Source organism: Ceratotherium simum, chromosome X (genome assembly GCF_057802395.1).
Source record: "Ceratotherium simum simum isolate JZ-2026a chromosome X, ASM5780239v1, whole genome shotgun sequence".
In the NCBI taxonomy this organism is placed as follows: Eukaryota; Metazoa; Chordata; class Mammalia; order Perissodactyla; family Rhinocerotidae; genus Ceratotherium; species Ceratotherium simum.
In genome coordinates this window covers 19,939,316-20,083,494 of record NC_141940.1, presented here as the reverse complement: position 1 = coordinate 20,083,494, position 144,179 = coordinate 19,939,316, and the positions used below count along the sequence as shown (strand labels likewise).

Here is a 144,179-nt window from a genome sequence, read left to right as displayed (position 1 = left end):
TAGATGCAGGCAAAGCAATTGACAAGATCCAACATCCCTTTATGATAAAAAACTCTCAATAAAATGAGTATAGAAGGAAAGTACTTCAACATAATAAAGGCCATATTTGACAACCCCACAGCCAACATCATACTCAATGGTGAAAAAGTGAAAGCTATTACTTCGAGAACAGGAACAAGACAAGGATGCCCACTCTTGACACCTTTATTCAACATAGTACTGGAAGTTTTAGCCAGAGCAATTAGACAAGAAAAAGGAATAAAATGTATCGAAGTTGGAAAGGAAGAAGTAAATCTGTCACTATTTGCAGATGTCATGTTTCTATATACATGAAAACCCTATAGAATATATAGAGAAAACCCTAAAGAATCCACCAAAAAAGCTATTAGAAATAATCAACAAATACAGTAAAGTTGTCTGGTACAAAATCAACATACAAAAATCAGTTGCATTTCTATACACTAACAACCAACTAGCAGAAAGAGAAATCAAGAATACAATCCCATTTACAAATATAGCAACAAAAAGAATAAAATACCTAGGAATAAATTTAACCAAGGAGGTGAAAGACCTATACACTGAAAACTATAAGACATTAATTGAAAGAAATCTAAGAAGATATAAAGAATTGCAAAGATATTCCATGTTCATGGATTGGAAGAATAAACAGAGTTAAAATGTCCATATTACCTAAAGCAATCTATAGATTCAACTCAATCCCAATCAGAATCTCAACGACATTCTTCATGGAAATAGAGCAAAGAATCCTAAAATTTATGTGGAAGAACAAAAGACTGAATAGACAAAGCAATCCTGAGATAAAAGAACAAAGCTGGAGGTATCACTCCTTGAATTCAAAATATACTACAAAGCTGTAGTAATCAAAACAGTGTGCTACTGGCACAAAAACAGACACACAGATCAATGGAACAGAATTGAGAGGCCAGAAATAAAACTACACATCTATGGGCAGCTAATCTTCAACAAAGGAGCCAAGAACATACAACAGAGAAAGAAAAGTCTCTTCAATAAATGGTGTTGGGAAAACTGAACAGCCACATGCAAAAGAATGAAAGTAGACCTTTATCTTACACCATAAACAAAAATTAACTTAAAATGGATTAAAGACTTGAATGTAAGACTTGAAACCATAAAACTTTTAGAAGAAAACATAGGCAGTACACTCTTTGACATCAGTCTTAAGAGTATCTTTTTGAATACCATGTATACTCAGGCAAGGGAAACAAAAGAAAAAATAAATAAATGGGACTACATCAGACTAAAAAGCTTCTGCACAGCAAAGGAAACCATCAACAGAATGAAAAGACAACCTACCAACTGAGAGAAAATATTTGCAAATCATATATGTGACAAGGGGTTAATTTCCAAAATAGAAAAATAACTCATGCAATTCAACAACAATAAAATGAACAACCTGATTAAAAAATGGGCAGAGGATATGAACAGACATTTGTCCAAAGAAGATATACAGATGGTCAACAGGCACATGAAAAGATGTTTAACAGCACTAATTATTAGGGAAATGCAAATCAAAACCACAATGAGATACCACCTCATAGTGTCAGAATGGCTGTAATCAACAAGACAAGAAATAACAAGTGTTGGAGAGGATTTAGAGAAAAGAGAACCTTCATACACTGTTGGTGGGAATGCAAACTGGTGCAGCCACTATGGAAAACAGTATGGAGAGTTCTAAAAAAATCACAAATAGAAATACCATATGATCCAGCTATTCTCCTACTGGGTATTTATCCCAAGAACAGGAAATCAATAATTCAAAACGATATATGCATCCCTATGTTCATCACAACATTATTCATAATAGCCAAGACATGAAAGCAACCCAAGTGCCCATCAACTGATGAATGCATAAAGAAGATGTGAGATATATAGATACATACACGCACACACACACTGGAATACTACTTAGCCATAAAAAAGACAAAATTGTGACATTTGTGACAACCTGGATCAATCCTGAGGGTATTATGCTAAGCAAAATAAGTCAGACAGAGAAAGACAAATACCATATGATTTTGCTCATATGTGTAAGAGAAACAAACAAACACATAGATAAGGAGAACAAATTAATGGTTACCAGAGAAGATGGGAGTGGGGGAAGGGCGAAAGAGGTAAAGGGGCACATATGTATGGTGATGGACAACAACTGGACTGTTGGTGGTGAACACGATGCAGTCTACACAGAAACTGAAATACAATAATGTACACTTGAAATTTGCACAATGCTGTAAGCCAATATGACCTCACTAAAATAATTTTTGTGTGTGTGAGGAGGATTAGCCCTGAGCTAACATCCATAGCCAATCTTCCTCTTTTTGCTTAGGAAGATTGGCCCTGAGCTAACATCTGTGCCAATCTTCCTCTATTTTGTATGTGGGACTCCTGCCACAACATGGTTTGATGAGTGGTGCGTAGGTCCGCGCCCAGGATCTGAACCTGCAAACCCCGGGCTGCCAAAGCGGAGCACTTGAACTCAACCACCAGGCCGGCCCCTAAAATAACTTTAAAAAAAAAAAAAGCCTTGAGAGTGACATCAGCAAGATGGCAGAGTAGGAAGCCCTGGACCATCCTTCTCCCCATAAACACACCAATTTAGCAGCAATTAATGGACAAATTCTCTTTATGAGAAAGCCAGAAGCTGAGTGAAAAGTTCTTGCACTCTGAGTGACTGTGAAACCCGACTCACTGAAACTGGTGGGAAAATTCAGGACACTCTCTTGCCAGAGTCTTTGCCCCCAGTGCAACGCCATATGATCAGAAGGAGACCCCCTAGCTCTGGTTTTCTCAGGGGAGGGAAGGAGATTTCTCAGAGGAGGAAAGGGGATTGTTTGTGCATGCAGCACCCAACGTTTCTGAGGGGGTTCCCCAGAGGATTGACCTCTACCCTGCCAGATTTGGAGCTTGGATGAGTCCAACACAGTCTAGCAGCCTGAGGAAGAATAGAGACAGCATCTTTGGCTGGCAGACACCATAGTTCCCCTTCCTGCTCAGCACAGAGAAAGCAAACAAAAATCGTAGCTCTCAGCTTCTCCTTGGGGAAGGAAAGAGTGGAACCACATATACAGTGCCCCAACTTCTCTGGAAGGACTCCCCAGAGGATTGACCTCTGTCCTGCCAATCTTGGAACTTGGATGGTTCCACCACAGTCTAGTAAGCTAGGGGAGAACACAGATGGCAGCTTAAGCTGGTAAATGCTAAAGCTCTCCCTCTTAGTTCAGCACACAGGAACAGGAAGTAAAAATTTTGCTAGTGGGTCACTAGGGGTAGTAGTGAATTGTGCAACTCCTATTTCCACCACTGGATTTCTGGACCTGTGAATCCTGACTATCAGAGAAATAGCATCATATATTGGATGTTGACTCAGAGCATATACAGCTTTCTAGAGAATCTTGCCCCAGTCCTGCAAGATATTGCCACCTAGCTGGCACTGTAACTGTCTTCAAAGGGCCATTTCACCATTCCATCAAGCCAGCTGCTTTATGATGGTGGGGAACATGGTAAGACCAGTGAATTCCATGAGCATGCGCCCATTGCCACACTTCTTTTGCTGAGAAATGTGTTCCTTGATCAGAAGCAACGATGTGTGAAATATCGTTACAGTGGGTAAGGCATTTTGTAAGTCTATGGAGAATGTAAGTCCATGGCAGAAATGTTGCATTCAGGGAAGATAAACTTTATCCAGAGTAAGTGTCCATTCCAGTAAGGACAAAACACTTCCTCTTTCATAATCAATCTGCCATCAGGTAGCTGGTGAACAGGTGGACATTGAAATTAAAATTTAAAAATACAATACCATTGGGGCTGGCCCCGTGGCTTAGCAGTTAAGTGTGCTCGCTCTGCTAGTGGCGGCCCGGGTTCGGATCCCTGGGCACGCACCAACACACCGCTTCTGTGGCCATGCTGAGTCCACATCCCGCATACAGCAACTGAAAGGGTGTGCAACTATGACATACCACTATCTACTGGGGCTTTGGGGGAGGAAAAAAAAAGGAGGAGAATTGGCAATGGATGTTAGCTCACAGCCGGTCTTCCTCAGCAAAAAGAGAAGGATTAGCATGGATGTTAGCTCAGGGCTGATCTTCCTCACAAGAAAAAAAAATACAATACCATTTATAATTGCTCAAAAAGTGAAAGAATTAGGGCCGGCCCCTTGGCTTAGCAGTTAAGTGTGCATGCTTTGCTACTGGCGGCCGACGTTTGGATCCCAGGCGCGCACCGACACACTGCTTGTCCGGCCATGCTGAGGCAGCGTCCCACATACGGTAACTAGAAGGATGTGCAACTATGACATACAACTATCTACTGGGGCTTTGGGGAGAAAAAAGGGGGAAAAAAGGAGGAGGATTGGCAATAGACGTTAGCTCAGGGCCAGTCTTCCCCAGCAAAAAAAAGAGGAGGATCGGCATGGAAATGTAAATTGGTACAGCCATTATAGAAAACAGTATAGAGGTTCCTCAAAAAATTAAAAATGGAACTACCATATGATCCTGCAATCCCACTTCTGGATATATATCCAAAGGAAATAAAATCAGGATCTTAAGAGATATCTGCACTCCCATGTTCATTACAGCATTATTCACAATAGCCAAAACATTGAAAACAATCTAAATGGCCATCAACAGATGAATGGATAAAGAAGATGTAGATAGGGTCCGCCCCGTGGCTTGGCGGTTGGGTGCGCGCGCTCCGCTACCGGCAGCCTGGGTTCGGATCCCCGGGTGCGCACCAACGCACTGCTTCTCCCGCCATGCTGGGGCCGCGTCCCACGTACAGCAACTGGAAGGGTGTATAACTATGACATACAACTATCTACTGGGGCTTTGGGGAAAAAAGGAGGAGGATTGGCAATAGATGTTAGCTCAGAGCCGGTCTTCCTCAGCAAAAAGAGGAGGATTGGCAATAGATGTTAGCTCAGAGCCGGTCTTCCTCAGCAAAAAAAAAAAAAAAAGAAGATGTAGATAGACTGTGGTGATGGTTTCATGGGTGTATACTTATCTCCAGACTCATCAAGTTGTATATATTAATTACGTGCAGCTTTTTGTATGTCAAAAAAATAATAAATTTAAATTTTAAAAGACCACTTATTGTATTACTTCTTTTATATGATGTGTTCAGAATAGGCAAATTCACAAAGACAAAAAGTAGATTAGTGCTTGCCAGGGAGTGGGAGATAGGGGAAATGGGGAGTGACTACTTAATGAGTATGGGTTTTCTTTTTGGGGTTATGAAAATATTTAGGAATTAGTCGTAGCGGTTTTATAACATTATAAATATACTAAATGCACTGAACTGTACACTTTGAAATTGTTAATTTTATGATATGTGAATTATATCTCAACAAAAACAAAAAGTCAATCAGTGTGGTGTAATTCACCATTGTTATAGACTGAATGTTTCTGTTCCCCCAAAATTCATTTGTTCAAAATGAACCCCCAATGTGATGGTATTAACAGGTGGGGGCCTTTGGGAGGTGATTAGATCATGAGAGAGGAGTCCTCATAAATGGGATTAGTGCCCTTATGAAAGAGACCTCAGAGAGCTCCTTTGCCCCTTCTGCCATGTGAGGACACAGCAAAAGATGGCCATCTATGAATCAGGAAGTGAGTCCCCACCGGACACCAAATCTTCCAGCGCCTTGATCTTGAACTTCCCAGCCTCCAGAACTGTAAGAAATAAATTTCTGTTGTTCATAAGCCACTCAGTCTATAATATTTTTCTTGTAGCAGCTCAAACTGTCTAAGACAACCATATTAGAGAAACAAGATGAAAGAATAACTTAACAAAACTAAACACCTATTTCTGACAAAAACTTTCAGTGAACTAGGAATATAAGGAGACGACTTCAACTTTATAAAGAACATTTATAAAAAACCTACTGCTAACCTCATATTTAATGATAAAAGACTTAATGCTTTCCACCTAATCAGAAAAAAAAATAATGTCCATTCTCACTGCTTCCTTTCAACATTCACCAGGACATCCTAACCAGTGTAATAAGGCAAGAAAAAGAAGTATAAGTCATTGTGATTGAAAAGGAAAATGTAAAATGTCTTTATTTGCAAACACCATGATGTGTATACAGAAAATTCTAGAGAATCTACAAAAAAATTCCTGGAACTATTAAGTGAATTCAGTAAGGACAGAAGATACAAGTTGAATATACAAAAATCAATGATATTTTTATATACAGTCATGGCTGCACAATGACGTTTTGGTCAACGGACCATAAATCACTGTGGTCCCTTAAGATTAGTTCCATATAGCCTAGGTGTGTAGTAGGCTATACCATCAAGGTTTCTGTAAGTACACTCTGTGATGTTAACACAACAATGAAATTACCTAATGATGCATTTCTCAGAACATACCCCCATCGTTAAGTGACACATGACTGTACTAGCAACAATCAATTGGAAAACAGAATTTAAATAAAATACAAGCTCACCCAGGATTATCTTTCTGTCTTAAAGTGAATTGATTTGGGACTTTAATTACATCTGCAAAATCCCTTCACAGTAGCACCTAGATAAGGGCTTGTTGCATAACTTGGAGAAGCTGTATGTACTCCAGGGGGCAGGGCTCTTGGGACCCACCTTAGAATTCTATCTATCACAAGTATTGATACACTCAACAATGTGGATAGATCCAAAAACTTTATGGTTAGTAAAAGAAATTGGTCAAAAGAAGACTACACATACTGAATGACTTTACTTATATAAAATTCTAGAGAAAACAAGAATAATCTATAGTGACAGAAAGTAGATCAGTGGATATCTGTTCCTGGGGTTGGGAGGTATTACTGATTGCAAATGGGTACAAAAGTACTTATTGAGCTTATGAAAATTTACTATATATTGATCACAGTGTTGGTTACACAGGCATATACATTGATCAAAACTCTTTGAACTCTTTAAATGAGTGTATTTTATGGTATATAAATTATACATCAATACAATTGATTTTAAAAAGTGAAGGCAAAAGAGATTTTTCAGATGAACAAAAGCTGAATCAATTTGATACCATAAGACCTGAACTGTAAGAATGGTAAAAGGAAGTCCTTTAATCTGAAGGAAATGATAGCATATTAAAAACTCAGATTTGTACAAAGGAATGAACAGCATCAAAAGTAGTATTTATGAGTAAATATAAAATAAAAAGAAGTTTTTTTATTTTGTTGACTATTTACATCAAAAATAAAAATAATTTATTGTTGAATTTGTAACATATGTAAATATAAAATGCACAATAACACAAAAGATACGAAGAAGGAAATGGCAATTATACTGTTCCAAGGTTCTTACATTACGTATGAAATTGCATAGTATCATAGTATTTGAAAGTAGGCTGTGATAAGTTAAAGACACATATTTAAACCCTATAAAAACACTAAAAAATAAAATACAGAGGTATAGGTAATAAACTAACTGGAGATGAAATACTAAAAAAGAGTCAATTCAAAAAAGTGAAGAAAGGGAGAAAAATTAACAAAAAACATACAGAACAATTAGAAAAGAAACAACAAGATGTTATCTAACAATGTAGATAATGGCGTCATATGTAGAGTTTCTAAACATTTCAATTAAAGGTAGACATTTTCAGATTGGATTTTAAAAGACTTAACAACATGCAATCTACAAGAAACACATTTTAAATATAAATACACAGATAGGTTAAAACTTCAAGGATGGAAAAACATATACTAGGCATACCCCTATCATTCAAAAAAATTGAAGTGTTTATACTAACACCAGACAAAATGAAGTTCACGACAAGAATTATTACCAGAGACAAAGAGGGTATTTCATAATGACACAAAGGTAAATTAATAAAGAAGACATAGAAATGCTACATGCGTATGCATCTAAAAACAGAGCTTCAAAATACATTTAGAGAAAATTGGCAAAACTGAGTGGAGATAAAGCAAATTCACAAATATATTTGGAGATGTCAACACTTTTATCTCGGTATTAATAGAACAAGAAGACATGAATTAATTAATATGTAGAAGATTTTTTTAATTTTTTATTTATTGCAGTAACATTGGTTTATAACATTGTATAAATTTCAGGTGAACATCATTATACTTCTATTTCTGCATAGATTACATCATGTTCACCACCAAAATACTAATTACAACCCATCACCACACACATGTGCCCAATTATCCCTTTCACCCTCCTCCCTCCCCCCTTCCCCTCTGGTAACCACCAATCCAATCTCTGTCTCTATGTGTTTATTGTTGTTATTATCTACTACTTAATGAAGGAAATCATACGGTATTTGACCTTCTCCCTCTGACTTATTTCACTTTCCATAATACCCTCAATGTCCATTCATGTTGTCACAAATGCCTGGATTTCATCGTTTCTTATGGCTGAGCAGTATTCCATTGTGTAAATATACCACATCTTCTTTATCCATTCGCCCCTTGATGGGCACTTAGGTTGCTTCCAAGTCTTGGCTATTGTGAATAACCCTGCAATGAACACAGGGGTGCATGTATCTTTACGCATTGGTGTTTTCAAGTTCTTTGGATAAATACCCAGCAGTGGAATAGCTGGATCGTATGGTAGTTCTATCCTTGATTTTTTGAGGAATCTCCATACTGTTTTCCATAGTGGCTGCACCAGTTTGCACTCCCACCAGCAGTGTATGAGAGTTCCCTTCTCTCCACATCCTCCAACACATGCTGTTTGCTGTCTTGTTAATTATAGCCATTCTGACGGGCGTGAGGTGATATCTCATTGTAGTTTTGATTTGCATTTCCGTGATAGTTAGTGATTTTGAACATCTTTTCATGTGTCTGTTGGCCATCTGTATATCTTCTTTGGAGAAATGTCTGTTCAGGTCTTTTGCCCATTTTTTCACTGGGTTGGTAGTTTTTTTGTTGTTGAGATGCATGAGTTCTTTATATGTTTTGGAGATTAAGCCCTTATCAGATATATGGTTTGCAAATATCTTCTCCCAATTGTTAGGTTGTCTTTTCGTCTTGTTGATGGTTTCCTTTGCTGTGCAGAAGCTTTTTAGTTTGATGTAGTCCCATTTGTTTATTTTTTCTGTTGTTTCTCTTGCTCGGTCAGACATGGTGCTTGAAAATATGTTGCTAAGACCGATGTCGAAGAGTGTACTGCCTACGTTTTCTTCTAGAAGTTTCATAGTTTCAGGTCTTACATTCAAGTCTTTAATCCATTTGGAGTTAATTTTTGTGTATGGTGTAAGGTAAGGGTCTACTTTCATTTTTTTGCATGTGGCTATCCAGTTTTCCCAACACCATTTGTTGAAGAGACTTTCTTTTCCCCATTGTATGTTCTTGGCTCCTTTGTCAAAGATTAGCTGTTCATAGATGTGTGGTTTATTTCTGGGCTTTCGATTCTATTCCATTGATCTGTGTGTCTGTTTTTGTGCCAGTCCCATGCTGTTTTGGTGACTATAGCTTTGTAACATATTTTGAAATCAGGGAGTGTGATACCTCCAACTTTGTTCTTTTTTCTCAGGATTCCTTTAGCTATTCGGGGTCTTTTGTTGTTCCATATAAATTTTAGGATTCTTTGTTCTATTTCTGTGGAAAATGTTGTTGGAACTTTGATAGGGATTGCATTGAATCTATAGATTGCTTTAGGAAGTATGGACATCTTGACTATGTTAATTCTTCCAATCCAAGAGCACGGAATATCTTTCCATTTCTTTGTGTCTTCTTCAATTTCTTTCAGCAATGTTTTATAGTTTTCTGTGTACAGATCTTTCACCTCTTTGGTTAAGTTTATTCCTAGGTATTTTATTCTTTTTGTTGCAATTGTAAATGGGATGGTGTTCTTAATTTCTCTTTCTGCTACTTCGTTGTTAGTGTACAGAAATGCAACTGATTTTTGTATGTTGATTTTATATCCTGCAACTTTACCATATTCGTTTATTACTTCTAAAAGTTTTTTGGTGGATTCTTTAGGGTTTTCTATATATAACATCATGTCATCTGCAAATAGTGACAGTTTCACTTCTTCCTTTCCAATTTGGATCCCTTTTATTTCTTTCTCTTGCCTGATTGCTCTGGCTAGGACTTCCAGTACTATGTTAAATAGGAGTGGTGACAGTGGGCATCCTTGTCTGGTTCCTGTTCTTAGAGGGATAGCTTTCAGTTTTTCACCATTGAGGATGATATTAGCTGTGGGTTTCTCATATATGGTCTTTATTATGTTGAGGTACTTTCCTACTATACCCATTTTATTCAGAGTTTTTATCATAAATGGATGCTGTATCTTGTCAAATGCTTTCTCAGCATCTATTGAGATGATCATGTGATTTTTATTCTTCGTTTTATTAATGTGGTGTATCACGTTGATTGATTTGCAAATGTTCAACCATCCCCGCATACCTGGAATAACTCCCACTTGATCATGGTGTATAATCTTTTTAACATATTGTTGTATGCGATTTGCTAGTATTTTGTTGAGGATTTTTGTATCAATGTTCATCAGTGATATTGGCCTGTAATTTTTTTGTGTGTTGTCCTTGTCTGGTTTTGGTATCAGGGTAATGTCGGCTTCGTAGAATGAGTTAGGGAGCTCCCCCCCCTCCTCAATTTTTTGGAAGAGTTTGAGAAGGATAGGTATTAAGTCTTCTTTGAATGTTTGGTAGAATTCACCAGGGAAGCCGTCTGGTCCTGGACTTTTATTTTTGGGGAGGTTTTTGATGACTGTTTCGATCTCCTTACTGGTGATTGGTCTATTCAAATGCTCTACTTCTTCTTGATCCAGTTTTGGAAGGTTGTATGATTTTAAGAATTTATCCATTTCTTCCAGATTGTCGAATTGGTTGGCATATAGCTTTTCATAGTATTCTCTTATAATTTTTTGTATTTCTGAAGTTATGTAGAAGAGTTGATCAATGCTATTAGTCAAATAGCCTTAATTGATATTTCTAAAATACTATAAACAATAACTACGGAATACACGTGCTTTTCAAGTGCACATGGAAAATTCACTAAGATTGACCACATGCTGGGCCATTAAACAAGTCTCAATACATTTAGAAGCGCTGAAATTATACAAAGTATGTTTTCTCACCAAAAAAAATCAAATTAGAAATAAATAGAAATATATCTTTTAGAAAATCCAAATATTATGAAATTGGCACACTTTAAATAAATCATGGGACAAAGAAGAAATCACAAGGAAAATTAGAAAATAATGTGAACACAATGAAAATCAAAACACAGCATACTGAAAACTGTGGTATGTAGCTAAAGCAGTGTTTGGAGGGAAATTGGTAGATCTAAATGCTTTTTTCTACCTTTATTTAGGTATGATTGACAAATTTAAAATTGTATATATTTGAAGTGTACAACATGGTGTTTTGATGTAAGTGTACCTCGTGTAATGTGTACCACAATCAAGCAAATTAACATATCCATTGCCTCACATAGTTACCATCCGGGGGAGGAGGGTGTGGTGAGAACACATAAGATCTACTCTCAGCAAATTTCAAGTATACAAAACATTATTATTAACTATAGTGACCATACTGTACATTAGATCTCTAGAAGTTATTCATCTTACATCTAAAAGTTTGTGCCCTTTGAACAATATCTCCCCATTTCCCCCACCCCAAAGGTCCTGGCAAACACCATTCTACTCTGTTTCTCTAGGTCCCACTTTTTTTAGATTCCACATAGAAGTGAGATCACGCAATATTTGTCTTTTCACTTATCATAATGGCCTCCAAGTTCATCCACATTGTCACAAATGTCAGGATTTCCTTCTTTTTTAAGGCTGAATAATATTCTATTGTATATATAGACATTTTCTTTATCCATTCATCTATCGATGGACACTTTAGGTTGTTTTTATGTCTTGGATATTGTAAATAATGCTGCAATGAACACGGAGGTGCAGATATCTTTTTGAGATACTAATTTCATTTCTTTTGGATATATACCCAGAAGTGGGATTGATGGATCATATGGTAGTTCTATTTTCTAATTTTTTGAAGAAAAATTTCTGTACCAGTTTCCACAATGGCTATGCCAATTTACATACTCACCAACAGTGTACAAGGGTTTCCTTTTCGTCACATCCTTGCCAACTCTTGTTATTTCTTATCTTTTTTATATTAGTCACCCTAATAGGAGTGAGGTGATATCTTATTGTGGTTTTGATTTGCATTCCCTGATGATTAGTGATGTTGAGCATCTTTTCATATACCTGCTGGCTTTGTACATCTTCTATAGAGAAATGTCTATTCAGGTCTTTTGCCCATTTTTTAGTTGGGCTTTTTTTTTCTTGCAATTGGGTTGGATGAGTTCCTTATATATTTTTCATATTAACCCCTTACCAGATATATAGTTTGCAAGTATTTTCTCCCAGTCTGTAGGTTGCCTTTTCATTTTGCTGATTGTCTCCTTTGATGTGAAGTTTTTTAGTTTTATGCAGTCCCACTCGTTTATTTTTGCTTTTGTGGCCTGTGCTTTTAGTGTCATATCCAAAAAATCATTGCCAAGACCAATGTCAAGGAGCTTATTCCCTATACAGTCATGCGTTGTTTAACAATGTGGATACATTCTGAGAAATGCATCGTTAGGCGATTTCATCATTGTATGAACATCATAGAGTGTACTTACACAAACCTAGATGGTATAGCCTACTACACATCTAGGCTATATAGTACTAATCTTATGGGACCACCATTGCATATGTGATCTGCTGTTGACCGAAACATTGTTATGCGGCACATGACTGTATTTTCTTCCAGGAGTTTTATGGTTTCAGGTCTTACATTTAAGTCTTTAATCCATTTTGAGTTGATTTTTGTGTATGGTGTAAGATAAGGATTCAATTTCATTCTTTTGCATGTGGAATATCCAGTTTTCCCAACACCATTTATTGAAGAGACTATCCTATCCCTATTGTGTATTCTTGGCACCCTTGTCAAAGAGTGGCTGGATGTATATGTGTGGGTTTATTTCTGGGCTCTCTATTGCTTACATTAGAAAAGAAGAAAGGAGCACGAAAGTAAATTTCAAATTATGATGAACACCTTGATTCTACATCTTGATTGTGGTCACTACACAGTTACATATATTTGTCAAGACTCATAAAACTGTATATTTAAAATGGGAGCATTTGAAGTATATAAATTTTACCTTAATAAAGTTGATGTTTAAAAATGGGCAAGAGAATACCAAGAAACATCCCTGTGGATTATTTGAGTGTCAGACATATTCTTCCCTGCCCCGTCCTATTGTATAACAAGAGCTCTACCTCTTCTTCATGATCAGAATAAATTCCTCCTGCCAGGATGTTGAGAAACACAAAGTTCATAAGTGCTTCCCTCTGGGTGATGATATGAGGAGCCACTATTACACACACATACACAGGCACACACACACACATTTCCCAGATCCGAATACTGTACCTTTTGTGGACACAGCACCCTATTATGATCATTGATTTAGGGTCCTAGGAAATGATGCACCATTCTTGCAAGGTATCATCTATAAAATTGACCTTACAGATGTGCCTTTGACAGGCCATTCTATCAGTCCAGCAGTTTTTATGTGGTACAGTATGTGATTGTTCTAGTAGATTACATGTCATGTGCCCATTGTCACATCTACTTTTTTGTAAAGCATTTCCCCTGATCTTGTATAATACTATGAAACATTCCATGCTAGTGGATCAAACACTCTGTAACTCCTTGAATAGTGGTGCTAGCTGAGGCCTTTAGGTAGGAAAGGCAAATCCATACCCAGAATATGCATCAATTCTAGTAAAAATTATTTGCTGCCCTTTCCAGAGTTGAATGGGTTTAATGTTATCAACTTGTAGCAAGCATCTGGGTGGTTTTTTCTCAAAGAATGGTACCATATTAGAATATCAGCAATACCTCCTGTTGATGGCTAATGGGACCTTCTGAAGAGGCTAAATCAGCCTTGTGAGTGAACACCAATGTTGTTGAATCCATTCATGGCTTCTATTCCTACCACAATGGCTACACCATTCATGAGCTACATTAGGGTGGCCAATGACAGAGACTGACTAACATCAATGGCCAATTCGTTCTGTCAACTTTATTGTTTAGTTCCTCTTCTGTATCGTATGTTTCCTGGTGGACATTGACATGTGATGCAAAAAACATAGATACTTCCAAATGCCATTTCCCCAGATTCCTTTGTCCCTGATTAATCTTGTTCCTTTGGAGTGCATGTGTCTTAACAAGGTCTCCAACATACTAGTTGCTTCTTGCTCATCAGTTTATTTCAACATGATTTCATAGATGTATAAGACCAATATGATAATTTGTGGAATGTCTAGATGGTCCAGCCTGGCATAGGATTGTAAATGTATATTGTTGTCTGCCCCAAGTGAATGAAAACTGTTTCTGATCCTCTCTTCTGATCAAGACAGAAAATAATGTGTTGGCCAGATCACTAGCCATTTATCATGTGCCTGAGGTAGTGTTAATCTGCTGTAGCAAACATACCATATCTACAACAGCAGCTGCAATTGAAGCTACTACTTGGTTGAGTTTGTAGCAGTCCATACATAGTCATCCTCCATGTGTTTTTGTAGGAGCCATATTGGTAAATTAAATGGAGATATGGTGGAGACCACCACCCCTGCACCCTTTAGGTCTTTAAAGTTGACACTAATCTCTACCTTTCCTTAGGGAAACAATATTGCTTTTTATTTAATGTCTTAGTCATGGGGCTGGTGGAGGGGTGGTTCAGAGGTTTCCAATTGGCCTTCTCCGTTGTGATAGCTCTTATCTTACAGACCAAAGGACCAATGTGGGGGTTCTGCCTACTACCATCTATGTTCATTCTAATAACACATTCAGGGATTGGGGAAATGGCCACTAAGTGGATCTGTGAACTTAGTGGATCCACCATGAGCCAAACCTAGAACAAGACTCCATTTAATACTTGGCCCCCCGATGCTCTCACACTTAAAAGTGCTCCATGAAGATGGTTCAATTCTCTGGGTATCAATATAAACTCAGACCTTGTATCTAACAGTCATTGAAATATCTAGGAATCCCTTTTTTCCCAGTGTATAGATATCCAAGTAAACAGCTATAGTTCTCTTTGGAGAAGAATTGGGGAAACCATCATGACACATTTTCTGTAGAGTTTCAGAGTCCTTCCTCCTAGAAACTCTTCTTCAGTCAATGGGTTCTGGATCTGTTAACTGACTGAGACCCAGAAACTGGGCAAAAGATTGTGACTTTTATCAAGGTGGCTTATTACAGCTTCCTGGTCATCTATCCTTGGTTTCTTTTGATTGTATAGATTTAGTAATGCCTCTAGGGATACTGTGTTATATTAACCATATCCATAGATTTCCAGAGGTCAGATTTCCACTGCCACCTTGCTTCTCTTTGTGATAATTTCATCTACCATGTTTCTGACAGTTAAATGCCACCACTTGGCCTCTGTTATTTAAGGACCCTAACACCCCAGAGCCCAGTTCCATAACAGCATAATCTATTGTGTCTCTGAACTATTCAAGAAAGCCACAACTGAGTTTTTCATTGGTGCTGGTACAACTCATTTTGCTTTAGTTGATGGATTGTTCTCAAGGCTCTCCTAAGGAACATAACTATGTGATAAGTTTTCCAGCCTTCATAGTATTCATATCTACAGTATACATAGAGTATACTCTAGCATGATCATTTCTCTGAGCTTTTTGATTCTTTTTTTCACCATCTGTCACAGCAGTTCAAGTCTTTTTAATTTACATTGCTTAATTCAAGCTACTAAGAGCCAACCTAGCAGCAATTTAGTACTGTTCTTTGGGGTCTTTGCCAAGATATTTATTCCTGTATCATGGAAGTACTCACATATTTTTAAAATCTCCCTTATCCAATTGTATGTTCCATCCTACACCTTATCCAGCACCCTCAGAATCCATCCCCATACATACTCTCCTAGCTCCTACCAACATGTTGGCTAGGTACTATAACTGCTTTGGGGTATAGTTCCTTCTTTATCCTAGCAGGCCTAGTAATTCCCTGGCTGGGTCATGTTGTGACTTAATGCTAGTTATTGGTCTGGTGGTAAGGAGAAGAGAAGTAGATTCTAGGGGTGAGGGAAGTGGACACTGTTTGCCTTCCTTGCTTGTCCTCAAGCATCAATCCTTAACATGGATGATTGGGCCACTCCTGCAGACTCAGAATGATCAGAGGAATCTTGAGATTTAACATTTTATGTGTATATTGATCCTGATATCCTCATTCCATCTCTAAGAGTTTCACTCCTACTGAATCAGAGCTCTGACTTTGGCATAGCAGACTTACCAGGGCTGAAAATTCAACATTCTCTGCTCTGCTACTTTTATAATTAAGTACTGAGCCTGATCTTCAGTTTTTGTCAGTCCTCAGGCTGAATGAATTGAGAGTCTCTTTACATGCTGTTAACAGGATCTCTGGCTTGCAAACTTAACCTTTAATTAGTCTTCATCTTAAGCTTTTCAATATCTTTCTCCAAAACATCAATAGCCCCAATAATAGCCATCCAATGTCTTAGTCTTCATATTTACTATTCCCCCCATATCTCTCAAACATTAAAGACATGGTACCCACTAGCATGTGCCTTGCATTGATATCTACACCTTATCCAGTTCCCACCACTAAAAGTTTCAACAAATGATGACAGGGGCTATCAGTCCTCTACCTATCATCAGTGATGCATTCTTCTTTGTCAAGTGGTCAGCAAGTGTCCAGCTGAAAATCTCATTTTAGTGCTTCTTCCCAGAACCACACCTGGAACTAACTCCCACAAGATAGGCTCCCCAGAATACAGATTCTGAAAAGGTGATTCACACGTAAGATGTCTATCTGGGAGTACACTTAGCCACACTTGTGAGGTAGCGAGGGAAGTAGGATTGAGGAGAGAGAAAAGCTGAACTGCGATGCAGTCACAATGAAGGACCCAGCCAAACCTATGGGGAGCTCTAGAGCTGGGAGACTTGGAAAGTTGACACACATTGAGGTAAGGGGGCTGGGCCTATATACTCTTACTTCAATCAGTCGATGGATACAGGCTGCCCCTGGAGAGGAAGTCGTAATATTAGAACCGGTAGCTCCATTTTTCTAAAGGCAATTTTTGAGAAAGAATTTAGCTATGAGCTGTCAACATGCAAGACTACTGGCAGCTGGGGTAATAATTGCCTTGTTCCTAGACTGGAAACGGGGTATATGGACAGCACCCACAGCATCCACTACAGTGTCCATGTATTAATATAACAACTTGCTTCATTGCTTCTTAAACACCCTTTCTCCCAACTTTTTCTCATGTTCATCCCTCTCGCGTCTTATCCTGTTCTAATTCCTTGTTGATGAGCTTGTTGTGACTGCTTCCACATCAGATCTCAGATATCTCTGATTAATTACAAGCTGTGGGGGGGCGGAGTCAAGATGGCGGCGTAGGCAGACTCTGAACTCACCTCCTCCCGTGGACACAGCCAATTTACAACTACTCGTGGAAAAATTACCCCTGAGACAGAACTGAAAACTGGATAAGAGGAACTCCTGCAACAACGGACAATCCTAGCTGGGGTAGAAGAGGCAGAGACTCCCTTCTGGAGAGGAAAAACGCCACCTTCACAAGCCGCCAGCTTCACGGCCGCCGGGAGCAGCTCACAGGTACGCAACCTCCCTGGAGGCGCGGGGCCCTGAGCCGGGGAGCGCCCCCGCTGTGGGCATTTTGTGGACCCAGCACAATTGAGACCAGCAGCATAATATCTGACTTTGCCTGCTACTAAAGCATTGGGGAGCACCCCCAGAAAACCCGGTTCACAAAGAAACTAAAACTGGCTCTTAAAGGGCCCACGCACAAACTCACCCGTTCCAGAAAGCATCCTAAAATCACCAGAAAGAAAGGTGCATAGTGCTTCGGTGACAAGAGACTCACCTAATAGGCCCTGAGTGCATCTCGGTGAGGGGTGAGACCTCTCCAGGGACTGGGACATTGGCGGCGGCCATTGTTGTGGCCTGGTGTGAGCGTGCTGGCACAGACGCCATTGGAGTTCTCCCTGAGACCTGCTAGCCCAGGGTCTGCTCCACCCGCTAGAGCACCGATTTAATCCAGCTCAGCCAGGGCAGGCAGCCCACCCTAGAGACTGGCCCCACCCAACAACAAGCCCTCAGGCAACGTGTGGGCCTGCATAGATTGGTGACTGGATTCTCTGCAGCCTGGCAACTGAGCTGACTTGAGCGGGGCAGGGTGTGCACAAGGAGCGGGTGGAGAGTGTGGGGCGGTGGCAGAGTGTGTGGGGCTCCCGCCGTGGAGAGACTGGGTCCACTTGGGGAGGTCGGGGCGCTCACACGGGGCAGGACTGTGTTGACTGTGTGTGTGGACCTCTGGGCGGCAGGGCTTCTCAACCACAGAAGACTTGTACTTCTCAAAGACCCACATAGGAGGTTTGCTCCACCTTCCAAAACCTGAAACAATTGGGTGCTCCTGTGCCTGAGGCCAGCCACACCCAGCTGCAATCCTCAGAGAGCTGACAAGAGACCTAATAGGCTAGAGGCTTACAGCAATTGTAAGGCCCTGAGCCTAACAACCTGCCACGGTGGGGGCCTACTCACTTAAAAGAAATACTGCAACACAAATGTGGTATTAGAACTTGCAGCCAACTGTGCTGGGGCTCCCCACAGCTGATAAAGAGACTGAAGGGCCCACAACAACTACAAGCAGCTGAGCATTACAACAGCTGGCCAGGAGCATAACTCAGCCTCCTGGGCGCCTACAGGGAGAGCAAACAGGCCACAGCAGAAGGATACACGTAGCCCACATAGGGGTCACCCTGGAACATTGAGAACTGAGGGAAGCACACTGGAAGCCTCCTAAGCCATCACTTACATAAGGTCACCTATCCAAGAGCAGGAGACGAGCTGACCTACCTAATACGTGAGACACAAGCACAGGAAAGAGGCAAAATGAAGAGGCAAAAGAATACATTCTAAGTAAGGGAACAGGACAAAACCCCAGAAAAGGAACTTAGTGAAACAGAAATGAGCAACCTACCCGACAGAGAGTTCAAACTAAGAGTGTTAAGGATGCTCACTGATCTGGGGAGAAGAATAGATGGACTCAGTGAGAATGTCAACAAAGAAATGGAAGATATAAAAAAGAACCAATCAGAAATGAAGAATACAATACTGGAAATGAAAAACTCATTAGAGGGACTCAAAAGCAGAGTAGAGGATACAGAAGAACGGATCTGTGAGCTGGAAGAAAGACTAGAAGAAATTACCCAAGGTGAACAGGTAAAAGAGAAAAGAATTAAAAAGAGTGAGGACAGTCTAAGGGACATCTGGGACAACATCAAGCGCACTAACATCCGTGTTATATGTGTCCCGGAAGGAGAAGAGCGAGACAAGGGGGCAGAGAATCTATTTCAAGAAATAATAGATGAAAACTTCCCTAACCTAAGGAAGGAAACAGACATCCAGGTACAGGAGGCACAGAGAGCCCCAAACAAGATAAACCCAAAGAGGCCCACACCAAGACACATCATAATCAAAATGTCCAGAATTAAAGATAAAGAGAGAATCCTAAAAGCCGCAAGAGAATGTCAAGTTACATACAAAGGAAACCCCATAAGGCTATCAGCTGACTTCTCAGCAGAAACCTTACAGGCTAGAAGAGAATGGCATGATATATTTAAAGTGCTAAAAGGAAAAAACTTACAGCCAAGAATACTCTACCCAGCAAGGTTATCGTTCAAAATGGAAGGAGAGATCAAAATTTTCCCAGATAAGCAAAAATTAAAGGAGTTTGTCACCAAGAAACCAGTGTTACAAGAAATGTTAAAGGGACTGATTTAAGGGGAAAAGAGAAGACCACAAATAGGAAAAATTATCTATTTCCCACGATTAGAACGTAATGGATACAAATGCACAAAAAGAGGTTGGATATATCAAAAACATCAAAGGAGGTAGGAGGGTAGTTAAAGAGTACAGCTTTCAGACAGAGGTCAAACTAAAGTGACCATCAATTCTGTATAGAAGGAGAAAGGAACAGAGAAGGACTACTAAAACACTGAGGGAAAAAAAAAGTTAAAAAATGGCAGTAAGTACATACTTATCAATAGCTACTTTAAACGTCAATGGACTAAATGCTCCAATTAAAAGGCATAGGGTGGCTGACTGGATAAAAAAACAAGACCCATATATATGCTGCATACAAGAGACACACTTCAGACCTAAAGACACTCACAAACTGAAAGTGAAGGGATGGAAAAAGATACTCCACGCAAATGGCAATGAAAAGAAAGCTGGGGTAGCAGTACTCATATCAGACAAAATAGACTTTAAAACAAAAACTGTAAAACGAGACAAAGAAGGGTATTACATAATGATCAAGGGAACAATCCAACAAGAGGATATAACACTTGTAAATATCTACGCACCCAATGTAGGTGCACCTAAATATATAAAGCAATTATTAACAGACATAAAAACAGAAATAGACAGTAACACAATAATAGTAGGGGACTTTAACACTCCACTTACACCAACGGATAGATCATCCAAACAGAAGATCAATAAGGAAACATTGGCCTTAAACGACACACTAGAACACATGGACCTAGTAGATATATACAGAGCATTCCATCCAAAAACCGAAGAATACACGTTCTTTTCAAATGCACATGGAACGTTCTCCAGGATTGATCACATATTAGGCCACAAAACAAGTCTCCATAAATTTAAGAAGATTGAAATAATACCAAGCATCTTTTCTGACCACAAAGGTGTGAAACTAGAAATCAACTATAGGAAGAAAATCAGAAAAGCCAAAAATACGTGGAGATTAAACAAAATGCTACTGAACAACGACTGGGTTAATGAAGAAATCAAAGAAGAAATCAAAAAATACCTGGAGACAAATGAAAATGAAAATACGACATGCCAGAATTTATGGGATACAGCAAAAGCGGTTCTAAGAGGGGAGTTTATAGCAATACAGGCCTATCTCAACAAACAAGAAAAATCTCAAATAAACAATCTAACAATGCACCTAAAGGAACTGGAAAAAGAAGAACAAACAAAGCCCAAAATCAGTAGAAGAAGGGAAATAATAAAAATCAGAGCAGAAATAAATGAAATAGAGACCAAAAAAACAATAGAAAAAATTAATAAAACCAAGAGCTGGTTCTTTGAAAAGATCAACAAAATTGACAAACCTTTAGCTAGACTCACCACGAAAAAAGAGAGAAGGCACAAATAAGTAAAATCAGAAATGAAAGAGGAGAGGTTACAACAGACACCTCAGAAATACAAAAGATTATAAGAGAATACTATGAAAAACTATATGCCAACCAATTCGACAATCTGGAAGAAATGGATAAATTCTTAGAATCATACAACCTTCCAAAACTGGATCAAGAAGAAGTAGAGAATTTGAATAGACCAATCACCAGTAAGGAGATCGAAACAGTAATCAAAAACCTCCCCAAAAATAAAAGTCCAGGACCAGACGGCTTCCCTAGTGAATTCTACCAAACATTCAAAGAAGACTTAATACCTATCCTTCTCAAACTCTTCCAAAAAATTGAGGAGCGGGGGAAGCTACCTAACTCATTCTAAAGCTGACATTACCCTGATACCAAAACCAGACAAGGACAACACAAAAAAGAAAATTACAGGCCAATATCACTGATGAACATCGATGCAAAAATCCTCAACAAAATACTAGCAAATCGCATACAACAATACATTAAAAAGATTATACACCATGATCAAGTGGGATTTATTCCAGGTATGCAGGGATGGTTTAACATTCGCAAATCAATCAATGTAATACACCACATTAATAAAATGAAGAACAAAAATCACATGATCATCTCAATAGATGCAGAGAAAGCATTTTGACAAGATTCAGCATCCATTTATGATAAAAACTCTGAATAAAATGGGGATAGAAGGAAAGTACCTCAACATAATAAAGACCATATATGAGAAACCCACAGCTAATATCATCCTCAATGGTGAAAAACTGAAAGCTATCCCTCTAAGAACAGGAACCAGACAAGGATGCCCACTGTCACCACTCCTATTTAACATAGTACTGGAAGTCCTAGCCAGAGCAATCAGGCAAGAGAAAGAAATAAAAGGGATCCAAATTGGAAAGGAAGAAGTGAAACTGTCACTATTTGCAGATGACATGATTTTATATATAGAAAACCCTAAAGAATCCACCAGAAAACTTTTAGAAGTAATAAACGAATATGGTAAAGTTGCAGGATACAAAATCAACATACAAAAATCAGTTGCATTTCTGTACACTAACAACGAAGTAGCAGAAAGAGAAATTAAGAATACCATCCCATTTACAATTGCAACAAAAAGAATAAAATACCTAGGAATAAACTTAACCAAAGAGGTGAAAGATCTGTACACGAAAACTATAAAACATTGCTGAAAGAAATTGAAGAAGACACAAAGAAATGGAAAGATATTCCGTGCTCTTGGATCGGAAGAATTAACATAGTTAAGATGTCCATACTTCCTAAAGCCATCTATAGATTCAATGCAATCCCTATCAAAGTTCCAACAACATTTTTCACAGAAATAGAACAAAGAATCCTAAAATTTATATGGAACAACAAAAGACCCCGAATAGCTAAAGGAATCCTGAGAAAAAAGAACAAAGCTGGAGGTATCACACTCCCTGATTTCAAAATATACTACAAAGCTATAGTAACCAAAACAGCATGGTACTGGCACAAAAACAGACACACAGATCAATGGAATAGAATCGAAAGCCCAGAAATAAACCCACACATCTATGGACAGCTAATCTTTGACAAAGGAGCCAAGAACATACAATGGGGAAAAGAAAGTCTCTTCAACAAATGATGTTGGGAAAACTGGGTAGCCATATGCAAAAAAATGAAAGTAGACCCTTACCTTACACCATACACAAAAATTAACTCCAAATGGATTAAAGAGTTGAATGTAAGACCTGAAACGGTGAAAGTTCTAGAAGAAAACATAGGCAGTACGCTCTTCGACATCGGTCTTAGCAACATCTTTTCAAACACCACATCTGACCGGGCAAGAGAAACAATAGAAAAAATAAACAAATGGGACTACATCAAACTAAAAAGCTTCTGCACAGCAAAGGAAACCATCAACAAAACGAAAAGACAACCTAACAATTGGGAGAAGATATTTGCAAACCATACATCTGATAAGGGCTTAATCTCCAAAATATATAAAGAACTCATGCATCTCAACAACAAAAACTACCAAACCAATTAACAAATGGGCAAAAGACCTGAACAGACATTTCTCCAAAGAAGATATACAGATGGCCAACAGACACATGAAAAGATGTTCAAAATCACTAACTATCAGGGAAATGCAAATTAAAACTACAATGAGATATCACCTCACGCCCGTCAGAATGGCTATAATTAACAAGACAGGAAACAACATGTGTTGGAGAGGTTGTGGAGAGAAGGGAACTCTCATACACTGCTGGTGGGAGTGCAAACTGGTGCAGCCACTATGGAAAACAGTATGGAGATTCCTCAAAAAATCAACGATAGAACTACCATATGATCCAGCTATTCCACTGTTGGGTATTTATCCAAAGAACTTGAAAACACCAATTTGCAAAGGTACATGCACCCCTGTGTTCATTGCAGCGTTATTCACAATAGCCAAGACTTGGAAGCAACCTAAGTGCCCATCAAGGGACGAATGGATAAAGAAGCTGTGGTATATATACACAATGGAATACTACTCAGCCATAAGAAACGATGAAATCCAGCCATTTGTGACAACATGGATGGACATTGAGGGCATGATGCAAAGTGAAATAAGTCAGAGGGAGAAGGTCAAATACCGTATGATTTCCTTCATTAAGTAGTAGATAATAACAACAATAAACAAACACATAGGGACAGAGATTGGATTGGTGGTTACCAGAGGGGAAGGGGGGAGGGAGGAGGGTGAAAGGGATAATTGGGTACATGTATGTGGTGATGGGTTGTAATTAGTATTTTGGTGGTGAACATGATGTAATCTATGCAGAAATAGAAGAACAATGATGTACACCTGAAATTTTTACAATGTTATAAACCAATGTTACTGCAATAAACAAAAAATTAAAAAAAAAAAAAATTACAAGCTGTGGAGGGGTGTCTACCTCATTATCCTCAGAAACCTCAGTAGCATAGATAAGAACAACTCAAGTTTACCTAAGTTACCCAAAACAGGTATCTACCAAGGCCCTACCTCCACAAGTGCTCCATATGGGTTTGGAGTGGATCCAGCAGAGTCCAGGTCCAAAGGAGCCAGTATGTTTATGTTGTAGTGTTCTGAGACTTGTCTGGATCCAATGAGGTGTTTACTCAGAGCAGCCTAAAGCAGAGCAGCGAAGAAGACTTTAAAATATGGTCAATGAGGGAAGCTAGAGTTCAGAGCCAGAAAAGCAGCACCCATCATTGAGTTTGAGTGGTAAAGCATGGTCTTAAACATGAAAAAAAAGAAAAACAGGCAACAGTTTCTTATGGCAACCTTTGCCCACCTACACCATTTGGAACTTCTCTTCATTAAATGTTTTATTCATTTGGAATTTCTACAGAGAACAGCACGAGAAAGCTGTGGTCAAAAGGACAGAGCACTTAACCAGGAATCCAGAGAAAAATGTCCAGAAAAACTCAACTCTGTCTCTTATTAATTATATCACATATAGTAAACCACTTAACCTGAGACTCATGTGTTTCTTATATCCAAGGTGAGAATATGAATACAATATCCATTTCCCAGAATTGCTGTTGGGAGTCAATGAATTAGCAAATTTGAAGCTGTTTGGCTTCACCTCAGTGTCTGCTTTCGCACAGATCTATTAGAAGCTAGTCCTCAGCACATCAAAGGACCATAGGCCATCCATAAAAGGAAGACCTTTTCAGTCTGTGTTCATAAAAATGAGTTCCTCATTGACTCTTCTATACCTTTTGTAGTAGCTTGGTCTCATGGTTCTTCTATTAATCAACTATTAGGGTGGTTTCATGAGGTCTTTTTGCTGCTCAACAGCCTCTGGCTACATTTCCTTCTTTGGCTAAAGACCTTAGGGTTCTTAGTCTGCTCCCTTTTCTCTCTCTCTCTCTTTTTCTCTCTCTCTCTCTTTCTCTCTCTCTCTCTCTCTCGCTCTCTCTCACTCTCTCCACACCTTCTATCCCTCACTTTCACACTTGTAGTTCTACTGCCTTCCCTCCAAGCATGGCCAGATATACTGCAATTTCCCCCTTTCTCAAAAACAGAATCTTCCCTCTTTAAAGGTTTTACCGAAGATCATGCTGGAAAATAGAAGACATCAAACATAATAGACCTGGAAGAGTATCAGCGGGTTACAGAACACGAGAGTTTTCACCATCTCCGTTCTCTATCATTCCAAACTCCCCTCTGAGTTGGGTCTTTGCCCACAGTAGGTGGAGCTCCCCCATTTTCTCCCATTCCCAATTTCTTGATTGCTACCTGAGGGTATATCCTATGCCCCTTGAAAGCTCCTCTCCTCATCTTGAAGATGGAACCCATGCAGTGCCCTAAATGTTCCTTTCTCCAGTGGGCAGCAGGTGTCTCTGAGGCACTTCAGACAGAGTGACCCCTTGCTCACTAAGTCTCTGGCTACTTTATTGCTCACACTGCTCCTCACAGTCTGTGGCTCCTCTCCTGCCTAGCTTTCCCAGTTTATAACAAAATCTACCCTGCTTTCCAGCTCTCAATCTTCCTGCTTTATGTCTGTATTCTGATTAGTATTCTCCTTCAATTCAGAGGAGGCTTGGGCATTTCAAAAACCCAGGCATGCCTTTTGGCCTTTTCTATGCCCCCGACTATTCTAGCACCAAAGAACAGTAATGTACGCTCTCTCGTGGAAGAGGAGTGGAATTGGTCACAGACACAATTCTAATACACTCCCCAGATACAGCCATGTAAACGACCCAAGCTGGCCTCACTGCAACCATCTCCATAGAAACCAGAAAAAGTATGCATTTTGAGCAGCCTGAGTCAAGTCCCTGTGGCACATATATTTTCCACACTGAATGATGCAGGTGAAAGTGACTCAAGTAACAGTGATACAAGCTAAGTCTTAGTGGACCTGCTTCTCCCCAGCCAACCATCAAAGGTCGCCCTGAGGTTTCTCAGTTTGCCATGTTATTACCAACTGACAGAGTGTTATCACAAACTTTCTTAATGTCACTATCCAACTAGCTAACTTCTCAAAGAAGAACAACAGGTTTTGAGAATTGATGGGCTTTTTTCCTCCATCACCCAAGCATGAAATGCCCTGACCCATGGGGCCATTCATCCATTCACAATTGAAACAATTTTGTGCCAAAAGAATCTGTAGAATGGTGCACTATGTTGTACTTGCCTCTCTCCTATGTAAACGTCCTTGGGACTGAGCTACTCAGTGCTGTAGAAAGAGTCACCATAGAGGTGACATCATCAAGATGGTGACATAGGCTGTTTATGATTTCAGTCCCCTTTATGAGAAGACTGACCGGCAACTATTCATAGAAAAGATTCCATTGTGAAATTCCCAGAACCCACGGGTGAGACTGAAGCACCTCCCTGGATCACAGAGACTGAGAAGGACAGCATTGGAAGGGTAGGGGGAGCTGTTTCACTTTGACCACATCACCCCTCCCCAAGGCTGGTACAGTGCTGCACTGAGAGAGCGCCCCTGGGCCTACAGTTTCTCCAGTGAGAAAAGAGAGCCGAAGGTGGACATCCAGCTCCCCCAGTATTGCAAAACACTTCCCAGGAGGCCCACTCAAGTCTCACCTCATGGGGATCACTAGGAGAATCCGTGAGGTTCAACCACTAGGGATTAGATAGAGACTGAGAAAGGGGGCAGGGCTTACAACAACCAGCACTCAGCTCCTACAGCTCAATAGCAAAAAACCAAATAATCTGATTTTAAAATGGGCAAAGGACTTGAATAGACACTTTTCCAAAGAGGATATACAAATGGCCAACAGGTATGTGAAATGGACAACAAGTATATGAAAATGTGTTCAATCATCAGAGAAATGCAAATCAAATCCACAACGAGGTATCATCTCACACATGTTAGAATGGCTATTATCAAAAAGACAAGAGATAAGTGCTGGCATGGTGTGGAGAAAAGAGAACCCTTGTACACTGTTAGTGAGAATGTATATTGATATAGCCATTATGGAAAACAGTATGGCGCTTCCTCAAGAGATTAAAAACAGAATTACCATATGATCCAGCAATCCTACTTCTGGGCACTTATCCGAAGGAAGTGAACTCAGGATCTTGAAGAGATATCTGCACTCCCATGTTTATTGTCTCATTATTTACAACAGCCAAGACATGGAAACAACCTAAGTGTCCATCGACAGATGAATGGATAAAGAAAATGTGGTATATACATACAATGGAATATTCAGCCGTAATAAAGAAGGAAATCTTGCCATTTGCAACAACATGGATGAAACTTGACGGCATTATGCTAAGTGAAATAAGTCAGACAGAGTAAGCAAATACTGTATGATCTCACTTAAAACTGGAACCTTAAAAAACTGAACTTATAGAAACAGAGAGTAGATTGGTGGTTGCCAGGGGCAGAGGTGAGGGGTGGGGAAATGGGTGAAGATGGTCAAAGGGTATAAATTTTCAGTTATAAAATGAAGAAGTTTGGGAGATGTAATGTAGAGCATGGTGAATATTGTTAATATTGTATACTTGAAAGTTGCTAATGGAGTAGATCTTAAAATTTCTCACTACAGAAAAAAATATATCTATGTGAGGTGATGGATATGTTAACTAACCTTATTGTGGTAATCATTTCACAATATACACATATATCAAATCATCACGTTGTACTTTAAACTTACAGAATGTTGTATGTCAATTATACGTCAATAAATCTACAGGGAAAAAAAGAAAGAGCCACTGTCTATGGGGACTAAATTTCAAAATACTCAAATGATGTACAGAGACTCTGGGCGGCCTGCATCTAGTGCAATAGGTTCAAGTATCTGGAAAGGCATGACCCACAAACCTGAAGGGCAAAGAAAGCCCAAGAGAACTGAAGGCCAAGTTTACTTAAATACGACCCCCAAGGGCCCCTAGGTGATGGCTTCCCTGAACTCTATCTTCATTCAGTCCATGGCTATGTTCCACTTTGTCATGGTGGACACACTGCTCAAGACTACTCTTGACCTTGGATGCCTTATTGTGTCAGCCAGGATCCTTGAGGGAAAGAAATATCATGTTCACACTAGGTAATTTGAGAAACGTTTAACAAAGTGACCATTAAAAGCATGGGCAAAATTCAGAAAAACTTACTAGGTTTAGTGCAGTATTCCATTACTGAGAAGAGGGAAGAGATAGTACCATGCCTAGAAGTGAAGGGATAAGGGGAGCTAATAACTGGAACCCAGAGAGTGTAGCTATGTATTCAGATATCTTGACAGGAGCTGTGGTCTTCAGTAGGTAAACTGAAGTCAGCAATGGTGACTCTTCAGTGAAGGAGCCAGGGGAATAAACATCCTGACTTCAATTTCTCCCCACCTTCCAATATCCTGCCTATGTCTCCCATTGGCCAAACCTTACCAGGAACCAAAAAGACAAGGAACTCCTTTGTTGTAGACAACAGAGGTCATGCTTCCTGGGTCTAGAACAGGGTGAAGTAGGGTAGAAAATAAATCTGGAAAGAAAAATGAAAAATATCCAGTACATACACACTCCTTAGATCTGGATTAAGTCTCTGGCCTCCCCTGCCTCTCTGACTCTCTCATTTCATAGGCAGCTGTTAAAAGCTTGTTTTTTCACCTTGTTTTTCCCTACACTGTCTATGGTGAATTCCCCCTCCTCCTGCAGTTCCGTCAGAGACGAGAGCAGCAATAAGTGTCTTGATTCTACAAAGGGCTTTTCACTTTCTGAAGTTTAGTTCATTGGATTACTTTGTGTCTTCAGCTCACTGATGTATTTTTTAAACTATGATACTTTATTTGGTCTGTTTTGGTTTTAGAATAAGATGACAGTCTTATGAGACTTTCTACATCTAAACTGGTAGCAGAAATTGGATTTGGGATACATTTCGAAGATAGAGCTAACAGGGTCTGCTGAAAGATTGAATGTGTAATATTAAAGAAAGAGAAGAGTCAAAGATGGTTATTTTGGGCTTGAGCCATTAGAACAATGGAGTTGCTGTTTTACTGTAATGAGGATTATGGGATAATCAGGCTGGAGCTGGGGTTGGGGGAGAGGAGTATGAAATAGAAAAGGACAGAAATAACACTCTTCATCTTCAAAAATCTTAAATGTATTTGTTTAGATAACATTATCTTACATTGATTAAGTACTTACTATACACCAGATACTTTGTTAAGTTCTATACCTGAATTGATTTATTTAATCCTCATAAAAACTGTATGAGGTGAATGTAATTATCATTATCAATTTGCAAATTAGAAGACAATTATTAGAGAGGTGATATGACAAGCACAAATAATAGTAGCTAAGTGAGGTTTTGAACCAAGACTTTCTATCTCCAGAAATCATGCTTATGTGGAAAAGTTTAATCTCCCCTACGATATGTGACACAGGGGCCTCTAAGTAAGGCTGGCCTTCTCCTAATTCACCAAGGCTGCTTTATAACTACTAGTCCTTTACTACTGTGTAAAACTTTCCTGCCTGGGCGAGTCATAACATCACATTATCCTTTCTCCCCTTTTACAGTTTTGTTACTTTATTTACTGACCACGTTAATCAATGACCTTGGCATTTGGGTTTCTCTTTGTTCTAAGTTCTGCTATTGTACAATCCATCATTCTAAGCTCTCCATCCCTCGATATCAGCTGTAGGGCTTATCAGCAGTTGAATACCACTTCAGTCATTCATGGTTATGCCTTAGACCTTGTCACGTATTAATGTCCTAGCACATTGTTCTTTCACCACTTTAGACCTCTGCAGTCCCCTGATCACCCTCCATTTTCCCCTTTGCCAGCCCCTTCCTTCCTCTTCCTGGAGCCTGCAGTTGTTTACCTGCACTATACTCACCAATACCTGCAACTGCCTTTTCTGCTCCAATAGGCTAAAGTACACCTCCTTTGCAAAATCAAACCCCAGTATTAGTCTCACATCTGTATTTCTCTTCTCCTGTACCTTAGTTTCTGGACACTGCTGTAGAAAAATCCTGAAGGGATCATTGTAAATCAGGGCCTCCAAACTCATCTGGGCCTCAATGATCCTCTCTTTTGACTTGTTTCATTTCAGTTCCCATTCCATTCTAGCATTCTAGCAACTAATATTCCAAAAGTTTACGACTCCTCTCAAGACCCCTAATCCAATTTCTACCTCCTACATTCTCACACAATAACTTTGAATATTATATCATTGACACAACTAAAGTAATTAGGTAGAAACTCCTTTAACTCCCCTCCACATGCCACCAACTATAAACTTAGGCACCTGCAACACTCAGTTCTGCATGGATGTATCTTCTCTTCTTTCACACTAATATATCTACTTATCTTCTTGGTCACACCACCTGCCTTCTCTTCCTGGATTTCTATTCATTAATTGCTTGCTATATTTCCTGTAATTTCAATCTCTCACTCTCTACTGGCTTCTTCAATAAGAAATCTACACTTGCTAAAATTACTCAACTCCCATTTACTCCAAATCTTCAACTTAAATACCCATACTTCCATGATAATAGCTCTGGAAAAGTTCAGAAGTGTCTTCCATATTGCCATTGTGATTGAGCATATGCCTTGGTCCAAACTTACTTGACCTCTCACAACCTTAGAAAACGTTAAATATGACTTTCTAGAAGTTTTCTCTTCCCTGGGTTCCATGACACCACTATCTCATGGTTTTACTCTTATCTCCTTATCTGCTGCTTTTCCTTCTCTTATACTGGAGTCTCTTTCCCCATTACTTAAATGTTGGTATTGCTCAGGGACCTGCCCTTTCCAGGACTTCTTATCTTCTCAGACTATACCAGTTATTCTTAACTGACTATGCTTCAAAATCAGTGTAACATTTAAAAAAAAAAATTTAACCAGACTCTATATCTGGAAGTTGACCAATAGACGTATTTTCCTTCCATCCTGACTGCCTGCCTCCCTGCCTTCCTTCCTTTCTTTTTCCTTATTTTATTCCTTCTGCCATTCCTCCCTGGCTCTTGCACATTCTCCTTAACTCTTTTTCCTATCATTTCTCCCTCCCCCTATTCCACCTAAACTGATAAATAAACATTCATTGAACACTTTATATATTTCAGATATTGCATTTTGCACAGTGGGAATGTAGCAAAGATTGTAAATACACATACATTGCTCTAGAAGACAAAAAGCTTCTAAAATTGAATGTGAAATCTCTATTTTTGTACCCCAGTAAAATATTGCTCATGCTAATCATGGGCATAAATTTGAACCCAGATTGAAATGGTGATGCTAGTTCCTGGGCTGCTATACCCCTGGTGTGTTTTTGAGCCTGGGGAAATGTTGAGGCATGTGAATCACAGGGCCAACTCTGCATAGTTTACTAGGAAGTAGACAATGTAAGTATGTAGCTGAAGGCATTACCACAACTCTGAGTTTCCTGTAGCAAACTGAAATGGAAGCAGAAGTTTTATTTCCATGCACTGAAAAGGAGAAACAAAAGTAGCATGAACACCTCACACCCATTAGGATGGCTACTATCAAAAAAAACATAAAACAACAAGTGCTGGCAAGAATGTGGAGAAATTGGAACCCGTGCGCACTGCTGGTGGGATAGTAAAGTGGTAGAGCCACTGTAGAACACAGTATGGTGGTTCTTTGAAAAATTAAAAACAGAACTACCATATGATCCAGCAATCCCACTTCTGGGTATATATCCAAAAGAACTAAAAGAAATATCTTGAAGAAATATTCGCACACCCATGCTCGTAGGAGCATTATTCACAATAGTCAAGAGGTGAAAACCCAAATGTTCATCAACAGATAAATGGATAAATAAAATGCAGTATATACAAACAATAAAATATTATTCAGCCTTAAAAGGAAGAAAATTCTTTCACATGCTACAGCATGAATGAACCTTGAGGACATTATGCTAAATTAAATAATCTGGTCACACAAAGGCAAATACCGTTTGATTCCACTTATCTGAGGTATCTAGAGTAGTCAAATTCATAGAAAGGTGATTACCAGGGCCTGGGGGGAGGGGAAAATGGAAAGTTGTTGTTTAATGGGTATAGAATTTCAGTTTTGCAAGATGAAAAGAGTTCTGGAAATTTATTGCACAACAATGGGAACACACTTAAATGTCCTGAACTGTACACTTAAAACTGGTTAAGATGGTAAATTTTATGTTACGTGTTTCTTACCACAATTAAAAATTATTTTAGGGGCCGGCCTGGTGGCATAGTGGTTAAGTTTGCATGATCTGCTTCAGCAACCCGAGGGTCGTGGGCTCGGATCCTGGGCACAGACCTACACTGCTCTTGAAGCCCTGCTATAGCAGCAACCCACACACAAAAAATAAAGGAAGATTGGCATGGATGTTAGCTCAGGGACAATCTTTCTCACCAAAAAATTAAAATAAAAATAAAAATAAATAAACCAACCAACCAACAAAAGAAATCATTTAAAAAAGTTTTTTTAATATATTGACATTTTCAGGATTTCATTTGCATCAATATATTGAGGATCATATTCTTCTAGTTTAATACAGCCAACTTCTAATTTGTTCTTTTCAAGATGATGCAGAAAGGTAAATTTACAAATATTATCACTATTACTCATGAACTATTAACCTCAGTATTAATAATTATTGTATTCTTACTATCACAATTAAATGCATATACAGGGGAAAAAAGCAGCACGAAGAGTTGCCAGATATGGAAGGGTCTTAAAAACAGTAATGAGGTTTACTCAGCAAAAATCTGAGTGACAAACAACCAAGGACCAGAAAATTACTAAGATTAGTTTCCTACTCAATGCATTGAAACCCCTCCAATCTTGGGGAAAGGGGGAGGAAACCCCAAAGTAACTAAAATTACATTTCTGCCCCTCTGTCAAAATGGGGGCTTCAAGTAGGAAAAAAATTGAATTATTTATTTTAAAAATAGTTATACCCCTGGTAGAGTGTGGACTGAGATTCATACTGAGATGGAAAGTTGCAGTATGACACAAATCATACCTTAGTAGAATGATCATGGGAATCGACATCACTATTCATATCAGTTTCAGTCCTTTCACTTGTGGGTCTTAAAGGTGGCAAGAAACAGATACTTTGCAATAAATACTCCAGTTTATTGTCTCTTATTATTCAGATGGAATATAAATGTGTGAGAAATGAGTGAGCTCTGGAAGAGGTGGTTATAAGAATTTGGGAGCTATATGTAAAGAAATGAGGAACTAGAAGTGGAACGTGATAGGTTTTGTAACCTATCTAACTTAGAACGGACCTAGGACTGGCCCTAGAATTTCCAACAGGGCCAGGTGTAGTGGACGTGACAGAAGAACCAGCTTGGATCTCTTACTTGATGGTTTACACTGGTTAGCAGTGCTTGTAGATAGTAACCACAGAAAGATCCTCAGTCCAACTCAAGGTCATCCTGTAGATCATGTAGTCCCTCCTGATATAGACCATTACCTGATGTCAAAGTGGTGCTGGCTGGTGTAGAAAATGCAAGCACAAAACTCAGAATGGCTTTCAAAGAGGAGATCTTTTGTGGACAAGTACATGGAAATGTATATGCTCTTCCAGTACTATATTTAATTCAAGTATTTTATCTGGGAATTGGTTTGAGGGTTTGAGGTCATGGATATTTAGGTATGAATTTATAGGGCTTAAAAGTGAACTCTTCAAGCCAGGATAATTTCATATGATTCAATCCAATGCAAACCCTGGTCCATAAAGTAATACCCATCTCATAGTGGGTCAATAGGTCCAGACACCCACACTGTAGCTCTTTCTCTGGTCTCTGAATGTATAATTGGAATGCACATTCTTAGATGCTGCAAGACCTCCCCCATTGCTTCTCTAACCTGTGGATTGAAGACCATTATAATAGGAAGGGCCAAGTGAAAGCCCCCAAACCTTCCCCTTCCAGAAATCTAAATCAGAAAAAAACATCAAATTGTTAAAGGCACTGCAGAAATTAGTGTCACCATCAAAGGTTTAAAAGATGGGCTAGATGGATCCTCTTACATTTCTCTCACTTCTCCAGTATGGTCTCTGCAAAATCAGATGGTTCATGGCTGATGACAGTGGACTACTGTAAACTTAACAAAATGGAATTCCTGATTGCAGTTGCTATGCTGAATGCACTATCTTTACGAAAGCAGATCAACATTATCTCGGGTACTTAGTATAAAGCTATTGATGTGACAGAACACTTTTTTTGTGACGCACATCAGCAGGGAGAATTGAAAGCAATTCACTTTTCATGTCAAAAATAGTAGAGTACGTACATTCTCTTGCCTGAGTGCTATGTTAACTCTCTTGCTCTTTGACATAATATCATCCATAGGGACCTTGAATATCTTGAAATTCCTCAGAACATCATTCTGGCCCACTTCATTTTAATTGGACCTGTTGAGCTGGAAATGACAAATACCCTAGATGCCTGAATAAGACACTTATATAACAAAAGATGAGAAATAAGTTCTATAAAGATTTATGGACTTGATGTATTTTTGAAATTTTTAGGGGTTCTTTTGTATGCCAAAAGGTGATAAATAAACCTCACAAAGTTTCAGGACCTGACATATTGGGGAAGTTATAGCAGGGAAAAGGGATGTCTTGGAAGACACTGTAACATTTTTCTAAAGTAAAGGACAAGTTGTTGAACCTTGTAACTCTTACCACCAAGAGAGAGGAACAGCAACTATTTGGCCCCAGTAGGAGAGTCATAAAACAGACACCTAGGACTCCAGAGAAAGAAAAAGTCCTCCATGGCAGAGAAATACTCTCTGTTTGCAAAACATCTTCTGCTATGTTACTATGCCCTAGTCAAGATTGGGCACCTAACCACAGGATATCCAGAGACTTTGCAAAGAGAGATGCCCATCATAATAACATCATGGTGTTATCAGATCCACCATGTCATAAGTTTGGGCAGTTATATCAGCTATCCATTTAACCCCCTGTACAATGAAGTAATACATTTGGGACTAGGTTCAAGCGGGTCCAGAAGGTATGAATCAACTACATGAATTGGTGGCCAAGATGCCCATGTCACCTAACTTTGTTGCATTAACACCTATTCCACAGCTTACAGCAATAGCCTTAGGAGATCTCTACAACCAACCGACAGAGGAGGAAATCACAAGGGCCTGATTCACAGATAGGTCAGCACAGTCTGTTGGCACTAGCCAGAAATGGACTGCTATTGCCACCTTACAACCCCACTCAAGTGGCCAAAACTGGAAGATTGAGTATAAGGAAGAAGTATATGGATGGATCTATGGGAATGGACATAAAACATACAAATATTTATGTCTCAAGTTAACACTTACCAGATGACATACATTGCAGAGAAATCTCTTAACAACCACGTGGACAAGAGACTCATTCAGTGAATCTCAGCCTGTGGCTCTCTTCAGCTACTCCAGTACTTGTACAGTGTGCTCGTGGAAGAAGGGGTGCCAGCTATGCATGAGCCCGACCACATAGGTTCCCTTTCAAAAATGTTAATTCTTCTGTAACTGCTGAATATTCCAAACTTCCAGTAGTAGAAATCAACAGTAAGTTCCTAATATGTCACATTTACTCAGGTAGGTTAGCCAGACAACTAGTAGAAGGTCAGTTATATCAGACTCCCTCTAATTTGGGGAGAGCAGCAATTTATCTCTATCTGAATATTTATATATTGAAGATATGTGTTTGCCTTCTCTGTCTGCAGAACTTCATCATCTCTACCGTGCAAGGGCTGAGAAAATTCCTTATCCATTGACATTGAATTGTGCACAATAATTCCCAATACCAAGGAGCCCATTTTATAGCAAAGGAGGTGTAACAATGGGCTCATGAACATGAGAATCCCTGGAGTTACCAAGGTTCTTATCACCCAGAATCAGCAAGCCTAAAACAATGGTAGATAGACCTGCTGAAGAACGACCTAAGGTACCAGCTCAGTCACAACATCTTGAGATGTAATATAATCACTGAAACCATAGCCAATGCACGATTTTCTTGAATAGCTGGAAAACTTAGGTCCAGGAACCAAAGGGTAGTAGTAGTAGTGGCCCCAATGACCATCACTCCAATGACCCACTTGTGGAATTTGTGCTTCCCCGTTCCTGCAAACCTAAGCTATGCTGGGTTTGAGATACTAGTTCCAAGGTTGGGGGGGCCACTTCAATTTGATGACACACTAAATGCTTCAATAAACCGGAAGCCATAACTCCCATCTTGCAACTTTGGGCTCCTAATGCCACTGGGACAACAGGCAAAGAAAGAAATTCTTAGTAGGGGACTTTAACACTCCACTTAAACACCAACGGATAGATCATCCAAACAGAAGATCAATAAGGAAACTTTGGCCTTAAATGACACACTAGAACAGATGGATCTAGTAGCATACAGAGCATTCCACCCAAAAACCGAAGAATACACGTTCTTTTCAAATGCACATGGAACATTCTCCAGGATTGATCACATATTAGGCCACAAAACAAGTCTCCATAAATTTAAGAAGATTGGAATAATACCAAGCATCTTTTCTGACCACAGTGGTATGAAACTAGAAATCAACTATAGAAAGAAAAGCAAAAAACCCACAAATACATGGAGATTAAACAAAATGCTACTGAACAACGACTGGGTTAAAGAAGAAATCAAAGAAGAAATCAAAAAATACCTGGAGACAAATGAAAATGAAAATACGACATGCCAGAATTTATGGGATACAGCAAAAGCGGTTCTAAGAGGGAAGTTTATAGCGATACAGGCCTATCTCAACAAATAAGAAAAATCTCAAATAAACAATCTAACAATACACCTAAAGGAACTGGAAAAAGAAGAACAAACCAAGCCCAAAATCAGTAGAAGAAGGGAAATAATAAAAATCAGAGCAGAAATAAATGAAATAGAGACCAAATAAACAATAGAAAAAATTAATAAAACCAAGAGCTGGTTCTTTGAAAAGGTCAACAAAATTGACAAATCTTTAGCTAGACTCACCAAGAAAAAAAGAGAGAATGCACAAATAAGTAAAATCAGAAATGAAAGAGGAGAGGTTACAACAGACACCTCGTAAATACAAAAGATTATATGAGAATACTATGAAAAGCTATATGCCAACCAATTCGACAATCTGGAAGAAATGGATAAATTCTTAGAATGATACAACCTTCCAAAACTGGATCAAGAAGAAGTAGGGAATTTGAATAGACCAATCACCAGTAAGGAGATCGAAACAGTAATCACAAACCTCTCCAAACATAAAAGTCCAGGACCAGACGGCTTCCCTGGTGAATTCTACCAAACATTCAAAGAAGACTTAATACCTATCCTTCTCAAAGTCTTCCAAAAAATTGAGGAGGGGAGGAAGCTCCCTAACTCATTCTACGAAGACGACATTACCCTGATACCAAAATCAGACAAGGACAACACAAAAAAAGAAAATTACAGGCCAATATCACTGATGAACATCGATGCAAAAATCCTCAACAAAATACTAGCAAATCACATACAACAATATGTTAAAAAGATTATACACCATGATCAAGTAGGAATTATTCCAGGGATGCAGGGATGGTTTAACATTCGCAAATCAATCAACGTAATACACCACATTAATAAAATGAAGAATAAAAATCACATGATCATCTCAATAGATGCTGAGAAAGCATTTGACAAGATGCAGCATCAATTTATGATAAAAACTCTGAATAAAATGGGTATAGAAGGAAAGTATCTCAACATAATAAAGACCATATATGAGAAACCCACAGCTAATATCATCCTCAATGGTGAAAAACTGAAAGCCATCCCTCTAAGAACAGGAACCAGACAAGGATGCCCACTGTCACCACTCCTATTTAACATAGTACTGGAAGTCCTAGCCAGAGCAATCAGGCAAGAGAAAGAAATAAAAGGGATCCAAATTGGAAAGGAAGAAGTGAAACTGTCACTATTTGCAGATGACATGATGTTATATATAGAAAACCCTAAAGAATCCACCAGAAAACTGTTAGAAGTAATAAACGAATATGGTAAAGTTGCAGGATACAAAATCAACATACAAAAATCGGTCGCATTTCTGTACACTAACAACGAAGTAGCAGAAAGAGAAATTAAGAACACCATCCCATTTACAATTGCAACGAAAAGAATAAAATACCTAGGAATAAACTTAACTAAAGAGGTGAAAGATCTGTACACCGAAAACTATAAAACATTTCTGAAAGAAATTGAAGAAGACACAAAGAAATGGAAAGATATTCTGTGCTCTTGGATTGGAAGAATTAACATAGTTAAAATGTCCATACTTCCTAAAGCAATCTATAGATTCAATGCAATCCCTATCAAAGTTCCAACAACATTTTTCACAGAAATAGAACAAAGAATCCTAAAATTTATATGGAACAACAAAAGACCCCGAATAGCTAAAGGAATCCTGAGAAAAAAGAACAAAGCTGGAGGTATCACACTCCCTGATTTCAAAATATACTACAAAGCTATAGTCACCAAAACAGCATGGTACTGGCACAAAAACAGACACACAGATCAATGAAATAGAATCGAAAGCCCAGAAATAAACCCACACATCTATGGACAGCTAATCTTTGACAAAGGAGCCAAGAACATACAATGGGGAAAAGAAAGTCTCTTCAACAAATGGTATTGGGAAAACTGGACAGCCATATGCAAAAAAATGAAAGTAGACCCTTACCTTACACCATACACAAAAATTAACTCCAAATGGATTAAAGACTTGAATGTAAGACCTGAAACGCTGAAACTTCTAGAAGAAAACATAGGCAGTATGCTCTTCGACATCGGTCTTAGCACCATCTTTTCAAACACCACGTCTGACCGGGCAAGAGAAACAATAGAAAAAATAAACAAATGGGCCTACATCAAACTAAAAATCTTCTGCACAGCAAAGGAAACCATCAACAAAACGAAAAGACAACCTAACAATTGGGGGAAGATATTTGCAAACCATACATCTGATAAGGGCTTAATCTCCAAAATATATAAAGAACTCATGCATCTCAACAACAAAAAAACTACCAACCCAATTAAAAAATGGGCAAAAGACCTGAACAGACATTTCTCCAAAGAAGATATACAGATGGCCAACAGACACATGAAAAGATGTTCAAAATCACTATCAGGGAAATGCAAATCAAAACTACAATGAGATATCACCTCACGCCCGTCAGAATGTCTATAATTAACAAGACAGGAAACAACATGTGTTGGAGAGGATATGGAGAGAAGGGAACTCTCACACACTGCTGGTGGGAGTGCCAACTGGTGCAGCCACTATGGAAAACAGTAAGGAGATTCCTCAAAAAATCAAGGATAGAACTACCATACGATCCAGCTATTCCACTGCTGGGTATTTATCCAAAGAACTTGAAAACACCAATTTGTAAAGGTACATGCACCCCTGTGTTCATTGCAGCGTTATTCACAATAGCCAAGACTTGGAAGCAACCTAAGTGCCCATCAAGGGACGAATGGATAAAGAAGCTGTGGTATATATACACAATGGAATACTACTCAGCCATAAGAAACGATGAAATCCAGCCATTTGTGACAACATGATGCACATTGAGTGTATAATGCAAAGTGAAATAAGTCAGAGGGAGAAGGTCAAATACCATATGATTTCCTTCATTAAGTAGTAGATAATAACAACAATAAACAAACACATAGGGACAGAGATTGGATTGGTGGTTACCAGAGGGGAAGGGGGGAGGGAGGAGGGTGAAAGGGATAATTCGGCACATGTGTGTGGTGATGGGTTGTAATTAGTATTTTGGTGGTGAACATGATGTAATCTATGCAGAAATAGAAGTACAATGATGTACACCTGAAATTTTTACAATGCTATAAACCAATGTTACTGCAATAAACAAAAAATTTAAAAAAAAAAGAAAGAAATTCTTATATTTACTGAGGTAATCATCCTAATTTCTATTAGGAGTTAGAGTTGCTACTATACACAGAGATAGCGAGAACTATGTTTGAAACTCAGGGGATCCACTGAAGCATCTCTTAATGCATCTATTCCCAATGATAACTGTGAATATCCAATTGCAGCAACCATAGCCCAAAAAGGGAAAGGCAACTGAGTGCTCAAACCCCTCTGAGATAAAGGTCTGGGTCACCCCACCAAGCAAGCAACCGAAATTAGCCAAGGTGCTAGCTTATTGTGAGGAAAGTATAAAAATAGTGGTTGTAGAGGGAGATGATTAACATAAATTATGGTTCTGGGACCAGATACAATAGCAGCAACTGTATCTTGGTGTAATAACCCTCATTAGGCCCTTTTAGGAGAGTGTAACTGGCCACCAATTTGAAGGACTGCTTTCTCATCCAGGAAAGAAACAAGGACATGTTGTTCTCACAAAAAATGGAGGCTCCAAGTGATAGCATCAAGAGGTAGATCGTATCATCCTAAATTTATGTCCTTCTTCGGTTTACATAAGAGGAGTCCTTGGCTTACCAGGTCCTTGGCCACTTGCTCAAAGGAGATCCCTGGCTGTCACCACTATCATCTTGTCTCCTAACGGCACCAAATTTTGTGACCTCCCCTGGGCTGAGATCCAGGATCCAGTAGATCCTCCTTTATGCCTGCGTCAGTGAAAACGACAGCAGCTTCATCAAAAGGTCTCATGAAAGCTCTGGCTTTTCCCACATCTTCTGGCCTCAAATAAAGTGCCATTCCATGGGCTGTAGGTTCTGACTTTCTAGTAGTTACTTGAAGAGGTAAGGTAAAACAACCTGTAATTTCAAGGAAGTTAATCAGCTGAAACAAGGTGGTTTCATAGTGCTTATCCAGACACATCCAATGGGGACAAGCTACCAGCTGTGTTTTCTCAAAAAGCTGTAGAAATCTCTGTAATGTGCTACTTTGTATTTGCTTTCTCTCCCTCCTTGCCTCATTTCCTTTCTCTGCTCATTCTAACTGCTCTGTAATTGCAGCCCTCAATAAACCCTTAGCACAGAAGCTTTGCTTCAGTCTCTTGTTTTCTAGTGAACTCATGCTAAGACACACTCTTACATCTCTTGGTCGTCAGCACCATAACTCCAGTTTCACAGGTCACAAACCTGAAGGTTGTTCCTTGACATTTCTCTCTTATTCAATCCCCATACCTGCTCCCCAACACCTACCTGGCAAAGTCTAAATACTGAAACATGGTAAACAATGACCTCCACGCTGCAGCTCCTGCCATCTCTATCACCATTTCTCTTGTGGTTTGCCTCCTTGTAAGTTTGCCCCCAGTAACAGTGATCTACTTGCAGGATGTGGTATGCCTCCTTCTACGCATATTCTCATGAACTCCCTAAGTTCACCATTCTCTGTTCACAGCATCCCCCTTGCTCCCTATGTCCACCTAGTAAAAAAACTACTCATCACTCAAAATAAAGTTTATGGGTCATATCCCCCATGCAGCTGTACCTGACACTGCTGCTAGAGAGACAGAATAATAAATAAATAAATAAATAAATAAATAAATAAATAAATAAATAAATAAATAAATAAATAAACAGCTAACACTTATACAGTCCTTACTCTGTACCAGGTACTGTCCTGGGTGCTTTGCACGTGATGCACTCACTTATTCCTCACAACAATCCCATAAATTAGGTACCCTTATTAGCCCTTCTTCATAGATAAAAAAAACTGAGACACTGAGAACTGAGGTCACATAGTCAGTCCAGGATTTAAGTGAGTATCTATGCTCTTAACAGTCACACTCTCCTGCCTTGTCATCAGACAACTTTGCCTGGCCAGTCATGCTATATTCTCTATGTCCTCCTACTGCAGCCCTGACGATGCATGGTTACCTTCTTTGCTATATGAATGCCTCCAAAATAGACTGTTATTTGCTGGAGTATAAGATGTTGAAATCATTACTATGTGCCTGGCACAGAGCACAGGATATGGTGCAGAGTAGGTACCTGATAAATATTTGCTGAATTAATTAATTACTATGGTACAATTCTTGAGAATGACAGATCTTAGACCTAAGTTTGTCATTTTACAAAACATTTTCCCATGAATCACCTCATTTGGTCCTTCCAATATTTCTGTAAACTATTTATTCTTAGCATGGTTATACATTGAGTAAGTGGAATAGGCAAGGCTTGAACTCACTTTTATACAAGACCCAATGCTTTCTCTGAGTGTATATATTGGCTCATCTGGTGGTTTCTCTGTAACACAAGTTGAAATATTAGGAACAATTTTGAATTTTTTCATTCTTCTGTCCCTGGAGCTAGGTAAAACACCTACATCTGTGGAATTCTTTAGACAGTTGGGCAGGCTTGGGAAGAAATTTATAGACCCAAAGTTGTGCTTTATCATAGGCAATCCATTCTAACAGAAGATAATATTAAACAAGCCATCTAATTGAAAGAAAAGTTTCAATTTGTACTGGCCAATGTATTGGATCTCCAGTATGTTAAAGACAGTAGTACCAAGCATTGCAAAAGTCTTTACCTTTGATGTTAAGGATCCTTCACCTCCCTCAGTAACCCCATATCATAATCTTTTGAAATTTCCCTTGGTAATCCTGTTAGTAGCATTTACTAACATTTAAATCTATTAAATATATGTCCTTCAGTCGAATCTTTTAAGCTCACTGAAAGTGTTATTGTATTTTGCCAGTCAGACAATTTAATAGACTAGGCAAGAATTCAAATCATTGTCACATCTTGAAAATAGTTACAATTTTTCATATAAACAAATGATCATGCAAACATTTACTAAACTTCTAACATATACTAAGAATTGTGCCTCACACGGATGGAAACACAATCAGCTCCACGAGTGTGAGGATGCTGTTTTAACTCACTATTGTATATACATGATTTAACACAGTGCTTGGCAAGTAGCAGGTACTCAAAAAGATTGACATAACGTATAAATAAAATATGACAAATGCATGGCCCCTGCCCTTGAAAATACTGCAGTGTATAATATTTGAACCTCATAAAAATCTATCTTTAGCTCTTAGACAAGCTCATGTTCCACAGTTGTACATAAGCTAATTAGGAGAATTAAATAGGTATGACGTTATATGGAGAACACGATGACATGTGGCTTTGTAGGGAGGGGACAAGTTGTGGAAAAGAAACGTGACCTACGTGTGCTCAGGGGTCTTACATTGCTCACTGTACAAGGTTCCATTTCTCTTGTTTATCCTTTTGGAGAAAAGAATGAGGTTGTGGGATGTGGAAGCCACTCATTTATAAAGAGTTCAGATCTCACATATTGTAGCTTGAGTCATTTTGTGAACTCTGTGACCCAGCCTCACAAAGAGCCATAACATAGTAGCTGCTTCATATGTACTGTAGAATGAATGAAATCGAGTCCAATGAAACCGCTGCTCTCAGCCCCAGGAGACAAAGGGTAAGACTTCCAGCCAAGCTCTTTATTGGCATCTTGTGGTCATAATTGCACATGACACCCAATCCCAGAAATATGACTGAAGAAGAGCAATTCACTTTTACAGGTGGGTGAGAGGAGACAAGAAGCTTGGTGGTGACTGGGAGGTGGAGAGGGGGCAGCAAATGTTCTCTAAGGGAAGGACTGGCTCCCGCTTTGGTGGCTTTGTCCCAGGACTTGGTGGGTACACTGAACCACAGGCAGGGGCCTCAGCAGCCTAGTCTCTGCTTACAGAGGCACACCTCTGGGCTAGAGCTGGACTGAGGAAGTGACTTATTTCAAGGAGTTTAGGCCATTCCAGAACTCGGAGAACAGGGTCAAGGTAAGTCTCTGCGATATTTTCCCAATGGCAATGATAAGCCATTTGGGTGGAGGTGAGGACTTGAGCTGCCATATCATAACTGTGTGAAGACAAAAGCAGGACTGTCATCTAAAAATGGCAAGATTGAGAGAACTTGGGGTCCTGGTCTTGAAACAGAAGAGATCTGTCACGTAGGGACTTGTTCCATCAATCCTAGAATGTTAGATTTGTTGTACCTACTCATATGCCTCAAAAAGACAAGGAGACATTCCACGTTTTGTTTATCCATTCACCAGCCATAAAAAGGAATGAAGTATTGATACATACTACTACACTGATGAACTCTGAAAACATCATGCTAAGTGTAAGAAGTCAGATACAAAATGCCACATATTTGTATGATGCCATTTATATGAAATATCAGGAATAGGCAAATCCATAGAGATAGAAAGATTAGTGGTTGTCAGGAGTTGGGAATAAGGGTGGGAAATTAAGAAAGTACTTAATGGGTATGAGTTTTTTTTGGAGGGGTGATGAAAAGTTCTAGGATTAGATAATAGTGATTATTGCAAAGCTTTGAAAATATACTAAAAACCACTGAATTGTACACTCTAAAAGGATGAGCTTTATAGTGTGTCAATTATATCTCAGTTTAACAAAAGGCAAGTAAGAAAATGCAGGACAGATGCAAGAAGGAAATTTGGGGCCACCCTAAACATTTTGCATAATAAATGTGTGGAAGGTCGACCTTTGGGGAACCCTGGGGCCTATGACTGGTCATTATCAAGGGGCACTGTGCACTTGAGTAGGCACAGGATCTCCTGGGAGAAGCTTGGCTAGTGTCCCCAGGACAGCATTTTCTGCATGGTCTCGGAACCTGTGCTTCCAGGGTCAAATATTTATACCAGAGAAGAAGTTTTTCTACCAGAGGGTGGAGGGATAAGCTTCTACTTTCTCTCGTGTGTTCCCAGAGAATACTGAAACTCCAGTAATATACTGTCAGGTCTGTCTCAACCCAAAGCATAGCAACACCACCACCAAAACCAAGGCTCTGTAGATAACTGAAATCAAAAAGTGTTGAATGAGGGCTGGCCCGGTGGTGTAGCAGTTAAGTTCTCCTGTTCCGCTTTGGCAGCCTGGGGTTTGCAGGTTTGGATCCTGGGCACAGACATACTCACCACTCATCAAGCCATGCTGAGGCGGCGTCCCACATAGAAGAGCTACAACTCTACAACTATGATATACAACTATGTACTGGAACTTTGGGGAGAAAAAAGAAAAAGAGGAAGATTGGCAACAGATGTTAGCACAGGGCCAGTCTTGCTCAAAAAAAAAAAAAAGTGTTGAATAAATGCTAGGCACAGTTGAAGAAGCCAGGGACACAATCCATAACTGAATACTAGGAGCGCTAAATGAGGAGTGCCAAGTAAAACAGATAATTACTGAGGCCTTACTACGAGAGTCCAAGATGACAAATTAGAATACACCTAACATATATTGGTACTTAATAGGTGCCAGGTATTGTTGCAAGTGTTTTAGAAATATTGATTCATTTCATTCCCATAATAACCCTATTAAGTAGGTACTGTTACAATTCTCATTGTATACCTGAGGAAACATAGGCACAGAGAGGTTAAGTAACTAGCTCAAAGTCACACAGCTGCTAAGATATAATCCATGTCCTTAGGCAAGCCTACAGTACCCTTAGTTGTCCATTGGGTTATGCTGAGGTCAAAAGTGAACCTGGGCCCCCCCAGTCCCCTACCACATGCGGAAGGGAGGCAGTAGCTCTGGGGAAGACAGTGACAGCCAAAGACAGCTACATGCGTAGCAGCCATCCTGGCCAATTTTATTGGTGGATATATCACGCACACAGTGTGATCGGGGAGGGGAGAGGATTGCAAAGGGACAATGTCCCAGGGGTGACAGGGAGTGGTTTTCAGCCTTCATTCACTCAAAGATGTGTGAGACTTATTTCACTTTGCATGATACCCTCAATGTCCATCCATGTTGTCACAAATGGCTGGATTTCATCGTTTCTTATGGCTGAGTAGTATTCCATTGTGTATATATACCACAGCTTCTTTATCCATTCGTCCCTTGATGGGCACTTAGGTTGCTTCCAAGTCTTGGCTATTGTGAATAACGCTGCAATGAACACAGGGGTGCATATATCTTTACGCATTGGTGTTTTCAATACCGTATGATTTCCCTCATTAAGTAGTAGATAATAACAACAACAAACAAACACATAGAGACAGAGATTGGATTGGTGGTTACCAGAGGGGAAGGGGGGAGGGAAGAGGGCGAAAGGGATAATTCAGCACAACTGTGTGGTGATGGGTTGTAGTTAGTATTTGGGTGGTGAACATGATGTAATCTAAGCAGAAATAGAAGTATAATGATGTACACCTGAAATTTATACAATGTTATAAACCAATGTTACTGCAATAAACAAACAATTAAAGAAAAAAAAAGATTCAGAAGTCAAAAAAAAATGTGTGAGAGAGGTGAAGGGGAGATGTGGGGGTACTGTTTTGTCCTCAGCCCTAATTTCACTCATTGGGTGAGGACAAACTTGACCTGTGAAAAGGTTGCCCTCAGCCTGGAAGATAAGGTGAGGCGTCCTGCCGGGATCTCTGTCGGCATCTAGCGGTCACTGGGGCATATGACACCCAACGCAGACCGCGAGTGCGAAACTGCAAGCTCGGAGGAGAGAATAGGGAGCAGGCGTTCTTAACTTGGGGGTTCAGGGGAAGGGCGGGGAAGTTCTGTGAAAATACAACCCCTTGAGTCATACGAAAAAGCAATTCTGGTGCATTTCCCCATAGCTGTCATCGGATCCGCAGTGGGTTTTGTGACACACACAATTTAAGAACCACAGCTGGAGGGTGAGGAAGTGGCGTCCCGGGGAGAGGCTGGCTCCGGGCTGAGGGATCCTCCCACTGTGTCATAACCCGGAGGACAGAGAGGCCGCAAACGGGGCCCCAGCACTGTGCTGTCTGCTCACAAAGGCACGACGCTGGGCGGAACTGCACCAATGGGAACTTCTTGGTGGCATTTAGTCCCTCTTGCTATTCAGAGGACAGAGGCAAGCCCTCCCTGACTGAGGCCTTTTGTCCCCCGTCCCCCCCTCCCCCGCATTTTCAGGGCCATCAGGCCCTGGCCTGGAAACCTTCGGAGCCTTTCTTCAGCTCAGCAGCCTGGGCCCCCCTCTCAGGTCCAGCTGGTCCCCCGTGCTCTCCTTCCCTCCCTTTTGTGTAAGACCCGGGACTCTGCCTCTTCCCCTCTCTGTAGCTGCCATCTCCTACTCTACCCTGTGGGTTCCCTTTCCCCGGAAACGTGGCTGCAGAGAGGCCCGCTGCCACCCCAGCTCCTCCCTTCCTGGGCCCCAGAGGGCCCGCACGCGGAGCCTCCTGCTTTAAGGGCTTCACTCTGCGTCGGGCAGGGAAACATTCAGGGCACACAGGGCAGGGCTACCACACGCAGGAGCCACACACAGCAGAGAACTCTCTGGAGGTCTCAAAGTCACCATTGCTGGTCTGCAGGTTCCTTCTGCCTTTGACTCAGTGTTGATACCTGGAGGCCCACCTGGGCTCCTGCTCTCCGCTTTCTTCGCTGAGGGTTGGCTCACCATAACTTCCCCTGCTTTAGTTTGCTGCCTTGAGGGGTACTCTCTGTCTCCAACTCCATCTCTCATCCTCGAGAAGGAAGGATTCTCCTGATCTGAGGCTTTTCCCTAACTCCAGATCCTCTTAACCTTTTTTCTCTCCTGCTTCATGTTAACCTGACTGATACATACCTCAAGATAGATGCTTCTATCTGCAGTGTGAGCCAAACTCACATGGAGTTGCGCAGGAAATCTGGGCCCTTTCTTCAACTTCTTGAGAAAATTGTTCCCAGATGAAATTAACTGCCCCTTACTGGACAGAAATCGATAGTCACAAGATGTAGTGGTAAGAGGAGTTCTAGTTCGTCTTCCTCAGAATTACTAGAATGGGCAAGACCAACTCCAACCCTCCCAAAGGTCATGTTTGTCTGGATACTGTGTGTGGGCCTGGTGCAAATCCAGGTAAAGGTGTGTTAGAGTCCCAAGGTTGAAGTGAAAGACTTTAGGAGCTTGTTTGAATGTACAAGGTATTTTCACAATGTGCCTAGAACAAGTGTAACCAAGTACGTAAGTATAAACCTTAATTAATGAGAAAAGGCAAAGATCAGAACTTGCAAAGCCATATGAAACATCAGGTCTGACATGATCTCAGTTAAATGAGGAGAGGCTGTAAATGGGCGGAATGGCATGTTCAGGTCAGAAGGCAGAAAGATTACAAAATAAACAGGGAGCAAGGGACTGGTCAGAATGAATGAGAAGGAGACTGTAAACCCTACAAGGGAGTCAGAGGTCTGTTCTCATGTGGTACCAACTACCCAAGGTTGAGAAAGGTTGAAGGTAACTTTACAAAAAATAAGATTCAGAAATATATTTCCTATGATTCAATTTGGTTAATGCTTAAAAAGCACTTCTCCTATAGTGCTTTTAAAAATGCCATAATGTCTCATGGAGAACAAAATCACAAAACAAATTTGTGGAAATTGTAAGGCATTTTTCCTCTGGGAGAATGATTCCAGTTTCAAGAAAAATAAGACATGACTTTTCTTACTTAGGAAAATGCATTCTTTGATTAAAACCTAGCCACAATTTTTAGCTTCAGCCAAGGCCTCAATAGCTATAGACTCAGTAGTTCTCAACCAGGGCTGGCAGCAGAGTGATGCAGGGTACATATCAGAAATATTTGTGAAACTTAAAAAATACACATGCCCAGCTCACTTGCACCCATCTTCCCTGGAGAGGTGGGAGGGAGGAAAGGACAGAGAATGTTACACTTAAGAAAAGAAAAACAAAACCTAAAATCCCATCTCAGGTGATTTGACACATACCCACAAACACATTTCTCCATTGGAGAAATGCTGAACTATGATGAGTAGCTAAAAGTTAAATTTAGTAAATGATAATTCTATCTTGCAAAAAAAGAAGAAATAGAGACATAAAGACAAGTATCTAACATTTCATTGTATTTATTTAAAAATGTAATTACAAAAGTATATATGCTTTCAAAACATATATCCGACAAGGGGTTAATTTCCAAAATATATAAAGAACTCATACAACTCAATAAAAAAATGAACCCAATTCAAAAAATGGGCAGAAGATATGAACAGACATTTTTCCAAAGAAGACATACAGATGGCCAATAGGCACATGAAAAGATGTTCACCGTCACTAATTATTACGGAAATGCAAATCAAAACCACAATGAGATATCACCTCACACCCATCAGAGTGGCTATAATTAACAAGACAAGAAATAACAAGTGTTGGAAAGGATGTGGAGAAAAGGGAACTCTCATACACTGCTGGTGGGAATGCAAACTGGTGCAATCACTATGGAAAACAGTGTGGAGATTCCTCAAAAAATTAAGGATAGAACTACCATATGATCCAGCTATTCCACTACTGGGTATTTATCCAAAGAACATGAAATCAACAATTCAAAGAGATTTATGCACCCCTATGTTCATCACAGCATTATTCACAATAGCCAAGCTGTGGAAGCAAACCAAGTGTCCATCAACTGACGAATGGATAAAGAAGTGTTATATACATACAATGGAATACTACTCAGCCATTAAAAAAGACAAAATTGTGCCATTTGTGACAATATGGATGGACTTTGAGGGTATTGTGCTGAGTGAAATAAGTCAGACAGAAAAAGACATATACTATATGCTATCACTCATATGTGGAAGATAAACAAATACATAGATAAGGAGAACAGATCAGTGGTTACCAGAGAAGGGAATGGGGGGAGGGCAAAAGGGATAAAGGGGCACATGTGTATGGTGATGGATAAAAACTATACTATTGGTGGTGAACACAATGCAGTCTATACAGAAACTGAAATATAATAATGTACACCTGAAATTACACAATGTTATAAGCCAATATGACCTAATATAATAATTAAAAAGTATATATGCTGAAAAGATGTATGAAGAAAAAGTTATTCCTCCATTCTTTTGAAGTGATGAACATAATGCTATGTAAACAGAAATGGGTGGTTACTGCTAGTTTTTACAAAAGTGCAATCATTTACTCTATGACTTGTTTTTCTCACTTACTATATGAGGAGCATCCACCCAAGATCAACTGATCTATATATATATATAATTGTTTTTAATAGTTGCATAATAATTGATAGCAGGAATGTACCATACTTTATTCAACTATTCTTTTCTAGGTGAACCATCAGTTTAGTTTCAGTATTTTGACAGTACAAATAAAGCTGAAATAAACACTTTGTACATATATCTTTGTGCATTAGTGTTTTTATTCCCAAAGGACTGATTCCCCAAAGTGAGTGTGCTGAGCATAAGAATATGTGTATTTTTACTATTACCAGACATTACCATAACTATTTCATCAAAAGCTCATAGAAATTTACCTTCACACACACACCAATCATGAGTGTGATTGGCTCTTGCCCTGCCCATTTTCACCAGCAGGGGATTTTTGTTTCTTTTGGTTGTTGCTGCTTCATTTTGCAACTTCCTCACAAATAATGAAGTTAAGGATATTTTAATATGTTTATTGGACATCTGTATTTTCTCTTCTGGGAGTTGTCTGTTCATTATGCACTTTTCTATTGGTTCATTTGCTTTTACTCTGATCAGGATACATTAACCTTTGTGTGACATATATGCCATATATTTCAGTTTATTGTTTCTCTTTTGGTTTTGTCTTCAGAGATTTTTGATGTACAAAATTTGTTCAATTTAATGGACTTGAATGTGCCAATGTTTTTATGACTTGTGACTTCAGAGTCACCTGTCTTATGAAGGTCTTTCCTGTATAAAGATTATGAAATAGCATCTCTAATTTCCTTCTAATATCGTCATGTTTAATTTAAGGCATTAATCTTTTTTTTTTTTTTTTTGGTGAGGAAGATTCACCCTGAGCTAACATCTGTTGCCAATCTTCCCTCTATTTTGTATGTCAGCTGTCACCACAGCATGGCCACTGATGAGTGGTGTAGGTCCACGCCCAGGAAATGAACCTGGGCCACCAAAGCAGAGCGTGCCAAACTTAACCACTAGGCCACATGGGCTGGCCCATTAATCCATCTTTCTATTATTTTTGTACAAGGTATAAGGAAAGAGGCTGTCTTAGTTTTATTCCATGAATATCCAATTATCCTAGCATCTTTTTCATATATTAATCAATATGTACTTGGATCCATACTTACTTTCAGGGAGTGGCTTATTCCTTGGAAGAATATGACTCACTGTGGTCCCTTTTATTTCAGATCAGATGACTTGATAATTTTAATCACTGTTTACATCTTAGGTGTTAACAAGAATTTGGTTCAAATTTTATTCTACAAAATAATGCATAATACAGAAAACACAGTATCTATACTTGGAGTGAACAATACAAAGTGAGTGGTCAAGCAATTTTATCACCTTGTTGTGCTAGCAACATATTATGTATGTCCTGAACACGATTTAAATTTACTGGTCTTGATGTATAAGAGTAACATTTTTTAAAAATTGTGGTAAAATACACATAACATAAAGTTTACCATCTTAACCACTGTAAGTGTACAATTCAGTAGTGTTAAGTATACTCACATTGATGTGCAACCAATCTTCAGAACTTTTTCATATCAATTAATCAAGAACCACTCATTTCTCCCTCATCCCAGCCCCTGGCAAACACAATTCTTCTTTCTGTTTCTATGAGTCTGACTACTCTAGGTAACTCATCTACAGCCATGTGCTGCATACCGACGTTTTTATAAAAAATGGACCTCGTATAAAATGGTGGTCTCATAAGATTATAATGGAGCTGAAAAATTCCTATCTGTTTCATTGAAGGCAATGAGACTAACAAAAAATTGAGAAGGAGCTATATCAGACATGGAGAAATTTCTAATGACCTGCGTTGTAGACCAGACACAGAAGCGTATCCCTCTCAGCACCATGACAACCACCGTCAAAGCAAAAAGTTTGTTTGCGCTGTTGAAAGAAAAGGCTGGACCCGACTACAATGTCAAATTTACTGTTAGCTCTAGGTGGTTTAAATGATTTAAGAATCATTATTCATTACATAATGTGAACGTCAGTGGTGAGTCTGCAAGTGCTGATGTGAAGGCAGCCGAAGAATTTTTGGAAACTCTAGATGAGCTGACTGTGGAGGTAAATTACTTGCCAGAGCAAATTCAATATGGATGAAACCTCTCTATTCTAGAAATAGATGCCTGAAAGGACTTTCATCCAAAAGGAGGCCAAGTCAATGCCAGGTTTCAAGGCTTTTAAGGACAGGATAACATCTTGCTTGGGGGCAATGTTGCAGACTACAAATTGAAACCCCTTGTGATCTGGCACAGTGAGAACCCCAGGGCCTTCAGGCATATCAATAAGCACACATTGCTAGTGTACCATAGGAGCAATAAGAAGTCATAGATGACCCAGTTCCTCTTCCAAGATGCCCTCCTCAATTGCTATGCCACCGAAATGAAGAAGTACTCTTTGGAGAATAACATACCTTTCAAGGTTTTGCTTATTGTTGATAATGCTACCAGATATCCTCCTTTTATGGGTGATCTTCATCCCAATATCAAAGCAGTGTTTCTCCCTCCAAACACCACCTTTTTGATCCAACCAATGGATCAAGGAATTATAGCAGCTTTTCTGGCCTACCACCTGAGGAGGACCTTTGCCCAGGCTATTGCTGCAACTGAGGAAGACACTAAGAAGACACTGATGAAATTCTGGAAGGATTACAACATCTGTGATTGCATCAAGAACCTTGCTTGGGCTTGGGGTGATATCACTAAGGAGTGTATGAATGGCATCTGGAAGAAGACACTCAAGAGGTTCGTCTGTGACTTCAAAGGATTCGCCGAGGAGGAGGAGGTTGTAAAAGTCAACAAGGCTGTGGTTGAGATGGCAACCAACTTTAAGCTGGGTGTGAATGAGGGTGACATTGAGGACCTCCTAGAGGTTGTTCCTGAGGAACTGACTAATGAGGAGTTGTTGGAACTGGAACAGGAAGGAATAGCTGAAGAGGCAAGAGAAACTGCAGAAGATGAAAAAGAAGAACTCCAAAAAAGTTCACAGTGAAGTGTTTAGCAGAAGCTTTTGCAGACCACAACAAGCTCCTTAAAACGTTTGAAAACATGGACCGCAACACTGAAAGGTTTTCATTAATAGAAAGAAATGTTCATGGTTCTTTATCAGCTTACAAGCAAATCCAAGATGGAAAAAAGAAACAAAGCAAACAAACCACCATGGACATGTTTCTGAAAAGAGTGACACCTCCTCAAGAAGAGCCAAAGGCTGGTCCTTCAGGAGGCATTCCAGACGAAGGTTACCATAGGAGATGACAGCTCCATATGTGTTATTGTTCCTGAAGACCTTCCAGTGGGACAAGATGTGGAGGTGGAAGACAGTGATATTGATGATCCTGACCCTGTGCAGGCCTAGGCTAATGTGTGTGTTTGCTTTAGTTTCTAACAAAAAAGTTTAAAAAGTAAAAAAAAAAATTTAATGGAGAAAAGGTTATAGAATAGGGATATAAAGAAAAAACATTTTTGTACAGGCGTACAATGTGTTTGTGTTTTAAGCTAAAAGTTATTACAAAAAAGTCAAAAAGTTAAAAAAATTAAAAAGTTTATAAAATAAAAAAGTTACAGTATGCTATGGTTAATTTACTATTGAAGAAAGAAAAATATTTTTTTAATAAATTTAGAGTAGCCTAAGCATAGAGTGTTGATAAAGTCTACAGTAGTGTACAGTAATGTCCTAGGCCTTCACATTCACTCACCACTCACGCACTACTCACCCAGAGCAACTCCCAGTTCTGCAGGCTTCATTCACAGTAAGTGCCCTATACAGATGTACCATTTTTTTTTATCTTTTATACCATATTTTTACTGTAAGTTTTCTATGCTTAGCCACACAAATACTTACCATTGTGTTAGAGTTTCCCACAGTATTCAGTACAATAACATACTGTACAGGTTTGTAGCCTAGGAGCAATAGGCTATACCATAGAGCCTAGGTGTGTAGTAGGCTATACCATCTAGATTTGTGTAAGTACACTCCATGATGCTTGCAGAACGATGAAATCAGCTAGACGCATTTCTCAGAACGTATCCCTATGGTTAAAAGACACATGACTATCATTAGAATCACACAATATTTGTCTTTTTGTGACAGATATTTCACTGAGCATAATGTCTACAAAGTTCATCCATGTGGTAGCATCTGTCAAAATTTCCTTTCTTTTTAAGGCTGAATAATATTCCATTATATGTATATGACACATTTTTCTTATCCATTTATCTGTTGATGGACATTTGGGTTGCTTCACCTTTTGGCTATTGTACATAATGCTGCTCTCAACATGGGTATACAAATATCTCTTTGAACTCTGTTTTCAAATCTTTTGGATATATACCCATAAATGGAATTGCTGGATCATATGGTAACTCTATTTTTAATTTTTTGAGGAACAACCATACTGTCGTCTATAGTGGCTGTACTATTTTACATTCCCACCAACAGTGCATAAGGATTCCAATTTCTCCACATTCTCGCCAACGTTTATTTTCTGTTCTTCTGATAGTAGCCATCCTAGTGGGTATGAAGCAATATCTCAATGTGGTTTTGATTTACATTTCCCTAATAGTTTGTGTTGTTGAGTATCTTTTAATATGCTTTTTGGTCATTTGTGTATCTTCTTGGAGAAATGTTTATTCAAATCCTGTGCCTACTTTTTTATTGGGTTGTTTATTTTCTTGTTGTTGAGTTTTAGAATTTCTATGTATATTCTGGATATCAACCCCTTTTCAGATATATGATTTGAAAGTATTTTCTCTTATTCTGTAGGTTGCCTTTTCACTCTGTTGATTGTGTCCTTTGATGCACAGAAGTTTTCAATTTTGATGCAGTCCAATTTATCTATTTGTATTTTCGTTGCCTATGCTTTTGGTGTTACATCCAAGAAATCTTTGCTAAATCCAGTATCACAAAGATTTTCCCCCTATGTTTTCTTCTAAGAGTTTTATAGTTTTAGGTCTTATGTTTAGGTCTTTGATTCATTTTGAGTTAATTTTTGTATATGGTGTAAGGTAAGGATCCAACTTCATTCTTCTGCATGTGGATATCCAGTTTTCTCAACACCATTGTTGAAAGGACTGTCCTTTCCCCATTGATGGTCTTGGCATCTTTGTTGAAAATCATTTGACCACATACACAGTTTATTCCTGGGCTCTCTATTCTATTCCACTGGTGTATATGCCTGTCTTTATGCCAGTACCACTGTGTTGATTATTGTAGCTTTGTAATAAGATTTTAAGTCAGAAAGTGTGAAACCTCCAAATCTGTTATTCTTTTCAAGATTGTTTTGGCTATTCGGGGTCCTTTAAGATTCCATATAAATTTTTAGAATGAATTTTTCTGTTTTTGCAAAAGTTGTTAGGATTTTGATAGGGATTGCACAGAATCTGTATATTAATTTGGGTAGTATTGACGTCTTAACAATATTAGGTCTTCCAATCAGTGAACACGGGATGTCTTTCCACAAATTTATATCTTCTTTAAGTTCTTTCAGCAACATTTTGTAGCTTTCAGTGTAAAAGTCTTTTGCCTTCTTGGTTAAGTTTACAACTTCATTCTTTTCCATGTGGATACCCAGTTGTCCCAGCACCATGTGTTGAAATACTGTTTTTTCCACATTGAATTGCCTTGGCATCCTTGCCAAAATTTAACTGACCATAAATGTAAGGGTTATTCCCACACTCTATATTCTGTTCCATTGATCTATATGTCTGTACTTATGCTAATATTTCACTCTCTTGAACACTGTAGCTTTATAGTATGTTTTTAAATTAGAAGTGTGAATCCTCCAACTTGTTCTTCTGTTTAAAATTGTTTTGGCTATTTTGGGTACCTTGCATTTTCATATGAATTTAGGATCAGTTTGCCAATTTTTACACAAAAGTCAATTGGGATTTTAATAGTGGTCATGTAGAATCTGAAGATCAATTTGAGGAATACTGTCATTTTAACAATATTAAATCTTCTAACCCTTGGACATGGGATGACTTTCCATTAATTCAGGTCTTTAATAACTTTCAATAAGGTTTTGTAATTTTCAGTGTACAAGGGTTACATTTTTTAAATTAAATTTATAATTATTTAATTTTTAAAGCCATTGTAACTGGAATTGCTTTCTTAATTTTATTTTGAGAATGTCATAGCTAATGCATAGAAAAAATTATTTTTGTATATTGAATGTATGTCTTGCAATCTTGTAGAACTGGTTCATTAGAGCAATAGATTTCTTAGTGGATTCCCTGAGAGTTTCTTTATACATGATCACACCATCTGCTAATAGAGACAGATTTACTTCTTCCTTTCCCATTTAGATGTCTTATATTTCTTTTCCTTGCCTAATTGCCCTGGTTAAAACTTGCAGTCCAAGTTGAAGAAAAGTGGTGAAAGTAAACAGCCTTGTTTTGTCCCTGATCCTAGAAGGGAAAATATTCAGGGTTTCACCATTAAATGTGTCACCAGTGAATTTTTCATAGATGCCCTTTATCAGGTTAAGGAAGTTTCCTTATATTCCTAGTTTTTGGAGTGATTTTATTTTTTAAAAAAATGTTGGATTTTATCAAATGCTTTTTCTGCATCTATTGAGATGATCATGTGGTTTTTGTAGTTTATTCTATATTTATATGGTGTATTATATTGATTCATTTTCATGTGTTAAGCCAACCTTGCATTCCTGGGATACATCCCACTTTTTTTATGGTGTATAACCCTTTTTAATATGCTGCTGGATTTGGTTTGGTAGTATTTTGTTGAGTACTTTCACATCTATATTCACAAGAGCTATTGGACTTTAGGTTACTTTTTGTGTGATATTTTGTCTGATTTGGTATCTACGTAATACTGTCCTCATAGAATGAGTTGGGAAGTGTCACTTTTTTTTTTTTTTTTTTAGTGAGAAAGGTTAGCCCTGAGTTAACATCTGTTACCAATCTTCCTCTTTTTTTGCTGAGGAAGATTGGCCCTGAGCTAACATCTGTGTCAATCTTCTTTTAGTTTATATGTGGGATGCTTCCACAGCATGGCTTCATGGGCAACGCGTAGGTCCATGCCCGTGATCCGAAGCCACAAATCCTGGGCCACTGAAGCGGAGCACACAAACTTAACCACTATGCCACAGGGCCGGCCAAAAGGGAAGTGTCACTCTTCTATTCTTTAGAAGAGTTTGTGAAATTTTGGTATTCTTCTTCAAGTCTTTGGTAGAATTCACCAGTGAAGGCCTCTTGGCCTGGAGTTTTCTTTAAAGTTTTTTGATAACTAATTCAATGTCTTTACTTGTTACAGATTTATTCAGATTTCCTACTTCTACAGGCAGTTCTAGTCTTTTATGTCTTTCCTAGAGTTTGTTCATTTCATGTAATTTACATAAGTTGTTGGCATTCAACTGTTCATAGTATTCCCTTATAATCCTTTTTGTTTCTGTAATGTTAGTCCTGATATCCCGTCATTCATTCTTTATTTGAGTCATCTTATTTTTCTTGATCAGTCTAGCTAAAGGTTTGCCAATTTTGTTGATCTTTTCAAAGAACCAGATTTAGTGTCATTGATTTTGTCTATCATTTCTCTATTCTCTATTTCATTAATTTCTGCTCTAATATTCATTTCCTTCCTTGTAGTTTAGGTTGCTCTTCTTTTTACAGTTTCTTAAGGTTGAAGGTTAAGTTATTGATTTGAGAGCATATTCTTTATTAATATAGTCATTTACAGCCATAAACTTCCTCCTAAGAACTGCTTTGGGTGCAGTCCATAAGATCTTATATGTTGCATTTTCATTTTCTGATGAGAATTTAGCTGTTTATCTTACAGGGGTTCTCTTGTACACAAGTCATTTTTCTCTTGCTTCTTTCAAGATTTTCTCTTTGTCTTTCAACATTTTGACTATGATGTGTCTAGCTGTGGATCTCTTTGTATTTTTCCTACTAGGAGTTCATTGACCTTCTTGGTATGTAGATTAATGTTTTTCATCAAGTTTAGGAAGTTTCAGTTATTATTTTATCTTGTTTTTTCTATTCCTTTCTCTCCTCTCCTTCTAGTACTTCTGTTACGTATATGTTGGTGCACTTAATGGTACTTAACAGTGTCCCACTTTTCTCTGAAGCTCTGTTCATTTCCTTCAATCTTTTTTTTCTCTGTTCTTCAGATTGCGTAATCTCTATTGTTCCATCTTTAAATTCTCCAGCTCATTCCTTTGCCATCTCAAATCTACTGTTAAGTTACTCTAGTGAATTTTTTATTTCAGTGATTGTACTTTTTAGCTTGAGTTTCCTTTTGTATCTTTTTTACAATTTTTCTTTATTGATATGCTCTATGGTGAGACATTGTCATCATGCCTTCTTTTAATTCTTTAAACATAGTTTTCTTTAGTTTTTTAAACTTTTTTTGGGGGGGGGGTGAGGAAGATTGGCCCTGAGCCAACATCCATTGCCAGTCTTCCTCTTTTTCTTGAGGAAGATTGTCCCTGAGCTAACATCTATGCCAATCTCCCTCCATTTTGTATGTGGGATGACGCCATAGCATGGCTTTATGAGCGGTGCATAGATCCATGCCCAGGATCCAAACCCACAAACCCCAGGCCACCAAAGCAGAGTGCGTGAACCTAACCACCATGCAACTGGGCCAACCCCTTAAACATATTTTTAATAACTGCTTTGAAGATTTTGCTTAATATGTCCAACATCTGAGTCCATACAAAGGCAGTTTTTCACGTCTGCTTTTTTTCCAATACATGTATTACACTTTCCGATTTGTTTGCATCTCTTGTAATTTTTGTTGAAAACTGGACATTTTTGATGATATTTTGTAGCACCTCTGGATACTGATCCTCCACACACACATTGGGGCTACTTATTGTTGTTTACCTTTTACTTTGGTGCCTTGGATAGACTAGCTCAGTGAAGTCTATTCCTCCAGCAATGTGCAGCCTGTGATATCAGTTCCTCAAAGGCTCAGCCTTGGGCAGGCACACAGTCACCCCAGTATGACAGCAGTTTTAGCTAGGCTCTCTTTGTCAGTCTCTTTTACTCCTCTCTCTGTTAAGCTGTCTGCCTCTGCTGGTATCACACCTAGCAGTAAGTCACCACTAATTGCCAGCTTATTCTTTTCAATGATTCCCTGGGGCATAAATTGCTACACAGTTTGATCCGTTTAATCTTAGGCCTCCTTGCAGGTGTAGTTTTTGAGAAAAGACTTTGAGTTTTTTTCTGATCCCAGGAGAGCTCTTCCTAGCTCTTTTTTCCTGGTTCTTTCTGGTGAACTAGCTGACTTATGGTTTAGCTTATTGCTATTAATTGAGAGGACCTACCAGCCTCTTCTTAATTGCTTGCCTCCAAAATCTCCATTGTTTTTGACACCATCTTTAGGTGTGACATTCTCTACACTCAATTCCAAATAAAGCCAGTCAACTTGGGAAGACCTTCAGAGCTCTAGATTCTTAAAACTCATCTTCCCTACTGGGCGAAATCTCTGAGCCACTGCTCCAGAGTGGGGGAAAGGAATAGGGCCCACTTCTCTTGGAGTGACCCCTCACTTTACAAGGAGGGTGCTGGGCTGTGACAGTAGCCTGTGACCATTTTAGCTTGCCTGTCCTTTCATGGAACCTCCACAGTATGAGCGAGCTGAGGCAAGGGTGATCAGAGCCCCAGTATTTTTTGCCTGCCATGCCTTTGCCCTATGAGTAGGGGCTTGGTGGAAAAAGTGAGCCCTAAACACCTAAGCTGCACTTGCCTGGAATTTAGCTGCTGTAACTTGAAGCTGGGGTGGATGAGAAAGCTCAGAGCCTCTCCTCCCAAGGAGATACCATAGACCTAGATGGAGATCTGTGGGATGACTATGGTTTCAGCTGGGGTCTTTTTGACTGTCTCTTTCCATAATCTCCCTGTTAAGCTTCTGTCTGGTCTGCCTATATTGGTCTCATACCCAGCTGTTTGTCTCCTCTAATTGCTAGGCGATTGCTCTTCTTTGTTTGACAATGCTCTCAGGCATAAATTGCTCCACAGTGTGATCCACTTTGTCACTTTGCAGGGATGGTCTTCAAGGTTAGTCTGTTAGGCTTGCTCCAATTCTAGGTTTCTTTTTAGCTGTTTATTTATAACTTATTAATTTGATTGCAATAATTTTATTATATGATTTAAATCATAAACTGATACCTGCCATACCAAGTCTCTCTACTTCTTTTATACCATTTCCTTGCCTGCCTTTTAAAAATATTCCCCTATAAACTTTACAAACACATTATTAATAAATATTCTGTTGGGATATTAACTAGAATTCCAACAAATTTGTATCTAAGCTTGGAAGCCTGACATTTTTATTAAATAACACCTCCACCCAAGAACACAATGTCTTGCATTTGTTCAAATATAAAAATCCATCAATATTATTCTACACTTTTCTTCGTGTAGATGTCAGAGACTGAGATGAGCTGGAAAGAGCTGAGCTGCCAGGTGTTAAAGTAGTCAATTAAGACAACAAGGCAAAATAAAAATGACAATTCACTTTATTCACTCATTACAATTGGATAAGCAAAAGGAGAAAGCTCTAACTCTCCCAATGTCCAATTTATTCCCACAGAACAGCACTGGGAGAGGATCAGATGTATCAGTGCAGATAGGGAATTGTTTCATTGCCAAGGGAACATCAAACAAAAGGCTCCTGCTGTCTCATGGACCCAGGGGCCAGTGGAGACCAAGAGGGGGTAGGAGTGTAAAAGTACTGAGTGCTGAGTCACAGAGGAGAAAAATATCTTCAAGGCCATTTGTTAGGGCAGTCTTCACAGGGGCTCCTCAGAGAGACTTCAGCTAAGGACCCCTGATAAAGAGGCTTCTGAATGCAGACACGTGGGCTAGGAATGCAGATAAGTGTATGAGCATAGCTGGCCAAGGGAGCCTGAGGTCTTGAATGAAACTCCTTTAGGAGACTGCAATGAACTGGTTGTATACCAAGTCTGGCAGCTTTCCCGCACAAGGCCTACCAGGTAAAAACTTAGTAATTACCTATGGTTGAGCTTGAAAGATCACACATAGAATTTTGGCCAAGAACTGAACTCAATAGATCCTTTGCCTTTCTTGTAAACACGATTCCTAAGTATTTTGCAGTTTTAGGCATGATTTCAAATAGCCTATTTTGTTTCCATTTTCATTTTTAAGGGTTTACTGATACTGTACAAAAAATGCTGCTGAGTTTTATATATTCAAATGATATTCAGTCACATACCAAATTCACTCTACCACAATATCTATGGAGTACTTATTATGTGCCACACACATAGTCTGGGGCTGGAGATACAACAGTAAACTAAACAAAGTCTCTGCTCTCATGGAACTTACCGTTTCATGGAGGGAGAGTAGATTTTCTTTAGACTCTTGCATTTTTAATATACAATATCAACAATATAGTTTTACTTATACTTTTTCAAACTAATTTCCATTATTTCATTGACATTATATCCATTTGACCCTCTGAGACAATGTTATTAATAACAGTAAAAGCAGGTATATCTCTCTTGTTAAACTGCTTTAGTGTTTCATCATTTGCATTAACATTACCATTAGGTTTCAGTAACAATCTCTATTACTTTTAAGTAGCTTTTTTGTATGACTATTTTATTTAGGAATCTTACGATAAATGGCTGCTGAATTTTATCACATGCATCTATTGACATGATCATGTTGTTTACCTTTATTCTGTTGATACAATGGAATATAATGATATATTTCTTGATTTTTGCTGGAAGTTTTGACCACTCCATCTAAAAAACAGCACCTCCACATCATTCTATCTATAGACTATGTTGCATTTTTTTACACATCACAACATCAAATATGATAATAAACAAAGGTGACTTCTTTATTGTCTGTTACCTCCCAATAGAATAGAAACACTTTTTTTTTTGTTTGCAGGGAAAGATTCACCCTGAGCTAACATCTGTTGCCAGTCTTCCTCTTTTTTTTTCTTTCCCTCCCCAAAGCCCCAGTACATGGTTGTATATTCTAGTTGTAAGTCTTTCTAGTTCTTCTATGTGAGCCCCCGCCACAGCATGGCAACTGACAGACAGGTGGTGTGGTTCCATGACCAGGAAACGAACCCGGGCCACCGAAGTAGTGAGAGTGCTGACACTAGGCCATCAGAAGTGGCTCTAGAATAGAAACTCTTTAAAGGAGAGACTGTGTTCATTCTGTTAACAGCTGAAAACAGAATAACATGACTGGAATCAGTGCTCAATAAAGATTTATTGAATGAGTAAATAAATTCAGTAAGAAATTGTCCATTTCCTCTATGTTTTCAAATACAATGACAAAAAATTTCTAGGGGAAATCACTTATCACTATAATCTTTCCTGTATGTGTATTCTGCTTTCTCATTTTTAATTTTATTTATTTATTTGTTTATTTATTTATTTATTTGCTGAGGAAGGTTTGCCCTGAGCTAACATCTGCTGCCAATCTTCCTCTTTTTGTATGTGAGCTGCCACCACAGCACAGCCACTGACAGACAAGTGCTGTAGGTCCGCACCTGGGAACCGAACCCAGGGGGCCGAAGCAGAGTGCACAGAACTTAACCACTAGGCCACCGGGGCTGGCCCTCATTTTATAATTTTTAAAGATTTTATTTATTCAGTTTTTTCCCCCCAAAGCCCCAGTAGATAGCCGTATGTCATAGGTTCACATCCTTCCAGTTGCTGTACGTGGGACTCGGCCTCACGTTGGATGGAGAAGCGGTGCCTCGGGGCGCTCCCGGGATCCGAACCCGGGCCGCCAGCATCAGAGCGCGCACACTTAACCGCTAAGCCACGGAGCCGGCCCTCATTTTATAATTTTTAACAGCTTAATCAGAGGATAATTTACATACCATAAAATTTACCCACTATAAGTGTAAAATTCAAATAATTTTTAGTAAATTTATAGTTATGCACCTATTGCCACAATCCAATTTTAGATAATTTCAATCACTTGAAAAGCTTTCTCATGCTTGTTTGCAATTAATCCCTCACTCACGACTCCATCCATACACAAACACCAATCTGCTTTCTGTCACTATAATTTTGCCTTGTTTGGACATTTCATAAAATGGAATCATATAATATGCTTTCTTTTGAATTGGGCTTTTTTCACTTAGTCTAATGTTTTTGAAGTTCATCCATGTTGTAGCATATATCCAGTAGTTCATTCCTTATAGTTGTTGAATAATATTCCATTGTATGGATATACCACATTTTGGTTATCCATACACCTGCTGATGGACATTTGTATTGTTTACAGTTTGGGGCTACTCTAAACAAGGCTGCTATGAAAATTTATGTACAGTCATGCACTGCATGATCTTTCAGTCAACAATGGACCACATATACAACAGTAGTCCCATAAGATTAGTACCATACAGCCTAGGTGTGAAATAGGCTATCCCATCTAGGTTTGTGTAAGTACACTCTATGATGTTCACACAATGATGAAATGACCTAATGATGCACTTCTCAGAACATATCCCCATCGTTAAGCAACACATGGCTGTAGATCTTTGTGTGGACATATATTTGCATTTATCTTGGATAGATACCTTGAAAGGGAATAACTAGGTCATATCCTAAGTTCATGTTTTTTTAATTATTTTTATTGATATATAATTGACATATAACATTGTATAAGTTTAAGGTATACAATGTATTGGTTTGATACATTTATATATTGCAATATGATTACCACCGTAGGGTTAGCTAACACCTCTATCAAGTCACATAATTATCATTTATATTTTGTGGTAAGAACAATTAAGATCTAGTTTTCTAACAACTTTGAAGTTTATAATACAGCATTGTTGACTATAATAACTATGTGTAATGCAAGCGCTTGAAAGTTGTGTTTTTTATTGTAAAGGAAGTGCCTGACATTGAGCTTTTAATTGTCAAGGCATCCACTTCACAGACATTGCCAGCTGCATGACTAGATAAAGAGCCATGCTGCCTCAACCCTTAATTCCTTTGTTTTCGAGATTTCTGGTTGACTTAGATAACTGACAGTTTGCTTGTTTTTCCCTTCCCATTCTTTAATTCCCACTCTTATGTTTTAAATTCACCAATAAACAGTGAAACTGCAAAACCCTAGGGCCCACCCTGTGCTCTCCCTCTCTCTCTCTCTCCCTACAACCTCGCTGTATGGCCCCAGGTGTGCCATGTATCCTCCAGTACCTGTTAATAATAAACCTTGTTTTTCTCCAAAGTTCCCTCATGGTTGTTGCCGAAGTGTGTCTTGCAATCATAATAAGAACCACAAAGCCCAGTCCAGCCATAAAATTAGTTCCAAAAGGGGAAATGTCTGTGGGAGGCTTGTCATGGTTCTTGGTGAGTGCCCCCAGGCATTTCTAGCCGTAGTATCACTATCAATAGGCTGAGACTAGCACAGAATACTATGCTGTGCATTATATTTTCAGACCTTATTTATCTAGTAGTTGCAAGCTTGTACCTTTAACATCTCCCCAATTCCTCAACTGCCCAGCCTGTGGTAAGCATCATTCTACTCTCTGTTTTCAGAAGTTTGGCTTTTTTAGATGCCACATATAAGTTATACAGTATTTGTCTTTCTCTGACTTATCTCAATTGCATAATGCCCTCAAGTTCCATCCACGTTGTCAATGGGAGGATGTCCTTCTTTCTCATGGCTGAATAATATTCCATTGTGTGTATATGTATATGTATGTGTATATATATATATATATATATATATATATATATATATATCACCTACTTTATCCATTCATCCATTGAGGGACACTTAGGTTGTTTCCACATCTTGGCTATTGTGAATAATGCTGCAATGAACATGGGTGTGCAGATGTCTTTTCAAGGTACAGATTTCAATTTCTTCAGATATATACCCAGGAAGGAGATTACTGAATATGGTAGCTTAATCTTTAATTTTTTGAGGAACCACCATACTGTTTTCCATAAGGGCTGTACCATTTTACATTCCCACCAACAGTATATGGGGTTCTCTTGTCTCTACATCTTTGCCAACATTTGTTATCTCTTGTCTTTTTGATAATAGCCATTCTAACAGGTGTGAGATGATCTTATTGTGGTTTCGATTTGCATTTCCATAATGATTAGTGACGCTGAGCATGTTTTCAAATATCTATTGGCCATTTGTATGTCTTCTTTAGAGAAATGTCTATTCAGATCCTTTGTCCATTTTCTAATTGGATTATTTGCTCTTTTTGCTATTCAGTTGCATGAGTTTTTTATATATTTTGGATATTAACCCCTTATCAGATATATGGCTTGTGAATATTTTCTCCCATTCTGTATGTTGCCTTTTCAATTTATTCTTTCCTTTGCTGTGCAGAAGATCTTTAATTTAATGTAGTCCCACTTGTCTATTTTAGCTTTTGTTGCCTATGTTCCTTTCTAAAGAAATAGTCAAACTGTTTCCCAAAGTGGCAACACAATTTTATATTCCCAGTGACCTGTATGAGTTCCAGTTTCTCCACACCCTCATCAACACTTGGAATTATCTTTTTTAGAATTACAGCCATTCTAATGGGTCTGTAGTGGCATCGTATTGTGGTTTCAATTTGCATTTCCCTAATAACTGTGATGTTTGAGCATATTTTCATGTATTTGTAACTATGAATATATCTTCTTTAGTAAAATATTTAAATTATTTGCCCATTACCATGGACTGAATATTTCTGTTTCCCCACATTCATATGTTCAAGCCTAATCTCCATGTTAATTAGATCATGAGGGTGGGGCCCTCATGAATGGAATTAGTGCCCTTATAAGAGACACAAGAGAGATAATCTCTCTCAGCCATGTGAGGATATAGGAGAAGGTGGCTGTCTACAAGCCAGAAAGTAGGCTTTCACCAGACACCAGATTTGTGGTGCCTTGATCTTGGACTTGGTATCCTCCAGAACCATGAGAAGTAAATGTTTGTTGTTTAAGCCACCCAGTCTATGCTATTTTTGTTACAGCAGCCTGAGCTAAGATACTTATTTTAATTTTTTTTTAATTTTCCTATTAGTGAGTTTTGAGAATTCTTTATATATTTTTGCATACAAGTCCTCTATCAAACATATGTTTTGTAAATATTTTCTCTCAAACTGTGGCTTGCGTTTTCATTCTAGTAAGTGTCTTTGCAAAAGCAGTTCCTAATTTTGATGAAATCTGAGTCTAATCTGTCAATCTTTCTTTAACCCAAAGACAAAGATCTCCTCCTGTTTCTTTCTAGAAGTTTTATATATTTTGTTCATACATTTAGACCTATGATCCATTCTCAGTTAAGATTTCTGTGTGGTTGTGATGCTAGGTAAGGGTTTAAATTCATTTTTTGCAGTGGATAGCCAAATGTCCCAGCACCATTCATTGAAAAGACCATCTTCTTCACCACTGATTTGTTGGTACCTTTGCCAAAAATCAGTTGAATGTAGATGTAAGGATTTATCTCTGGAATATCAATTTCATTCCATTGATACATATGCCTATAATATCACCAATCAGTAATGTCTTGATTACTGTGGTCTTATAGTAACTTTTGCAATTAATTAGTGTAAGTCTTCCAACTCTGTACTTTTTAGAATTTGTTTTGGCTCTTCTAGGTCACTTGCATTTCCACATAAGTTTTCAGATCGTCTGTCTTGACATGAGTACAGCCATGTTTGGCCGCTCCATTGACCTACAGCCACCAGCACAAAAAAGAAATACAAAGCTGCTTTCTGTGTGGTGGGAACTGGCCTTTTCCCGGGAACTGGCCTTTCTCCCACGGAGAGAGTTGCAAGTTGTAACATTTCAAGGCTCTTGGAGCGTCCTGGCCCGGAATGGACTGGCCATCTGTGCCGGGCTAAGACGATAACCAAAGAGAACAATGCACGTGCGCAACTACTGGGCTGGGTCGTTAGCCAGGGGGCTCAGTGCACGTATGCCACTGATAACCATTTTGTGCATGGAAACACTAAATGCTTGCTCTGCAAACTCTGTAATTGCTTACTCTGAAAATTACTGATGGTATAAAAACTGCTGGAAACTGAGACCCGGGGAGAGTTCCACCTGTGGAAGGGACACCTTGCCCAGGACGTGTGATCCTTGCCCAGCCGCGTCGATTGACAGGACTCTCCCGGCAGTGGGGCGTGGATGTTGTGAGTAACTGATTTGATGTGAAGTAATTGATTTGATGTGTAGTAAGTGATTTGATGTGTTCTCTTTTCGGTCAACCTGGTGTTTCTCTTTCCGGTTGATTTGTGTCATTTCTCTTCAGCCGATGTGGGTGTTTTCCCTTTCCAGTCGGGCTGATGTTTTTTCCCTCTTAATATTTGACCTATTTGGATCTGTTTGCAGACTATCGCCTTTACTATCCTCTATGTAATAAAATATACCTTCAGTCCATTTGTTTGGAGTGGAAAGTGTCTTTTACATCTCCGATCGAATCCCCGAACCTCTCATAACATCGTCCTATTAACTTCTATTGGGATTTTGATAGGGATTGACTCTTTTGATTTATACGTCAATTTGGGTATGATTGCCACCTTAACAATAATGAGTATTTCAACCAATTAATATGGAATGTGTCTCCCTTTATTGAGATAGTCTCTGATTTCTCTCAGCAGTTTTGTAGTTTTCAGTGTACAATTCTTGTGCTTCTTTTGTCAAATTTAACCTTAAGTATTTTATTTTTTGATGCTATCGTGGATAGAATTATACTCTTAATTCCATTTTCAGATTTTTAATTGCTAATATATAGAAATACAATCAATATTGTTTATTGATATTGTATCACATGAATTTACTAAACTTAATTATTAGTTCTAGTAGTTTTTTGTGTATTCCTTGACGTTTTCTAGAACAAAGGCAGTTTCAATTCTTCCTTTCAAATCCAGATGCATTTGATGCCTTTTTTTTTTTCTTATTGCACTAGCTAGAACATCTAGTAAAATGTGAAAACAGAAGTGGTGAAAGTGAACATCTGTGCCTTGTTAGCAACCTTTGGGGGAAATAATACATTCCTTCAACATTAAGTATGATGTTACCTCTGGGTTTCTCATGAATGTCTTTTATCAGCTTGAGGAAGTTTCCTTCTATCCCCACTTTCTTGAGCCTTTTTATTTTAAATGTGTTTTGGATTTTATCAAAAAATTTCCTGCATCTACTGAGAAAATCATGTGATTTTAATCCTTTAGTCTATTAATATTGTACAGTACATTGACGTTTAAATATTAAATCAACCTTACATTCATGGGATAAATCCCACTTGGTCATGGTATATCATCCTATTTATATGTTGCTGGGTTAAGTTTATTAATATTTTAAGTATTGTTATGTCATGTTCATGAAGGATATATTGGTCTGTAGTCTTTCTTCTTCTGATGTCTTTGTCTGGCTTTGGTGTCAGAGTAATGCTGCTTTCATAGGACGAGTTGGGAAATGTTCCCTTACTCTCGATTTTGTGAAACCAGTTAAGTACTGGCATTATTTCTATTTTAAATATTTAATAGAATTCACCAGTTAAGCCACCTGGGTATGGACTTTTCTTAGTGGAAATGTTTTTTATTACCAATTTAAACTATTTACTTGTCATAGGTCTATTCAGATTTTTTATTTCTTCTTAAATATGTCTTGATAATTTTTATTTTTCAAGGAATTTGTCCATTTCATCTAAGTTGTCTAATTCACTGGCATACTATTGTTCATAATACTCCCTTACGATCCTTTTAATTTACGTAAGATCAGTAGTGATGTCCCAATCCTCATTGCTGATTTTAGTAATATGTGCCTGTTCTTTTTTTCTTTATTTGTCTAAAGATTTGTCAACTTTGTAGATTTTTTCCTTTTAGAACTAATTTTTATTTAATTGATTTTCACTCTTGTTTTATTCTTTTCTATATCATTGATTTCCACTCTAATCTTTATTATTTATTTTCTTCTGCTTGCTTTGGACCTAGTCTGCTCTTGTGTTTCTAGTTTCTTAAAGGGCAAATGAGATTGGTGGTTCAAAACCTATCTTCTTTTCCGATAAAAGTCTTTAAAACTGTAAATTTCTTTCTAAGCTTTGCCTTGGCTTCAAAACACTTCCTAGTTTCCTTTATGATTTCTTCCTTGACCCATCAGTTATTTAGAAATGTGTTGTGTAATTCCCAAATATTTATGTTTATCTTAGATTTCTTTCTTTCGTTAATTTCGAATTTATTTCCACTGTGGTCACCAAACATACTTTGTATGATTTCAATCTTTAAGTTTACTGAGGCTTGTTTTTGGGTCCACCATATGTTCTATCACAAAGAATGTTCCATGTGTGCTTGAAAATAATGTGTATGCTGCAGGCTTTGTGTGGTCAGTGAAGTTAGTTGATGTCGTTCAAGTATTGTATCTCCTTGTTGATTTTCTGTTTAGTTCTTCTTCCAATTATTGAGAAGCAGGTATCAAATTCCCCCTCTATTATTGTTGAATTGTCTATTCTTTTATTTCTTCCACTTTTTATTTTGAGGCTCTGTTGTTAGGTACGGTACACATTTATAATTGTTATATCTTCCTTTTGTATTGACTCTGCTATTATTATGTAATTTCCCTCTTTGTGTTTTCTAATATTCCTTGTCTTGAAGTTTCATCTTAAAACTATTTCTTCATATATTAATATAGCCATTCCAGCTCTATTATGATTATCATTGACATGATATATCTTTTTACACCCTTTTACTTTCAACCTATGTGTGTCTTTGGATTTAATGTGTGCCTCCTATAGATAGCATATACATGGATCTTGCTTTTTTATCCAATCTGATTATCTCTGCTTTTAATTTGGGTGTTTAAACCATTAAAATTTAATGTATTTATTGATACAGTTAGATTTAAATTTGCCACTTTGCTGTTTTCTGTATTTCTAATGCTTTTTTTTTGTTCCTCTATTCTACCTTCACTGCTTTCTTTTGTGTCCACTATATATTTTTTCATGTATCATTTTAATTTCTCTTTTAATTTTTAATTATATTTTTTAGTTAGCTTCTTAATGGTTTTTCTAGGGTTTACAGTATGTATTTGAACCTATCAAAATATACATTAGATTAATACTAACACACTTCCAGTAAAATGTAGAAATATTGCTCCTATATAGTTCCATACCCCACAACATTTGTGCTGTTATTATCATCTATATTACATCTATTTATGTTATAGAGCCAACAACAGTGTAATAATCATTGCTTTATATAGTCTTATGTCTTTTAAATAATTGAAGAGAAAAAATATAGACTCTGTTATATTAACCCAGCTACTTATCATTTCCTGTGTTCTTCAATTTCTCCTTATGGATTCAAGTCACCATCTAGAGTTATTTCCTTTCAGCCTGAAGGACTTCCTTTGGTATTTCTTGTAATACAGGTCTGCTATCACGGAATTCTCTCTGACTTTATCTCCGAAGGTCTTTATTTCTTCTTAGCAGAACTTCCTTATAGATGGAGCTCAGCAGGAAGCAGATGGGAACAGCAACAGGCCACAGTAACACAGATTTCAACTTTTCTTACCCAAACAATAATATTGTTGTATGCTTTTAGTTGATTTCCAGAGCACAGACATGATTGTTTTTGTCAATTTTATACAGCTTTGTAGTTGATCTTTGGAGAGGGGATTTTCCAATATCCTCACCTAGCCATAGCTGGAAGCATCTTTCTCAAAGTTAACCTTCATATTTAAGGAAACCAAACTTAATAATGTTTTATGAATATTATTTTATTCCTTATTCAAACTTACAATAGGTTGTTATATTTTATTGATGTCTTCCAAGAATCAGTTTGGAATTCATCTATTATTTTATTGCATTTTTGGCTTTCTATTTCTTTGACTTGATTTTTATAATGATTGACTCGGTCTTTCTATTTTGGGAGGTTCTTTGATTGTTTGTTAACATTTAGTAAAATGAGTTCATTTGCTTCTTATTTCTTCAATTTTTAAAATAAAATTATAAAGCGTTTATAGATGAAAGCTTTCCTCTGAGTAAAGCATTTTCAGGAATAATAGGATTTGATTTGATGTCTTCTTTCTTTTAATTCCTTCCTGGATGTTATGTAAGTTCCCTTTTTATTTCCTATTTGAGTCAAAGGAAATCTAAAACGTGTTCCTTAATTTCAAATTAGGTAAGATTTGGTAACTTTCATTCATTATTTCTAAATTTACTGGACTATGAACAATGTGGACTGCAAAATCCATACTATTTTAATATGTTAAATGATTTTTGTGCCAAACAAATGACTAATTTATATAAATACTCCAAGAATTTATTAAAAATTCTCTATCTCTAATTGGGGAATGTAAGATATTATATTTAATAAGTAATTTATGTTTATCGATTGAATAATTCAGTTCTGTCTTCTACAAGAACCAAAAGATTGATGTACATGTAAAGCAAAAGAATCAGAAATTAATACCTATAAATTTAATCAGTGCTTATTTTGACATGGTCTATGTCAGTGATTTTCTTTTTTGCAGAACATTCCTTTATTTCCTCAATCCATTTGAAAATAAGAGGTATTTTCTACAGAAACAATGGTAACAGATCAATAAATAATAAAGATAAAATCTTAAGATATAGAAGGAGAAAGATATTTAATGGAATTGGAAAGTGCTTCTGTTCCAGTCTTAAACGAGACCCACAGCAAGTGTACACTACACACAAAATATATCCACTGTTGCAGGAGTGTATAGAAATGTCACTCCATGTGAGGCATTGTTTTGAACAGAGTAAAGAGCACTAACTAGGCCCTATTGTTGGGCTTAGAAAAGGGCTACTTCCCACAAAATATTAGTATCACTGCTAGGACAGAAAATGAAATCAGAATCTCTGACAGCCTCAGAGATGAGTGAGATGGCTAGAGATACCCTCTTGTAGGCTTTGAACTTCTAGGATTTTCTTCTCTCTTAAACTTGTATGTCTCAGATTTACCCTTTGAGGCAGAAAACTTGATGCCAAGGGAAAATACTGGATATAAAATGCTGAGTGAAGGAAAACAGAAATACATAGGCCAAGTAGAGTGGAAATTTATTTTCTGAAAGACAAAGACGGCTGAAGAAGGTGGATGGTTTAAAGTCTCAGTTTGATTTCAGATGGAAACCAAAAGCAAAACTGTAGCAGTGTAAGCAAGTTTCCTCACACTGGGCAAAATGCGAGGCAGCCATGTTTCCTGGCGCCTTTGTCTATTGGTGGCGTTTTTTTCAGACTGGAAGGGCGGGAGAAGGACTGGCGGCAGGATTTGTTGGCGTATCTGGAGCACTACTGCCATCGTGAGGAAATTGTTTCAAAACATCCTAAATAGTTACAGCTTCCTTTCCGTGAGGCCAATCAGTTAAGGAAGAACTGACCTATGAGGAGGTAGAACACACCTGGGCTTGAAGCTGGACCTCCTTGCCTTCTCCTCAAAGGCCTTACAGGAGACCTGAACATTGGCAGTATCTTAGTGTAAAATCTGGAGAGTGAAGGGCCTGGAGTGAGCCAGCAGCTGCCAGGAGGTCCAGGCACAGGAAGTCATGGGGCGGAGCTTAGGCTTCCTCCCAATAAAGGCAAGACTAGAAAAATCCACCCCAAAACAAATGTAAGCTCTTGTAGGTATTTGTCTCCTGTTCCTGCGCCTGGTTGCAAGAGTTAGCAGGCTTTCACATGGTATCCCAGTGCTATGGGTCCCTTGTGGTTTAATTGTCAGAGCACGATGGACATCCCTGTTCCAAGGGAAGTTTAGCAGCATTTGGTATGATTGCTGTGGGTCTCAGATTACACAAAATTTTGGAGCCCCATTGCCTGGAGCAAGTGGGGGCCTGATTAGAAGGAGTAGAGGGCTAAGCTGCCCAGTCTAATTTTGGCTAGTCAAAGAAAAAAGACCTACCCCAGATAGAATCTTAATCTCCTCTCAAGTGTCACAAGAAGCGAGGGCATAAGACTATTTCTTGGCTTTTTCCAAAGGAAATTGAAGTCCTTAAAGCCTGGGACCACTAATCACATACTAATCAATGTTCTCTGTTCCTGCCTCATAGTTGGTTGAAGATGAAGATGCTTCATAGGCCTGTCTTCTTGTGATACCTGAGACAAGATCAAGACTCCATCAAGCCTTTTATCTAGGCCTGAAAAATCAGCTACCATTCGTCTGTAGCTGCCTTTTCCTCATAGACATAGAGAATTCTTCCTGGTCTTCCTCTCCATTTGGTGACCCCATTTGGATGTGTGCGCCTATTCTGCTAGTCAAAGTTACATTGGGCTCCAGAATTTTGTGTGGTCTGTGACCCACAAGCATACCGGATGCTGCTAAACTTCCCTTGAAACAAGCTCGTCCATCTTTCTCTGACAGTTCAGCCCCAAGGGACCTAAGCTCCATAGCACTGGGACACCATGTGAAAGCCTACTGCAAGGGGCAGAAACAAGAGACAAATACCCACAAGAGCCTACATTTGTCTTAGGGTGGATTCCTCTAATCCTGTCCATACTGGTCAGAGGACTGAGCCCTGCCCCCACAATTTCCTATGCCTAGACCTCCTGGCAGCTACTGGATCACTCCAGGTCCCTTACTCTCCAGGTTCTACATCCAGATACAGACAATGTCTAGATTTCTTGTAAGGCCATAGGGGAGTAGGCGAGGAGGTCCAACACGGAACCCTTCTTTAACTGGTTGGCCTCACAGGAAGGAAGCTGTAACAACTTAAGAGTGTTTTGAAACTATTTCCTCGTGATGGCAGTAGTGCTCCAGATATGCCAAAAGACCCGTCCTGGAAGTACTCTTCTCCTGCCCTTCCAGTCCAAAAAAAAAACACGCCACAAAGAGACTAAAGAACCAAGAAACATGGCTGTCTAGCATTTTGTTCAGTTTGAGAAAACCTGTTCACATTACTACACTTTTGATTTCCATCTGAAGTAAAACTCAGGCCTAAAACCACCCACCCTCTTCAGGCATCTTGTTCTTTCAGAAATTAAATTACCACCCGACCTTGTCTATGCGGTTCTGAATTGCTTCACTCAGCTTTACATGTCCAGTATTTTCCCATGACATCAAATTGTCTCATTCAAGGCATAAATTGGGTAGATCCAGACAGAAAAAGAAGATATTGGCTGAAGCTTAGAGATCTTCTCAAGCCAACAATTCACAAATCCAAATGGTCTTTGACCCGGATCACCTCCTAGACAACCTGGGAGTATATCTCCATTTAGTCACCTTTTGTGGTGAATTGTAGGCAACGATTTGGCATGAACCATAAGAGGAGGGATCAGACAGCTGTCATTACCACATGCCATATATGGCATGACACATACACTTACATATGTATAAATTCCAATTAGAGGTTACTTAGAGTTTTGTTTCATGGTTTCACCACTTAACATTAGAACACAGTCTTTTCCCATGCCATTAAATACTATTCAGATACTTCCTGTGACTTCATGGTGTTTGTGTGTGTTTATGTGTCTGTAGGTGTTACACTTTATCTCTTAGGTATGAGAGATATTACAATATTTTCTCACTAGTAAATTAGGGAATAGTGCACGCCAAAGATTCAGAAAATAAACATGTGATGATCAAGAAGAAAGGCACTCTCTTAAAACCTGTTAAGACAACTGATAACCTTTCGGATTATTTATATCATATCCTTCAACATATATATTTACATATTCTTAAATTTATTTTCACACAGAAAATAAATCTGTATTAAAATTGGATATATGTTTACACCGTGGTTTGGATCAGGCCAGGTATTTACTCTAAAAAATATTGAGGGAAATGAATTTACATGAATGTTATCAATAACAAGCCTTGTTTGTCTATATATATATGCATATATACACATACACACATACATATAAACTTGAAAGTATACTCTCAAAAGATTGATTTGGAAATGAAGACACCGTTTTTGTTTTGTTTGAATTTTTATACATACAACTCGAAGTGTATATTGGCTCTCTAGAATATATACGTTTATTTATTTGGTTCAATGTTATCACACATGTTAGAAGTAGAGTAAAACACAATTTGTTTTTCCATTTCTCTTACCTGCTGTCAGCAAACTTTTATGGTTTGATCTTCAAAGTCCAACAGTTTGCTTTTCTCCCTAAATCACAGGCAGAGCATCTCTCTGCCTATAAGGACAAAGAGAAAGGAATTCAGGCTCTGTGAGGGTTGAAGGGAATACCTGGTGTAGCTAAACTGAATGGATTAAAAAAAAATGGTGGACTCATTGCCCCTCCACACTATCCACTCTTGCAAAGGAAACATTAATGAAACTTCTAGGCTCTACTACCAGGACTTGGCTAGGTGGGATTGCCTTAGGCTTCCAACCACTGCCAGGCACATGTCCTCTATTAAAGACAGTTAGCAAGAGATGAACACAACAGTTTTGAACCTAAGAAACTCCAGGGCTAGGATCAACCACATTTCTAGCTTCAGATATGAGACACTGTCTCCATACATACAGTTGTACTCTCCTAAGAAAACGGTCAGGTCAAATTACTCCTCCATAGGAGGGAACCCAGGTCATCTGGTCTAGGCTTTCTCTCCAAGTCTACTATAGGTGAAATAGGAGGGGAGGTTAGAGGTCATTTCTGTCTTTCACAGGACCTACAGCCATTGAGACATGCTTCCCAGAGGATCTCCAAGGCACTACTGCTTGCCAATGGCACCAGTGTCTACACACAATCTGTGAACTCAACCATGACCAGCCTGAAGGAGAACTAGGCACAGGCGAGGATGTCACAAAAGCCAGTTCTCTTCCCCTCGTTTTAATGGAAGGTTATCTTTCAAAGTGGAATGCCTGCATGTCATCAGCATCCAGGAGAGGCAATACTTAAAAAACATCTTGAACCACTGGAAGATCACATCAGAGCACTAGACCAACATTACTTCCTTTCTTTAAGAATTCAGATACTGTCATAGAGAAAGTAAGAAGAACACCACGAGTAGAGAGGCAGCCATGAAATTTTAGGCACACTTCTTGATTCTATGATTATGAGTCATGAGGTATCTGGAGGTCTCCATACCAAAAGGGGGGATATCTTGTAAGGTCATTGAGGAATCTTCATCAGGAACTACCTATGAAGCTGGCACAGAGAAGAACACACACTAGTGTGAGGTAAATAATGGTGTCCTCAGGCCTAAAATGTACCATCCTTCTCAGCGGAATACCAACAAAAAAAGGCCAACTCTCTGCCCTCCTTGCGAGAGCTGAGATGACATCAGAGTCCTGTCAGGACAAAGGAATTAACCCTGGGCTTTACAATGAGCCTGCAAAGCCACAGGAGCTGCTAGTTGTTGGGTTCAGAGAATTCCTCAAGGCCTTTCATTACATTCGTGGTTTTCACCCATGTGAGCAATTCCAGTCTGTCCTGGCCCACACTAGCATGTCAGTGTATGCCCACTCCTTCTATACAGGGTCCTTCTTGCTCCAAGAAACGGTACTCTAGACTTTTGGTGTGCTTCAACTCCATCGGTGACATTGGCTACAGAAAGTACTTGGCATTGGCCTGTCCATTGTGCTCTATCTCTGCTGTCACAGCGGGCCCAGGCCCCACAACACAGGGACAGCCAGCCTGCCTAACTCCCAAAGGGCATACTCACAAGACAAATGCCCCCAGGGTCTGCGTTTGGCTCTAAGTCCTGCCCACACTGTGAGGACACTGAGGCTCCGCCTCCCTACTTCCTGTGTCTGGACTTCCTGGCAGCAGCCGGCTGGATCCCGGCCTCTTACCTCTCAGCGACTACCCCAAGACCCTGACTTTGTCCACTGCTCCTGCAGGCCACAGTGAAAAAGGTGGCAGTCCAGGCTTGGGTCCAGGACCTGTTCGGCCTCCCACTGGCCCGACCTCTTTCAACCGCTAGGCCTTACATGGAGGAACCGCTCACGGCTTGAGATTTCTCAAACTATTTCCGCACGATGGCAGTGTGCTCACAGAAAAAGCCAACTAGCCCTGCTTCGGCGCATTCTTCTCCCGCCCTTCGCGTTTGAAAAAACGCCGTGAAGCAACAAAGATGCCAGAAAATATCATTTGGTTTGAGGCAACCTCTTCATACTCTTAGCCTTCTGCTTTTGGTTTCCATCGGATATCAAACTCGTATCTCAGCCACCCACCCTCATCAGGCATCTTCTCTTTTCCAGATTTTAATTTCTACTTCACCAAGTCTTCCCATATCTGTTCTTCTTCACTATTATCTCCAGCATTTTCTCATGCTATCGAATTGTTTCGGGTTACAGGGGGCAAACTTCAGGGATCCATGCCTAAAAGGGAAAATAAAATGATTATATCTAAGGGCTTGGAGAAGAGGGAATCTAGGCAACAGGCCGCATCGTTATTGTCTCTCACTTTGCCAAGTTCCCTGGAGTCTCCATATATTAGGGCTTGTGTGTTGACTTGGAGGCAGCCATTTGGTGGAGCTCTAAGAGGAAAGTCCAGGTAGTTCTCAAGACTGAATGCACACAATGCCCTACTTGGAGTGACACATATTTAAATGACTATAAACTCCAATCAGATGGAACACATGATTTTGTCTCATTGTGTCACCATATAACATTGGAAAACAAGCATTTTCCATGTCATTAAATGGCTTTAGACTGTTTCCTATGACTTTACTATGTATGTTTATCATACATAGTATTATCATTGTTTTTTACTTAAGGATTAGTCATGATACTTTCTCATTAGTAACTAAGACACAGAGCTTGTTTGTACTCTTGCACAAAGTCTTTAGCGGCACCTTATATCATTTACATATGTCCACATCAATATATATTTTCGAATGCTCGAATTTTCTATTTTATTCTAGAACACATTGAAGATATTATACAGTCAATAATATATGGTAAGTGAATCAGTGAAAAGAAATAATCACTTTTAAAATGTCTTTGCCATTTATTATTATCCCTTCCCTATGCACATATAATATGTATTTTTATAAAATACAAGCATACCTCGAAGACATTGCGGGTTTTGTTCTGGACCACTGCAATAAAGTGAATATCGCAATAAAGCAAGTCATACACATTTTTTGGTTTCCTAGTATATATAAAAGTTATGTTTACACTATATGGGAGTCTATTAAGTGTGCAATAGTTTTATGTTTTAAAAAATGTACATACCTTAATTTAAAAATACTTTATTGTAAAAAATGCTAACCATCATCTGAGCCTTCAGCAAGTCATAATCTTTTTCCTGGTGGAGGGTCTTGCCTTAGTGTTGGTGGCTGCTGACTGACCAGGGTGGTGGTTGCTGAAAGTCTGGGTGGCTATGGAAATTTCTTAAAATACAACAATGAAGTTTGCCACACTGATTCACTCTTACTTTCATGAACGATTTCTCTGTAGCACAAGATGCTGATTGATAGCATTTTGTTTTGTTTTGTTTGTTTTGTTTTATTTTTTATTGAGGTAACATTGGTTTATAACATTATGTAAATTTCAGGTGTACATCATTAGATTTTGACTTCTGTATGGATTACATTGTGTTCACCACCAAGTCTAGTTGCCATCTGTCACCATGCAAATGTGCCCCTTTACCCCTTTTGCCCTCTCCGTTCCCCTCCATTTAACACACAGTAGAATTTCTTTTAAATTTGGAGTCAATCTTCCTAAACCCTGCTGCTGCTTTATCAACTAAGTTTCTGTAATATTCTAAATGCTTTGTTGTCATTTCAACAATCTTCACAACATCTTCACCAGGAGTAGATTTCATCTCAAGAAACCACTTTGCTCCATACATAAGAAGCAACTCCTCATCCGTTAAAGTTTCATCATGAGATTGCAACACTTCAGTCACACTCAGGCTCTACTTCTAATTCTAGTTCTCTTGCTTTTTCTACCACATCTGCAGTTACTTCCTCCACTGAAGTCTTGACCCACTCAAAGTCATTCGTGAGGGTTGGAATCAACTTCTTCCAAATTCCTGTTAATGTTGATATTTTGACCTCTTTCCATGAATCACGAATATTCTTAATGGCATCTAGAATGGTGAATCCCTTCCAGAAGGTTTTCAATTTGCTTTGCCCAGATCCATCAGCGGAATCATGATCTATGGCAGCTCTAGCCTTACAAAACATATTTCTTAAATAATAAGACATGAAATTCGAAATTACTCCTTGATCCACGGGCTGCAGAATGGATGTTGTGCTAGCAGGCATGAAAACATTAATCTCATTGAACATCTCCATCAGAGCTCTTGGGTGACCAGGTGCACTGTCAATGAGCAGTAATATTTTGAAAGGAATCTTGTTTTCTAAACAGAAGGTCTCAACAGTGGGCATTCAATATTCAGTAAACCGTGTTGTAAACAGATGTGCTGTCATCCAGGCTTTGTTGTTCCATTTATAGAGCACAGGCAGAGTTGATTTAGCATAATTCTTAAGGGCCCTAGGATTTTTGGGATAGTAAATGAGCATTGGCTTCAACTTCAAGTCACCAGCTGCGTTAGCCCCTAACAAGAGAGTCAGCCTGTCCTTTGAAGCTTTGAAGCCAGGCATTGACTTCTCCTCTCTAGCTGTGAAAGTCCTAGATGGCATCTTCTTCCAATATAAGGCCATTTCATCTACATTGAAAATCCGTTGTTTAGTGTAGCCACCTTCATTAATGATCTTAGCCAGATCTTCTGGATAACTTGCTGCAGCTTCTACATCAGCACTTGCTGCTTCCCCTTGCACTTTCATGTTATAGAGACGGCTTCTTTCCTTAAATCTCATGAACCAACCTCTGCTAGCTTCAAACTAGTCTTCTGCAGCTTCCTCGCCTCTCTCAGCCTTCACAGAATTGAAGAGAGTTAGGGCCTTGCTCTGGATTAGGCTTTGGTTTAAGGGAATGTTGTGGCTGGTTTGATCTATCCAGACCACTAAAACTTTCTCCATACAGGCAATAACGCTGTTTGTCTTTCTTATCATTCGTGTGTTCACTGGAGCAGCACTTTTAATTTCTTTCAAGAACTTTTCCATTGCACTCACAACTTGGCTAACTGTTTGGGGCAAGAGGCCTAGCTTTCGGACTATCTCAACTTTTGACATGCCTTCCTCACTAAACCTAATCATTTCCAGTTTTTGATTTAATGTGAGAGACTTGTGACTCTTCCTTTCACTTGAACACTTAGAGGCCATTGTAAGGTTATTAATTGGCCTAATTTCAATATTGCTGTGTCTCAGGGAATAGGGAGGCCCAAGGAGAGGGAGAGAGATGGGGAACAGCCTGTCGGTGGAGCAGCCAGAACACACACAACACTTATCAATTAAGTTCGTTGTCTCATACGAGCGTAATTTGTGGTGCCCCAAAACAATTACATCAAAGATCACTGATCACCGATAGCCATAACAAATAATAATAAAAAAGTTTGAAATACTACAAGAATTACCAAAATGTAACACAGAGACACAAAGTGAACAAATGTTGGAAAAATGACACCGATAGACTTGCTCAATGCAGGGTTGCCATAAACCTTCAATTTGTAAAAAACGCCGTATCTGAGAAGTGCAATAAAATGAAGTATGCCTGTAATGTTCAAAACCAGTACCATGATTGTTAAAACAAGTTTTCTTCACTTATAGCTTGAACGCTTTTCAAAAATCATTAATAATTCTTTGGAATACTGATGTGTTTAAAAATATTGCCACTTGTTAAAATTGCAGTAAAATTCATGTAACATAAAATTAACCATTTTAATGTGCATAATTCAGTGGCATTAAGTACATTCACAATGCTATACAAGTATTATCTCTATCCACTTCCAAACCATTTTCATTACCCCAAAAGGAAACCCTAGACCCATTTAGTAGTCTCTCTCCATTCCCTCCTCTGCCCAGCCCCTGGCAAATTCCAATCTGCTTTCTGCCTCTATGGATTTACCTATTCTCATTATTTCATATAAATGGAATCATATAGTGTGTGGCCTTTTGTGTCTTTTTTTTTCACTTAGCATAATGTTTTCAAGGTACATCCACGTTACAACAGCATCAGCACTTCATTACTTTTTATGGCTGAATAATACCCATTGTATGTATATATCACATTTTCTTTTCCATTCAAGTGATGGACATTTCGCTTGTGTCCACCTTTTGGCTATTGTGAATATGCTGCTATAAATATGCGTATTTGAGTGTACTTGTTTGAGTATTTGTTTTCAATTCTTTTGGGTATATACCTAGAAGTGGAATTGCTGGGTCATTATATACCTAGGAGTGGAATTGCTGGGTCATATGGTAATTCTTTTTTTTTTTTTTTAAGTCCTTCCTCTGCTTCTCTTGTCAAACCATTAGCAATACCCCTGGGTGAGTGACCTAGGGTTGAGGATTACTTTTAAAAATCATCTTGGTATTTTTCTGCTTCCTTTGGTTGGACTTATACTGAGATTTCATTAAATATTTAATTATATTTGGTTTGCTGCAGGGTAAAGTCTAAAAGAACTCCAAATAGTGGTTTATTTTCACAGTTCACCTGCCATTCTTGTTATTATTCTCAAATGAAAGGATCCTGCCTTCAGACAGTTATGATAGTAAAATTCTTGAAATAACTTTGTGCCATATGGTAATTCTGTTTAAATTTTCGAAGCACTGCCAACCTGTTTTCCATAGCAGATGCACATTTTGTATTCCCACTAGCACTGTATAAGGGTTCCAATTTTTCCACATCCTCACCAATACTTGTACTTTTTTTTAAAATTATAGCCATTCTAGTGGGCATGAAGTGTTATCACTTGGTGGCTTTAATTTACATTTCTGTTTTGACTAATGTTAAGCATCTTTTCATGTGCTTCCCGGCTATTTATATATCTTCTTTGGAGAAACACACATTCAAATCTTTTGCCTGTTTTTCTAATTGGGTTGTCTTTTTGCTGTTGCGTTGTAAAAGTTCTTTATATATTCTGGATATTAGAACTTTATCAGATAAATAATTTGCAAATATTTTCTCCCGTTCTGCATTGTCTTTTTACTTTCTTGATAGTGTCCTTTGATGCATAAAAGTTTTTTTTTTTTAATTTTGATGAAGTTCATTTATTTTTCCTTCTGTTGTCTGTGCTTCTGGTGACATATCTAAGAAACCATTATCAAATCCAAGGTCATGAAGATTTGCCCCTATATTTTTCCCTAAAGTTTTATAGTTTCACCTCTTACATTCAGAACTCTGATGCATGTTGAGTTAATTCTTGCATATGGTGTGAAGTAGAGGTCTAAGTCATTCTTTTATATGCGGATATCCAGTTGCCTCGGCACCATTTGTTAGAGACTCTTCTTTGCCCATTAAATGGCCTTTACACCTTTGTTGAAAATCAATTGATTTTCATAGCATATGAGTTTATTCTGCACTCTCAATCTATTTCTTGATCCATGTGTCTATTTTTATTTGAGTACCACACTGCTTTGATTACTGTAGCTTTGTAATAAGTTTTGAAATATAGAAGTGAGTCCTCCAGCTTGGTTTTTCCTAGTCAAGACTGTTTTGGCTACAGAAGTCTCTTGCAATTCCATATGAATTTTAGGATTCGCTTTTCCATTTCGGCAAAAACAGTTGTTGGAATAATGATAGAGATTACATTGAATCTGTAGACCTTTTTGGGCAGTACTGCCATCTTAACAATATTTAGTCTTCCAATCCATGATCAAAGGATATCTTTTTATTTATTTAGGTCATCTTTAATTCCTTCAGTATTTTTTAATGTAGTAGTAGGCTTTCATTTCTTTAGTTAAATATTGTCCTAAGTATACTATTCATTTTGACACTACTGTAAATGGAATTGTTTTCTTAATTTCATTTTCAGATTGTTCATTGCTAGTATATACAAATACAACTGATTTCTGTGTGTTGCTTTTCTATCCCATAGTACTTGTTGAATTCATTAATTAGAGCTAATATTATATTTGTGGGTTTCTTAGGATTTTCTTTATATATAATCATGTTATCTGTGAACAGAGATAACTTTACTTCTTCCTTTCTAATTTGAATGCCTTTTATATATTTTTCTTGGCTAATTATCCCGGCTAAAACTTCCAGCACAATGTTCAATAGAAATGGCAAAAGTGGGCATTCTTATCTTGTTCCTGATCTTAGGGGTAAAATAGTCAGTCTTTTACTATTGAGCATACTACCAGCAGTGGGTTTTTCACAAATGCCCCATATCATGTTGAGGAAATTCCCTTCTATTTCTAATTTGTTGAGTGTTTTTAGTTGCTTTTTGCAGACAGATACAGAGCTGAAGTTTCCTACTGCACCATTTTCATTGATGTCACACTTGCCACCTGTTTTGGCATTTCTAGAAACAATCACACTTCTTTAACATATACCTGCTATAACAGCCATGGATGAAGAAGAGAAGCAAGATCACAGCTAATGCCACCTCCAGCAGACAAAGACTTTTAAAATGTAGGTTGATTTTCAATCCTTTTCACTGTTTTTGTTGCCCGTCTGTTTCTGTGCATCTGCTCCACTAGAAGATCTAACCCTTCTTTGCTTGGCTGGGTGAGGTACCACCTCCATTCAGGCCCTCCTAGTTCCAAGCAATGGGCCTCCAGACAATGGGGTGCACCTGAGACCTGCAGCAAGCACAGTTGCTCCTGCTATATGCCACCTGGTAGGCCTCACAGGAAGGAAGCTGTAATTGCTTAGTGTTTTGCAACTTTGCTCACGATGGCAGTAGTGCTCGAGATGTGCCCACAAGCCCTATCCCTGAGCCCTCTTTTCCTGCCCATCTAGTCTGAAAAAACGCCACCAAGAGACTAGGGAGCTAGAAAACATGGCTGCCTAGCATTTTCCCCAGTTTAGGGAAACCTGCTCACACTGTTGCACTTTTGATTTTGGCTTCCATCTGAAATCAAACTGAAGTTAGAACTATCCACCCTCATAAGGCATCTTGTTTTTCAGAAATTAAATTTCCACCCAAACTAGTCTATGTGCATCAGCTTTTCCTCATTCAACATTACTTGTCTAACATTTTCACATGGTATCAAATTGTCTGCTTCAGGTTAGATGAACCCAGTCAGAAAAGGGAGAAGAAATTGCTTGAGCCCTGTAGGAAATCATCTTTAGCCTCCAATTCACAAATCCAAGTAATTTTTGACCGGTCTTCCTACCCAGGCAACTACAGAATCCTCCATCTTCTTCCCTCACGTGTTGAATAATTGGCAAGTGTTTGGCAGGAGTTTTAGAGAAGGCCCAGACAGCTCACATCACTATATACCATACACCTCTCCACATGTCATGATACATATATTTACATATGTATAATCTCTAATCAGAAGTTACACAGGGTTTTGTCTCATAGTTTCATCACTTAAGGTTAGAACATGGCACTTTCCTATGTCATTAAACATTCTTCAACTTCTTCATGTGACAGCTTCTTGAAAAATCTCTTAGAATTCACAAATCTTTGAAGGACAAACAAACACTTCATCACAAATCCCACTTTCCTGAGGCAACCAACATTAGCAACTTGATAGATACATGCATTCAAATATTATATGTGCTTGATCATGAGCTGATACCATTTAACTAAATTGATATAGGTTCATCAATATACTCCCCGATTTGCTCAAAAAAGTGTTCAAAACACACAAACACACACTACATGAACAATCACATCGAATCTTCAATTCCATCTTGGTAACACTACAGGTAGAATTTAGTGCCGTGGATATCTCACATAATATTAGATAATGAGAAATTTCCAATGGCATTAACTATTCATGAGGTAACTGATAGTACTTTATTGCTAAATCTCATAACATTTCTTTACTGCTGCTCAAATCTGAAAGATATTATAAGCATCTGGCAAAGAAATAAAACATTGAACAATTATAGAGAAGTAAATGAGGGATATTCTCTATTGCAGAAGCTCAAGAAAAACTCAATATTTTGATTTATTGCATTCTAATATTTCTTCTATTTTTATTTGTGCAGGGGTGTAAAAAGTGTGTACGTGCATGAAAATTTTATTTGTTACAGGTACTGCATTTATGTGAAATTTCCTTGTGGTTTGAGATTTTTCCTTTTATCATTTGTCTCCGTGCTTATATTGAGGAGGCAACATAAATTTCATTAAATATACTTTGATTGGATTTTGTGTTAAGTAATAATTTATTGGAAGCTTTTAGTTTCCTTGACTATAAAGAACAAGATATCTAATCATTCCATCATGTAGGTAGTTCTGTGTCTTTTTTAGAGAACATAACAACACTGAATATTATTAAAACTAACCTTTACTTGTCAACATTTCAAGCCTTCACTATACATACAGGTAAAACTTGTAAGTACACTCTCAAAAATACATTGCTTTAGAAAAGAAGACACCATTAGTTGTTCTGTTTAGATTTTTAAACATACGTCTCAATGTGAATATTGGCTCTCTAGAATACATAAATGTTTGAAAGTTTGGTTCAAATTTATCACATATGTTAGAAGTAGAGTAAAACACAATTTGTTTTTCCATTTCTCTTACCTGGTGTTAGAAAATTTATCTTTGATCCTCAAGGTACAATAGTTTGCTTTCCTCCCCAAATCACAGGCAGGGAATGTCTCTGCCCATCACAACAAAGAGAATGGAATTCAGGCTTTGTGAGGGTTGAAGGGAATACCTGGAGTAGCTAAACTGAATGGATTAAAAAAAACCCAGAATGACGGACCCATTGCCCCTCCACACTATCCACTCTTGCAAAGGAAACATTAATGAAACTTCTAGGCTCTATCACTACGACTTGGCTAGGTGGGATTGCCTTAGGCTTCAAACAACTGACAGGCACATGGCCTCTGTTAAAGACAGTCAGCAAGAGACGAACACAACAGTTTTGAACCTAAAAAATTCCAGGCCTAGGACCAACCACATTTCTAGCTTCAGATATGAGACACTGTCACCAAGCCTATAGTTGTACTCTTGCAAGAAAATGGTCGGTCAGGTCAAACCACTCCTCCATAGGAGGCAGCCCAGTTCATCTGGTCCAGGCTTTTTCTCCAAGTCTACTATAGGTGAAATAGGAGGGGAGGTTAGAGGTCATTTCTGTCTTTCACAGGACCTACAGCCATTGAGACATGCTTCCCAGAGGATCTCCAAGGCACTACTGCTTGCCAATGGCACCAGTGTCCACACACCATCAGTGAATTCAAACATGACCAGCCTGAAGGAGAACTAGGCACAGGCAAGGATGTCATAAAAGCCAGTTCTCTTCCCCTCGTTTTAATGGAAGGTTATCTTTCAAAGTAGAATGTCTGCATGTCATCAGCATCCAGGAGAGGCAATACTTAAAAAACATCTTGAACCACTGGAAGGTCACATCAGAGCACTAGACCAACATTACTTCCTTTAAGAATTCAGATACTGACGTAAGAAGAACACCACGAGTAGAGAGGCAGCCATGAAATTTTAGGCACACTTCTTGATTCTACGATTATGAGTCATGAGGTATCTGGAGGTCTCCATACCAAAAGGGGGGATATCTTGTAAGGTCATTGAGGAATCTTCATCAGGAACTACCTATGAAGCTGGCACAGAGAACACACACTAGTGTGAGGTAAATAACGGTGTCCTCAGGCCTAAAATGTACCATCCTTCTCAGCGGAATACCAACAAAAAAAGGCCAACTCTCTGCCCTCCTTGCGAGAGCTGAGATGACATCAGAGTCCTGTCAGGACAAAGGAATTAACCCTGGGCTTTACAATGAGCCTGCAAAGCCACAGGAGCTGCTAGTTGTTGGGTTCAGAGAATTCCTCAAGGCCTTTCATTACATTCGTGGTTTTCACCCACGTGAGCAATTCCAGTCTGTCCTGGCCCACACTAGCATGTCAGTGTATGCCCACTCCTTCTATACAGGGGCCTTCTTGCTCCAAGACACGGTACGGTACTCTAGACTTTTGGTGTGCCTCAACTCCATGGGTGACATTGGCTACAGAAAGTACTTGGCATTGGCCTGTCCATTGTGCTCTATCTCTGCTGTCACAGTGGGCCCAGGCCCCACAACACAGGGACAGCCAGCCTGCCTAACTCCCAAAGGGCATACTCACAAGACAAATGCCCCCAGGGTCTGCGTTTGGCTCTAAGTCCTGCCCACACTGTCAGGACACTGAGGCTCCGCCTCCCTACTTCCTGTGTCTGGACTTCCTGGCAGCAGCCGGCTGGATCCCGGCCTCTTACCTCTCAGCGACTACCCCAAGACCCTGACTTTGTCCACTGCTCCTGCAGGCCACAGTGAAAAAGGTGGCAGTCCAGGCTTGGGTCCAGGACCTGTTCGGCCTCCCACTGGCCCGACCTCTTTCAACCGCTAGGCCTTACATGGAGGAACCGCTCACGGCTTGAGATTTCTCAAACTATTTCCGCACGATGGCAGTGTGCTCACAGAAAAAGCCAACTAGCCCTGCTTCGGCGCATTCTTCTCCCGCCCTTCGCGTTTGAAAAAACGCCGTGAAGCAACAAAGATGCCAGAAAACATGGTTGCCTTGTATTTTGCTCACTTTGAAAAAACCTGCTCATACTCTTAGCTTTTTGTTTTTGGTTTCCATGCGATAGCAAACTGAGATCTATGCCGCTTACCCTCATCAGGCATCTGCTCTTTTCCAAATTTCAATTTCTACTTGACCAAATATATATAATATATAATATAGTTGACTATATGTAATATATAATGTAATAGAGTATAATACATAATATATAATAGTTATATATTTTGATATATAGTATATATGATTAATATTATATAGTATACATTATATATATATATATAATTGGTTCTGTTTCTCTGGAGAAGTCTAATACAGTGAGTTTTCCAGTTTTCCTTATGTTATTGATTTCCACCGTAGTCAGAGAAGACACTTTCTATGATTTCAATCTTCTTAAATTTATTGAGACCTATTCTACTCTAACATTCCATCTATCCTGGAGAATGTTTCATGTATATTTGAGAAATATGTGTATTCTGCTCATATATAATCTGGTAAGTCTAGTTAGCTTAGAATGTTGTTCACATTTTCTATTTCCTTAATGACCTTCTGCCTAGTTAGTATTTAAGTCTCCGACTGTTTTTATAGAACTCTAGTATTCCTTTCAGTTAGGTTCAGCTTTTGCTTCATAAATTTTGAGACTCTTTCATGAAGTGCTTGTATTTATAACTGTTATATCTTCTTGATAGATTGCAGCTTTTATTAATATATAATGTCCCTTTTTGTCTCCTGAAACAATTTTGTCTTAAAGCATATTTTGCCTGGTATTATCTCTTTTTTGTTTAGTATTTGCATGGAATATGTTTTTCTATCCTTTTATTCTTAACGTATTTGTAAATTAAATCTAAAGTGAGTCTCTTTTAAACAGCATACAGTTGGATCATATTTTCTTAAAAACATTCCGCCAATCTCTGTTTTTAAATTGGAGATTTTAATCTATTTACATTTAAAGTAATTACTGGTAAAGAAAGACTATTGCCATTTTGTTATTTGTTCTCTTATATGTCTTATACATTTTTTTCCTCAATTCCACAATTACTACATTCTTTTGTGATTGATTGGTTTTTTCTAGTGTACCATTTCTATTCCCTTCTCATTTCCTTTTCCGTCTATTTGAAATGTTTTCCTTAATGGTTACCCTGTGGAATACAATTAATTTCTTAACACTATAACAATCATTTTGATTAAATAACAAATTAGTTTTGATAGAATACAAAACCTGCTCCTTTATAGCTCCAATATCTTTTATGTTATTTTCACAAATTACATCTTGAAACATTGTGTGCCATTAACATTTATAATTATTGCTTGTGTACTTACCTTTTAAATCATATAAGGTAAAAAGGAATTACAAATCTACAGCATTTCTGGCTTTTATAGGTATCTATATAGCTACCTTTTTCCTTGTTCTTTATTTCTTCATATGGGTTTGATTTACTGTCTAGTGTCTTCATTTCACCTTGGAGGCCTCCTTTTTGCATTTCTGGTATGGAAGATCTGCTAGTGAAAAACTCCATCTGTTTCTCTTTTCTAGGAATGTCTTAGTTTCTCCTTTTTTTTTTTTTTAAACTTTTTTTGTTTTTGTTTTTTTTTTAATTTTTTTATTTATTTATTTTTCCCCCCAAAGCCTCAGTAGATAGTTGTATGTCATAGCTGCACATCCTTCTAGTTGCTGTATGTGGGACGCGGCCTCAGCATGGCCAGAGAAGTGGTGCGTCGGTGCGTGCCCGGGATGGAACTTGGGCCGCCAGCAGCGGAGTGCACGCACTTAACCGCTAAGCCACGGGGCCGGCCCATCTCCTTCGTTTTTTGAAAGTTAGTCTTGCTGGATATGGAATCCTTGGTTGACAGGGTTTTGTGTTTTTTTTAGAATTTTAAATATGTTGTCCCAATGCCTTTTGGCTTCCATGGTTTCTGAAGAGAAATCAAATGTTAATCTTATTGAGGATACTTTGTATATGATGAGACCCTCTTGATGCTTTCAAGATACTTGCTTTGTCTGTGGCTTTTGCCAGGTTGATTATAATGTGACTCATTGTGGATCTTTTTTGTTTATCTTACATAGAGTTTGTTGAGCTTCTTGCATGTATACATTCATGTCTTTTATCAAATTTGGAGTTTGGGCCATTATTTCTTCTACTATCCTTTCTTCCCCTTTATCTCTCTCCTCCTTCTATAACTCCCACTATGCGTAAGATGATATGCTAGATGGTCTCTTAGGCTATGTTTATTTTTCTTCACTATTTTTCCTTTCTGTTCCTCAGACTGGTCAATCTCAATTGACCTAGTTTCAAGTTCACTGATTCTTTCTCCTGATTGTTCAAATCTGTTGTTGGAATATTCTAGTTAATTTTTCATTTTGGTTACTGTACTTTTCAGTTCCAAAATTTCTCTTTGATTCTTTTTTTCATAATTTCTATTTCTTTATTGATATTCTCCAATTGGTGAGACACTGTTCTTCTGGTTTCCTTTAGTTCTTTGTATTTAGTTTCCTTTCTCCCTTTGAGCATATTTAAGAGTTGATTTAAAGTCTTTTCAATGCCTAGGCTTTGATTAATTCCTTTTTTCCCTATGAATTGGCTGTACTCTTGTTTGCATGTATTATTTTTTGTTGTTGCAAACTAGGCATTTTGAATGTGATAATGCATCAGTGCTAGAAATCAGATTTCTAACCCCTCTCCCCACGTTTAGTTGACAGTACTTGTTGTGAGTTGTTTTTTGTTTGTTTAGTGACTTTTCTCAATTATTTTGTAAAGTCTGTATTCTTTGTCATATGTGGCCACTTAAGTCTATGTTCTGTTAGCTTAGTGATCACTTAGTGTTCTGACAGAATTTCTTTAAACATCTGAAGCCTAGGAAAAATACTCTCAGTCCTTTCAGATTGGTTTTATATTGGGGAACTCTCTCAACAATTATCCAGGCTGTTCATGACTCTACCTTACCCTTGACTTCCAGCTTGTAGGGAGCCTAAAGACTAGTGAGACTTGAGAGCTTAGGGTCTCCTCAGCCCTCTTCTGAGCAGTTATCCAGCCCTGGGCATGTCTGTGGTTTTCTCATGTCTCCAGTACATGCAGGAACTTTTAAAATTCCTTATTCCCCACATATCTCCTTTGACAATATCCTCCTTCCTATGCTTTTCCATCTGTCTATTGCTTGTCCTGACTATTGTCCCTTGCCCCAGGCTGCTCTGGCCAATACTTGTGCTTTAAATTCTTATAGTAAATATCTTTATGGAAGACACCACATCCCTGGCAACACTCCAAGTAAGTCAAAGGCAAGCTCTTGCACCAGTCCTCGAGGGAGCCTCCAGACAGGTCGAAATGGACAACCAAAGTTCTTTGAGAATAAACTCCGTATTGCTCCCTTGGGCACTAACATCATGCACCAGCAGGACAGAAGCCATCCTTAAGGCAATGTGGTGACTGGGAAATGGTAGGTGAGGAATTTAAAATACTACAGCCCTCTCTCACTGCAAAGTAGTCACTTTTTTCTCCACCAAGCCTACCTTGGTTTTCAACTATATCTAGAGTTCTGTAAAAATGGATTCTGACAGTTTTTATCAGCTCATAAGTTGCTTTTGTGGAGGGATGGAGCACTAGAGTTTCTTACTTTACCATCTTCAATGACATCACTTTTGTTACCTGTTTTTTCACTTCTAGAAATAATTATGCTTCTTCACAATGTACCTGCTATGAAAGACATGTAGGGAGAAGTGAAGCAAGGTCATGGGTAATGCTATGTCTGGCAGGGAAGGATTTTTAAATGTGTATTCATTTTCGATCCTTTTCACTGTTTTTGGTCTCCATTTGTTTTTTCACATCTGCTCCCTTAGAAGTTTTGACACTTATTGGTTTGGTTTGGGGGTTCCACTTCTCTTCAGGCCCTGTGAACTCCAGGCAGTGGGCCTTTAAACGTTTGGGTATACCTGAGAACTTCAGCAAGCACACTTGCCTCTGTTATATGCCACCTGGAACTGGCCTATCCTTGGTGTTCGGGCACTGCTGCCACAAGAGATCCATGCCCCACAACACCAGGATAGCACTTGAAAGCCTGCTACCCCTCACTCCAAGGAGGAGGAACAGGAGACAAATGCCTACAAGAGCCTGCATTTGTCTTTCTTTTTTTTTTTTTATAATTTTATTTATTTTTTCCCCCAAAGCCCCAGTAGATAGTTGCACGTCATAGCTGCACCTCTCTCTAGCCGCTGTATGTGGGACGCGGCCCCAGCATGCCTGGATAAGCAGTGCGATGGTGCGCGCTCGGGATCTGAACCCGGGCCGCCAGCAGGGGAGCGCGTGCACTCAACCGCTAAGCCTCGGGGCCGGCCCTGCATTTGTCTTTCAATGGATTTCTCTAATCCTGTCCACACTGGGTAGAGAACAAAGCCTTACCCATAACTTCCTGTGCCAGAACCTCCTGGCAGCTGCTGGCTCAGTTCTAGCTCCTCACTCTCCTAGTTGGACACTAAGATCCCCCCAATGTTTAAGTCTCTTGTAAGGCCTTAGAGAAGAAGGCAAGGAGGCCTAGCTTGGGTCCAAGCCTGTTCCAACTTCCCATAGGCCTGACCTTTCTCAACTTTTGGCCTGATAGGAAAGAAGTAGTTAATGGTTTATGGTGTTTTCAAACTATTTCCTCACGATGGCAGTAGTGTTCCATATATGCAAACAAGACCTGTTCTTGCGCTCTCATCTCCCGCCCAGCCAGTCTGAAAAAACGCCACCAAGAGACAAAGGCACCAGGAAACATGGCTGCCTTGTATTTTGCCCAATTTTAAGAAACCTGATCACACTGTTGGGTTTTTTTTGCTTTTGGTTTCTATCTGAAATTAAAACTGAGGCCTAAACTATCCGCCCTGATCAAGCATCTTCTTTTGCAAGAACTCAATTTCTACTTGACCTAGTTCTGCTCTTCTTCAGTTGGCTTTACATCTCATGCATTTTCTCAAGTTATCAAGTGGCCTGCTTCTGAGAGCAAGTCTCAAGGAGCCAGGCCTAAGAGGAAGAAGAAAATTCTGGAAAATCAAGAGCAGGATTAGGGCATTTCAAGGCAACAACAACAATTGCCAGCAATTATTGAGCATTTACGATGGATGTCCCAGTGAATATTCCAAGGATCTTAATAAGGATTCATATATTGATTTTTCACAACATCTCTCTGGATAAGTAGTATGATTCTTGCCACTTAATAAATGAGAAAAGGTAGCATAGAATGTTTAAATACCTTTTCCAAGGTCCTAGAGCTAACAATAGTTAGAGAAAAAATTTTAAATCAGATTAGCCAGACTTCAGAGCTCACACTCTTAAGCACTTGGGAGGTAAACTGTAAGCTCACTTCTGTGGCCCTTTAAGGAAGCCTCCCAACTTTGACTGGTTTTCTCGCATTCTCCAAGCCTCAGGTGCGGGGAGGACTCAGGTAACAAGTTCAGTTCTATCTTAGATCTTGGCATACGGGAATAATGGGTAAAAAGTCAACTCGGTTGATCTTCCAATCATTAGTCCACCTGTTTCTAAGGTCAAGCCCTTTCCGCAATCTGCTCCTTTTCATTGCAAGCCCTGAAACTTCCCAAAGCCCCTCTACGCTGATTTTCTTTTGCTTAAGCAGCCCAAGGAAGAAATTCCTACAAAGACCCCACTTACACTCAGCTACCTGTAGATCTAAGGACGCCTTTGGCTCAGAAAGAACAGATAAATTGGAATTAGGAGTGGAGAGGAATGAAGCCACATTCAGATCCCAATGTTTCAACAATCAGAAAAATGCTGATGTTTAATTGTATATATGGGTACATGTGTGTTGATATTATTTCTGTATTTTTCAGTATACTATTATGGTATTCATTTTGGCTATTTACCAAATATTTCAATTACTCCTCCTGGATACTGTTAAGTTCAGTGATATTTGGCCAAGGGATGGGGCCTAACCCACAGATCTGATTCAATAAATACCCCAAGCCATCTCTGAAACCCTATCAGAACCCTCTATGGCAGGACTCATAGAGCAAAACAGCCAGATTATGTAGTCAATACAGGTCAGCCATTTGAGGCACAGAGAAGAAGTGGAGAAAAATGAAGAATGGATAAAGAGGAGGAAATAAAGATAGCCAGCAGAAAAAAAAATTCCAACATACATTATTATCCAAGTTGTATTAAAAGAAAAAGTACATACAGATTATAGTAACACTATAGGTCACTTTGTGTTCACTTACCTGAATTCCATATTAAGTGAATATTCTATATTGGAAAAAGGTTATTTTTCATAAATAGAAAAATAGCTTTTTTCATATTTAAATCATATTTTGGGATAACTAAAGTATGCTGTCAAAATGCTCATAAAATACAAAGGGAAAAGGGTATAAAATGAAAAAGACATGCAAGAAAATACCCAATTATTGTAAACATGTATTTATATATGTAAATTGAAATGTATCAATATATTTAGGTAAATATAAAACATGGTAGGGAACACATGTGATAAGTGTTTGTCTCAAGACTGTGGAATTATAAATAGGGTGAACATTCATCTTAGTTTGCCTTGGGAAGTCACAATTTACAGCAGTTATTCCACTTGGACAATAAATCATATAATCACCTAAGTAGAGTACGTAATTTATATTCTCTACTTAATCACCAAATTCATTATTAAAAATGCATCGTTTCTATATTCTTATGAAGCATTAATGCTTATGCCAAAATTAAAATATGAATATATGAGGCATAAAAGAGTAAAGATACAAAAAAAAGACATATGATAAAGTTCAGTTTTAACATATAAGTTCAAAACATATGTAGAGCTTGACTCTAATTTCCTTAAATGAAAATGACTAAATATGAATACATATTTTGAGCATCAGGTTTGAGCCACTAAAATAGTTACTAGTGAGCTCTCCATCTGGAAAGAATTGAAAGAGATGCCATTTTGGTTACTTTCTAAAATATGTGAGCTAGAAAATGGAGGACTCCATAGAAGCCTGAGAAATAAGCCAAGTCAAGGACCACAAAGTCTAATGGCTATAGATGCCCTCCTGCAAGCTTTAAGATTCCAGCAATTTCTTTTCCTTATGCATGGATCTGAGACTTGAGCCCTGCACCAGAAACTTGAAAATGCAGAAAATCCTACAGATTGAACATTGACTTAAGAAGAGATCTGCAAAGCCTTGGTCTAGGGGAAAGGGAATTCTTGAAAAGAAAAGATGCCGGATGTGGGTGGGTGATTTTAGGGCGCATTTTGATTTAAAAGGGAAACCAAAAGCAAAAATGCAGCATTGTGGGCAGGTTTCTGCAAACTGGGTTCGATGCCAGGAAGCCATGTTTCCTGGCGCCTTTGTCTCTAGGTGGCGGTTTTTTTCAGACTGAATGGGCGGGAGAAGAGGACCTGGGGGCAGGGCTGGTTGGCTTTTCTGGAGCCATACTGCCATCACGAGGAAGTAGTTTTACAAAAGCAAAGCTTTTAGTGTGAATTCCCCTGAGATATGGCAGCTAAGATAGGTCTGGCTAATTCAAAGGCTGAATGGGCCCTGACCAAGTTGGGCCTCCTTACTTGAACACTGAGGCTTTCGGGGAGCTCTGGACAAAGGAAGAATGTTGGTGGAGAAGTTACTGAGCCAGGGGCCAGGACTGTGGCAGGGCTTTAGTTTCCTCCCACTGTGTGCAGGACTAGAGGAAACCACTCAGAGCCTGTGCTGAGTGTCTGGGCATCTGTCTCCTGTCCCTGCCCCTTAGACAATAAGGCAGTTGGGCTGGGACAAGGTGTCCCTGTACTCTGGAGCCTGGGCCCCTTGTGTGAACATGGTCAGAGTTAGGGTCGGGGATCGAAATCTCATTCCTTGTGACATCTAACAGCAGCTGGTCTACAAACTAGAGTTCTCAGGGACACCCAAAATTCTGGTGCTCCCATTGCCTGAAGCAAGGATGGCCTGAGGAGGAGTGTGTGCCCCCCTGCCATGCCAAGCAAATAAACTTCAGAACATCAGTAGGAGTGTCGATGTACACAACCAGATGGAAACCAAGAAAGGAGAAGAAGGCCTGGAGGTATTTTCTGAACCCAGGAGGTAGTGGCTTTGCAGTTTTTTTCTAGAGCTCATTGTGAAGGCCTGCCCACTTAGAGGGACCTGCTCTCATCTCAGCTCTCACAGGGGACAGAAATGGGTTCTTTAGTGGTTGGCTTTCCCCTAAGGAAGATGAGACCCTTGAGGCTTTGGACCTAACTGTTCATTTATATCAGCAAGTATTATTCTCTGTGTCTGCTTCTTAGCCTTTTACTGATGAAGATTCCTTGTACGCTTGACATGATATCCTTTGGGGAGTTGAGCACATCAGGACCCCTGAACACTTCCCACTTTACTGCCACTGACTCTTCTGTACCTGAGATGATTTTACTATATAACCCCTTAGAGAAAGGCTGTGCAATCCATGGAAACAAGCATTGGTATTTTGATTTTATTTCTTCTGCCCTTTCTTCTAAAACTCTTTCTTTTGAATGTTTGTGTGAGTGTGTGTGTGTGTGTGTGTGTGTGTAGCTCCCATGGGGTTGTTGGTATGAATTTAGTATGAGGAAATCCTTAGGTTTTGAGTCTTTTCCTTCTATCATACGTTTCCCAGTCCATATATCACAAGGCCACCTCACATGTCATTAAATATCTTTCAGAAGATTGGATTTTGTGTTACTTAGAAGTTTGCCCAAAGATTTTTGTTTTCTTCACTATAAAAAGTGATCTTTTTCATTTCCATATATAAACAGAACTATGCATATATTTTTAGAGAAACAAAATCTTACACTGGAAGCTATTTTAAAGCCTGAGGGCTGTACCTTGGTTTCTTGATTTCAAACGTAAACCAGGCTTATTAATATTTCAGATTCAGACATATATAAAGTTAAAACATGATAGCATAACCCTAAAAAAATTACGCCAGAAAGGCAGACACAATGAGTAGACTGCTTAGAAGCCTTCCCTTGTGCATATTCACTCTTTAGAATTCATATATATTTATGTATTCAACTTAAGGTAATAATACATGTAATAAGGAGTGACTTTATTTTCTCCTTTTTCTTTTCTTGTATTAGCAAACTAGGATGGTTTGATCCTAAAGATTCAAAAATTTGTTTTAGTCCCTAATCAAAGATGTGAGATATCTTTCCTGATCAAGACACAGAGAATGGAATTCTTTGCAAGGACTTAAGAGGCCTACCTGGTGTAGCTGAACTACGTGAAATCCAACCTATCCGAGAACAACAGGATATCCGTTCCCCCTCCCCAATGAACCTACTTTCTCTACTCTCTTGTCTCCTATGAGAATGTGGTTGTGTGACACTTTTGAATGGCAGAGTCTCTGGACAAAGGGTTTGCTCATGTGAAAGGTTAACTGATGCACACAATTGCCCTCCAATGAGTTAAACCAATTGACAATTCTTCCCAACTCAGTTGACAATACTTCCCTACTCATAGGAGCTTGTCTATTTCTACAAATGATCACATAAACTAGGCAATATAGATGGCTTCATTTTTAGCAGCTTGCTCAGGATATATTGGCAGGGAGGAAGAGATAGTTGAGAACTTCTTGAATTGTAATTTACTTGGGTTTTGGTGAATTTGAGAACCTCTGCCAAAAGACTTGTCTGTTTTATGGCCTTTTTCTTCTGGGAAGTTTATGCCTCATTCTTTTTGCCCTCTCCAGCTAGATTGTTTTCCTTTAGCTTTTCATTTTGGAACAGCTAATGATCTGTAATGGATGTCAATGGTTGAAGGGCAGTAAATGTTGAAAATAGTTGTTCTTGGTTTCCAGTTTTTGCTGTTCTTATTATTATGCCTAAAACACTGAAATTCAGCTAGTAGCTATTACCTGAGGCTTCCATCCACCCTCAGTCTACATGGCCTCTGTTAAGGACAGCTGGGATGAGATGAACACAACATTTTTGAGCCTGAGGAAATTCAGAGCTGAGGCCACCTCTAGTGTCCACAATTCTGTCTCCATGCGTTTGTCTACTCTACTCCAAGCATATGGCCAAGTCAAAGTGTTGTTCCAAGCACATCTGGTTCACCCTGGCACATCTGGTCCAGGCTTTTTCTCTTGGTCTGTTTTAGCTGAAATAATTTCAGGAGGTCAGCAGTCACCTTTCACCTTCACAAGGCACCTGGGATCATTGAGGCATGCTTTGCCAAATGTCTCCAAGACACTCCTGAGAGTTAATGATACCTTGTCAATGATCAGTTATTACCTCTTAGCTCCAAATATACTCTTCAATATACGGTCTATGATAAACAGTGAGATTCTTCCCCCCTTCCCCCCACTTCCTCTATCCTGCCTTCATTGGGAGGACACCAAGGATACCAAAGCTCCACACCCATGACTTCTTGTGCCTAGACTTCCTGGCAACTGCCTGTTCAGTCCTGGCTACTCACTAGCCAGCTTTTACAACTATATCATGCCTTTGTCCACATATTCTGGAAAGCCTAAGAGATGAAAGCAAGGATGCAATGCTTGGAACCAAGGGATAATCAACCTTCCTGCAGGCCCAACATTCTTCAACTTCTGGGTCTACTGGGAGGAAATACCCATGGCTTAGGGCTTCACCAAACGATTTCCTCATGATGGCAGTAGTGCTCCAGAAATGTCAACCAGCCTTGCCCTCCCAACCCCCAGGCTCTCTTCTCCCGCCCATCCAGTCTGAAAAAAATACTAACAAAAGGCAAAGGCACCAGGAAACAGAACTGCCATATATATTGCCCAGTTTGAGGAAACCCGCTCACACCACTGTGCTTTCCATTTCCATCTAAATTCAAACTGAAGCCTAAACCACTCATCGTCATCATGAATCTTCTTTTGTCAAGTGTTACCTTTCTACCAGATCTTGGTTTCACAGTTTAGCTCTTTTTCACTCAACATTAGTTCTCCAGTGTTTTGACAATTATCAAGTTGTCTTCTAGGGACAAGTCTCAGGATATCAGGACTAAATAGAAGAAAATGCTGGAAGTTCCAGGCCTGGAGGAGGCTCTGTAGTTACCTGTCCTGGAGGTCTTTTGTATGGCTTCCTAGCTTCCCAGGGAGGCTCCATCCATTTTCTAGGACACACTATTCCTTTTGTGTTTGATGGAAGGCTGTTGGTTGGCTCAGCTCCTAAGATTCTTTTCTTGAGGGCTATATAACTCTTACTGGTTTACGACACATCCTACATGGGGTACCAAATGTAACTTTATATTTACTTTTTAATTAAAAAAATTGTGTATATTGATTATTTATCCCATGTTTCTATCACTTTTATAGCAAGAATTAATTTCTGCTTCTCTATTTTAGAACAGATATAAGATTATACTGTTTCTAGTGAATTTTGGGAACATATTATTGGACTTTAAGATGTCAATTGCATTTCTGTCTATATTTTGAATGTTCATGTTGTTTCCAATGTCTGCTTTTCAGGTGGAACTACTACATTTTATTTTATGTACATTTTTAATGATATTTTTCATACATATTTGTTTAGTAATGTTTTCACACACATTGGTATAAACTATATAATTCTGCCAACAATAAATGCCTTTATTTAGCGGATATGTTTATGTTTGACTATATGTGAGTTTTTTTTAAACATGTGTTAGATCATATTGAATCTAATTTTGTCCTATATCTTTAACACATTAATTATTTTACATGGACCCATATCCTTATATAATCTCCAATTTCTTAATTTTTTACTATGAGAATAGCTTTATTTTCCCACATATATAAAAGTGATACATGCCACTTTAAAATGTTCAAAACTAAAGAGATTATGAATTAGAAATTAATCAATTTTCATAATTCTACCTTTTATATATAATAACAAGAGTTTTTTAAATTTAATGGCTCTTTTCTTTCCCTTGTGGATATAACATGAAGTTTTTATTCATAAAATAGTTTTCTACTTAATACATATTTTTATGTTATTCTTTGTAAACATATTATGTAATAAAGATCTTGCCAAAATCTTTTTTATTCTTGGGTTTGTTTTCTAGACATTAATTAACTCTGTTTCATTAATTTATCGTGGTTATTTATGAAATATCCACATACTTCGTATATATGATGACAAAAACAGATCTTACTTAAAATTCTATTTTGCTCATGCATAATGAGTGTAACAAATTTTTTATATATTCTTCTATGGAAGTATATAAGCTATCTAAAGAGTCTTATTCATATTAACTATTTGTATCAATTAGATCTACTTGGCAAAATTTATCTCATAATTTTCTGATCTCCTCCAATGTGTCCTGGTTTCCCCTCTGTCTGGTACTTAACTGTCATTCTGATATTCCTTTCATCAACATTCTAGGGATTCCCTTCTCATATCTCCTCTATTGGATCTCGAGTTTCATGAAATCCATATTTTCCTCTTTCTAATTGTTTCTAAATCTTTTTTTTAAGCACGGGCTAAAAGTAACTCTTTGAAAAAGGCTATAAGGGAGGTAAATTTTTAAGACCTTGTATATCTGAGGATATCTTTACCCTTACACTTCATTGAAAGTTTGGCTCTCTATAGAATTCTAAGTTGGAAATAATTGTTTTTCCATAATTTTGAAGGCATTGTTCTACTGCATTCGAGTTTCTAGTGTTGATGTTCAGAAGTTCAAAATCATTCTGATTCTTCATATTCGTATGTTTGTTATATGATCATCCCTCTCTTAGCAGTGTTCTGAAACTTCACAATATGTTCTCAGGTAGGTCTCTTTTCATCCTTTGTGCTGGCAACTTGGTGGCTCCTTTCAGTCTGGAATAACATATTCCAAATTTCTGTGAAACTTCTGGAAATCTTATTATTTGGATAACGAATCATGTTTACAGATGTACTCCAATTTTCTTAGTTTTTTTCCTTTTTCACTTTTTGTATTACTTTACAACTAAAGTCATTTTCCCAACTCTTTGTTTTGTATTTCTGCTATGTTATTTTTAATTGTAGTGTTTTTTCATTGTAATTTTATCTTTTATTGTATTCTTTTCTTCTATTACAATTGCATTATTATCTCTTGCTTGTCTAATGATATTGATAATAATTATTTTTTAAAGTTCTCTTCTCCCTTAAAGTTGGTCTTTTCCAATATGGTTCTTCAATGTTTTTGTCTATCTTTGACGTTAGGGCTCTCTTTAGATATCTGGAAGTTCTCAGTTTTATTCTCAATCCTAGATTGATTTCAATGCTGTTTGGAAACTCTGAATGACTATATAATGCTTTTGGGCTTTACTGTAGAATGATCTGGCTTGGAAGTTTAATTCCCCAGAGAAGGCTTTTATAATCCCTCCCTCTGGTGGGCAAAAGCTTTGCTGCTAATGTTCTGGAAACCAAATGGGGAAGAGGGCTGGGTTTATTAGCATCAAGTATGCACATCTTCACGTAACCCCCCTGTTGTCAGTAGGGTGACCCTGCCTGGCACAGTATGTGCTGGTCCTCAGTCCAGAGAATCCTTATTTTAGCCTCTTTAGAGAATAATCACCTGTATTTTGGTTAGGGGGGCGGGGTGTAGTAGCCAGCTGCACAGAATGGAGGAGATAATTAGGGAATCTCATTTCTTCTTCCACTTCCTCTTCCTCTTCTCCTTCTTCATCTTCTTCATTTTCCTCCTCCTCCTCCTTCTTTGGGAAGGGTGTTATGAGGTTTTTTGAGGTATAATTTGAATACAGTGAAATTCACTACTTTTAGATGAGCAGTTCTACTAATTTTGACAAACATTTTATTGTGTAAGCACGACTATAATCATGATTTAAGACAGTTCATCCACCCTCAAAATTGCCTCATGCACTTTTGTGATTAAACCCTCCTCCCAACCCTAGCCTCTGAGAATCTGTTTTCTATCCCTATAGTTTTGCCTTTTCCAGAAATGTCACACGAATGACATGATAGAATATGGAGCCTTTTGATTTTAGGATCTTTCACTTAGCAGAATGCAATTGCTCCACGTGTCAGTAATTTCTTTTTATTGCTACGTAATATTTAATTGTATGGATATACCACTATTGTTATAATGGGTTTTTCCCAGTTTGTAGCAATTATGAATATAACTGTTATAAACATTCACAAGCAGGTTTTTGTGTGGAAATGTTTTTATTTCTCTTAGATAATACCTAGTAGTGGGATTGTTGTGTTATATGGTAAGTATATATTTAACTTTATAAGAAACTGACAAAGATTTTTTCCAAACAGGCTGTACCCTTTTGAATGCCCACTAGTATATAAGAGTTCAATTCAATATTTCACCATTAAGTATGATGTTAGCTGTAAGTGTTTCTCTAGAAAGGGATATTCTGTTCTACTATTAGTTTGCTGAATTTTTATCATGCTTTTTCTGCATCCATTGAGATGATGAAATTTTTTGCTCTTAGTCTGTTAATATGGTGAATTATATTGATTGATTTGTGATTTTTAAGCCAACCTTGAATACCTGGAATGAACTCTACTTGGTTGTGATGTGTCATCCTTTTTATATATTATTGGATTCAATTTGCTAATATATTTGTTGAGGATTTTTGTGTCTATGTTCATGAGGGATATTGCCCTGTAGTTTTGTTTTCTTGTAATATCTTTGTTTGATTTTGTTATCAAGGTAATGCTGGCCTCATAAAATGAGTTGTGAAAAGTTTTCTCCTCTTCTATATTCTAGAAGTTTGTATAGAATCAGTATTATTTCTTTCTTAAAAGTTTGGTAAAATTGACCAATGGAACCCTCTTGGCTGAATTTTTCTTTGTTGGAAGACTTTTAACTACAAATCCAATTGCAGTAACAGACATTGGTTAACTATTTCTCTTTGAGTGAGCTTAGGTAGTTTGTGTCTTTCAAGGAATTGTCCACTTCAACTAAATTGTCAATTGTATAGGCCTAAAGTTGTTCATAATATTCCTTTGTTATCCCATTACTATCTGTAACGTTTGTAGCGATTGATGCCTCTTGCATTCCTGATACTGGTAATTTGTATCTGCTCTCAACCTGGCTAGAGGTTTAATATTATTGATCTTTTTTGAAGAACTAGATTGACTTTGTTTTCAATTGATTTTCTGTTTTCAATTTCATTGATCTCTTATCATTATGTCCTTCCTTCTTATTACTTTGGGCTAAATTTGCTAATCTTTTAGATTCTTAAGGTGTAAGCTTAGATCATTGATTTGACACTTTTCTTACTTTTTATTACAAATATTTAATGATATAAATTTTGCTCTAAGCACTGCTTAACTGCATCTCACTAATTTTGATATGTTTTGTTTTCCTTTTCCTTCAATTTGAAATATTTTCTCATTTTCCTTGTGACTTCCTCTTTGTCTCAAGTGTTCAAGTCTGTTATTAAAAGTCTAATTGAGGATTTTCCAAATATCTTTCTCTTATTGACTTCTAGTTTAATTCTGTTACTATCAGAGGATGAACTTTACATGATTTCAATTCTTTTGAATTTGTTCAGTTTTGTTTTATGGCCTGGAATATGTTCTTTATTAATGAATGTTCCACCTACATTTGAAAAGAACGTGTATTTTGCTGTTGTTACATGCAGTGTTCTATGAATGTCAATTAGGTTGAGTTGATTGATAGTGTTGTTCAGGTCTTTTATATCCATACTAACTTTCTGTCTACTTGCTGTTCTTTGTATTACTGAGAGAGGAGTACAGCTGGAGTTGAAATTTCTAACTATATTTGTGGATTAATGTACTTCTTTTCAGTTCTATCAGTTTTTGCTTCATACATATTGAAGGTTGCTTTTTAAGTGCACAAACACTTAGGATTGTTATGTCTTATTGGTGAATTGATCCATCTTTTTTGTAATTTTCCTCTTTATCCTTGGTAATGATGCTTGTTCTGAAGCCTATATTGTCTGAGATTAAGAAAAGCACTATGGCTTTCTTTTGATTACTGTTTGCTTGGTATATATTTTTCCACCTTTTTAAAATTTTTAACATATCAGTATCTGTATTTCAAGTGGATTTCCTGTAGCCAGAATATAGCTGGTTCTTACTTTTTTTAATCCAATCTGGAAATTTCTGTCTTTTAAATAGACTGTTTAGATCATTTACATTGAATGTAATTATTGATACGGTAGCAGTTAAATCATTTTGCTGGTTGTTTTCTACTTGTTCATTTTTTCATCTTTCCTGAAATTCTACTGGATAAACTGACTTTTTTTTTTTCTTTTTTTGAGGAAGATGGGCCCTGGGCTAACATCTGTTGTCAATCTTCTTTTTCTTTTTTCTCCCCCAAGCCCCACTACATAGTTGCATATTCTAGTTGTAGGTCCTTCCAGTTCTTCTATGTGGGACACTGCCTCAGCATGGCTTGACGAGCAGTGAACAGGTCCGCACCCAGGATCCAAACCGGCAAACCCTGGGCCGCCGAAGTGGAATGCGCAAACTCAGCCGCTATGCCACGGGGCCGGTCCAGTGAGTATTTTTTATGATTCCAGTTTGATCGCTACTCATTCATTAGTCATACCTTTTTTAAAATTTGTGTGTGGTTGACCCAGGGTTTAAAAATATGTACATGTAACTAAACCCAGTCTGATTTCAAATAATATACTGCTTCTTACGTAGTGTAAGGACCTTATGACAATATACTCTTATTTCCCTTCTTTTGTGCTGTCATCATACCTCTCATATATGCTACTATTTTTCATATGGACAAATATATTTTAAAACAATTAGAAATAAGAATAAATGTCAGTTGTATTTACTTTCATTTTAACAGTTTCTATAAATCTCCAACTCTGTGTCAATCCCTGGTGTCTGTCTGATATCATATTCCTTCTGCCTGAAGAGTTTTCTTTAATATCTATTGTAGTGAAGGTCTAATGATAATGAATTCTCTTAGTTTTTGTTTGTCTGAAAAAGTATTTCTCCTTATTTTGAGACTTGTTTTTGTTTGTTTTTGGTAAGGAATATTGACCCAGAGCTAACATCCATTGCAATCTTCCTCTTTTTCCTGAGGAAGACTAGCCCTGGGCTAACATTCATGCACATCTTCCTCTATTTTGTATATGGGATGCCACCACACCGTGGCTTGATGAGTGGTGTGTAGGTCCACACCCAGAATCCGAACCTGCAAACCGTGGGCCACCGAAGCGGAGCGCACAAACTTAACCACTACGCCACTGGGACAGCCCCTTGAGACATTTTTGATAGTATAAAATTATGGATTGATCATTTCAGTTTTGTTTTGTTTTGTTTTGAGTACTGTTAAGATGTCACTCCATTTCGTTATAGCTTGAATAATGTCTAACAAGACTGCTACAATTCTTATATTTGTTCCTCTCCAGAGAATATCTTGTCTTTTGTGTCCAGCTGGCCACTAAATTTTCTCTTTATCTTTGGTTTTCAGGAGTTTGACTATTGATGTGTCTTTGCATGTGTATACGTATTTAACTGCTTGGGATTTTCTAAGCTTATTAGATCTGTGGTTTGAGGTCTTTTACTGTTTTTTAAATTCTTGGTCATTATCTTTTTTTTTTTTTTAAGATTTTATTTATTTATTTTTTCCCCCCAAAGCCCCAGTAGATAGTTGTATGTCATAGTTGCACATCCTTCTAGTTGCTGGTCATTATCTTTTGAAATATTTCTTCTCTTTTCCTTTTGTGATACCAACTGAATATATGTTAGACCATTTGATGTTATTCTACAGTTTTTGGTGCTCTGTATTGTTCCCCCCAACTCTTTTTTTCTCTTTCTGTTTCAGTTTGTGTAATTGCTATTGACCTTCCTTCACTGTTTCTAGTGTACTGATGAGCCCATTCAATGCATACTTCATTTCTGTTACTGTGTTTTATTTCTAGTATTTCCATTTGACACTTCCTTATAATTTCTTTCTCTCTTCTGAAAAGCATTATGCCTTCTCTGTGTGCCTTTGCCTCAGAGAGGGTCCCTCTATCCATGTTTTTCACCTCCCCCAGTGGTAAACTGTTGTTATTTGATGCTTGCCGGTGGTGATGGGTTCTCTGTCATCCTGTCCCAGCCTCCATCTTTGGCAGGTCCTATGTCCTGTTTCTCAGGGAATGGTTACTCAGTAATCCTGCCCCTTCACCAGCAGTAAGAGGCCTCTACTACTCTGGAGGGTTTCCAACCTCCCACGGGGAGAGAGGGTTTTGATTTTCCTTTCTATAATCTGCAGTGGGACTTTGTGGTGGCAACAGTGTTTGCTGTCCTTCCTCTAGTAGTTTAAAGCTTTAGTAGTTTAAAGCTTTTGTTCCTTAAAGAGAAGGGTCCAGACAGGGCTCTGTGCCTTTCCCATAGCAGTGGTTGTTCCCTCCTCCAGCACTGAGAGAGGTTATCTCCAGTATCCTGCCTTGCCCCTAGTCTTTCTCATGGGCCCCTAATGAAGCACTATGGCTCCCAGGGTTTCTTTACTATCACACTAAGCCTTGAGCAATTCATCAAAAAGTTTAGCTGAATTCTTCTCACCTGCTTTTATGGTAGCTCAGTCTTACTCCCATCTTCTGCCAAACGTGAGCCAGTACTTTCATCTTTTCTCCCCTTGGAGGCAACTGTCTTTGCTTAGATTGCAGTGTAGTTGTTTTTTTTTTGTTTTGTTTTCTTTTCTTTTTTGTTAACAATGACATCAGAATGAAAGTAGTTCTATCACCTCCTTTTTGTTATGCCATTGTTTTTCTTTTTTCTTTTTTCTTGTGAGGAAGATCAGCCCTGACCTAACATCCATGCCAATCCTTCTCTTTTTGCTGAGGAAGACTGACCCTGAGCTAACATCTATTGCCAATCCTCCTCCTTTTTTTTTTTTCCCTTTTTCTCCCCAAAGCCCCAGTAGATATTTGTATGTTATAGCTGCACATCCTGCTAGTTGCTGTATGTGGGACACCGCCTCAGCATGGCCCGACAAGCTGAGCGTCGGTGTGCACCCAGGATCTGAACCCGGACCGTCAGTAGTGGAGCGTGTGCACTTAACTGCTAAGCCATGGGGCATGCCCCAGTAGTTGTTTAACTTGATTCGTCAGCATTCTTCAGCTCTCTGATGAGTTCAAGAAATGTAATCTTTTTTTTTTTTTTTTAGATTATACACCTTTTTTTGTTGTTAGGATGGAAATATCACTTTTTCTGGCTTTCCATATCCCAGGCAAAGCCAGAAGTCCCTAATGCCTTCTTAAATAGCTTCAAACCAAAATCCTTCACACTTTAGTGCCACCTCCATTACAATGAGACACCCCTGTATCAGATGAAACGAGTTCCTAAGGCTTTGTACATGGGAGTTTGGTTTAAATAAGGTTGGTTCTCTACTTTCTCTTCCGCTGTATCAGGACTAATTCTTCTCTTTTCTATTATTCATGTATCATTTTCCATCTGCTTTCAGCTTCTAAATATTGTTGATGCTGTATCTTCTCTTATTTTTTCTGTCCTGTGAGTTTATACCTTTTAGAAAAATCTCTTTGCCTCCACTTTGGAAGGGAACCAGGAGAAAACAAAATTAGATGCCAGTGTTCAACTTGCCACATTACCTGGAAATCTTACCTTGGTTACTTCCTTATCATTGTATCATGAGTACTCTTCTAAGTCATGTAATACCCTTTGTAAGATTGTTAATTTTTTATCCCTTTATTTTGGAAATTCCTTTACCTTTTGCCTAAATTGCACATGTAATACAGGCATCGTGAAAATAATAAAATGAGTTATTACCTAGCAGCACTTAAAGAACACCCTTGATCATATCATCTCAATATAAGCACTGATAGGTTTTGTCTTGCTCTACTCTTTTCTTGTATGTTATCTGTATGAGTGGATTACATGTATATTATATGTGGGGCAATCTTGAATTTCAATTTATATATTATACTCTCTTATGACATTAACTTTTCACAATGTCATTAGTTTTCAGAAGACAAATTTTTTAAAAATGAAAAACAATTTTTAAAACTGTTAAAATTTATATATAAGAGAAACAGACAAGTATAAAATAGATACGCATTTTAAAAAGTGACTCATTGCTGATATTTAATAACCTGGAATTTTATTTTTAAGTATATTGAAACAATAGCTGTTTCTTAATTTTAAAAAAACACACTTTCTGGTGAAAAATGTTAAAAAAAAAAAAAAAGAGTCATGAACACTCATTCCTAAACAATATATGGTAGTATGGGAACTACTATTTACACTTTGGTGTTTTTCATTCCAGATATCTCAGTATGTGTAGACAATCATACATTCATTCAAAAATGTCTTATCTAGTTCCTGCCAAGTTCCAGACATTGCTCTAGGCCTTGGGGAAAAAACACTGAATAGAATTATTTAATTGTTGTGTGTGTATGTGTATATATACACACACATACACATATTTACACATACATGTATATGTACATACCTATAATTTGTAACATTATGTATGACAAAATGCATACACATATATAATATACATATATAACATAGATATGTATGCATAGATATATAAATATGTACAAACATTGGCACATATAGTTATAAATTAATGAATATAAACATAAACATAATGTTTGTTGACCAATGCAGCTCCCTAAACACTAGTAAATTTGAGTATCTTCTCATTTATTTACTAAATAGTTGGATTTCTTCTTTTATAAATTGCCTGTTTAATTTCTTTACCCATTTTACTACTGGTTTAAATGCAACAGAAGCAGAAATGATTATATATTTTAGTCACAAGAAGCTCATATCCAAGCACAAGACAAAATCACCTTCAACTACTCTAAGAGGTCAAATGCTGACAGAGTGAGGAAAATAGAAGAGAGGCACCAGGATGGTCCTCAATTATGCAGTGAATCCAAGAAATTCTAGGCATTCTTCACTATCTTGGGAGCAGGAAATACGAGTCTGAGAGTGTTCAACACCCAAACAGTGGCCATCTTGTCAAGCTTACTAAGCATCTATCTGGAACTTATGAAGCAGTGACAGAGAAGAACAAGTGTTAAGTATAAGGGGAATAGCTAAGCTTCAAGGACTTCAGCACCCTCTGGGAGAACAACTAAAGATATAAGCCCACCTGCTATCCCAGCAAGAGAACTGAGATGAGAGCAGAACTTGAGAAACCTGATGCAAGCAACTGCTTTTGCTGCCTCTGGGCTCAGAGAATTCCTTCTGGCCTTCCTTGTATTTTTTGGTCCCTATGTGGATGTCTCTGATCTCCTGGCAGAAGTTTTGGCCCTTCTTGGCTTGGCAAGGTGGCCCCCAATGCTTCTCCATTTGTCCTCCTTGCTCAAGGCAATGGGTTCCAGACTTTTCTTGTGTCTGAGATCCCCCAACAAGCACATATGTTGCTGTAAAATATCACCTCGAATTAGCCTGTTTTACGCACTGTGATGCTGCTACTACAGGAAGCCAAGATTCTAAGGCTCCAGGACACTGTAGGCAGGCTGGCCTCATCCTCTGATGGGCAGGGACAGGAGACAAATGCCAACAAGCCCTGCACTTAACTCTGAGAGGCTTCCTCTAGTCCTGCCCACACCGGGAGGAAGCCAAAGCCTCACCCCACAACTTCCTGTGCAGGGACTTCCTGGCAGCTGACGGCTCAGTCCTGCCTCCCCACTAGCCAGCTCCTACACCTGGACCTCACCTTTGTCATACCAGCATCAGGCCTTTGGCCAGAGCTCCTGGAATAACTCAGAGAAGCCAGGGAGGCCGAATTTTGGGCTAGGGCCTGTTAGCCTCTCCACTGAATGGACTTTTTAAAATTGAAAGTCCTTATGGAAGCAAAGCAATAACAGCATAGGTTGTTTTTAAACTATTTCCTCACGATGGCAGTAGTGCACCAGCTTTGCCAACAAGTATGTTCCTCCCCACCCCCCAGGCCCTCTTCACCCGCCCATCTTTTCTGAAAAAACGCTACCAAGAGGCAAAGGCGCCAGGAAAAATGGCTGCCTTGTATCTTGTCCAGTTTGAGAAAACCTGCTCACACTGCTGCACTTTTGCTTTGGCTTTCATCTGAAATCAAACTGAGGCCTAAAACTACCCACCCTTATCAAGCATCTTCTCTTTACAAGAATTAGGTTCCACTAAGGCCTAGTCTTCACAGTTCTGTTCTCCTTCACTCAGCATTACATTTCCAGCATTTTCCCAAGTTATCAAGTTGTCTACTTCTGGGGGCAAATCTCAAGGATCCAGGCCTAAACAGAAAAAGAAAATGCTGGAAATTCAACCAGGAGCGCATCTTGAGGTACCAATCCATGTGTCCTTGCCTGGCTCATCTCGACACCTCTCAAGGAATTCTCTTACATTTTCTGGGTAAAGATGTAGGCCTTATGTGTTGAACTGTTGGCAGCCATTTGACTGGGGCCCTAAAAGGAGGGCCCACGTAGCTCTCATCACTATATGCCATACAACGCCCCACACGGCAGGAAATATATATTCCATCAGAGGTTACTCAGAGTTTTGTCTCATGCTTTCATTTAACATTTGGAACACAAGCACTTTCCCATGTCATTAAATGGCCTTCAATTGCTTTCCTATGACTTTATTGGGAGTGTAGGGGTGTGTGTGTATGTTACCATTTATCTCTTAGAGATTGGTCTTAAAACCCTTTTCTCATTAGTAACCCAGATGTGCTTGCCAAGGATTCAGAAATAATCATGTGGTGATCAAGAATAATGCACTGCTATAAAATTTGTTACCACCACAGATAACCTTTTGGATTATGTCTTTCCACTCTTCTCAATACACACAGAGTTCTATATTTGCATTCGTACACAACAATAAATTTATATTAAAATTGGATGTTAGTATACTACGGTTTGCATAAGAAATTTTCACTCATGATTCCTGGGCATTTTGAGAATATTATGTAAATTTTGCAAGTCCTCATTTTAGTAAATAAATCACTATGAAAAATGCTTTTTATTGCCCTATTTATTATATATTTAATATATAGTATATATATGTTATATATATATGCACATTTGTTTCTCCTTAATTATAATTTGACTCAGGTGTAGTTTTGCAAAAGTCTTCTGCATAACCTTATATAAATTGCATGGTCCCATATCAATATATATTTTCCCCAGTTTGAAATTTCTTTACACTTTATTCTAGAAAGAGGTCTCTCTTCCAAGGAATTAAAAGAGTAACACCTGCTGTTGACAACCTGTTCACATTTTGAAAAATTATAAAGCCAAAAATAAATGGCACCTCAAACAAAACCAGAAGAAATAACTTCTAAACTGTCTTTACCGTACATTCTCATGTCTTTCCTGTGCATGTATATTTTTTAACCTAAAATTCCAGTTCCTTTGTACCTCAAGTGTTCAAACATGCTTTCTTCACTGATTATAGTTTGAGGTCTTTGCAAACATTATTAAATATTCCTGGGAATACTTTGTATTTGTAATGTTGTCTCTCATCTTTTTGCATTTCTTAGAATTAAGCATACTTGTTTACAAAATTTCCAGACACATTAGCCATGTATAAAGTGCAGTGAGGTCACAAGTAATGCCCACTTAAGCAGACAAGGATTTTCAAAATATGGAGGTGTTGAATCCTTTTGTTTTCTATGACCAGTGAGAGATATAAATACATTAGGTCTCAAATGGCCAATAAATCAAGTTATGTCAATAATTTCTTCTGTACATATTTGTTCTGGATTGGTTCTCAAATTACAAATATATTATTGGCTTCTTGAAAAATCTCTTAGAATACACACTCTATCAAGAACAAATGGAAACACTTTATCCCAAATCCTTCTTTCTCCAGGGAACCACTATTAGCAGCTTGATGAGTATGTTGGTATAAATATTATAAAAATGATATACAACTATTCAGGAGAGCTAAAGAGATTTAGTCTACATGTCATCATTATACTCCCTATCAGCACAATGCTAAACACACACACACACACACTCTAAACATTTCCATCTCTTTTCTTCAAATCCATCCTAGTCACACTGTACATGGAGTGTGGTGCCATGAATTTTTGACTCAACACTGGACAGTGGGCACTTGCTAATATCGTTAACTATTCATGAGCAACATGGTAGTTTTTTATGGTTAAATCTCATAGCATTCCTTTATTGTTGATCAAATCATAATAACAACACGCATCTGGAAAAGAATCAGTAAATTGAGCAAATAGAAGCAGTAAAGACATGATACCCTAACTTACAGGAACTCAATAGATACACCATTGATGTCTGATCTATTGCATTCTCATTTTTGTTATGTTTATTATATAGTTGTACATGTGTGGGCACATGTGTAAAGGCTGTCAGGTTTCTTGGTAAGGATTTTGACTTACACGATACATGTGGAATATCTTTGCAGTTTGAGTTGCTTTCTTCTATCCATCGTTTTCTTAGGTCTTTCTTATATCATTGCATAAGCCTCTTCACATAATATTAAATATGCTTCAGAAAACTGGATTTTCTGTTAAGCCGAATTTGGAAATAGCATTCCGTTTGCATAACAATTAAGAGTGTAGCCTTTAAATCTTGCATGCACATAGACCTGTGCACATTTTTAAAAGAAAAATAGATCTTATGACATACTCTTTTAATTGCATATTGGGATGATGTTGGTTTCTTGATTTTTTTTTTTTAATTTCAAACGCAAGCTTTTCTCACTTTCAACATTTCCAGATCAGACAAGTGTAAGGTTAAAACTTGAAGGCAGGGCCGGCTCCGTGGCTTAGCGGTTGAAGTGCGCGCGCTCTGATGCTGGCGGCCCGGGTTCGGATCCCGGGCGCGCCCCGAGGCACCACTTCTCCGTCCAACCTGGGGCCGAGTCCCACGTACAGCAACTAGAAGGATGCGGACCTATGACGTACAACTATCTACTGGGGCTTTGGGGGGAAAAAAATGAATAAATAAAATCTTTAAAAAAAAAAAAAAAAAAAAACTTGAAGGCAAGCCATTGGAAACATCATTCCAGAAAGTTAGACACTGTTAGTTGTTTGGTTGTATGCTTTCCAGATACTTTCCTTGTGCCTATTCACTTTTTTGAATTCATAATTTTTTTATGTATTCGATTTGAATTAAGCATGTATGTAATAAGTAGAGAAAGACAGACCTTATTTTTCCATTTCATTTTCCTCGTATTAGCCACCTAGGATAGTTTGATTCCAAAGTTCCAACACTGTTTTTTCTTCCCTGAGTCAAAGGTATGGACATCACTCCTGATAAGGACTCAAGAGAATGGATTTCAATCTTTCCAAAGGCTTATGAAGACTGCCTGCTATAGCTGAATCTGCTGTAGCTGAACCCAGAAAATGGACCCTTGGCCCTTACCCACTCTCCAGTCTTGCAAAGGAAACCTCAATGATCCTCCTTGGCCCCACCTCTCTGCTTTCCTGTGGGAATATGGCTATATGATCACTTTTGAGAGGCAGAGTCTCTGGACAAATGGTATTCCCATGTGAAAGATTTATGTTGACCAACTGACTTCCAAAGAGTTGAGCCAATTAACAATGCTTCTCACCTGGTAGCAGCTTGTCTGATTCTACAAATCATTACACAAACTGAGTGATATTAATGGCTTCATTATCAGTGGCTTGTTCAGGGTTATGATGAAGAGTGAAGGGTATTATAGTACAGGAGAACATGTTGAATTGCAATTTACTTTGGTACTGGTGAATTGGAAAATCTCTGCTAATAGACTTGTGTTGCATGGCCTTTGATTGTCTGGGAAGTGCCTGCTCTTTCCTTTGCCACCTTTTCTACTGGGTGGGTTTTTTTTTAACTTTTCATTTTGAAACAGCTTTTGATCTGAGATGAGTGTCATTGGTTGAGCAGTAGTTAGAGTTGCCAATAGTTACAATCTCCTGTTACTGGTCATGGTGTCATGCTTAAATTCCTGGGACTCAGAAAGGTACTGTTGCGTTAGACTTCCATCTACTCCCTGGCCAAATGTAGCGTCTTACTGTAAACCAAAATGTATGAACCCAAAATTCTTGAGCCTGAGGAATTCCAGGGCTGTGGCTACCTCTTCTGTCACACACAATTCTAACTTCAGATATGGGGTACTGTCTTCACATATCTAGCTTCCGCAGTCTAGCATATGGTCAAGTCAAACTACTACATCAAAGCAGGCAGCTTAGTTCATCCGATACAGGGTTTCTTTGCTATCTGCTTAGCTGAAGTAGGGTGAAGAGGTCAGAGGCCACCTTATATCTTCATATGGTACTAGACCATTGAGGCATGCTTTCTCAAATGTGTCCAAATCCTCCTTGGCTGCCCTTAACCAAAAACGGCCTCAAGGACAGCCAAACCCAAGTGCTTCAGATTTGAAGGGAAGGAGGCCCAGCTCAGGGCCAGGGTTCACTCAGCCTCACAAAAGGCCAAATCTTTATCAGCTGCTAGGCCTCACAGGAGTTCTAACAACTTTGGGTTTTGTCAAAAACTTCCTCTTGGTGGCAGTATTGCTCTGGAAAAGCCAATTAACCCAGCCCTCCCCATCTACTCCCGCCCATTTAATATGAAAAAAAGCCAAGAGACAAAGGAGTCGGGAAACAAAGCTGCCCAGCTAACAGCCCCGTTTGGAAGAAATTTGCTCAAACAGATGTACTTTTGCTCCTAGTTTCCCTCAGAAATTAAACTGAGGCGTAAACCACCTAACTTCATCAGCCATGTTTTCTTTTCAAGAATTCCATTTCCACTCTACCAAGGTTTTGCAGGTCTGCTATTCACTCAGCCTTGATCCTCAACATTTTCCCATGTTATTTGCTTCAATGGGCAATTTTTATGGATCCAGGGCTAAGAGTAAAGAAAATAATGGAAATAAGGGCCTGGACAAGAGCAAATCTAAGCACCAGGCCACATGCTTCTTGATTTATCTCACTGCCAGGTTCCCTGGGAGTCCTCCTCTGTTTTCTGAGTGGGCTCTAGGCTTTGTGTTGAGTGGGAGGCAGCCATTTGGCTGGAACCTTAAGAGGAGGGTCCAGATATCTGTCAAGTCTGAATTCCATACATTGTCCCACTTGGAGTGACACATATACTTCAACATATAAATTCCAGGCAGAAAGGACATGATTTTGTCTCATGGTTTCATCATTTAACATTGAAACACAAGCAAGTTTCCATGCATGTGATTATATGACTTTCAGTGGCTTCCTATGATTTTACTATTATGTATCTGTAAGCCTCTAATTAAGTCTTAGGGATCAGTCTTATAGTGTTTTCTCATAAGTAACTAACACATGGTGCTTGCAAAGGATTAAAAAAATAACCATGTGCTGATCAAGAGTAAAAGTGCTGTGATAAAATACTGTATTAAGCACTGATAACCTTTTGCATATTTACTCCCACTCTTTCAACACACAACAGATAGTTCCTTGTTTACGGTAATAAACTATAATAAATTTACATTTAAATTGGATTTATATATGCATCATGTTTTAGATCCCAAATTTTCACTTCTCACTCCTTGGTAGCTTGAAATTATCATGAAACACTTGCAAGACCTGGATTTTAGACAATAAAACATTTGCAAAGAACTACTTAATTGATCCATTAATTAAAGAATACTAATTAACTTCTTACTTCATCTTTTTAAATTCATACACAGGACGTAAGATACCTATAATGCCACCCTCAGGAGTCTTGATTTTGAGACTTGCCTCACCTAATCATTAATATGATGACATATATATACTCTAAAACTAATATTGGAACTAAATACTCATGCCCCAGAGCATTAGGGTTTCCTTTTTATATTTGTCATTATTTACACCAAATTTTTATCTTAAAGTTTTCTTTTAAAACTGTAAAGAAAGAAAACAGAATTCAATAAATGAAGGTTGAAGTTGGTATCTCTCAAATTCAGTTACCCAGATGTGTATCCTAAGAAAACTTTAAGGTGGATGCATTCACATCCTTTACATGCAGTTACTATCTTTCATTAATGTCTCCTTTAAATATAAATATGTTGACTGAGAATTTCAAGTTGAAAAGCATACTCACTTATAACACTGACCATCATTGTAAATATGTAGCTTTTAAAAATGTTTATATATACATATATATTATATATAAATACATACATATATTATATATAAATGTTTACACACACACGTTTGCTTCTCTTTAAACACAATTGGACACATACTGGGTGTAGTCTTGCAAAAAGTCTTCAGCACAACCTTATATCGTTTGCATACTTGCATATCAATATATATTTCTGAGTGCTTGAAAATTTTTATATTTTACTCTAGAAGACCTTTCTATTCCAAGAAATTACAAAAGTTATACGTGCTGCTGGCAAAGCATTCAAATTTTGAGTAATTATAAAGTAGAAAACAAATGGTACCTCAATCAGAAGAAACAACCACTTAAAAATGTCTTCGCCATGCATTCTTATCTCTTCACTTTGCACATACATGTACTTTTAAAAAACAATATTCAAATCCCCTTTTACTTTGATCATTAAAACAAGTTTTCCTACCTTGTAGCTTGAATGCTTTTTAAAACATCACAAAATAGTCTTTGGAATTCTAACATGCTTTAAAATTTTGCCACCTGTTTTTGCATTTCTGAAACAATCATGCTTCGTTACAATGTACCTGCTACAACAGCCATGTGTGAAGAAGTGAAGCGAGGTCACAGGTAATGCCACCTCCGGCAGACAAAGACTTTTAAAAGGTGAGTTCATCTTCAATCCTCTTCACCTGTTTTTGGTTCCCATCTGTTTGTGCGAGATCTGCTCTCCTAGCAAAAGTACTAACCCTTCTTGGCTTGGCTGGGTGATTCCACTTCTCTTCAGGCTCTCCCAGGTCCAATTTGGGTGCACCTGAGACCTCCAGCAAGTACACTAGGTCCTGCTATAAGCCGGAACTGTCCTGTCCTCTGTTCTCAGACTCTGCTACCAAAAAGGGCCCAGGCCCCAGAGCATGGGAACACCACGTGCTCTGAGGGGCTGGGAAAGAGACCAACACTCACAGGCCCAGTACTTTGTCTGTTAGTGGATTCCTCTGGTCCCGCCCACACTGGGAGAATACCAAGACCCCACCCCACGACTTCCTGTGTCCGGACTTCCTGGCAACTGCTAGCTGTCCTGCCTCCCCCCTGGCAAGCTCCTACACCTGACCCCACCTTTGTCCAGAGCTCCAGGTAGTCCTCTGGAGGAGGCACTGAGCTCCTGCTTGGGGCCTGGCCCATCAGTCTCCCCATAGAATGGACCTTTCCAAACTAAAAGTCGTTTCCGAGAGGAAGCCTTGGGGCTTTTTCCCGCGATTTCCTCAAGATGGCAGTGTTGCTCCAGAAATTCTATCTAACACTGTCCCCATGCCCTCTTCTCCCGCCCTTCTGGTGTGAAAAAAATGCGACCAAGAGACAAAGGCGGCAGGAAATATGGCTGCCTTGCTTCTTGTCCAGTTTGAAGAAACCTGCTCACACCATTGTGATTTTGCTTTTGGTTTCTATCTGCAGTCAAACTGGGGCCAAAACCTATACTCTCATCAGGCATCTTTTCGGTTCAAGAACTCAATTTACACCTACCTAGTCTTTGCAGTTCTACTTTCTCCTCACTTAGCATAATATTGCAAGTGTTTTCTCTTGGTATCAAATTGTCTTGGGATATCAGGGGGCAAACTTCAGGGACCCAGTCCTACGGGGGAAAAGAAAATGGTTTCACCTAAGGGCTTGAAGAAGAGCAAATCTAGGCACCGGTACACGTGGTTCTTGACCTGGCTCACTTCCCAGGTTCCCTGGGAGTCCTGCATTTTCTGGCCTGGGCACTATTTAGGGAGAAGCAACTATTTGCCTGGAACCCTAAGATAAATCTCTAGATAGTTCTCAAGACTGCGTGCTATACAGTGCCCACTTGGAATGATACAAATACTCAAATATGTATAAATTCCAGTCATAGGGGATGTGATTTAGCCTCATGGTTTCATTTAACGTTAGAAAACAGGCATGTACCTACGTCATTACAGGACCTTCAGTGGCTTCCTATGATTTTATTGTATGTGTGTGTGTGTCACTGATTATGTCTTAGGGATCAGTCATATAGCGTTTTCTCATAAGTAACTAAGACATGGTGCTTGCGAAGGATTCAGAAAATAACCACGTGCTGATCAAGAGTAAAGCACTGTCATAAATAGTACCTGTTAGTACCACTGATGAACATTTGGATTATGTTTCAACATACACATACAAACTCAGTTTCCATATACTCATGCACTCATTTCAATATACACATACAAACGTGTATATTTAGCTTCACACACAACAATACGTTTACATTAAAATGAAATTTATTTGTATGTCGTGGTTTGGATCATACTTTCATTAAAAATTTGCAAGACCTGATTTTTAGTAAACAAAACATTGGCAGAGAGATTTTTCATTGCCACATTTACTAAAAATATTAGGATCTCAATGAAGAAATGTTCAGTTCATAAGACACTTAACAACTAGAAATTTAATGCCTATGATGCCACCCCTAAGGTATCATGATTTGAAGATCTACATTTTCTAATCTTTATTATGCTAACATGTGTACATATATATTCTTAAACAAATATTGAATCACAACTACACATATATGCCTCAGAAAATATAGAGTATTTTTCCCCTTCTCAAAAAAGTAACCTCCATTTTTATCTAAAATTTAATCTCAACATTTTATTATTATAAATGTAACAACAGGTTACATTACTATATAAATAAAGTTTACATCTACATCACTCTAACATTGTGATCCAGGTGGCGTACTCTATCAAAGCTTCAAGGTGAAAGCATTCATATCTTTTATATTCATCAATAACCATTCATCAATGTTTCCCTCTATATTTATTTACTAAAAATTGTCTTGAAAATTTTTCATGATGATGACTAACTGTCCAGAAAACAGAAGTGAAAATATGATCCAAACCATGATATATGAATAAATCCCATTTTAATGTAAACTCATTGTGTATGAAGCTAAATATCAGTTTGTATACATATACATACATATACACACATACATACACATACACACACACATATATATATACAAATACATACACAACACAAACTCACACACATGCATATATGGACACAGAAGGTGAAGTTTGGGTGAAATTTAATTGCATCCTTATTGTAATAATCACCATGATTAAAAATATATAATTTTTACACATGTACACATACAGATGGATATATATGAATGTATTAATATGTATGTTTGTTCCTTTTTAAACATAATCGAATGCATGCTGAAGGTAGTTTTAAACAAAATATTCATCATCTTATACAATTTCCATATACATATTTCAATATATATATATATTTGGAGAACTTGGAATTTCTTTATTCTCCTGTAGGAAAAGCCTTATCATCCAAGATTTTTTAAATAATTTTATTTATTTATTTTTCCCCCCAAAGCCCCTGTAGATAGTTGTATGTCATAGTTGCACATCCTTCTAGTTGCTGTATGTGGGACTCGGCCTTAGCATGGCCAGAGAAGTGGTGCGTTGGTGCGCACCCGGGATCCGAACCCAGGCCGCCAGCAGCAGAGCGCACGCACTTAACCACTAAGCCACGGGGCCAGCTGTTCCGAGATATTTAGAAAAGAAATACCTGCTGCAGACAAATGTTCAAATTTTGAGAAATCATAAGGCCAAGAATAATGGTAGTTCAATCCCAACAAGAATAAAGACTTTTAAAATGTCATTCTCACCTCTTACTTATACTAATTACTTTTTAAAAATAAAATTCAAATTCCTTCATACCTCCAGCGTTCAAATATTTTTCCTGCACTTATTGTGGCTAGAATACTTTCCAAGCTTCATTAAATATTCTTTGAAATACTGGTTATTTTTTTAAAGAGTAGCCTCTTACATTTGGAATTTCTCAGAATTAGACATGCTTCTTAACAATAAGTCCAGGTACAACAGCCATTTATAAAGAAGTACAAGGAAGTCACAGATAATGCTGCCTCAAACAGACAAGGACATGTAAAATATGGTTGTATCTTTAATCCTCCTGTTGTGTATGCTCAGAGATATAGATTCCTTACTTAGGCCTCATGTGGTCAACACAGCAAGTTGTCGCCAATCATTTTTTCTACACGTTTGTTCTGGGTTTGCTAATGAATTACAATTTAATATAAACATTGTGAAGAATCTTTCAGAATACACAAATCTCCGAAAGACATATGGAAACACTTCATCTCAGATCAATTTATCCCAAGGGAACTACTATGGCAAGCTTAACGGGTACATGTGTTCAAATGTTGTAAACAAGATGTACAACCATTCATGAGAGCTGATATTATTTAACTAAATAAATATAGCCTACTGCTCATCAATAAACTCCTCTATTTGCTCACAAGGTGCTTGAAACACACAAACATGCACCCACAGATCAACACGTCATTATTTATTTTCTTCAATTATATCCCAGTCATACTGTAGGTGGAGTTTTGTGTCATTGTTTCTTCACTCAGCATTCGGATAATGAATACTCATAAATTTTCTTTGTTGTTGATAAAATTCTTTTTTTGTGTGTGTGAGGAAGATCAGCCCTGAGCTAACATCCATGCTAATCCTCCTCTTTTTGCTGAGGAAGACCGGCTCTGAGCTAACATCTATTGCCAATCCTGCTCCTTTTTGTCCCCAAAGCCCCAGTAGATAGTTGTATGTCATAGTTGCACGTCCTTCTAGTTGCTGTATGTGGGATGCGGCCTCAGCATGGCCGGATATGCGGTGCGTCGGTGCACGCCCGGGATCCGAACCCAGGCCGCCAGTAGCAGAGCACGCGCGCTTAACCGCTAAGCCAGGGGGCCGGCCCTGTTGTTGATAAAATTCTAAAGATAATGTATGCATCTGGAAAAGAAACAATAAATCCAGCCATTATAAAACAGGAAAGAGAGGATACTCTTGATGACATCAACTCAATTGATATTTCATTCTATTGCATGCTGCCCTTTCTTGTATATGCATTGTATTTGTGTGCATGTGTGTGTGTATATGTGTGTTTCTGTGCTTGCACACTGGGGTATTTTGCTCCAAATTTCAACTGACATGATCTATATATGGAATTTTCTTGTGGTTTGAAATTTTTCCTTTTTCCATGCTTGCCTCAGGTCTTTTATAGCAAGGCCACTTCAAATGTCATTAAATATACCTAAGAAGGCTGGATTTTATGTTAAGTAACAATTTGCCAACAGCTTTTGTTTCCATGACCATTAAAGGTAGGACATTTAATCATTCCAGCATGTACATAGAACTGAGTCTATTTTTATAGAAAAACAGCATTTTACAATAAATGATCTTCTATAACTTGAAGTTTCATTAAATTTATATTGAGACCTTTTTTTCTAGTTTTCTGTGAATTTCAAAAGTAACACTTGTTTGTTTTCAAAATTTTAATCCTTAAAACAGGCATAATTAAAACATGTAGGCTCTACCTTGTATTCTTTTTCCTTCCCAGCTTGATTGAGATATAATTGACATATAATCTACCTTGTATTCTTGAGAGGTAGATCCTGCTAGTAATTTGCTTAGAAGCCTTCCAGATACTTTGCTTTGTGCATATTCACATTTTAGAATCAAATGTATTTATGGTTGTAGGTAATCATAAAGTAGAGAAAATAGTCTTTCATTTTCTTAGAAAACTGAGAGGGTTTGATCTCTATGGTCCAATAATTTGATTTTCTCCTCTAAATCAATGGTGTGAGATATAGAGATTGGAATTTAGTCTTTATGAGGTCTGAAGAAAATTCCCTTATGTATTTGAAGGAGTATATGTGTGTATGTGATCTAAAACTTCAGATGTACATAGAAGCATGAAAATAGGACCCATAACAAAGAGAAAAAGTAGTCAATAGAACCTGGCCCAGATATAGCTGAATAAATTTAATGACCAAACCAGGATTATAAAAGAGCACTTATAAATACATTCAAGTATTTAAAGGAAAATCTGACCATAATAAGGGAGCAAAACAGAAAATTAAATAAACAAATAGAAACTATAAATCAGAACCAAAGGGAAATTCTAAAGTTGAAAAATTATATGAAATGAAAAATTCACTGGATGCTGAATAGTATATTTAACACCGCAGAAAAAATATCAGTGGATATGAAACACAACAATAATCAACCAATCTTAAGCACAAAGATAAATAAGGCTAAAAAGATGGAAAGAGTCTCAGTGACCTTTGGGATAATATCAAACTAACATTCATGTACTTCGAGTTCATGAAGGAAAAGAGAGAAACTGCAGGAGTGAAGGGCAGAAAAATATTTGCAGAAATACAAGTAAACAATTTATCAGATTCAATAACAATTATAAATGTTCTGATTGAGGAAGATCAAATAACACAAAGAAAACCAAATAAGGAAAACCAATCAAATTTCTGAATACCACTGATAAAGAGAAAATCTTAACAGTAGGCTGAATAAAAAGACTGATTACATAGAGGAGAACAGCTATAGAATGACAGATGACTTTTCATTAAATTTGATGCAAAGTAGTCAAAAGAATACCATCTATAAACTGCTATTAGAAAAATCTGTCAATCCATAATTTTCTGTCTAGAAAAAATAGCCATCAAAAGTTAAGGCAAAATAAAGACATTTTTAGGCAAACAGAAGCTGATAGAATTCATCACCAGCAGACCTGCTCTAGAATAAACTTTAAAGGAAGTTCTTCAAGCTGAAGTTTAATGGTAACATATGGAAGCTCCAGACTACAAGAAGAGATGAAGATTGCTGGAAATAATAAACATATGGGTAAATATAAAACAGGCTTTATATTTTCTTAATTTCTTTAAAGGAAATTGACTACATAAAAATAATAACAATATATTGTGGTATTTAAAACATGTAGCAGTAAAATGTCTGTAAATAAAACCAGAAGATTTGAGTAGGGAAGTATCCTCTTGTAACTTTATTGCATTATTTCATACCTAAATGAGTATAATATTATTTGAAAGTAGAATATAATAAAATTTTCACATTTTAAACTCTAGCATTTACCACAAATAGTGGTATATCTAATAAGTCAAGAGATGAAATAAAATGGTATGTTAAATAGCACCCAAATAATTCAAAAGATGATACAAAAATAGCAAAAAGGAAGAAATACCAGATGGGACTAATAGAAACAATAGCAAAATGGTAGATGTAAACCCAACCATATGAATATTAAATATAAATAGACTAAATTCCAATTAAAGGGAGAAGTTGTCAGTATGGATAAGTAAGGAACAGCAACTCATAGGATGTTTAATGTATATTGAATCTGCAGAACATAGACTAAAATTAAACAGATGGAAAAGTTATGTAATACAAACATTAATCATAAGAAAGCTAAAGGAGCTATATAAATGTCGTGAAGGTAGATTTCAGGACAAAACATATTATCAGAGGAGAAGAGGGATATTTCATAATAATAAAAGTTTAATTCATCAAGGAAATAAAACATTGTTAAAATATGTGACTAAAACAGAGTTTCAAAAATTATTAAGCAAATACGGACAGAATTAAAGGAAGAAATATACAAATCCACAATTATAGTTGGCAATTTCATACTCCTCTCTCAGTAATTATAAGATCAAGTAGACAGAAAATCAGTAAGGATAGAGGAGACAAACAATGGTATCAACCAAATCAATATAATTGACTTATAGGAACACTCCACACAATGGAAAAATATACTTTCTCTTTAAGAGCACATAAAATAATCACCAAAAAAGACCATATGCTTGGGAATAAAAACAAGTGTCAATTAATTTTGAAATGATTGAAATTATTCAGAATATGTTTTCTGACCACAACAAAAATAAATTAGAAATAAAGAAAACAGAACTCTGGAAAAATCTCCAAATATTTTGAAATTAGACAACACACTTCTAAGTAACTCACGGGTTAAAAAAAAAAAAAAAAGAAATACAATGGAAATTTTAAAATATTCTGAACTGAAAACAAAAACATATCAAAATTTGTGAGATGTAAGTAAAGCAGTATGTAGATATAAATGTATAGCTCTAAAATGGTTATATTAGAAGAATAGAATGTTTTAAAACCAACTATTGAAGCCTCCATCTTAAGGAGCTCAAAAATCAAGAGCAAATTAAGCCTAACACAAGCAGAAGAAAAGATATAATAAATATAAGAGCAAATATTAATAAATTAGAAAATGGACAAATAAGAGAAAAAAATTAATGAAATTACAATATGTGTCCTTAACTTTTCATAATCTTCCTAGAGTTAAAATTTTACCACTTCATGCAGAATATAGAATCCTTACAACAATAATGATCCATTTACCACTCCCCAGTATCCTTTATGCTATAGTTGTCATATGTAATTCATCCATATACATTATAAACTCCACAAATTAATGCTATAATTTTTGCTTTAATCATTCATATGTATTTTAAAGTAACTAAATAGAAATATGGTCTTTTGTATTTACCCAAATAGATAGTCAAAATTTCTGATGTTCTTTACTGGCTCCTAAAGATCTTTGTAACCTTCTGGTGTCATTTTTCCTCAGCCTGAAGAATGTCCTATAGCATTTTATTTTAGTGCATGTCTGCTGGTGACAAATAATCTTAGTTTTCTTTTGTATGAAAACATTTATTTTGCCTTCACCTGTGAAGGATATTTTCAATATACAGAATTCTGGGTGGATTTTTTTCCTGTCAGCAATTTCAAGAAGATATTCCATTGTATTTTAGCCTCCATATTTATTGATGAGAAATCCATAGCTATCTGAATGAGACATGCAATATACGACAGTGGTAGCATTTCAAATCTATGGGGAAATGACTGCCTTTTCAATAAGTCATCTTGGGACTATTGGGTATCCATGTGTACATATGAAACTTTGCTTCTCCCTCATAGTCTCTTTTCAGGGCATCAGAGAAGGCAAATTCATCATAAACCTGCACTGGTATTATGGAAAGCCCAAGAAACAGTTGAGGCCTTTGATGGATTTGTGAGGTAAGACTGACTTTCTAAACAGGGGTTGGAAAACTATGGCCCATAGAATAAATCTGACCAGTGACCTGTATTTGTAAGGCCCAAAAGCTAGGAACAGTTTTTACATTTTTAAAGGATTGTTAAAAAAAAATAAAGAACATGCAACAGAGACCATATATGGCCTGCAAAGCTTGAATTATTCACTGTGTGGCCCTTTACAGAAAGTTTGCTGTCCCCTGCATCTAGGACTGAAGATATCTTCACCCACATTATTTCCTAGTTAGAGAAAGAGCATTTTCTAGAAACCTCATTGTGGTCAAATGTGTACTTCCTCTTCATGGGGATGGCTTCACTGAAGTAAGTATATGATGGTTCAGACTAGTATTTATGTTAGGCCAGGCCCCAGAAGTATATTAGAATGATCTCTAGACACAAGTTATAACCTTATCTATGATATGATCTTACACAAAATCGACAGAAATCATTCCTGAATAAAAGGCAGAGGCCTAGTGAAATTGGGGGTAAGAGGTCACCCTTTCTGGAGAGCCTCTGGGACCACTGTCATACAGAATCAAGGGGACACCTCCTGGAGTTCTAAATACTTTCTATCTTCAGGCCTTAGTTTCTCAAAAGACAGCAAGCTGAGAGGAGGGGAAAACAAAGGAGAATGCAAGAGACGACTGGGATCTTGGTTCAGGGACTATCATGGAGTCAAAATGAAGCTGGGAACCACAGAAACAGGATGTAGATTTTGAGAACTTTGTTAGGTTTTTTTAAATCTCTTGTTTCTGCAAGTGCTAGCCCTGCTATGCCCTGAATGTCTCCCAGCAAAGTCAATAGTCATATCCTTAAAATAATAATTGTCTGGGTGCTGGTCATCTGAGGGTCCGTGGGAAGGGAGGAGTGGAGAGTGGCTATTGTTCCTCTGTCTGCAGCCAGGCTTTGGAAGATGAGGGTGAAGAACCGCAAAGGATCGTTAGAAATGGCAGTTACAGGGAGGGAAGAAGTGGAGAGGAGAAGAAGAGAAAGGAGAGGGGAAGAAAAAGGTGAACTTCCCTACACACACACACACACACACACACACACACACACATTCATTACCACCTCTAACCTCATTCTCCTCGAGTGATCTGTTTTCTTTTTCTGATTAGCATTTATGCAGCTAAATTATGTCCATCCATGATCACAAATGCCAACAGAGAACTTTACAGAAAGTGCCACCTTTGACTCCAATGGCTGGAATTAACCATTTCATCAGTGCAGCTGTCTATTTCCATTCACTTAACATTTATTGAGCACCTGCACTGTTTCAGACCCCGTGTTATAATCCCTGTTACAAATCTCTGGACTGTAACGCATATTGCTTGGTAATGATACTGGGATTTTTCATAGAATGAAAGGTTTCTCTTTCTCATATTTATTTTTATTTTTGAAAACAAATAATATTCCAAGGTAAGAGGGTCAGGGTTAGAGTGAAGGTTTGGGATTAGGTGTGTATCAAGGACAATTTCTCAAACTGCTTGGTACTTAAGAATAGTAACTTTTTAATACTGTAAGATATGGTATAGTGTAGAGGATTTAGGTAAGAGTTTATGAGTAAGGATGAGACGAGGTTGGGGGTTTCCGTCAGTGGAATGATGTGATAAAGAACAGCTATGAAGAGTGTCAGAGAAAGAGAATGGGTCAGGGATTGAATAAGGGTTGAGGAAGACTGTTTCACATTTTCCTTGCTAATTTTTTTTTTTTGAGGAAGATTGGCTCTGAGCTAACAGCTGTTGCCAATGTTCCTCTTTTTTTCTTTTCTTTTTTTTTTTCTCCTCAAAGCCCCCAGTACATAGTTGTATATCCTAGTTGTAGGTCCTTCTAGTTCTTCTACAGGCGCCGCCGCCTCAGCTTGGCTTGATGAGTGGTGAGTAGGTCTGTGCCCAGGATCCGAACCAGTGAACCCCGGGCTGCCAAAGCGGAATGCACGAACTTAACCATTGCGCCACCAGGCCGGCCCCTCCTTGCTAATTTTAAACAGTGATTTTTACAGAGAGTGTAAGATCATGTTTGCTTTAGAGATGTGGTAAGGGTCAGGCATGCTTTTCTCACATTACTTAATTTTTAAAACTATGGTGATTTTATTTATAGTAAGGGATGATATGGGGGACTAGGATGAAGTCAGCATGAGGTATACAAGAATCAGTTCTGTTTGTTACATTACTTGGTAATTTTGGACAATGGGGAATTTACATAAGACAGAATATCATGGTTATCAGGGACAACATAAAGATTAGGAAAACTGGGTACAGATGTGATGTAAGTGATAGTGATGAATCAGGATCATGTATATGGTGAGTATCGCAGAGGTTCTTTTTGGGGAGGAATACTTGATAATATAAAGTAGTGGTTTTACTTAAATGAAAGAATTACATGACAGCTGTTGGTGTGAATGAAGATCAGAGATTTCTGTTTATAACATTACTAGTAGTAAAAAGCGATTTAAAATAGGATGATGGTTAGGGATGAATGCAAAATTAAGGACATTTCTTTCTCGTATTACTTACTAATCACACAATCACTGGTATTACAGGGGATAAAGGAGCAGATGTGTGCCAAATAGTTGCTGAGAGTTAAAGATGGCATCAAGGTCAGTGATGCGATAAAATCAGGGATGTTTGTTTTGAACATTACTCAGACAATGAAAAAGAGTGATCTACAACTGAAAAGGGGCTTGGTAGGAGTAAGGGATCAAGCGAGTGTCAGTGATGGGTTGAGGGTCATGTATGTCCATTTTTCACATTAGCTGCTCCTAAAACAGCATTTTTATTATATGAGTGTTAGGATAGGAGTTAGAGATAGAATGGATCAGGAATTTTGTGAAGGTTGGAGGATGTCTATTTCCTATATAATTGATAATTGAAAGTACTGATCTTACATAAGATAAAGGTACTACATTGAAGTCAGGGATAGAGGTCAAGTCAGCAGTGGATGAGAGGTTGAAGAAAGTGTTACGATAAGGGATGTACTAAGGATGAATACTTTACATATTCATCAGAAAAACAGTACATAGTACAGATAGGGTGGGATCAGGGAAGGGGTGATGGGGATAGATGTCTACTTGGCCATGAAATATAGAGATTCTTACATATAATCAGGGGATATTCTCTTAGTGATGGAATAAGTACCAGAAATGTTTGTTTGCTATATTATTTGGTAGTAGAAAGCACTGATTTTACATAAGGGACGGGTTTGGAGTCTTGTTGGAATGAGATTATGGAATAGATGGAGGGTCAGGGATGGTTTAAGGTCAAGTTCAGAGATATCTGCATTGTACATCACTTGTTAAAAAAAATAAACTGAACAGTCCACTAGCAATGAACACACCTAGCACCGAGATCCTAGTTTTTAATACTATTCTCCAATAAAAGGAACCAGGACTCCTTGGAGAAATGGCTGATTCTAGGACTAGGGTAGGAAATATACAAGACAAACCTAGAGTATCTTGTAGTGCCAGAAGGTAAGAAAGTGCTCCCAAAAAATCGCACTGGGCTGGCCCCATGGCGTAGTGGTTAAGTTCAGTGTGCTCTGCTTTGGCGGCCTGGGTTCCCAGGTTTGGATCACTGGCATGGACCTACACCACTCATCAGCCATGCTGTAGCAGCGACCCATACATAAAGTGGAGGAAGATTGGCACAGATTAGCTGTGGAGGAAGGAGGAAGATTAGCTCTGAGCTAATCTTCCACAGCAAAAAAAAAAAATTGCACTGATGGGGGTTTGTTAAAGGGACATAGGAGCCAACAGAAAGAGCTCCCAATGACCAAAGCTGGAACTATGTCAGCAACAAAATAAAGTAGTATTGAATTATATCCCAAAGTATAAAATAAATATATCCACAAGTCCATAATGATATAAATAAATGATTGAATAAATAAATAAGCAAAGGAAAAGAGACAAACCTCCCATGCAGAATTCCAAATAATTTATGTAGATACTCAGCTTTCAGGATGGAGAGCATAACTCTCTGCTCCTTAAGTGTGGGCTGCTCACAGTGACTTCCTTCCAAAGAGTACCGTATAAGAGAAAGAAAAAAAATGTAGCTTTATAGTAGAGAAATCTGACAAATACTACCTCAGCCAGGTGATCAAAGCTAACGTCAACACTAAGTTATGTTGATAGTATGTACCCTTGATATGATGTGATGAAAATAGCACTTTACCTCTGTGATCTTCCTCCTCAAAACCTTTAACCTCAGTTTAATCATGAAAATAACAATAAACAAACCCCAATATTGGGAGATTATACAAAATACTAGATCAGTATTACTCAAAACTATCAAGGTCATCAAAAACAAGGAAAGTCTGAGATACTGTCACGGCCCTGAGGAGCCCTAGGAGACATGACTACTAAACGTAATATGATATCCTGGATGGGATCCTGGAAGAAAAAAAGGACATTGGGTTAAAAATTAAGGACATATGAATAAAGTGTGGACTTCAGTGAATAATGATGTATCGGTATTGGTTCCTTAATCGTGACAAATGCACCATACTAATGTAATATGTTAACAACAGGGGGAACTGGATGCAGGGAATATGGGAATTCTCTGTACTTACTATCTTTGCAAGTTTTCTGTAAATATAAATCTATTCTAAAATTAAAAGTCTACTTTAAAAAATAAATAAATGATATCACAAAAGCTGAGGGACTCAGTGGGTAGAGGGTGAGAGAGATACTGAAGATTATAGGCAGCATGAATGTCAGGTTTAGGGATATCTGGTTTGTACCTTATTTGGTTATATGTCTCAAAAAAGTGATTTTATATAGGTAAGGAATGGAGTGGGTTTCAGAGACAAAGTGAGGGGCAGATATTTGGTAACGTGAGGGGGAGGCATGGGGGAGGCTCATGCATGGCTTGAGGATTAGAGAGTAGGTGTTAGGAAAATTGTTTTGCACGTCAATTAGTAATAAAATAGTGTTTTTGTTTATTTCTTTACAAAGAAAGAGGGATGGTGTAGGCACCTCAGATATAGTCAAGGTTTGGGATGGAATGAAGTAGAAGCCGCAGTGAGAAGAAGCTATAGAGAAAAGGCTGGACTTTAGGTATTGAACATGGGTATGATGGGGGAGATAAGAATGATTGTTTCTCAAACTACTTGATAATAATGTGAGAAATAATACAGTGATTTGATCTTTTCTATGGCACTATATGTACAGCCATTTCAATTAGTCCAAATGTCCTGCTAGCATTTAAGACATTCTATCTTTTCATTACACTGAGAGGTATTCTTGTGCATCGAGTTACCACCCAGGAGACTGGACAGTGTGTGGGTCAACAGGATGGGCATTGGAAGCTGCCTTATGTCAAGGAGGGTTCTCGTCCCCAGTTATCACACTCATCATTGACATTCTCAAAGCTCTATGTTAGGGTGTACAGGGGAGAGGTATTATGAAAGGGCTTCAGAGAAGGGTCAAGCAGAGCTGTATCACCAGCCATTGTACCGTCACAGTATTCGGGATCTACATCAACATCTTCAGGGCACCCTGACCCTCAACAACTGCCTAACCAGATCTCCTCCTGCACACTGAATTCAGAGTTCATCTGATCAACTAGTGCCATGGTTCTCACCCCTGGCTGCCCCTTCAAATCACACAGGGACATTTTTAAAAACACCAAAGCCTTTACTCCACCCCCCAAATTCTGTTTTATTAGTTTGGGATGGAGTCCTGGCATCAATATTAAAAAAATTTTCCACGAGTGAGAACCACCAACCTAATGCCTGCTTTCTGCCTCCTGCTTCCAATTATTTTCCCAGATTCACTGACGCTCGCCTTCAGGATCTCAGCCACCTATGCCTGTGGGTTGTTGGAGTCTTCCTCTATCCAAACTGGAGACAATTACTGCACACTGGAGACAGAGGGCACTCACTTTGCACCCTGTCTGGATATCCTGGCCAGGTCATGATTACCCTGAAGGCAGCAAACTAAAGCAGGAGAAGTTATGGTGAGCCAACGGTCAGCAAAGAAAGCGGAGGGCAGGAGCCCAGGTGGGCCTCCAAGTATCAGCACTGAGTCAAAGGGAGAAGGAACCTGCAGACCAGCAATGGTGACTTTGAGACCTCCAGCGAGTTCTCTGCTGTGTGTGGCTCCTGCGTGTGGTAGCCCTGCCCTGTGTGCCCTGAATGTTTCCCTGCCCGACGCAGAGCGAAGCCCTTAAAGCAGGAGGCTCCGCGTGCGGGCCCTCTGGGGCCCAGGAAGGGAGGAGCTGGGGTGGCAGCGGGCCTCTCTGCAGCCACGTTTCCGGGGAAAGGGAACCCACAGGGTAGAGTAGGAGATGGCAGCTACAGAGAGGGGAAGAGGCAGAGTCCCGGGTCTTACACAAAAGGGAGGGAAGGAGAGCACGGGGGACCAGCTGGACCTGAGAGGGGGGCCCAGGCTGCTGAGCTGAAGAAAGGCTCCGAAGGTTTCCAGGCCAGGGCCTGATGGCCCTGAAAATGCAGGGGGGGGGACGGGGGACAAAAGGCCTCAGTCAGGGAGGGCTTGCCTCTGTCCTCTGAATAGCAAGAGGGACTAAATGCCACCAAGAAGTTCCCATCGGTGCAGTTCCGCCCAGCGTCGTGCCTTTGTGAGCAGACAGCACAGTGCTGGGCCCCGTTTGCGGCCTCTCTGCCCCCCGGGTTATGACACAGTGGGAGGATCCCTCAGCCCGGAGCCAGCCTCTCCCCGGGATGCCACTTCCTCACCCTCCAGCTGTGGTTCTTAAATTGTGTGTGTCACAAAACCCACTGCGGATCCGATGACAGCTATGGGGAAATGCACCAGAATTGCTTTTTCGTATGACTCAAGGGGTTGTATTTTCACAGAACTTCCCCGCCCTTCCCCTGAACCCCCAAGTTAAGAACGCCTGCTCCCTATTCTCTCCTCCGAGCTTGCAGTTTCGCACTCGCGGTCTGCGTTGGGTGTCATATGCCCCAGTGACCGCTAGATGCCGACAGAGATCCCGGCAGGACGCCTCACCTTATCTTCCAGGCTGAGGGCAACCTTTTCACAGGTCAAGTTTGTCCTCACCCAATGAGTGAAATTAGGGCTGAGGACAAAACAGTACCCCCACATCTCCCCCTCACCTCTCTCACACATCTTTGAGTGAATGAAGGCTGAAAACCACTCCCTGTCACCCCTGGGACATTCTCCCTTTGCAATCCTCTCCCCTCCGCGATCACACGGTGTGCATGATACATCCACGAATAAAATCGGCCAGGATAGCTGCTACGAATGTAGCTGTCTTTGGCTGTCGCTGTCTTCCCCAGAGCTACTGCCTCCCTTCCGCACGTGGTAGGGGACTGGGGGGGCCCAGGTTCACTTTTGACCTCAGCATAACCCAACCAACAACTAAGGGTACTGTAGGCTTGCCTAAGGACATGGATTATATCTTAGTAGCTGTGTGACTTTGAGCTAGTTACTTAACCTCTCTGTGCCTATGTTTCCTCAGGTATACAATGGGGATCATAATAGTACCTGTCTCATGGGGTTATTATGAGAATGAAATGAATCAATATTTCTAAAACACTTATGACAATATCTGGTACCTATTTAGTACTCGATATTATGTTAGCTATTCTAATTTGTCATTTTGGACCTTCATAATAAGGCCTCAGTAATTACCTTTTTTTTGGCATTTCCCATTTAGAGCTCCTAGTTTTTGGTTACAGACTTTGTCCTTGGCTTCATCAACTGTGTCTGGCATTTACTAACTGCTTTTTGGTCCTAGTTTTCTACAAAGCCCTGGTGTTGGTATAGCTGCTGTTATGCTCTGTGTTGAGACAGGCGTGACGGTATATTACTAGAGTCTCAGTGTTCTCTGGGAACATAAGAGAGAAAGTAGAAAATCTCTCCACCTACAGATAGAAACCCTTCCCCTCTGGTGCCGATATTTGTCCCTAGGAGCACAGCTTCACGGCCCATGCATAAAATACTGCTCTTGGGACCCTCGTCAAGCTTCCACTCAAGTACACAGTTCTGTTTGACCAAGAACCTACACTGCTCCCAGGTTCCCTCATTCAACTACTTTTCTACCCAAAAATTCAGGAATGTCTTAAATGTTCTGTATGTTAACTATGTTGAGTTGTTCACTGTCCTAGTTGAACTACAGCTCAGAGAACTGGGAAGGAAGTCAGTGCCATAGGGACAGAGCCTCAGTGCAGAACTAGGCACCTTCCTCCAAATCCAGCCTGCAAGCCCACTGGAGAGCTCACTAAACTAGAAGCTGTCAACTGTATTGCATAATCAACCAGATGTGTCCATACAATGACTCTTTTGCTAATAAATTAAGTATAAATTCAAGAAATAGAGCCAGGTGTTCCTAGTGAATGTATCTCAAGAATAATTTCAGAGAGTAGAAGAACAAGGTCCAGTACCAAGAAGGTACTTGCAAAGATAAGACCGACCAGATAGTATATGACCAGGCTGGGCAGTTTCATTAGCATCTCCCTCTCTACCAACTTCGGAGGCCACCCTCCAAAAATTCATGGCACACATCCAGATTTTTAAGATAGGCCAGGTTATTCATACCAACCCTCCCTCTGAATACAACTTTTAAAAACCTGGATAAAATTTCAACACCGTTTTTAAGCAATTGATAGGTTGAAAAGGGAGTAAAGTGTTACCTGGCCAAAATAAAGGGATAATGGAGACCTGGAGAGATAAATGAGGACTGGAGGCCATTTTTGCCATGTAAATATTTTGCAAATCAGAAAATTGTTTTGATAACCTCTTAGGACAAGTGGAACACCAACCAAAGGTCAAGATGTATACAAAGTCGGGAGTCTATCATGAGAGCCTTCTTTCAATAAGCTGGCACCCAAAGTCTCCTCCCCCAGGATATAGGATGTGGCCCCGCCCTCATACAGAATTTCATCTTTGGTTCTACTTGCCTGATATGTAAGGAATCCCAAGCCTTAAAATTTAAGGTTGTCCTCAACTGAGAGTACCCCCAACAATCCTCCAAATACTCCATTTGGCAGAGGCAAATGGAAATCCTCTCTGGAGGTATGTGACTCCATCCTAGCTTAAAGTTATTGTTACACGTATTGTCCAAGTATGATGACTAAATAACCAAGCACACAAACAAACAAGGCACAATGGGAAAGAACAAACAGAAAAAATGGACAAAAAAGAGACACAAAAAATTTCAGTCAATGGAATTATTAGGCACAGACCATAAAACAACTATACTTACAAGGTTTAAAGACATAAAATAGGAAGTCCCACTTCTGGTCAGTGTAGAATAGCAGAGAACAATTTACTTTCATGCCTGAACAACAAGAAACTACAAATAAATGAAACAATAGTTATCAAGACACTGGACACCAGGTTACAAGGGATAGTGACCCTTAAATATAGACAACGGACAAGGTAGTCCCCACAATTGTCCCAACTTACTGCCTTGAAAGAGTTTTCAGGTGTCATCAGCAGAGCCTAGTGGACTCCCTAAGTTGAGATGGAAAGGAGTGTTGGGAAGAATGAAGTGGCTAAAGTTTGCTAGACAGAGTACCACGGAGGGCATTGCACAGAGAGAAAATTTAGGAGATCTGCAGGGATATATATTTGGTGTGTGAATCTGCCCAAGACTGGAGAAACAGTTATCCAAAAGGACTAGAGAGAACAGTACCCAGCACTCATACAGGGCCAAGAATAGAACCTATTCCTACCTGCCAGACTTGAAAATATCAAAATTCAGGAGCATTGGGTAGAGTACTCAGAAAGTTCTTGCCTCAGTAGTGGGGAATAATTACTCTTGCACTAAACATGGTCCTAGTGCTACCTAACAAATCTAAAGACTCAAATGATTTTCAAGTTACCAAACTGCATCCTAGTAAAAAGGTCAAAAATATTTCTAGAAATACAAAAATATCCAGTATCCAACAAGGTAAAAGTCACAGTGCCTGGCATCCAACAAAACGTTTCAAGCATGCAAAGAATCAGGTAAATACAACCCATAATGAAAGAGAAACCAATTGAAATTGACCTGAATCTTACAGAGATGTTAATATTGACAGAAAAGGAAATTAAAACAACTATTATAATTGTATTTCAGTGTTCAAAAGGATAAAGAGAGACAAGGAAGAAATAAAAAGAGCCCAAATCAAAATTCTATAGATAAAAACTACAGTATTTAAAATTAAGACTATACTGGATAAGATTAATATCACCTTAACCGTGGCAAAAGATTAGTAAACTTGAAGACATAGAAATTGAAACGATCTATCGTCTATCAAACCATGAGTTCATACTAATACCTCCAATCCCAGTCTAATAAAATATGGTTCTATTTAGCGTTCCCCTTTTCATATTTGTAACTACCTTCTCTGACAATGAAAAACCTGGCCTCCATTATCCGCAATGTATTTACTTTTTTGCTTAACACTAGAATTCACAGAAAGTAGTTTCAGAATTGATAATGTGTAACTGCAAAACACAAACTTACCTGGGATACCTACACAAAATTCATTTTTGAAGTAACTATAGATAGATAGATAGGTAGACAGAATGATAGAATGACAGATATAGAGAGAGACATAGGTGTATGTCTATTATATATACGTATATACATTTATATAGATATACATTTATATATACATGTATTGATGTACATACATGTATATACATACACGTATTTTCTAGCTCTGTCCATGGAGGGAGTTTAGAAATGTGACTCAACTCCAGCAATGAGCATATTTAGTGTTCAGATCTTATTTCAGAAATATCCTTCTCTACCACAAGAAATCAAGGTTCTTTGGAGAACTGGCTGATCCCAGGGCTGGGACTGGGAAAGTACATGATGACCTTTAAACATCAGGTTGTTGAGAAAAAAAAAAAGTGGTCAAAGAATGGTGGGTACATGTCAAAAGGACAGAGAAGCCAGCTTAAACTGTGTACAAATGGCCAAATCAGTAACAATCTGAGAATCAATGGAAATAATGGCAATAACAGATTACAATCCATTGAAAAAAATAAGAATCCATTATACTGAAATAAATAATAATTGTGGAAGAAGGGAAAACTCTTCCTTACAATGGAATATGAACTACTGTGTAGAAGAAATGATGGAACTAGAAAAATCACCATTTGGCAACCATCATAATAATAACTGATTCAGGCAAGAATCAACAATGGATGCTAAAACTAGGGGTAAACATTTGATGTATAACTGATTAATTACATAGTCTCAAAGTATCTTCCAGAAGATATTTCTTATTTACAAAGGGGAATATTATAACTTCACAGTGGAGAAACCCAGCAGACACCAACTCAACAAAATGATTGAAATGATTGCAAAGTTAATGGCACCAGTAATACGGCAAATTCACAATTTTTGCCTCTTGATATAATGTACCGAGAAAAACATATCACTTCTGTGATATCTGCCAAAAATGCATAACCAGCATCTAATCATGAGAAAACATCAGACAGACCCAAATTGAGGGGCATTCTACAAAATAACTGCTAGGTACTCCTCAAAAATTTCAAGGTTATGAAAGACAAAAACTGATGAATAGATCCAGATTGAAGGAGATTAAGTAAAGAGACATGACAATTGAACGCAACTCATGATCCAAAATTTTCTTTTCCTGTAAAAGACATTATTGAGATAACTGGTAAAATTTGAATAAGGTCTGTAGATAAGCTAACAGTGCTGTGTTAACAATAATTTCTCGGTTTTTGTAATTGTGTTATGGTTTTTAAAGATAATGACTTTGCTTTTAAGAAATATAAACTGAAGTATTGCTTCTGCCACTTACTGTCAATGATTCAGGAAAAAAATACCACACACATATACACACATAAATACAGAGAGAGAGAACGATAAAGCAAATGTAATAAAACCACCTTTGGCAAGCTTGGTGATAGGTATAAAGAAATTCTTTGTACTATATTTTCAACTTTTCTGTAGGTCTGAAATTAGGTTCAAAAGGTTTTCAAAAATCCATAGTGCTTAATAAAATGTGAATGTTATATTAAAAATATTAGGTAGAAATTTTATGGCAAATAAGATATTTATACAGTCCCAACGTATCTCCCAAAAAAAGGGAAAATAGTAACTTCACAGTGCAGGAACCTGAAATACATCACCATAAGCAAGTGTTCAGTGTTAACATCATTAATATTGCAACAAAACAACATGTCCCTCCTGATATTGTGTAATGAAAAGGAAACAAAATAACTTCTGTGGTACTCCTGATCAAAAAATAACAACAAAAAAAGGGTAGGACAACCTGAATCTAACCACAAGGCAACATCACATGAACCCAAATTGAGAGAACGTTCTGAAAAATAACTGACCTGTATTCTCCAAAAATTTGAGTCTTAAAAGACAAAGACTGATAAACTGTCTCAGATTAAAGAAGGATAAAGAGACATGACAACTAAATGCAATACATGATCCTATTGTATTGCAATACAATAAATTGGAAAGTCTGGGTGAAGGGTATATGATAATTTTTTGCACTATTCTGGCAAAATTTCTGGATGAGACAATTTTAAAATAAAAAGTTTAAAAAATGAATATGAAGGCATTCTTTTTCTATACTCTGAAGTTGTTTAAGTAATATTGAAATAATATTATTTTTGAAGGTTTCGTAGAGTTTCCCATGAAGCCTTCTTAATCTGATACCATTTAGTGGAGGGAGGGAGATCTTTATCTAAATTTATTTAATTTTCCTTTGCAATTGGCCTATTAGACTTTCTGTCTCTACTAGAGTCAATTTAGCAAGTTGAAGTATAATAAAAATTATCCAGATTTTCAAATTTATTTACATAGAGTTGTACCAAATAGTGGGCTAGTTGGAGGATCCTTCTGGTTTGGGCTACCTCAGATGATTTCTGAGGTCAGTTGGCCCTGAGGCTGAATGATCTTGGAAGGTATCTAGTGATGGGCAGGCTGTTGACTGAAGCACCTCGGTTCTCCACATGGCCTCTTCAGTAAATTTTCTCAGGCTCCTTTACATGAAGATGGTCTCAGGGTTCCAAAGCCAGCAAGCAAGAAAGCACCAATTCATTAGCACTTTGAATGCATCACATCTGTTAAAGCACCACTAACCAAAGCAAGTCACGTGGTCAAGCCTCAATTCAAGGAGTGGAGTAATAGGCTCCACTCTTGATGGGAAGAGTGGCAAAGTCACATTGCTAAGAGACAGGCATTTAGGAAAGGGAATGATTTGTGGTCATTCTGCAATCTATCACATTTTGTCTGGTTGAGTATTGAGAGCCTTCTCTAAAGTGGATATATTCTGGTGGGCATTTACATGGGACACAAATATCTTATACTCTGTGCCCACCCTCAGAGGTCTACCTATATATAATATCTCTTCTCCACACTTCCTAGGTACCAGTCTTCTAATATTGCCCTTTCTAAGTTCCTAACCAGTTGGTCAAGCTATTAACTACTGTCCATGAATAGATCCATATTCTAGGCCATTTCTCCTTCAAGTGGACACTTAGAGTTCTGACCAGTAGTACTATTTCACTACTGTCTTTCTGTGCTAACCCTGAGTGAAGCTGCAATTCACCATCCTTCCACTTCTGGCTGGTTCCAGCAAGCCATGCAGATCTATGTGTAAACCTGTTCTATTCTTTCTTTCCCCATTAACTGGTCATCAGAAATGCTATGAGGGCCGAGGGAAAAGTAGTGCAGCATGTACAATGGAAGGCTGAGGCATCTGCTCATGCAGTTTACTAACACCTTTCATACTTATTCAGCTCTGTTCTTATATACCATTTTCCTTTTACAATGGAATACTGCTGTAAAGATCCAATTTTATGGTTTGATGGATTAACAACACACACTTCATCATGGGAAATTCAGGTTAAATAGTTATTTGGTATTCCATAATCCAATGTTCAGTCTCTACTAGGGCACAGTAGCAAGCCAGGAGTTGCTTTTTTAATAGAGAGTTGCTGACAAAGAACGCCAAGCCTTACTCAAAAACTCTAGGGGTCTGTGTAATGATTCTCCAACTGGGGCTTGCTAGACGCTACGCAGAGCATTTCTGTCTGTGACAGGCACTTCACCAATTCTAATACTCTTGGGTCTACTGAATCATAACAACCAAGCAGTAGGGCAGTTTTTATCACAACCTGGCTCTGCTGCACAACCTTTTCTTCTTTCTGGCCCCACTCAAAAATGGCAGTATTATTGATTTCCTAGTAAAGGGGTTGGAGCAGCACACCTAAATGTGGTGTCTGTTCTCTACAAAATCCAAGGAAGCCTACCAAGCATTGTGCTCTTTTCTTGACTGTAATTGTTGCAAAGATGTGGCAATTTATTTCAGGCCACTGGACCCCTAATGACTTCACTAATGAGGTAGGCCCCTGAGTTTGATGGGGTTTATCTCTCATGCTCTGGCCTGCATGTGTCTTACAAAGGTATCTAGTGTGCCTTCTACTTTCTGTTCATCAGCTCCAGTTAGCATGATGTCATCACTATAAGAGTCCTGTGCAATGATCTCTATGATATCAAAATTATGATGACCCCTCTAGATTATCTTGTGACAGAGAGCAGAAGAGTTGACATAGTAAGAAAGCAAGTGAAGTAGTTTCTCCTGTTCTCTCGAAGGTAGACTTCTTATTATCTGTTGATGGGGATGGGAGGGCTGGCAAATGCATTTGATAGGTCAATATGTGTACACTGATGAAGGAGGTATTGATTCTCCAGGACCAGATAAAGGGGGTTGAAGGAGGCTCATATTAGAAGAGACATTCTTGCTGGTTTCCAGGGTTGAATAGGATTTCCACTTGTTGAGAACTATATGCATTTTACAGACACTGCATCAAGCCTGTACACAGAGTTGGAAATAAGTGACATGTTCATGGGAATACTAATAAGTTTGTATGGCTAGATCAGCAAGAGTTAGGCCATGCACATGGGCTGGGTCCAGATCTTGGAAGGCTTTAAGAAGGCCTGAAGAGTCAGTTCCTCCTTCATTAGGGTCCCCACGCATGAATTACATACGCCTCCTTTGTGCACCCCTTACACTTTGTACATGACTTTACAATACGGCACTTCCCATGTGGCTAAAGGTGTTAGAAAGCAGGGAAGAGTGGCATTCATATGGGCTGGCGCTAGGACATACCCATGTTGCTGTGTGAACTTCTCCAGACATTTTCATCCATATGCAGCCTTCAGAGGTCTGCAGAACAGCTTGCAGCAAAAAAAAGTCCACCTCTACTCTCCTACTCCACTAAACCTAACTCCAGGGTGGCCCCTCAGCCAAAAGCTAGCCCTTTTGCTTCCTCCTGAGGGCTGTGATCACCAGAGCTGTGGGCCTAAACTTGCCGGGGTGAGGGTGGGTGGCCAGGCCGTTCTTCCCAGAAGTCCTTCTGAACCAGTGACTTGGACTCCTGAGGGATGAGACAGATCTGAGCAGCGGGATCCCTCATCATAGCTGACCTTTCCCAATCTCTAAGGATACTCTGTTCATCTTTGCTTGGCCTAAATAGTCTCAAGTAGCTAAACCTACTCATTGCTACATATAAATTCAAGGTATCAAAGGAAATATTGTCTGTAACTTCTTGTCTTCATCTTTTTTTCTGTTTAGAAAATATAGAATCTCTGATTACACTCCCACCCCCACCACAAGCCTAGAGTCAAGTGGAACAAATGCAGAGAAGTTGTCCTGTTTCCTGCACAGTTAAGAAATGGGAAATTCAATATGTGTTTACAATGATAGCAAAGTTAAAATAGCTCATGCTACGTTGTCAATTGAAGGATAACAGAGACATAAACACTGTCCTTAAAAAGATTCTGTTAGAAGAAAAGCATGAATCGAATCATTTTTACTGAAGTACTGTTTGAACAGATGGTGTGATTAACAGCTAACATGCAAGCCATATTGGGAGCTTATGGAAAAGTAAACAAGTGGACCTAAAAAGAAATCACTATTCCCCAAAAGGTTCTTTCATTCATTTTACGAGGAAAATTGGAAAGTCTGTGTTTTGAAGGCTGCATTTCCTTGGGGGATGTTAGGAGTGAGCAGGCAGGAGAGTCTCCAGAGCAAGACCACATCGATGCAGGGTTGAGCTCCGAATTCCTCTCCTGAGGGATGAGATGCGCTGAGCAGCTGAGACCCTCAGCATAGCTGACCCTTCCTGAACGCTAAGGACACTCTTCATTTTTCCATGTCCTGAAAGGCCTCATGGGCCCCAGGAGGAAGAGAAGGGAGCTAAGTGTTGGGAGCCAATTGTGTAACAAGCACTCTGCTAAGAATATTACACGCACTGTTTCCACGAAGACTGGCTCACAACGGCCCTGGAAGTCATATGTTATAAAGCCGATCTTCCCAATGGGGAAATTGAGGTGGGAAAAGGGGGAAGTGATCTCTCAAGGCCACACAGCTACTTCCTTTGTGCAGCTGCCATTGAAACCCTGGCCTGTTGAGATTCAGAGAGCTCAGGAGAGGCAGCTGATTGCAGAGGGACGAGCACTGACCAGGATGTCTGGAGACACGGGTATGAAAGTCTCCTCTGCTAGCTAGTGCCTTAGGGACAGCAGCTGTTCCCTTCTGTGCCACAGTTTCTCCATCTCTAAAATGTGGGAGCTGTATCAGGTGGGCTCCAAGGTCCTCAAGTGCATACGCAAATGGTATCAGAATATCAAGTTGGCTGCTCCAGCTCCGTTCCTGACCTTCCTCAACTGGCATGAGGAACAAATCCTTGCACAGTGGTGCAGCTCTAGCCATTGTGCAACCACTTGGGCAAATCTCTAAGGGATTGGCTGCCCCTTAGCAGAACTCTTTCTCTACTGCCTTACCATAGTATATGCCACTTAGTGATGGCCCACCGCAGGTTGTCTTAGTGTTCTTTCACTTGTCTCATAATTACTGAGTGTATAGTAACACTCCAGGCACCATGCTAGACACTGTGGAAATGACAGTGAGCAAGAAGGACACAGTGTCTCTCCTCCCAAAATTAGACCCAGTGGTAGACACACATAAGTGAACAGATAATTAAAATACAGCAGGATAAGTGTGAGCATAAGAAAAGGGAACCAGAGTTCTACCTGAGGAGTCAAGGTGTGCTGCCCCAAGGTAGTGATGTTGGCACCAAACTAAACAAATTTTTTATCAACCATCCAGATATTTAGAATCACCCAGGTGACTGTTGCAGATTTGCTTGCCTATTATGCTGGTACTTGGTACCACTTAGAGGCACATCTGTTGGATTCCCAGAGCATGTAGAGCCAAAAGTTGCCAGGAAGGTAATTAAATCTTTTATGTTTCCAAAGATCTAGAGAGTTAATTAAGGAGGAAAGCAACTTTAGTGTTAATGATCTAGAAATAAACTCCTTCTCTTGGGCATGTTCTTGTAAGTACTTCTGAACTCCTTCATGTGAAGGGCTTTCTCATTGCCTCTCTGGGACCTGATCCTGGAGGATTGAAATGGTTTCCCTTTGCAGCTTTGAAACCTTTAATATTGTGTCCCCTAGCAGGTATAATTCCACTTCCTTCCCTGGCCTTCTTAATAAACGGACTTTGAGAACATTCCTCTCCCCATTTAGTAAAGGGGCTACCCCTTCTGAGTTACATTTGGAATTCACTTCAGGTCTCTGTTAAATGGAAAAGAAAAACCCAGGTGTGTTCTGTGTTGATATATGACATGGCTCAGCCCAAGGATTCTTTCCTGGGCTACAATGGTCCATTGGAACATTGCTCCAGGTCAACAGAAGAAAGAAATTCCTATAACACCTCAAATGCCTGTCTCCTAGGACACTTTCCACTTTGTACCTCACCATATAGCCACTTGTGTCCAAATGCCACCTCACACCCACCTACCCACTCATGAGTTCCTACAGGCAAAAACAATGTTTTGGCTTTCCTGAGATGCTATGTGCCAAGGCCAATGCCTTCTATGTAGGAGGTGCTCATTCAATATTTGGCCAACATCCAAACTTCCAATGTTGCTTTATTAATCTTTCAATACTGTTTTATTGTCACATAAAGCCTACCATAATTCATTCTCAAAGTCAGCCATCTTCATTCTTTTCCACATAAGAGTATTGTTACATTATTTTACCAGGTGCTAAAAATTATACTCTAAACTTAATTCAGAGGGGTTTTCTGTTTTATAAAAACATTATATTTGTTCATTTCCAGTAATTTTCATAAAAGCTAACTTCTGGCCTGTGGACCATATGCTTCTCCTGGGGGAGAAAGAAATGGTATAATTGGTTCTTCAATTCACCATGCTGGACCGTTTTTTAGGCTACAATCCAATCGAGGGCCAACAAGTATAAATAAAGAATTGTAATAATTCCTTCTAAGTTTATAGGTAATTTGTTTTTACAGTTGTTACATTTAGTTTCCATGAGAAGTTTTATATTGACTTGTTTATTGGTTAAAAAAAAAAATGTTATTCACCATGATTTTTGATGGTCTTTATATTGACCATAAGAAATCAAACATACCTGAAATCATAGAGCTAGAAGAATCCTGAACAATTGTCTAATGCCATGGGAAAATACTTGAGTGGGAAAGCAGGTCACAACATTTTATATAGTGTGACACAATGACTGTAAAAATAGTTAGACGTACGTATAGGGAAAGAGCCCAATGTCGTTAATGGTCATGAATAAACAGTAGGATTCTCTGTGATTTTTGTTCAATTACCTATAGTTTTCTGTGGCTTCCACGTTTTCTCTATTGATTGGAAAACATGTTGATTAAAAATAGTAATTGTCTAGTGAGATTCATTTGCTTTACAGAAGAGAAAACCGAAGTCCAGGGTATTCTGGCAAAACCACGACAAGAAATCTAGCCTCAGGACTTTTAGACTACGTTGTTCTGTGAATTCAGATTCGAGGAAGATGTGGATTTAATTATTTTTTTCTCAGCTTTATTGAGATATAATTGACATATAACATGGTATACATTTGTCTAAGTTTATGGTGTACAATGTGATGATTTGATACACTTATATATTGCAAAATGATTACCACCATAGCATTAGCTAACACCTCCCTCGTGTCACCTAATTACCATTTCTTTTTTGTGGTGAGAACATTTAAGATCTACTCTACTAGCAACTTTCAAGTATAAAGTAGAGCATTGTTAACTATAATCACTATGCTGTACATTAGATCCCCAGAATTTATTCATCTTACGACTGGAAGTTTGTACCCTTTGACCAACATTTCCCCATTCCCCATACACCCCAGCCACTTGTAACCGCCATACTACCGTTTCTATGAGTTAGGCTTTTTAAGATTCCACGTATAAGTGAGATCATACAGTATTTTTCTTTTTCTGTTTGATAATGTGAATTTAGAATTTCATTTTTCAATTAACTTAAAATTGGGGTAAAATAAGAATTCTGTTTGTTTTAAAACACAGCAGTCATTCTAAAGTCAAGTGGATAAATGCAGTTTTACCTGAACAATGAATATGCTTACTAGACTTCCACTTTCTTTTAGGTAGAATAGTCATTTGGACTCATCATGTTGCAGAGATTCCCCTTGCCCTACTTTGTAGTTTCTCCTCTCAGTCATCTTCTCTTCCCAAGTGCCCATTGCCAACAGTGGCTTCAGTCATCCAGGGATGCTCATAACCTCTGGTGCAAAAGGAGATTAGACTGTTTTGGTAAATGGCTGTCAATGTGCCCAGGTATGCGTTGGTTTCACTGAAGGAAACCTGAACTTTTACATGATGGGTGCTAATTCTTGCTAATTGCTAACACCTCATATATTGCCAGAAATTTCACTCCAGCGGCAGGGGATATGAAAACTGGCAGGCTTAAAAGCAGCCGTCTCAGAGGTTCTGAGAATGGGGACTGTGAGATCAACAGGATGTTTCCAGGCCTTAGTTCTATGACGGATTCAGAGGGCAC

The 144,179-nt window shown here is 38.5% G+C and overlaps 1 long non-coding RNA gene across 1 annotated transcript; it reads right to left on the bottom strand.

Annotated features, from left to right (window-relative positions):
• Positions 1-56,116: 56,116 nt before the first annotated feature.
• LOC147911774 (uncharacterized) lies at positions 56,117-116,360 on the bottom strand. The gene is made up of 3 exons (XR_015550377.1): positions 115,852-116,360; positions 77,206-77,352; positions 56,117-75,220 (listed from the first exon to the last, which is right to left on the bottom strand). It is a non-coding gene; the product is annotated as an uncharacterized LOC147911774 (long non-coding RNA).
• Between the last annotated feature and the right edge of the window lie 27,819 nt (positions 116,361-144,179).